Raw genomic sequence first — 126,086 nt, 5'->3', positions numbered from 1 at the left:
ACTGGCTGTTGAAAGTATGATTTATAACAGACTTTCACTGTATTTAAGGATAAGTGAAGACAAAGACGAACTCGGTGAAGGAGTTCCACGACTATAAAATCTCTTGTAGGATTTTCCATTTGACTAGGAGTATAAGCGCGTCACAACAGCGTCACGTATTCCCTTCAATTCATCAGCAATGAATTAACAAAATTGTCCACGGAATCGTTGAGGTTGATTCGGCTTCTTAACGTGATTATCTTTGTTTATTTGAGTCATTTCTGTCACGGTGGATGATGCTTGATACAACATAGAATCTGCATTGTTTCTTGACAACTTTCCTTTATTGTTCTTCGTTGGCTTTTATCTTCACTGTTGCCACTACTTAAAGCCGTATCCGATGTTGTGGGACATAAATATTTTTTTCCCCTTTCAAATATTGGATGAGGAGGCTAACATCGATAAAAGAAACTTCAACAAAGCACGAAGTTTACCATTACACTGTCATATTTCTTTGTGAAACTTATTTTATAAAAGATCTTTGTCAAAGAACTTTTACAGTGCAATACACCGGCGTAAAATAGTTAAGCATGCTTATAACGAAATCGGATACAATGAAATTTTTTTGTGTCTCACCGTGCACCTGCAATATCAAAAAAAAATAACGAATTGTCAATATCGGGTATCACGAAGTTTCTGGTGATTATTGACTCTTTTTTTTCTTCGATTCGGAAGCTTGTTAAACGCGTGATTAAAATAGGGGAGACCACCAAACCACAACATGGCTCCCACTCCATCCCAAGAGAGGGATATAAGCGGTTAACGAAGCCACGCTACAGAAAAAAAGGAGGGGAAAAAATAATAACGATAAAAAATGAATAAAAATAAAACGTAACAAACAAAGAAAATAAATAAGTAAACAAAACTGCAGCATTTCTTGCAGATAAACACGCAAAGACACCCACCACACCAGCGAGGAACTCAAGTAAAAAAAACCAAAAAACATTGCAACGGGAATACAGCATTATAAAGACCCACATGGATCAACACAGAATTAAACATATATAGCAGAAATCAGTGAAAATCACGATGAACATCACTGTCCAATAGAGAAAAGACACTGCAACGGATACTGGAGATACTGGAGAAACCGCGAGACACCCAGGCTCTGTCGCAGGAAGCAACGTAAGCACTTCGCCCCCCACTCGGGTGGGGGGGGGGCAGGGCATCTCCGGTAAAACCAAAATTTATTGATACGTCAAAGATAATAGTGCCAAGAGCCCAACAAGAAGTGCATAATGACAGTGACTCATGCACCGATTCTGACTATGAACCATAAGGATCCTTATAATGTATATCCGTTGCAATGTCTTTTCTATTGGACAGTGATGTTCATCTTGATTTCTGTAATATATGTGTTTAGTTTTGTTGCGATCCATGCGGGTACTTATAATGTTGTATATCCATTGCATTATCTTTTCTCTATTGGATAGTGATGTTCGTGATTTCCTCTGATTTCTATTATATATGTGTTTAATTCTGTGGTGATCCATGTGGTTCCTTATAATGTACACTGCAACGTACTCCTATACGTACACTGCAACGGATACACAACATTATAAGGAACCATATGGATCACCACAGAATTAAACACATATATAATAGAAATCAGAGGAAATCACGAACATCACTATCCAATAGAGAAAAGATAATGCAATGGATATACAACATTATAAGTACCCGCATGGATCGCAACAAAACTAAACACATATATTACAGAAATCAAGATGAACATCACTGTCCAATAGAAAAGACATTGCAACGGATATACATTATAAGGATCCTTATGGTTCATAGTCAGAATCGGTGCATGAGTCACTGTCATTATGCACTTCTTGTTGGGCTCTTGGCACTATTATTTTGTCCGGATTGTCATTGAGGAATTTCATCAGGGTACAGAGCTTGTCACGGATTGCTTTGTTACTGAGGATAGATTTTTTCCAAGCTATGATATCTTCTGTTGGGCTATGCAGGTGAACTCGTTGAGTAACTGGGCACTCTATGGCGAGGTGTAACACGCTACCGACTTGCCCACATTGGCATTTCTCAGACCTTCGGTGGAATCTATGTAGATATGTGGGGAAGGGGGCCATCTTCGGAGAAGAACTGCACCTCCTCTTTTGTCCATTTAAGATTTTTAAATTTCACTATGGGGATCACTTCGAAGATCTTTCTTCCAGTCTTTGTGAGGTAGATCCATCTGTACTGCCACTGATTCAGAAGATCCTTCTCCAATTCTTTCATTGCCCATGATTTAGGAAGAAATAACGAGAAGTCACTATCGTTAGTGGCGTCTTTGACTAGACAATCAGCCAACAAAAAATAGGGGGAGACCGGGACTAGTTGGCATATAGTTTTTAGTTCTTGATTTTTCTATTTTGTCCTGTACACAAATTTGCTGTAATACGTACAACAAATTTGACAGATGCTGCAGATAGCATTAATCCTTAGCTACAAATTAATGATGAAAATGTCGCTTATAATTGTATTTCCGATTCGTCAAAAATTGTTCTAACTGTGCTAATTTGCCTACATCTGGGGTAAGTTGGCGTAGCATGATGGGGCAATGGGAGGAATCTGTGGAATAAACGTAAGTCAAGTGACTACAAAACTTTTATTTCAATACGAAAATTCATAAAAAAAAATGATGTGCATATTAAAAACTCAATATTTTGAAGTAGAAAACGAATGTAAAACTAAAAGTTGCTAAAAACCAAGAACAACAAGGAAATCATTCTTAGATTCATGTCCACTAAGAAATAGGTCGATCGCTCTTTTGAACTGGTGGTTGTAATTTTCGCACAATTTTGCTGCGGTTATACCGAATCGGTAATTTAACATATGACACGTAATCTATGCCAACATGCTGCTCAGTTGGGACACAAACTTATCACAACATGACTCTTTACACAAGAAGACTGCGTCACTATTCCACAAAAGTTTCGTGAAGTTTTTCAGCACTTCAATACAAAACGGTATTGACCACTCCACCCATCACAATTGCTGAAAACGTCTAAACATTTTCATGGACCTTACAGAATAAATAAAAAATTGAGTGAAGAAAAAATACTTTCCTGGCAAGAAATCAGGAAACTTGATGTCCTAGCTTTGTTGGAGATAGGGTCGATGAAATCTTACACGATCTTCTCCCATGTCCCACCCTTTTTTTCGATCACACAAATAGGTAGGGCGTATATATACGCCCGTGACAGTTAACGCACCGACTCCCTATAAGGGGTATATATATCTATGCCCATGGCAGTTAAGGGGTTAAATAACTTCTGTGAAATTATGATTCATTTGTTTCTCAATCTATTCGTTCTTGAAGTTCGCACATACGAAGGGTATCCCAAAACTGATGGGCCCATTTGGAATATGAATAATTTGATTATTCCCATCAAACTGCAATGAACGACGCAACCCTCAGGTATTTTGATAGTGATGATACGCTGGAACCTTCCCTTAACGGAAACTCCGGATCTCCAATGTAGTGGAATATTTCACTCCCCGTTAGCAGACAGTAAAATCAGGCTAACTGTAATCCTTTTCCCCCAGACTCTAATTTATAATTCTCTGATAAATTAAAAAATGGATCGAAATTTCACTCACACATGGCGCTGTAGCATAAAAAGATTTCGAGTACCCTTTGCAGCTCGGGCTAATTCTAAACGGGTCAAAGGGTGTTTATATATCCAGTAGCAACTTATCAAAAAACATTCTAGGAGTGCCAAAATCGTGTTTTATTGTTTTATGATAAGGGTGGGGGCCGATTTTCACATGGGCAAATGGGGGCATTTGCCATGCACCTCATGATTTAGGGCCAAAAGATTTAGGTTAAGGTTAGAAGATAGAAAAAGGAGCTTTTTTATACAGGGTAGGGTACCAAATACGGGAATTCCCTATGTTCTATGTTTTTCATAAATATTAAAAAAAAAAAAGAAACCCCTAAAATTTGAAGGAGTATTTTCACTCCTTAAATCAATTTGGAGGAGTAAAAACGAATTTTGATGCTTTAAGTAGAACATCTACAGGGTGCCCCATAAATTCATAAGTAGTTTAAAAATTCATAAAAATTGAAGAAATTTCTATATTTGAATTGGGTTCTCACGAAGATGATTATTTTTCGTATACGAAACATTTCTAATTTTTATCAATAGAGGGTCTTTCATGGCAGCAAATTTAAAATTTTATTTCTTAACCTTTTTTCACGAAAACATTTGTAAAGCTTCAGCTGGCGATTCGTGGCTGAGATAAAACAACTTCACCAATCATCCCCCATCACAATAAAAACCTTACGTAAGTGCCAATAAGAGGGAATTCCAGAAATGAGCTGTTGATCACACACCCCGCATTTTACATTTTATTCTCTCTTAATAAATTAATTTTTATTAGGACTCTGATTTTCATAATTCTTCCAGCGATTTGCTTTCGTGCAGCGGCCTCTGTTGACAAAAATTTGAACTAAATATTTTTTTCTCTACTAAAATAAATCCGTGAGAATAACTTTTTGGCAAACCGGCATTCAAATACACCATTTCCTTCATTTTTTATGAATTTTTGAATTATTTACGAATTTATGTGACACCCTGTAGATGCGCATTGGCAAGCATTGGTGACGACGTTGTCCAAAGTATTTAGTATCGTTTTCTTTTCGTTTTTTTTAGGAAACAAGAAAAAACTGGGTAATAGTCTCTTGACGTTCTTTTGTTTTCTCCTTCAGCACATGCGCTATAAACAGTTTCGAAACCAGAATTGCTATAAAAAAACACACGAACAAATACAAATATATTTTATTAGGCAAAGACCGCTTGAACAACGCAGGTTGATTCCTTTATTACGCGTGTTTTATCATTCTCGTAAGAATTTCAAACCTTTCTCTAAAATATGGGTTCGTTGCCGTTAATTAACATGAAATTCATCGTGCTTATTTCTTGCACCATTTGCGTATTTTGTTCTGAGGAGGAGGATATTGCTCTTGGTGGTTCGATCGAGGAAAATCCCGATGATGAAAGCGTCGTCCAAGTTGCGAACAAAGCTGCCGAAAAATTAGGAAAATCCTGCGATAGTTCTCTGGAAGGAATGGTTGCGAATAAGATATTATCGGCTCGATCACAGGTGAATATAACCATTTGGTTTATTATTTTAAATTTCTGTCATGTGCTCATAAAATATTGATATAAAAGTGGCCACGGAACATGGTTCCTGCCTGGGTGCTGGAACGATTACAGTCTCGGCTGTCGGTATATTTCAGATTTCATATTCACGGTTGCATTCGCGATGTCTTTCGCTCGTTCAGAAAACATTGCCGACAATCACTGGAAACCCCGCCCCCAATTTTTCTACTTGTGTGACACAAAGCAGAAAAAGACGAAAATTATACAAGAAAACAAAATTTTATGGTTTGGGTTATTCATAGATTTTCCGTATTCGAACTGACTCTCAGAGTGAATACCGAGGGACAATGTATATTACCATTTTTTGTTTTTTCACTCTATAAAGTCACTATAGCTGGGGGCCCGTAAAGCTCCCAGCCTGCTCCAAGATGTATAGGGGGGGGGGGGTCATACCACGGAACATTGCTACTATTCATCTTTTTCAACGCGGTGGTTTTCAAACATTTGCCGTCCGCGTGTCCAATGTCATAACAAGATTTATCCACGGCTTCCCAGAATAGTCTAAAAAAAAGGACCACCGCAAAGCACAATGTCTTCAGCTCACCGTGGCACCCTTAACAAAGGTTGGCGACGCCCCCAGGAGCGAGAAGTGCACTTTGAGAACCAGTGTTTCAACATATTAATGAATAGCCTATTAACCGCTTAAAGGCCGACGAAATCTTACACGATCCCCTCCTATGTGTCACAATTTTTTTCGATCACACAACCACGGGCGTATAATATATATATATATGCCCGTGTCAGTTAAGAGGTTAAATAACTACTGTAAAATTATGGTTCCTCTGTTTTTCAATCTCCTCATTCTTGAAGTTTGCACATACAAAGGATATCCCAAAGCTGATGGGGCCCATTTGGAATATGAGTAATGAACGGGGATATAACGTTTGTTGCATTGGTATTGGCAATTTAATTTGTCTTTGACAATTTTTTTCATCTTTAAATGGCAACTTCACTTGTCTTTAACAATTCTTTTGACGTTACTGGCAACTTGACGACTTTTTTTGGCAATATCCCGTATTTTTTTTATAATAGAAACATGGTCATGCTAGATATTTTTCGTGTTGCATGTGTAGATATTTTTCAACCTGGACAACTTTCGCTGGCCAGATGGAAACCACTTTGAGTTCCGAATTTCCGGTTATAGCGACTCATTTCTTTTTTCCTGTTAATCAGTGTTCTTTATAATAATTAGGGTGATAAGATTACGGTAAATGTGATGAATCCGTTTATTTTGCGGAATCACCTACCATTTTTGTAAGTTTGATAAGCTTCCCTAAATTTATCACTTTTACCGTCGATTATGCATAATTCCCAAGCGTCGTCCATGACAGAATGAATCGTACTAAATTCATCACATTTGCCGGTTATTATGCATAATCGACATTTCGTATTGGTAAGTGGAATAAATCGGTCCCATTTCCGTGATAACATTTTATTATCCAGATGAATATCGGAATCAGATTTAATGGACTCTGATTTAGCGAATTTTTCCGCATATCTTCGAAATAACAACTATAATTAGCTCATATTTGACGAATTCTGAAACCTGACCTTGATATAATAAACGCCTGTTTGACGAATTTTACGATTGTTACGATTTACATACAATAAATCTTTTTCCCCAACGTTAGGTATGAAAAACAGACGAACATTCCCTAGATGTAATCAGCTCTAATCTCAACGATTTCTTGAGAAAACGTCATCAGCATGGAAACAAAAATGACGCTTGCCGCCTGGCAGTCGAGCCGTTAGGAAGCTAGCCTCTCACTGTGCAGGTCTGGGTTCGAATCCCGGTTCGGGCATGAATGTTTACCAATGAATTCCCTGGACGGATCATGCTGATCCCTTAGGAATACGTGAGGATCACAAATTTAATTTAATGCGTCGTTGTATCCGAGGTGGTTGCATTTTATCGACGCTATAAGCAATGTTCATTAACATTATTCTTTATGGGAATGAGTACGAACAGTCAATAATTACAGCCGAGGTGTCGTTACAACCGAAGTCGTTATAACCGAGTTTGACTGTACGTTGGGAGTCGCGCATATGCACACAACACGTTCTGCATGCACAAATTCCTTAGAAATTTCCCAAGGGAATGTTTACGAGATGCATGTGTGGTTAAGTAGTACGGTGAAATTCCTCTTAACGGAGACACTCCACTGATGGAGTCACTCCCTCTTTTACGGCCAAATAGTATTTTCCCTTGGTGTAATAAAAGTATGCCATTGAAACCCTTGATAAACGATCACCCATTTTTTACGGACGAATTTTATTTTCGTTCCACCAGTGGCCGCAAAAGAGAGGTTTTACTGTACTTAATCATCTCATTAATTACACTAGTAAACAAATTAATACTTTCTAAATCTCTTAAGCTAAGCAAATGGGTGGCTTTACTTAATGGACGGCTTTCCTTGGATCAGCGTGGAGTCACTTCGGTTATAACTGGAGAAACCGCGAGACACCTAGACTGACGCAAAAATCAACGTAAGCACTTCAGCTCCCCCCCCCCCCCTCTCGGAACCGGGTATCTTAGGTAAAACCAGAATTTATTGATATGCCAAAGATTAATAGTGGTTAATAGATTAGTGCATCGTAATGAACATTATGTAAATCTAAGAATCAAATAAATCAAGTGAAAGTGCAACGGGCACCAATAATAAATTATAGAAAGTTGTGTAAAATCATATCACAGGAGCAATCAAAAGTTTGATCGATCAAGGATTACATGACAGAGGGGTGGAGCACCCCATTCCGCTCAGACAGTTCAAACGGTACTAGTGTCCTCTTGTCGAAGCAGTCGATTGACGGTGTATTGATAACTCATGCGGTCAATCCTATCCACCCCTAAGAAAATTTTACGGGAGCCACAGAAAATTAACTTCAGATGGTTCTTCAGATGAACCAACTTCACTACCACTGTGGTGACGGTAGAGTTCGAACACGGGTTTTCGCATTCGACCACCACAGTGGTTTAGTGTACACACCTAAGTTTGACTGAAGTAGTCTTGAATGAAACGGTTTCTGCTCAGCTCTGCGAACCCTTAGCCCACCACCTCAAAACCCGGCACCATTTAAGCCTCTTACAGAGACCTTCCTTCAAGGTTAGACGCAAACACGTCTTACCGGAATGGAATCTCCAACACGAATGATTTTCAACAGACGTTTCAACACCTCCAAAATGTATTTTTAAGAGATTCCGTTGCTCAATAATGAGCGAGAAAGAAATTAATTTGTTAAAACACATTGTTATTCAACTATGGTAAGAGCGAATCACAGTGGTGAGCAAACCGTGGGTCGTGTCAATGAACTGAGGTGAGGTTGGGGGTCATGAGAGATTCTCCAAAATAAAAACTTACAAATAAGAAATTTTTATTAAAAACATGTCAAAACTAAAGAATGGCTTTATTCAGCTGAGCTAATTACCATGTATCATACAGAAATTTGTTTTGTAATGTAATTTTGTCGAATTCTGCTTGTACAATAACCAATATGTCGGCTACGTCATGCCAGAATTCCGAATGTGCAATGTCCTCGCAAAAAAAAGGACGTGGGAAATGACATTTGAATGGATTCTCTACCCGTGTTACTTTATGGAAGCTATTTTCCTAAGATGTTTTGTAACGTGTGCTTCAAAAGGGATACACACAATTTAGATCAGCGGTTCGCAACCTTTAGTGAATCGCGGAGCCCTTTCCAGTACATAATTTTTAAATGGGAGCCATGTTTGACTCGAGGAGCCCTTTTTGTATATAATTTTTATGGTGGAACCCTGCAGGCCTGTTTTTTTCATTTTATATATATATCTATCAAATTTACTGTTGCTAGTTTGTGTGAAGAACCGAGCATTGAGTTCCCGTTTTATTCGTCACGGATATTTTACGTAGGTTTGAACCGGTACCGAGAGCTACCGCACTGGTGTCACACTGAGCTGAATTATGATTTGATCGCCGGTTCCGCGGCACATATTTTTTGGCCGTTCTTATTTCAGGTGCCGCAGTGGTGGTTGGCTGAAGTTGGTTTCCTGTGGTTCCCAACTTCGAGGCGCGAATGCGAGTAGAGATCTCCCCGTTAAAAAGTCCCGCCACACAGGGCAACAGGCAAAACAGCAACAAATCATCCGTTCCAATTGACAATAGACTCCAAATCAAATGGCGCAATCACCATTTAATAAGATTAAAATAGCACAAAACTTCGTTCTTGTGTGGATAATGTGACAGGGTGACGTGTTCTTAACGATGTGTGAAATCCAGAGCAGGGATCTTCAACCTTTCAGTCACGGCGGGACAAATTAAAACATTCCACGAAGCCCGCGAGCCACTAAACTCGCGTAATTTAATCACATCTTAATAGAAGGTGCCAATTGGCTTAAGTTAATAAGGGACAAAAATAATTGAAGACTTTTACTTATTCTGAAATTATTTTTTTTATATTAACTATCAATTTTGGTTAGTTCTGAAAACATTTTTAGCTAATTCTGGAAAAGTCATTGATTAACTACTGAATTCAAAATTATGTTAATTTTCATCTGAAATCACTATAAATGATTTTATTTCGGTAATTCTGAAAAATTATTTCCTTCTCAATAATCTTGAAATGATTTCTTTCATTAATTATGCAATCATTCTTTTAATATATATGATTGTGTACTAATTTCTATCACAAATTGCGAAATTATTTCTCTCTTTGATTTATAATTTATTTCTTTCGGAAGTTTTGAATTTTCATCAATATTCTAGAATTATTTCTTAAATTAATTTTGGAATTAATTTTAGAATTAATTCTAGAATTATTTCTTTGCTTAATTTTGGAAATTTCCATCAACTTATTTTCTGGAATTATTCATTTCATCAATTATGGAATCGTTTCCTTCATGAATTACGAAAATATTTCTTTCATTAATTTTAGAATTAATCGTCTTTCAATGTTATAACAATTTTCTGAAACCTATCGGAGCTAATACGGGAAAATGTAGCCCGTGGGCCATGCGTTGATGACCCCCGATCTAGAGGAATACATTAAGTTTTCTCTAATGAAAAATCTCTATTACAGATTCATCATTATGCTTTTAAAAAATAGTGTCTCCAAAAAATGGTGTAACTTGACTATACACTGTATATAGGTAACAGGGCGTATGGTATTTTACTGGCGAACCGTTGATCCTATAGGCATACTTTCAACTAGAAAAAGTATCGAAATAACGTGTAATACTCAGATATGCCATTCGTGTTGCAAGGGGTTGTATAGTTATTAAAATAAATTTTTTAACATTTTACACAGAAATCCTGTGCTTTAAAAACCCAATTAGAAAATTGTTGCCTTGTCTCTCTCTTGATGCCAACAAAAATATTCCACGTTTCTGACTGCATTATTTTCCGAGATATTCCAATGCAAAAAAGGAGGAGGAAAGTTGGGGGAAAAAACAGAATTAAATGCGGGTAAAACAGTTTACCCGTTTTTAACGCTGTCCCCCCCAACTTTTTTCCGTTTTTCGAATTCGAATATCTCGGGGAATATTGCATTCAGAAACGTGGAATTTTTTTTTGGCATCAAGAGAGATTTTTCTAATTGGGTTTTTGAGCACAGGATTTCTGTTTAAAATGTTAACATTTTTATTTTAACAACTATACACCCCTTGCAACGCGAATGACATATCTGAGTATTACGCGTTATTTGGATACGTTCTCTAATTGAAAGTATGCCTCTAGGATCAACGGTTCGCCAGTAAAATAGCATACGCCCTGTTACCTATACACCCTGTGTACTTCCACCCTTTGTTTCTTTAGTAATTAGTTGTTACTTTTACAGGTTGTTGCCGGCTTGGAATACAATATCCACATGGAATTGACACCAAAAGATTGTGGTGCTAATTGTGGTGCGGAAAAGGTAACTCGATCTCATTTAGCTATTTTTAAAAATTTGCATCTATCACATAATAAAATTCCATTCATTACTTATTCAGTTACCGTCAGTTTCTTACCTTTGGTCCGAGACAGAATTGCACACATTACACTTACCGAGACTCTGTTCCTCATAAGTACGGGCTTTGGGCAAACACGATTTTTTTGGGTCCTTTATATATATATAGCACAGCATTCTTTGCGGCAGAGGCGTACGCAAGGGCAGAAGAAGACGGAAAACCGATGCTGATTTTGGCATCCGAATGGCCATTGGTCCTTGGGCAAGACTTTTAGGAATGACTTTTTGGACCCTGGGCAAGTGTTTGCCAATGCGAGGAACAGGCCTTGCAATAACCGAACAAATGATGCACGTAACTGCAGTCAAACTCCGTTGGAGCGAACTTGAAGGGGCCTAAAAATTGTTTCTCTATATCCAATCAAAGAACATCCTATGTGACGGGACTGAGAATTGCGTTCGTTATACGCGGGCGTTCTTTATAAGCGAAGTTCGACTACTGCTTTATATACAAACATAAGGTATTGCGTTCCTTCGATATGAAATCACCGACGACGCAATTTGCCCTTTCTAAACATAAGCAAATTTTCTGAATGGTGATTTTTGATTTTTTCGGTGATTTATTATTTAGTCATTTTAGCTATAATTAGCAACTTTGCGTACCCATTGTCATACTTTTTAGTAAAAATTGGTGATTCCCCGTACACATGGGATACATGAAAGATGATTACTAGAGTTGGACTCAAATCGCTCGAATGAAGTTTTAATGGAATATAAAATAGGGGAGTCGGAGAGAGAGATAGTGAATATGAGTTGTACACTTCACGTGGTACAGGCTGTCCCGAATCGTTTGCACAGCGGATATCTCTGCCACCGTAGATTTTAGGAAACATACTTTCAATTACAGAAAAAAAGTTTTCACATGACGTGCGGTTACTTAGAATCCCAACATTTGTTTGAGGAGGTCGTATGTAAATGTAAAAATTAAAACCAACTTTTTATACATTCCCCCTGTGCTGAAGCTTCCACTTATTAAAATGTAGATCCATCTCTGAAAAGTCATTTGCAAAAAAGTTCATATTTTTAAATGCAATATTTATTGAGATATTAAATATATAAAATTACTATGTTTTGGCAACTTATCACTGTGTTTCCAAGTTTTCATTAGCTCAAAAGTTGACATTTTTGGGACACAACACACACAAAAACCGAAATAAACTCTGAATCATATTTTTTTTATTCCCAATGAATAGCGATTACATTTTTTGACAATTATTTTGACAGTTACGGAATTTTTACAACTTAGAACTTAAAGATGAAATCACCGTATTTTGATACGTTTTGCGATTTCTGAACCACATTGGCGATAAATGCTGAAAACTTCAAAGTCAAATACTTAGAATTTAAACGACAGGTTTTTTTTGACGACAGATTTTCCACTACTGGTGATGGTTTCTTCATCTCAAAATTTCTCTTCGAAGAAATATCATCACCAGTTGAAAACGTGTCGTCAACATTTTTGCGTTCTGCCATTATCAATTAAACATAAACTCTATAGCAGTGAAAATCAAAATTCCCAATACGGTGCGACAGGATTATTGAAATGTTGAGTGATGTAGAACTTCTCGGTGTACGGTCAGAGATTTGAATTAGAACATCTTGATCGTTAGGCCACAATATTTAGTTTATCCCATCGAGCTTATTCGATGCTTTATCCACCAGGGTTCCCTGGCATAAACAGCATACTTTGAAAAATCATATAAAAAGTTCAATTAACCTCAAAAACTCAGTTCTTCCGGCGGAGCAATGCAATCGGAACAGATTATCCAGGAACATATTGCGCTATTTTTAAGAGCCATTGGTAACAAATTGTGTCGCTGTAAAGTTTTAGTCCATGTTAAACTCGCGTAGGAACCATTACGACAAAATTTTCAAACGTTTGTAAATATTCAGCAACTGAAGATATTTCGATGCGGTTTGCGGCAGAGAGAAATTGACAGGTAGGTGATGGGGCATTTTCAAAATTATTGTCAAAAGGCTTCAAAAGTTTTTTTTTGTAATAAATCCCGTCGACTTATTAAGCACAAATGAAAAATTCATATCTAAAGAAAAAAGCCACTAAATTTAACGCAAGTTATCTCTAATCCTTCCTCTGTTTATTACCCTTATTATTCGCAGATTTAATTGGAGACAGATCACTGGGATATTTCAGTAGACCATCTTTGAAAGTTACACTCGACCAGTGACGTCACCCATGTTGTAGCTCCATTAGATGCCACGCGGCTTCCAGTGACAAATTTGATCATCCGTAACTTTTGAACGCATCGTCGAAAAAACAACCCGTAAGAAATAACACGAACCGCGCAATTTATTATATCCAACAGCACATTACTATGATATATACGCTGGAGCATTTCGAAAGAGACACAAATATAGCATCTTTTCTACCCATGCATAAACACGTCGTCTCCCAAGAGACGGATCTCGCAATACTCATCTGACGATACGATTGCTTCTGACTTGCGTTGCGCACTTCCTGAGAAGTGAGCGTTTAAAGAATTTCGTGACGCAACTTTTTTGCGAATGTGCTCCCAGTATCGTCAGATAATTTAATTAAAAGACGTATTCACGTCAAACACACGCGTATACGCTTCGAGGAGTACCGCAATGTTCGCCATGAACAAACAGGACGGAGTTTTCTGATACGTACAATCATGTCAAGTCTATAATTACAATCATTCAATAAATCAGTCTCACAGCATTTTCTTTTAATGTACGATATCAACTTTGTCTGCAAATCCAGTTAAGCGTAATATGGTTGTCATACTTTATTTCAGAAACGTCGTTGTGAGGTGACGGTCTTCGAGCAGTCGTGGACTAATATCTTTGAAGTTTCGGACTACGATTGCGGTGATGGGAAAAAAGCCTGCGTGTTGGAAAACAAAGGTTGAGATACTCTCTTCGAACGAAAAGTTCGAAGAGAATGCATATTTTCCATTTTATGTATTTTTAGAACTGATTTAATCTTGGCAATAAACTCTGATTTAAATATGAGCCAGTTTCATTTCATACAATAAACTTCTTGATGAGACCAAGTGTCTATTTCAGGGGTGCACAGCCTCCGTATGTGGCCTGCATTTTGTCCTCAAAAGCAAGGCAGGGGCGGCTGGTTAGAAGGGACGGTAGATTAGTTTTTGTTTAAACACATAAATTTTCAAAATTTTTGAATAATTAAAATTCACGACGCCACGCGCTGTCTCTTTTTGGGGCCATGACTTGACAACGGAGATGTTCAGAAAACTTGAGGAACAAAACCTGAGACCATAATACAACAAACACTGTATCACACGCGGCATGCAGGACCGTTTTAACGCATGGGCCTTACACAGGCACGGCCCAGGGGGGCCTCAAATGTATAGGGATCTCGTGATAATGAGATTTGGCGCTGTGATTTTTGGAGAGAGAGCATTGAAATTTATAAGCAGGCACTTTCAGCTAAAATCAGGGGCCCCAGAATATCTCTTTTCCCGGGGGGGGGGGGGGAGCATGGCGGGGTTAAGACGGCCCTGGCGGCAAGTAAGCAATTTGGTACCCCTACCCAGTAGTTTTTTTAGGAGCAGGCAAAGAACGAATTCAAATTTTCACTTGTACAAAGCCTGAAGCACCAGAACCGTCTTGCACTTCCCTAGTTTCTGTCCTAGGAACCTTGGAGTAGATATTTTGGCGTTAATATTCAACTCTATGTTGGAGATTTTAGATTAATTAAAAAAAAATTGAACCCCCCAAATTAACAAAATAAGAGCTGTGATTTGTAAAAAGTTATCTGGCGCAATTGAGAATGATGAAATAGTATTAGCCAAAAAAAAAACAATAATTCCTTCGAAAAGCGGGACATATGGTCAAAATTTCTTTTCGAGGAAAATCACTGAAAATATGGCTTTGAACGGATGAAAAGAGGATCATCCAAGATTTTTATCCTGGAGTCTTCCGGCTAGAAAAACCTTTTCAGTCTCCCATAAGGGCAGGCTCGGATCTATCGGTAGGGATAGGGTAATCGGGGTGAAGAGCGAAAGAAAACCCCAAGAAAAATGTGAATATGATAATATTGCATACAATAAATCCGAATTGAAAATTGACTTCCGACAAAAAAAACAGAAAAAACCGGGAATTTTTTTCAATAAAAAGTCGGGACGGAGGAAAAAAAAAACAAAAATTCATGACTGTCCCGGAAAATACGGGACAAAATGTAGGATGTATGGTCAACCTATTCACAACAATTTTAAAAATTACTTCTCCCAACAATGAGCTCTAGATCCGCCCCTGCACCAGGATCGGCTTTAGGGGCGGCACATGAGGTTTTGCTTCTGGGCGTCCTGGTGAGCTCGAGCGCCCATGTGCCAAGCGATTCCAACCGGCCAGTGAAAATTTTTGCGGTAGAAAATCAATAGACTGGTTACAGAGGTGATATTTTCGGCAGAAATCGGTACATTTGAATGTTTTAGAAGAAAAAAAAGTTTCAGGACTTCCACATCTTACATCGTTGAGGTTTTTATCACCCCATCACACATCCGTACTTTCAATATCATCTTCTCCATTTGGTGCACACAAATTTCCCGAAAACCACATTTTTCAGTTTTTAAATACTGTGAAATTTCCTGCGTCTAACTGTGTTAAAGTTTTGTTCTACCTTCTACTAAAAATATTTTTATATAAATTGCTGGCAGGCATCACAATATTTTTCACTAAAATACGTTTTTCTCAAAATTGAGTTTTTTGTTAGATAAGGAACATTTTTTCGAACATCATTCATTCAAATGTCTGGAAACAGTGGCGTCGGAGCCGGGGGTGCTGTGGGTGCTCGAGCACCCACGAAAATTTGTAAAACAGGTCCGAGCACCCACAGAATTGATTCAGAAATCGAAATTTCCTATATGGAACTCAAGACGAGCACCCACAGGTTCGAAATACTTCCGACGCCCCTGTCTGGAAACGTTTTGTGTCTCTCAACACTATGGTGTTACATGCTTTTACATGAGGATTTTTTATTAAAATTATATAAAAAACTTTCATGGTTACAAAATATGGGTAAGTTTTGGTGTGATTTTTGAAAAATTTGCATGTGTTAAAGTTAAAATTCAAGAAAAAGAAAATAGCCAACAATTAAAATCCTAAAAATTCGGGTTTGAAGTATGTAACACATTAGTGTTGAGAGACACACAGATTTTAAAAAGATTTGAATGAGTGGTGTTCGAAAAAATGTTCCCTATCTAACAAAAAACTTAGTTTTGAGAAAAACGCGTTTTAGAGAAAAACATTAGCATGTGTATAATGCCCACTATCAATTCATTTTAAAATATTTTAAAAATATTTTTAGTTCAGGTAGAACTAAATCTTTAAAACAGACGCAAAAAATTTCACAGTATTTAAAAACTGAAAAATTGGAAAATGTGTTTTTTTGGAAAATTTGCGTGCACCAACCCCCTTAAATACCATGACATTTTTTGCGTCTAACTGTTTTAAAGATTTTGTTCTACCTGAACTAAAAATATTTTTGAAATATTTTAGTATAAACTGCTGGCGGGCATTACACATGCTAATGTTTTTCACTAAAATGCGTTTTTTCTCAAAATTGAATTTTTTGTTAGATAAGGAAAATTTTTTTCGAACACCATTCATTCAAAAGGCTTGAAACTTTGTGTGTCACTCAAGGCCATGATGTTACATACTTTAACACGAGGATTTTTTTATTAAAATTATTTAAAAAATTTTTTATGGCAGAAAATATGGGGAAATTTTTGTGATTTTTGAAAAAGTTGCATGTTGTTGGAGTTAAAATTCGATTTAAAAAAAATAACCAACGATTAAAATCCTAAAAGCTTCGCCGGAGTTCCATTTTCTCTTGGGGGAGGACTCTTAATTTCCTCGACTGGTACCAGGTTTGCCTGTACCCTTTCCGTTTGCTTTGCAAATTGCATGAGCTTCTCGACCATTTTTGTTTTGAATCCCGATTTTTTTCAGGAGCACTGGAGCGACTGTGATTCTTGGTTATAGAATTCTTCGACTGCTTTTTGATGTTTCTCGTTAATCAGGGATCTGTTCATTTCGGCAATGTCCGGATTGGATCTCACGAAGCAGCATTCCGTTGTTATTCCGAGAAGTAGTGTCAGATGACATATTCCTGGGTCAGTTCTTTCCCTTCCTCAAGGGTTCGGTATTTAATTGAGAAGGCCTTCTTGTGTAGAGCTCTTGAAATATGACATCTTGTACACAGGATATGTGATTAACTGCTGATTTGTCATTTCTTGGGTGAGCCGAAATGTAGAATCCATAGGTGTTCTTTTAGTAGTCGATGTATTCAGCTAGCTCATCAGTACCATACTCAGGGCCAGCGAAGTGTTCAGCAAGCCAGATCCAGTTAGCATGACCATTGCATCCTCTCGTGATACCAACATACAGGAAGCTTTTTAGCGGTATTGATACTGTCTCCGTGAGATTATAATTAAGATTAAGCTATTATATAAGTTAAGGTCCGACGGGGTACGGACTGTGCTGTTGCGTTCCAAATAAGGCTGAACATTGAGAGTACGAAAAATGTGCGACCGTCCCCTTCAAGAGCTGGGGATTGTTTTCTCTTTGGGTGTGGACAGGACTGCACCCGCAGGACCAAGTTTCTGCGAGCACCGCAAAGCCGGGTTTGGCCGCAAAGTCACAATACTCGGATGAATACTGGAGAAATTTATTTTGTGTAAGTTATTATTACTATAAAATTCATTATAATCGAGTTCAATCACAGAGAAATTTGATGCAGTCAAGTATCTGAAGGTGTTAACAGGGCTTAAATAGGCCTTTACCGCGATATTTCTATTTGGCCGTTGAATAGGGGTGACCGAATATGAGAGATGACCGTTAAGAGGGGTACCACTGTATACTGATATTATTCATATAGCATTCCTTTGAAAGAGAGATAGAAGAAAATACATTCCTTTTTTTTAAACTTTTTTTTAACACAGCCGGCAAGTGAAGCACCTCAACGAAAGAAAATTCCACTGAAATGATAGAAAGAACTCATACTGTGTGTGTTCCGTATATGTCTCTTATTGGCAGACTTGTACTCAGTGTCGTCATAACGCATTGTCCTACTCGGGCCACAAATGTATAAGGGGCCTCGGGATAATGAAATTGGGTGCTATGATTTTCGGAAGAAAGCGTAGAAATTTACAAGCAGGTTCTTTCAGATCATAAGTGACCACAGACTACCATTTCGCCCAAGGGTCCATGCTGCCGTTAAGGCGACCCTGCCTGTACCTGTATGCTTACTGAATGCTTACACAATGGACTTTCCGTAACTTCCTACCGAGAAGTCCAAAAAAAATATATACGTATATATATTTGTGACATCTGCTATTGACTTGGAACACTAAATTCTGAATTTTTTATGCATATTTTGGCAATATGTGTTTGTCTGGTATTTTGGATGAATTCATATTGTAATTTATTATCTGAACTAAATTTGTAATTGTTATAGAGAAAGTTGATGCATTCAAATGTCATTGACATAATTATTTTTTTTTGTTCTGTTTGAAGCAGTTTCGGTTTCGAAAGTATTAGCGTAAAATTCATTGGCCTCGGTGTTTAGCGCCATCTATCTCTCAATATGAATACTGCTTTCTAATTTCATACGTATGAAGTTTTGTGATATTATACATATTTTTCCATTTTCTTTAGTTTTTAAAAATCCAAAATACCAATTTCTCAATAATTTAACAGATTATTTGATTATTTTGATAAGATATGCCCACTTATAGAATAATCGAATATAGTGAAATATCAGTTAATACGATGTGCGCGGACAATCAAAATTATGTTAAGAACCTTACTTTGACCGGGAAAACATTTTTTATACGTCTATACGTTTCAGGATCGGGAAATATTTCGGAATGAGAGAGAGATGAGAAGCCCAAATTACCTCTTTCCCATTTTACAAAAAGACTTTTATATCTCCGTTATCAGTAGAGAACAGGTTATATGCACTAACAAAGTGGCAAAATATGCTCTAAAAATATGCACTTAAAAATGCAAAATATGCGCTTAAAATACCAAAATAGGCATTAAACACCCCAGAATATGCACCAGAAGTCTTGAAAAAGTCAAAAATTCCGAAATATGTGAAAAAAGGAGAAAATTCCTTTCTTCATTTACTTTATTGTACAGGGCCGTCATAAAATAACTTTGCTAATAAACGAGCCCGTATCCACCGCAAATGTCAACGAATGCGAAATGAAATTCGAGATATAGGCGTTTCAAAACATGAGCTCGAAGATATGAAAAAAAACAAACAAAACCCGCTTGCTTTCGCGGCACGGCAACGGAATCTCGAAAAATTCAAATAGCAACACTCATTTTCATACATTGCAAAATTATCAGCGCAGTAATAAACGGCGTTGGAACGTACCCCTGTAGCACCATAATCGCCAGCGCAGGACGCAGACAAAGAAAGATCTCACCGATGGGTTAGTGCCCTAATCCCTCTGCGAGGGACTTCCTGCGGCACTAATGTAATCTGCATCAAAGCGCTTGAAGAGGCAAGCGCTTTGATTTGCATTGGCAGTTTCTACACACGTTTCTTTGTCCACATCAGTGATTCCCAACGTGGGCGTTAACGCCCCCGGGGGGGGGGCGGTAGAAGTTACGGGTATAACATAGGATCCTATGAGTTAGATTGCGTTTGGGGGCGATGGGAGAAAAAAATTTCTGAAGAAGGGGGCGATGGGACAAAAAAGGTTGAAGAACTATGGTCTACATTCTACATCATAGTTTTGCTGTTATCAAAGTCATTGTACAATGATAACTAATTTCAGAATTTGTTTCAATCGTGTATAGATCATAGTTTCCCAACCTTTTTGTCCCATCACCCCCTTCTTCATAATTTTTTTTCTCCCATCGCCCCCCAACGCAATCTAACCCATAGGATCTCATGCTATACCCGTAACTTCTACCGCCCCCTCCGGAACTTTCCATCTCCCCCAAGGGGGCGTTAATGCCCACGTTGGGAATCACTGCTCCACATCTACCATCGGCGTATATCATGCTAAAGGTACAATTTCAAACCCATTTCTGGTTTTATTTTTACTGCATTTAATTATTTATTATTTTTATTTTGCTGATCAACTTTGCATTGCACAAAAGTGAGTGTGTTGCTATTTGAATTTTTCGAAATTTTGTTGCTGCGACTAACCGCGAAAACTAGGCTTTTTTTCGTTCTTCTCTTCATTCTCTCATACTTTGAAACACCTATACTTTGAATTTCATTCGGGTATTTACGGCAGCAAAGAGCTCTAACATCGGAAAAGTTTATTGAGTTCTTATATCGGAGAAAGATGTAATTTTTTTTTTTCCATTGAGAAAATATATGCTCTCGTAACGAGGTTCAACTGTGATAAATTGCAATCATTAATTGCATGCCCATACTCTTATGCAAACAAAGGATAGATTTGTTTTTCTTTTCCTTGCAAAGAGGAGGGTTTGATAAAGCTGAGTTTGGACGTTATATTGGATTTAATGATCTCTGTAGGTCGTTATGTTGAATGAAAAATTACATGGGATGATTAGGGAAACATTTGAGAGATTTTAATGTCCCGGTCGCTATAATGGAACTGTCGAGTAACGCGTTGCCGTTTGTTATAATGAGCGTCGACTGTAATCTACAATACCAATTAATACCAAGATATGAAAAATGTATTCACCAGAAAATATATTTCTTTTGTTCTTCAAAAAGCTTAATGTGTATAATATATATGTTACGGTAAATGTAATAAATATCGGTTACTATGCATACTAACCAAGCGTCTTGCTAAAATTCACTAATTACACCCTTGTGTAATTGACGAATTTGATAAATATGAAAAAAACTCCGAGTCTTGTATTTGTGATGGATATAGGCAGATCCCCTATATAAATGGTAAAACATTTTGCAATCATATCCCGATATAATGATACAATACAATGCATGAATTATCATGTATAGTATACCATATAGTACGATTTATCATGCTCACCAATGACGCGACGGCGACGCTTGGATATTATGTATAATCGCCGGTAAAAACGATAATTTTTTTAGTTATTAAATTTACCAAAGATGCTTGGATACTATGCAATCGCCGGTAAAAGTGGTAAATTCAAGGAAATTCATCAAACTTACCAAAATTTTTGGCGATTATGCATTATTGGTTGCTATGTGCGTATTAAGCGGATTTATAACGTTTACCGCTACATATATATTACTAATTCAATAAGAAGCTCAATGAAACAAATTAGATTAAATTTCCTTTTGTCACAGCTTTATTAAAAAAGCAAAAACAAACAAAACAATCATCACAAATAATGAATTTAATTCCGTAAGAAATATTGAAATTAAAAAAAAAATGCGCTTATACATATTTTTTTTTGACACAAAAATGCTCATTTCAACCAAAATTCAATTTTTTCAAAAGAAATCAATTTGGACTAGATTACACAAAGAAAAAAACAAATGGCGGCGAAACAAACAAACGACGCTTGCAAATAAGTGAATAAAAAACAAAACAAAATATCATTTCCATGTACAGTGAAACCTCGTTATAACGATACATTACCATCAGGCGCAACTAAATTTATGATGTTGTTGGCATCTCTTTTGAATTGGCATTATTAGTACCTCCATCACGTTTATAACGTGTGATAACTTGGAACGTGTTCCCGCTTAGTAAGACTTATTTTCATGGTCCTAACTCTAAGTAGTTTTTACTAAGATTTAATGTTTAAAGAGTTTTTCCACTTACAACGTTTTTCAGTGGTGGGATTTGAAAAAAAAAACGTTATAAGCAGGATCCGCTGTAATTAGCTACATTCGCAGCAAAAATGCTAGTTGATTGATAAATTAGTCGAATCAGTCGTTTCACCTTGTGATGTAACTGAACTGCAAAATACTGAGCAATACTGTTTTGCACAACACAGAAAGTAGCTTCACGGCAATTTCATTGACAATTTTAAGCAGGGTGTGCACAACCATTTCAGTCCACGGGCCAGATACAAGGTATTCTTATCGCTCGCGAACCAGAAAGTGATATTATTTCTTTGAGGGTCACCATATGAATTCTTTTTTACATGACATACCCGTAGTTTTGGCCATCGCGCCGTATAAAATGTAATCATTCTGAGGCTGATCGTACTTCCCCGGGAAATTGGGATGCGAAATACAGAAAATCGAATAATTGTCACCAAACATAATGCTATTGGTAGGAAAAGTTGTCAATTATTGATAAAATCCCTATAATTACAAATGGCGAGAAACGAAGCATTGCTGAAAATAGTAGTGAAGTGAAATGATTGCAATAAAAAAAAACCTTTCACCATGAAAACACAAATGTGGGATGAACTTTCATATTCACAGCCATAATTATCATAATGTAATTCATAAACGTTTGGAAAATAGTTTTATAATCCTTGATTTCATAAAAGAATAATAATTTACATAAACCTTGTTGCAAATTCGGAAGAAATAGGATTCTTTGCGAAATAACCATGGCTGATAAAATTACGGGGGAAAACGGGAATGTTCTAGGAAATATTGCTCACATATATGTGTGTGGACATGATATTCATCTCACATATTTATCCAAACATACTCGTTTTTTTGGTGACTTTTAATATTTTAATCACGAGAGGACACTGATGCGAGATCTGTCATTGGTGTTTTATCAGCGTAGTTTGCATTGCATAGTTTGCACCGTATAGTTTAAATTTTTACTTACTTCCGACACGTTTTTTTTGGCTATCCTCCCATACGGATTCTGATTTTCCGTAATTTTAAGACGGAAATGTGGCCAGTTTCTTACTACCACTAGTTTCCGGAGCTGCAAAACCTATCATGGGCAACATTTGGTTGTGCACCTCTGCTTGCAATAAACATGCAGCGCAAAATACCAATCTTAATAGACTACCTCGAAAAAACAAAAACCACTAAGAAATTTAAAAATATACCGAAGATATGATTTTAAGCGAAATATAAAAAAAAAAAAATGTTGTAGAGGGATTTATCGTTGTATCGAGTATCGTTGTAGCGACGTTTCACTGTAATATCAATTAACACAACATTACGTAACTGTGTTTTATGCGCAAAAAGATTAACGACATAATTTCCGTGCTGAACATTAACTATTGACCTAAAAAAAAAAATCAACATTACAATGTTTCATGTCTATCATGAACTTTTGAAAGAGACATATTCCGTACCTATTGCAGAGATATCGAAATTAAAAAAAAAGGTTTTTAGTAACATTTTCAACATATTAACAAAAAAAAAGCTCTTGAAACAAACATATAAACAAAAGAAAAACTTTAAGACAATTTACAAACGAAAAAAAAATACCATCGATAATATCTAGCATAAAAGTTAGTTTATTAGATATTTTTATCAGGGAAAAGGCAGCCATTATTCAATAAAGCTCATAACACGATTTAGTATTTTAATTTTTTTAAACTAACCCTCTTTGGTCCCGTGTACATTTGAATATACATGGCGAATACATGGTCGAAAAACTCATTTTACGCACTAATTTATTTTTTTCAATTTTTTTTTTAGTATTTTATAAAGTACATCTTTTAGTGTTGTTTCGATACAAAATACGGCTATACACAGGCGTCCCTAGCTTTACGCGATTAATTGGTTCCGTAAAATAGTCGCGTAAAGTGAGTTGTATTTAACATGCGAAAGATAGAGACAGGATTTTCTTCAGAAGTATTAAAAGATTTGCAAAAGAGCATTTTTCTAAATGAATTAATTTTTCAATGTTATGAATAAATCCCGTGAGTTTAGTCAATATGAATGAATTAAATTGATACTTTTTCTGTCTTCACTACTTCAGATTGATTCTATTTGTAGTGCGAGTGTAGATGTTTTCTTTTCTGAAGAGCTTGGCATGATTAGGCTGATAACTCTTTTTAATGGAACAATCGGCTGACAAGCAGCATTTTTCGTCTCCTTATAAAAACTTTAGTACAAAAAGCCAGAAAATTCCGCATCTTTTTTTCGCAAATATGAAATCTCTAGTTTCACCGGAACCGATTTTTTCGATTAAATTTCTTCTCATGACAGTAAATTTTCAATAACAACAACTATTTACGTCCGTTTCTTGTAATTTTTTATTCAGCATGTTTTCACGGGCATGAACCGTAGAGGGTTAAAATGATTTCTTCGACAGTTAAATTTCTTTAAGTTCACGCTCAATATTAATTTTCTATATAAAGGCAGCAATATTTTATATGTACATGATTCTGTTCCCTCAATCAGAATCTTTACGTAAATTTCATTACATAGCACCGAATTTACCATATGAAAAATTTTGTTATTCTAGAAAAAATTTAGCATTTATAAAATTCTTAAAAAATTTAGACAAAAAAAATTTACCGGGAATTTTTTTCGTATTCTAAATTGGAAAAATAGTTATCAAGTTAAAATGATCTAATTTTATTCTTATTTTCTCAATTTTGATGTTATTGAAATTACATTTTTTTTCTCCTCAACTCCTTGGAGAGTGCGGGCCACATCACTGGTTTGAAAATGTGCCACGAGCCTCTGAACTGATCTGAAAGTATTTCGCGGGCCACTGGTGTGACTTTGAAATGCACCTCGGGTCATTCAAGTGTCATTAAGTTGAATTTCATAGGTCACTTGAGTGGTTTGGTGATTGGTGAGGGTCACAATCGAATAAAATGCATATTTCATGATTTTTGATTTCTTATAAATTTTTATATAGCAATATGATCAATTTTAAAACGAGAACCAGGATCATCTTTCACATGGGAGCTACCTTCGTTGTAATTTAATACCATTTTAACCACAGGCCCGTTGGAATCCTCCACAGTGAAAAGGCACATGTCCTGTAATCAATGTTTAACCAAACGATACTTGTATGAATAATGAGTTAGTTAATTTTTTCAACGTTGGCTTGAGGTTTCATGTTTCAACCGATTACTCCAAGGAAAGGATCACATTTGTCCCGCGGGACATCGGTTGAGCATGTATGCTCTACGTCAATATAAAGAATTGTGATTAGTAAATATTTTTTTTTTTTGCCCCTTTAGTTGTGTGCAGCATTTCAAGGCAGTGGTTCTCAAACTTCCGTCACCCACGGCTCGCTTGCTCATTTCATGGTTCATCTGCGGCTTCTCAGAGTAGTGTGGTAATATTTCCATTTTTCAAAAAAACCAGTTCAAAGCATAAATAGGCACACAAATCAATATTTCCAGCTCGCCGCGATGCCTCTGACAAAGGTTGGCGATACCCCTATTTCCCTAGGAGCTGCGACGCACACTTTAAGAAACACTGTGTGTTGTGTGGTTTAGGAGAAAGATTCTGTAAGAATTCTTAGAAATTCAGCGAGAACCTTCTTCATAATTCTTCAGTTAGAATCGACGATAAAAAAAATAAGCTATTTGCAATTAGGAACAGTTTACGGACACGCAAAGCCATGTGTTCACCCGCAAAACTCCGAGGCGCAAAAACCGGTTTTGGGTAGCGGCAAAATCACAAAATTGACCATTAAAATCGTCCAAATTGTGCTAGCCGCACCTCAAAATCGGTTTCCGCACTGCAGGAGTTTTGCGTGTGTGGGCCCGGCTTAAGACAGACAAGTCACGTCTTCAGTGTACACTGTATACAATATGATATAATCGACAATCTTCAGCCTGTGGACACAAAATGCGAACTTTATGGGTCTGCGGGTAGTTTTCTGTCGATGAAATAGCGTCCGATATAATAAGGATAAAGATAATTTTTCCCTCGTATATTTTGGCAGAAACGACACGATCCACATTAATCATAGCAATGAAAGAACAGGAAAAGGGTAGTTTTTTCAGTCCAACATATGAATAACACAAATGACGAGATCTCCGACACCGTTGAGAAGTTTTTTTGACATAGACTTTTTCTTGCGTTCGACGCTGTTGTTGGACTTGTTCAAAGATCCGGTCGGGGTCGTCGAGGCATTGGTACCGGTGGAAAGTCTGTCTGACGTAGGCGAAGTTATAGAGAGGAAATTGCTCGGGCTGTGTCTCCTCTCGGCCATTTTACAGCCGAGGAAATGAACTGGCAAAGCAGCGTTCGACTTGGACGTTATCCGCGACAGCAAGACGTCCTTGTCTTCCTTGGAGAATATTCCCTGAGCGACTGGTCCGCGAAGGAACTCTTCCTGGGTCATCAGGAGGTATCGGACGAGGAACAGGGCTTTGCCGAGAAGCAGGCACTTGTTTTCCGGCGTCAGCTCCCGCCTCTGCCTCTTGCAGGCGCTACAAGCCCACCTCATGGCAGCTTCGAAAACCACGGACTCGGACGAGACGCCGAGAGTGTCCCTCTTGATGATCTCGACGACGATCTCGTGTTCAAGAGTCTCGAACTCCTCGCTTCCGAGGACTTCGTCGGCGTGGCGATCGACCAGTTGGAAACATTGAAAGAGCAGTTCGTTCTGCATGTTGTCGTTGTGGCTGTGGCATTCGACGAGGGGGCTGCCGCATTTCGACGCCGAGCCCCTCTGGTGATCGATGCAGGGCTGGAGAAGGTAGCTTATCACTTTGAGGACATCCGGAGGTGTCAGGTGGCTGGAGATATAGGACAGGCATTGAGACGTCAAATCGGGTAAATGGTATGTTTCTGCTGGATCCAGAAGGAGCAAGGAAGATTCTATCGATGACAGAGACACCTGGTGGGTATATATGTATCTGCAAAAGAGACAACAATTTATGTCAATGTTTTGAAGATATAGATTGGTATGGGACTTATATTCTCTCTCACATTACAAAATAAAAAATGTTTACTATTTTGATTCCTAGCTTTACATGTGTTTAGTGGTGCAGATATTTCATTTATATTTAGAACCTGTCGGCATGAAAGGTGCTGACACTGATGTCAAGATCAGAAAAATACATGTACTAAAAATGATTTTAGTGATAGTTACGATGGTGGTTGTCAGGGCCATATAATAAAGACTGTCTCATGATGCGCCGGATTCGGTACCGGCTGACGTCATAGCTCTGACAGAAATGGTTAATTGCTTCGGCTACCCTGGTATTTTAAGGTAGTGCTTTATTTAAAAAGCATTGGTGGACATCACCTACCTGATTCGAGACCATGCCCCGAGCCAAGGCAGCAAAAGCAACTTCAAAAATATGAAACAGCCCTTACTATACAGAATGACCCTGAACTCATAGGTCAAACTTTAATACCTGCACAAGCATTTTTTGTATAGCAATATGGGGTCGTAAATGAAAAGTGTTGGCGGAAAAACACGAAATGCTAAGGAAATGACAAAAAATAATTTACATCATTGTGTGAAAGTCTTGCTAAGAATGGTTTGGTACAAAATTAAATGCTGAGACGGCCTGTATTGATGTGGCAGGCACATTTGAGCACTTACTGTAATTATTAATATAAACAAAAAACTTTTTCAACATTTCGTGTTTTTCCGCCAACACTTTTCATTTCCGACACCACATTGCTATACAAAAAACGCTTCTTTATGTGTATTTTACCTTCCCTTAAAGTTTGGCTCAGAGTTCAGGGACAGCATAGCCCTACATGGTTGTGGTTAGTTTTATGAAGATATAGGAGAACTCAAAAATTAATATTCAGCACAAAGTTTCGTGCAATCGATGTGCCGACTGTAAACATACTTGTCCCAAGTACTACAAAAAGGGTCACAACACTAGGTCTACATAAATAATCTATTGTCTGTTGGCACATGGCAACCGTCATTCATTTTTCAAGGATTTTTTAGTTTATGTTATTTTTAAAATAATCTTTTATCTTTTTTTATTTTAATATATAAAGTAGCACAAATAATTATTCAATATCAATTTATGTGTATCTCCACTTTCCTTCTTGTTTGTGTAATCGGTATTGCGTAATGTTATCCATCATTTGTTAAGCATTTTGTTACTGTTATCAATCATCTGTATTTATTACATGATTTCTTCATAGTTATGAAGAAAAATATTTAACTCATTTAACTCATGAAAAGATATTTACTCATTTTGCAAATGAGTAAATATTGAATTATGAGCTCATATTGCTCATATTCCCACGGTTCATTGTATGAAAAAGATTTAATATTTTAGGGACAATGTGTAACAGAAACTCTTTTTAAATAATGTTTTATTGACTCATGGCACTTGATAAATATTCCTATATCGAGTATATGTTCTATTGCTTTTCATGGTTAGCCTTATATTATTTGCTGCTACGAATTTTATAATTCTATATATATAGATTTGCCTTTTATGTGTGACATTCTGTTATACTGTTGTTAGAGTTAGTACTTGTTATTAGTGATGTAATTTTATTGTAAATACAAATTTAATCCTTGTATATTGATATCATATGCCCTGCCCTAAGCACAAATTACATATATTATTATTGAATAAATCTATGCATAAAGATAAGGTGTTTTGTTTCGTATTTTTATTCTATACGTGTTCCTTGATACACTTCCATTGTAGTCTTTTGTTATTTTCACACGTATCAAACATTTCTCTAATATAGTTTTGCTTTGTTTTTTTAATAATTGTTAAAATATCCATGAGACGTCTGTATTTATTTCGATGCTCATCCAAAATAATTTTTACACATCTTTCACACCCTCTAAGTCACTGTTTTCATCTCCTCGCTCACCAGGTTATTATTTTGTCACTCACATACCTGAACGCTGTTCTTTGTCACTCATATGCTTGCGCACTCTCTATGTTATCCCAGGATTACACTAAAAAAGTATACGATACTTGTATTGGTTACATTTTTCCAAGTTTTATGAGTGAACTTTTACAAAACTTTTATAGTTTAATACCGGCCTTAGTCATGCAAGTGTTCTGGATTTTTTTTTTCAAATGACACTATCTCGTTAAAGTTCAAAACAAAGAACAGCTTTGCGTGTATCATTAACAAGAAAGTTTTCTTCTTAGAAAGCTCCCCTTATTCCAGGATTTGTAAGGGTTCCGTGGCGTTTGATTACAACACCTGCTCGAAACCTATGCTTTAGAGTAGTGGTTTTCAACCGGTAATCCGACATCACATAAATTACATGTTTACAGGTATTCAAAGTGAAACACCCTCTGGTGGCGACATGTGCAACTAATGTTTTCCCCCTGAAACAAATTCCCATTACTTTATGAAGTCCTCCACGAAATTTCACACTTTTCTGATGACTGGTTTCGCCTGTAGGTAACTTTAAAAACTATTTATGGACGCCCTGTATGTATGTAGATCGATTGGAAGGTTATTCCAGAACATGACTTGGCCCTTTACCTGAGGGCCCTGTGTCCCGCTTCCTACAATATTTACCTTGCATGAGCAGACCTGCTTTTTCTAAACGGGAATGATCTACCTATATCATTCTCCACATGGTATATTCAAATTAAAGGGTTCAGTGGAGGTTAACTGCACATTACAGCCCTAAATTCCACGGAACTCGGGGAAAGTGCCCGTTAATGGAATGTGTCCACCAATTGGGAAATGTCCGTTATGGGAAGCCATACAAGGGCCTGGTGACTAGTTTCGCACAGGGCCTCGCGTCTTGGGATACGCCAAGATACTGGGAAGGGGGGACAAGTGATAACACAAGCGTTTTTTTAACACGTTAACTGTTTGGCCCACCAGTAAAGAAAAAAAAAATTTCCCTCCTAGGCCATGACTTTTTTTTGCTTTTTTGTCAATGACCGCCTCCCGTCACGCTGCTCTATGAACTTTGTTCAAAAGGTTCACCAGTTAAAATTTCTTATAAACTGGCCATACTGTGATAACAGATAAGAAAAACGGTATCGCATGAAAACTAACCTTAGCATTTGCTCAAAGATCTTGGGTTGAACGTTCGTAAGTCTCAAAACTATCGGTGGTTTGAAATCGGTCTGGCTTTGTGAGGGGTCTTCTTCATCTCCTGGACAGCCGTCGCTGTTAGACATCTTCGTGGAAGATTTCATGAGGGCCTGAAGGGTAGCACTCATTTTACCGATGATGAAAGAATGCGCCGGGAATCGCCAAACCTCCCTCTCGCCTCCCACGATGAATGCCATGTCCGACTGGTCTTCGCTGTTGTAGAAGATTTCTCCTGGGCTCGGGGCGGACGGTGGTACACGCTGCTCGATCTGCTGAGCAGGCGGCAGGGCCGGAGTATGGAGGATCTGCTGGTCTTGGACAGTGGTGCTGACTACTTGCGCTGTGTCACCTGCAGGGACAGAGCCGTAGGGCACACCATTCCATTGCATAGGAGGCAATAGGATAGTGGGCCTCTGTCTCGTTGGCGTTGGCGATGGATTGAAGCGCTTCTGCCCTTTGCCCTTGCTGTCTTTTCGACGCCATGTTTGGGCCGAATCCGGTTTCTTCACTTTGTTCGGGAAGCACTGAAAGAAAAGAGGGCCCTTGGTTATTTTTTCTTGATTCATGTTTCGTATGTATCATTCAACACTTTAAAATCTTGAGTTGTGTGTATACAGTATTACATACAATATACGCATAAATATTCACGGATAGCTTCGAAATCTATTCCTCTAATTTTAAGGAAATTAAGGTGATATACAGGGTAGTGTACATAATTGAAGTGTCCCTGTTCTTAATCAGAAAGCTATGAAACTTTTTGAATGTCTTAATGCAACAATATTAAAGATATCGGGAGCGAAAAAAATCAGTGCCGACATCCACCACTATAGGGTTCCCAGTAAAATCTGTATGATCATTTAGGTGATCAAAGCTCGAAAATTTCCCTACTTTGCTGATCAAAGCTTCTGAAGAAAGAAATGCAATTGTGGTTAACTTTCAGAGCGTTTTTTCAAGTTTCCGTTTTTTCCACCACAGCATTTTTCTCTGACTTTTATCTAACATTTGAATGTTTCCCTGAATTTAGCCGAATATCTTTTTTTTTCTCCGACTTTCCAGGTCGCTAGCAACCCTGCACTAGAGTGCCTATTCTAAAGAGAGTTTTGGACTGCTTTTTTTTCAGCCAGGTACATTAAGGAATTTCTGGATATTATGCTGGGGTTGTACTTGGAAAAAGAAATCATCTGGTTTCTGCCAGGAATCGAACCCATGTCCTCTTACAAACCGGACACAAGAGCGCTTCCATATACACCACTGGAGACACGACCCTCTGCCTTCCTTATTTCACGCACTGTAGTATGAGGTGCTTGAGTAGAGACACTACTAGCACCCGTTTCCCATGCACTGCAGCGCCTCACACCTCAGTGCGTGACTTTTCTTTTCGAGTTCATCTCAGCATAATATCCGGAAAAAGTCTAATTCCTTGAAAGGGAATCTCTATGCAATCTATAGTGCACATGCCGATTTGTTTTGCAAAGATGTAGCCGAATTGCTCGACATTCATGGTAAGATATCTAAACATCTAAAGCAGAACCATTCACATTCTAATTTCTTCACTACTAAATATCATATTAAGTTTAAAAAAATGCACGTGCACTGCTGGTGAAACGTTTGCGAACATGGCGATTCCGCACCAAAAGCTATGCTGAGTTTTTCTTTAAAGGAGTTTCACAAATTTTCCCCATCCTTTCATTAGGACGTTTATAAAGTTTCATAATCTTGTAATGAATGTTAGGGCTGTGGGCAGCATTAGAACATGGGCTGCTTCAATTGTTTCAATTAATCTTTTAAATTTGTTATCAATATATCAGAGGCGTAAGCAGAATCGACATCTGCGGGGTAAGGGGGGGGGGGTTCAAGAAAAATGCATTTTGAATCAAAAGAATTCGATTAAGGGGGATATATTAAGGAATTTTCTTTCGGTGTTTTGAAATGAAAAAAAAATATTAGAAATTACTTTTTCTTCTCTGATTGTCTTGGCGGAAGGACCCGAGAAAAGCACTGTTATAAAATCATGGAATTTTACAGTGGTGTGGGCGGAAAAATCATGCACTTCTCCCCCTCCCCCAAAACTCGAGTTATGGTCCTGAGATCAGATTAGGATTTTCGTTATTTAGGATTCCCATAGAATTTTTCACGATTCTAAATTCACGCAGCAGCAGGGCCACTGATTTTTTTCGAATTCCCAGTTCTTGAAGAATCAAAGATGAAGATGAAAGACAAACATTGTGTACAGTGATGGTAATTTCATCGAAAAAATTTTCCTTTCGAGTAAGTTTTTCCCCACGAATTCAGAACTAACGTGCTGCTATCTTTCAGTAAAGATACCTAAGCAAGTATTTAGCACTAAAAAAAGCAAATAAAAAGAAATTGAAAAAAAAAACAAGGCCGGTTTTATTGATCGGAATAGTGACGCCGTCTATTGGAAACTGAGATTAGTGACGTCACTGAGGGTGGGTGTGCAGGCGTCTTTTGTCAGTTTAAGAATGATAACTAGAGCCCGGATTACATGCACTAAAAAAGTGGCAAAATATGCTCTAAAAATATGCAAATATGCGCTTAAAAATGCAAAAATATGCACTTAAAATGCAAAAATATGCACTTAAAAATGCAAAAATATGCACTTAAAATACAAAATGTGCTCTGAAAATTCCAAAATATGCTCTGAAAAATGCATCTTTTGTATTTCTTAATGCATATGTATTTTTCATTTGCAAAAAATATCCCCTCATATATATTTATATACCGCATATGCAAATAACTGCTACATATTTTTTATTCAGGCATTAATTTTCAGTTTGGTGTAGCTGTCCAATAACGAAAATATCAGTAACAAAAGAATTTCGACACTATTTCTAAAAAAAAATTAACACTTTGACATACCCCTAGAATAGCCTTACAATAAAACGGTTAATATTCGTAAAATACTTTATAAATATGCATTAATTCACTAAATTTCACCTGCGGAGAAAAAAACCGATGTTATGAAAATTTTATGAACAATATTTATTTGAAAAGTTATAAAAAAAAATTGAGTGAGCTTAAATAAACCTTCAAAAATATGCACTTATACTGAAAATTCTTTGATTTTATGCATTAATGCTAAAAAAGGCCAAAATATGCACATATGCATTTGCGTATAATCCGTACTCTAATGATAACCCATCTGATAACCCATATTGCTATCGATATCAAGATCGAGTAGTATGTCATTATTTTTTAAAAGATGCTGCCATCTAGTGTGATTTATAGCAAACGATAAACCATTCAATGAAAGCAGAAATAGAGGTCAGTATTTTCTAATATGAAAAAAAAAATAAATAAAATAAATGAAAAATGATAAAAATAAAAAAAATTAAATAAATTTATGAATCTCAAATAGATTATCGGTTATTAAAAATAATAAATAAAATTTTTGAATAAATAATAATCATCAAAATTTAATGTGTATAAGTTCCATAACTGTGTCTAAATTGCAGGAATAGAAGTAAAATTGAGTCCTGCTCTAACGAATAGCGAAAACCTCGATTTAATGAACGCTGTTCTAATCCCTTAGATATGTTTACATAGAAACAATGTCTGAAACCTGAAATTCCTTAACACCGAAATTTTGTCACAACGAAGTGTTATCTCCGGTCCCGGAGTTCGTTATAATGGGATTCGACTGTACTACTCTGTATTGCCCTGAGTTAGCGTTAATACCAGAAGCAAAATAAATAAAAAACCACCAATTTCCACATTGCTTCTTTCATGGATACTGAAAAATAAATGTAAATCGCACATTCAGAAGCGTTCTTTCCTATTTTACGGTGTGACAGAGTAATAATAATACATTTTCCACGCTTACTGCACAATCGCGAGCCTCGCAATAAAAGTGTACACAAACAAATTTAAAAGTTCTGGTAAAAGTCATTTCAGATTAAGATTATTTACGAACTGGTCAAGTACACAAAAAACACGCGCAAGTGTGATAGCCTCCATGAGTCGCAAAAAAGTTTCTGCCACGTATACGATTAGGTCGTAAAGAAAATTAACTGTTTACCATAAAAACTTTGACATTTTTAGTGGAGTTTCGGTTGTTCAGTATTTTTCTGAAGCGACGCATTCCGAGGGTAAATACACGTTGGCCCGTTTTACACAATAGAAGGGTATTTATTAACTTTGTATATCCAGAAATAAATTTCTTTTTTCACGACTCCAGCTTTGTACCTCCGTTGTACTGATAAGTCCGTCCCTAGAGGTCTTGCTTTCATGTCCACCACGTTTGCAAGGCCGATAAAAAATAGAATAGGAGGACTAACGAGACTTTTTTTGGACAGCCTCTCTGACCCCACACTGTACTACTCGAACAATCAATGTATTGTACAATGGGGGAGTTAAAGGAATCAAAATAGCCGTTTGTGTTGCAGCTGAACACACAGATAACGCCTTTTTCTTCGCTCTACGTGGATTATAATTCTTGTCGCAAATCAATATTCTTCTATATATTCTATATATATATATATATCATGCATGGAATATATATATTGGATAGCTATATTGAATATATGTATATACATTGGATAGCCCTAATTCATGTACAGTGTTTGTAAATATCTATGAACTCATATATTTTTGAGGATTTCATTTAAAATCAGGAAGAGGCGCCGACATAAAGGAAACATTGGGCGTGCTGAAAGTCGCTGGTCGTCCCGTATGAAACATTTATTTTATATGTTCAAGGGTCTTGAGCACCTGTCCCCAGAGGCGGATTCGAGGTTTTGCCTCGCTTCACTCATTGTATATAGTTTCGTTTTCTTGACATTCATTTTTCGAATTTGGCCATCATGGGATATAGCCCACTTACCCCCCCCCCCCAACCCATACAAATATGCACTGACGCAACTCCTCGCTCCCTAAGTGACTCCCATGCTTGCACACTCTTTTGGTCACTCACTGATCCGGCCCCTCACTCTATGTGTCGCTTTTTCAATGACTCACTAACCTGTCACCTCGCTCTTTATAACCTTGTATATTTGTATGAGCTCATAATGGACTTTGTTCTCAATATATGTATTGTACATACATATTGTCGTGGCGCCTCAATTTATCGCGGCACAAATTCGTCGCAGTGCCAATTCGTCACGGTACAAGTTTGTCGTAGTGTCAATTCGTCGCGATACAAATTTGTCGCAGTGTCAATTCGTCGCAATACAAATTTGTAGCAGTGTCAATTCGTCGCGGTACAAGTTTGTCGCAGTGTCAATTCGTCGCGGTACAACATTCGTCGCGGCCGCTGTGGTGGTCGAGTGGTTATAGTGACGGACTCGCGATGCGAGGATCCGGGTTCGAACCCCACAGTGGTGGTCGGCTGAAGTTGGTTTTCTGTGGTTCCCAACTTCAAGGCGCAAATGCGAGCCGATCTCCCTGTTAAGAAGTCTCGCCACAGAGAGCAACAGTCCTACAACGATAAATCATTCAATCTTAACACTTCACTCATAGTTAGAAAAAAAAAACTGTTGGCAGATGGCAGCACTACACATAACAAACATTACACAGAAACAAACTTTGCGTCAGGTTGCACTACACGTACACGCACATTCCCGCATGTACCGATTCGTTGGGGGGTTCCGTGGGGGGGTGGGTGCATTTGGGGTGTAGCAGTAGTAGGTAGGGCCTCCAAAAAATGGCTCGGGGATCCATGATGTTCTTAAGTCAGCCGCCTCGTTGGACAGTTTGCCTGTTGTGGCGTTGTATTTGTATTGTATTCGTAACAAATTTGTCGCAGCTCCAATTCGTCGCGATACAAATTCGTCGCAGCTCCACTTCGTAGCTGTACAAGTTTGCCGCCGTGTCAATTCGTCGTGACGTCAATTTATATATTACAGCGCAGAATCAATTCGTCGAACCGTCGATTCTTCACTGTACATGTTCCACGCGACCTTGTATGTAGGTTTTTGTCTGACACGTGAAATAAAAACATGAACAAAAGTGTACACACAGTTAACTAAAAATAATTCATTTCTGTCAATGTATAAAGGTCATCAAAATAAAAATTACAATATCAATTACATTTAAAAATTTAACTGCATATAAAAGTTTAATTATATTTGAAAATTTCAGTTATAAAAATTTGAAATGTTAAATAATTGATTTTTGCTGTGAAAAAATTTCAATATCACGTGGAAAAATTTCGGTTCGCATGATATTCCCCAAATTACAGTGAGCCTATCTTTAATGGTAAATTTCTATCTGCCCCATGGGCTAGAGAGCTTCTCCCCACCCCCCTTCGAAAGTCACCAACATTTACCATTACAGTATCTCCATGAGAACCTGAAATATTTAATTAATTAATAATTCAATTAAATTAATATTTAATTTTCACCGTATAACCCGCACTTCCCGCTTTTGTTGGGATTTTTATTTCTCACAGCGAAGGGAGTTGAGCGCAGATCAAGGGTGGAAATGTACAGTGCTTATGAATGACGATTCGATGAAGTTTTCATAATGCCCACAGGATGAGCACCGACAAAGGCAATGTAATCACCAATGAGAAAGATGACTAAGGGTAAGTCCCATAATATAACCTATAATCATATATATAACCATTAATATAACCATTAATCTTATGTTTATAATCAGTCGCATAGCTTTGGCTAGCTTGTTTGAATATTTTCACATAGTTTTCATTAGCGTCTAAGCTTTTGGTACTGGGGGGGGGGGCTGAAAATCGTTATTCATTCCGTTTATCAGGGACTCAAACCTGTACTCATGCGGCGAAATGGTGCATTGCATTGTATATTCATGAGTTATTGGAGTTGGGGGGGGGGGGGTTTCAAATGGCATCAGCCCCCAGTTCTGGTGGCTATGGTCGGAGTGTTTAAATATTATTTCGATGTGATAATACAAAGTGATTTGAAATGTACACTGCATTGCAAAAAAATAATTTGAAAATAATACTTTTCGCAGCTGTTACACATAAAACTTAGATACATTGTCATAAAAAATAAGATATATTCTCTGCATGGATACATTTAATAGTGAATTACGGAAATCGTGCTGGAGGGGGGGGGGCACATTGCATTCCCCAACTTCCTCGCTGAAAGAAAAGGAAATCCCTGCAGAAAGCGGGAAGCGCGGCCTATACGATGGAAACTAAATTTTCAAAATTTATTTGATCCCAATTTATTATTTGGGTCAGCTCCCAACGCCCCTCACTGGGAGAAATGGAAATCCCGACAGAAATGCAACTTATATGGTAAAAATTAAATTTTAAAAATTTATTGGATCCCAATTTATTATCTTGGTGTACGTTCCAATGTCCCTCGATGACTTCAATGAATACTTTCCTTCATTTGTTAAAAATTAAAACAGAGATGGGAAAGGGGAACATTTCCAATAAATGAGAAAAAAAAAATTAGATCCATTTTTTTACGCCTAAAGCAACTACCCTATTTATAAGATCACAACAAACATATGAATTTTAAAGCAATTCAAATTTGTCGCGACGAATTGACAATACAGCGACGAAATGAGTCTGCGACAAATTTGTACCGCGACGAGTTTGTAGCACGACGAATTGACGCTGCCACAAATTGAATGCGACGAATTTGTCCCGCGACAAATTGACCTAGACCCCCTCCCGGGATATAAGCCTTTTACCCAAGCGGGTTGGGTCGCCAAATGTGAATACCCAGCACTGTCAACGTAGGTTGCATATTCCGTAAAAGGAAAGGGAAACAAAACTGCCCAGAACTGTGGACGGAGGCAGTTTCTCGTTTCCAGTCACAGTGGAGGCGCTTCATATAATATATACTTTGTATCCATTGTGCATTTAGACCATTCTCAAATCTCTTTCACTTTAACATGCCAAATAAGAAACTCTTCTTCTTACTTGCCTCACAAGTCTTTTCGACACTTTTTTTGAAATCCCAGGCTGTGGTCTCCGGCCTCTGAGCGTACGTGCAATATTTCTCCCTAGTCATTGGGTTCAGCTATCCATTTTTGTCAAATGCCTCGTACGTTGCATCAAGTTGATGGCTGTCTTCATGGGAAGAACGACGCGAGTGATTCGAAACTTGCGAGTACGGGGCAAGGGGAGCCACCACTTTAAATCTTTGCTAACTTTTCTGGCACAACTCTGCCTCTTTTGAGGTAACGGAAGTAAGGTGCTTTGCATCAGTCCGAGGTTGAGAGCGGTTCTATCTACCTATCTACCTCGCTCTTTAGGTCTCTCGCATGCTTGCACATTCTCTTCGTCATTCTTGTGGTCCCTCACATGTTCGCGCACCCTGTATAGGTCACTCTTTCATCACTCACACGCTTGCACCTTCTCAATTCTCAAGACCAGTCTTTTACAAAGTTTCTGAAGTCGTGGAACCCCCCCCCCCCCCCCCCGTAGTGAAGTTCAATGCATCACGGCATCAGAAGGTCAATTTAGACGTCACCTTCCCATAAATTCCAAAATGTATTCTTTTTCATAGTTCGCATATATCATAAAAAATTGAATAAATTATAACTTCACTACAAGATATACAGAAGACTGGATGTTGTGAAGATATTTATTATTTGAGATGTTAATTTTCTTAAGGAAGGAAAAAACTCATCTCTGCCTCTACATATCTTTACAACATCCAGTCTTCTGTATATCTTGTATTAACAAGTGGAGAGCGACATTCATGTCATATATAACTTCACTATTCGCGGAAGTACTATTATCATGTTTCCTGACTTTTTTGATGTCGACGACACCCCTGTAGCGCCAGAAGGTCAATACTCTTTCACAAAATCGAAAGATGTATTGTTTTTTATAATTTCCGTATCATAAAAAATTGACTAAATTACAATTTCACAGCACAAAATTCATGCAATACTAGTGAATGAAAAAATTATCCTGCTAACCCCATACGACGTGTTTATGGACCCTCGGGGGGAGGGGGGGGGCAGCGGACACAGGTTGCGAAACCATGCTCTAGGTCACTCTTTTGTTACTTTCTATTTTGTATTATTCACAACTTTGTATTTGTCACTCTTGTGTTCACTAACATGCTAGCACACTCCTTTGGTCGCTCAATGACTTGTCCCTCGGTTTATGGGCAGGAGAGAGGATTTATGGTTTCTCCACGCCCTTCTCATTCTACTCGGATTTTCTTGACCATTCATTCCTCAAATTTACCGCATTCTTTGAGACAGAGGCGTACACAGGGGTAGAGGGGAGGGAGGGATTCTGTGCCCACCACCCCCAATACGATCAAAAATTAAAAATGTCTTTTAAATTTTGTGAAAAACTAAAATGTCGAATTTCGAATCCCGTTATGATGAACTCCAAGGGACTGAAGAAATCACTTCGTTATAATGAAATTTCACAATAAAAGAATTTCCAATTTTACCAATTTTAAAATTCATTAAAAAAAATTCGTTGTAGCGGAATTTGATTCTAAGGAAAAAATATTACTTATTTACGTCCTGGATAATAAAAAGAATGAAGTTAAATTTAAAAAATAACTCAGCAACTTAAACCAATTAAGCATCGAATTTTTTTTTGGGTAAGTTTCACTTACTTAACATATTTGAGGCAATTAATCTTTTTTTTTCTTCTTACTTTCTTTTTTAAGTATTGTGCAAGCCGAGGAAACAACAAATTCCTCTAAAGTATACGCGTGCTCAAAAGCGTGATGCTTGAAACAAGTGCTTGAAAGATTTCACATCCAAAAGAACATGCAAATTCCAAATTATTTTCTCATATGAGTGGGCTACTATTACTACTACTACTAAACCACACATGCACCTCGTCTACATTCCTCTGCGGAATTTCATACGAATTCCATATGAGTGGGCTGGTAGCTGGCATAGTTAGGGAACGAATGTCTTAAAAACATGCATGATTCTGGAAAATATCTTGAACGAATATTCTGTAAAGAAGACAGCTACATCCACATCTTGAAAATATGAGAAAATCTATGGGGGGGGGTCTAGTCTTTTTTTTCTATGGGATCCTAAAACTGCTGTTTGAATTAAAAATTAAAACTTGTTCCGATTTTTAAAAATATCGAAATAGTACATGGAGATATACGCCGTATTTCAATCGTATTTCAAAAACCACATTGTTTTTATTTACTCCAGCATCAACTTCAGTAACGATCTCAAGTTTTGATTTATTCGAAAACTGTTTTCTTTCCAGGCCACTCATTTTGAAACGGAAGAAATGTGAAAATTTCTTAACGCACTTACCGCAGATTTTATCTCTTTTTTTTTACACGCCATATTGGTTACAATTTCTCTCTCCACAAGACAATTATTCTTTTCCAACAGTTCAACATAAATTCTCTTAAACAGATTTCACGGGATCATTTTTTAAACGTTCTGTACTCTGTTGTTCATTTTCAGAAAATTGTTTTTGAATTTGTTATAACGGATTTTTTATTTCGTAATATCAGAATTCACAATACATTGTTCCCACGTAAATTTGAGGAGTAGGAAAGTTTTCGTTACAGCTAGATTTTCGCTATAGCTATCCGTTAAAATCGAAATCGACTCTGTAGTAATATTACATAAACGTATTGTTTAAATGCAGCATTTATTTTTGTGTGTCAATGTACATAATAACAAAATTTTATCATAAAGAACTTAAAGATTTTAAATTCGTCCAAATCTTACTGAGTTAAAAGAATGAAGTCAACTAAAAGAACCTTCAATATACCCGAATAGCGTGATCAGCTATTTGGTTAAGCGCTTCTGTTGTTATTATTCCCGTTATCATCACAGTCGTTGCTCCTACATGTGAAGAGGGAGGTAAAGAACTCTTTTCATTGAACGATTCCTTGACTTTAGAAGAAAAGTCCCCCAAGTTGCGAACAACTACCCTCGAGAGTCTTTTGTGTGAAATGTGCCGTTTATACCTCGCAGTACCGCAGGTATATATTTTGTACCGGGGACGTATGTATACGAATACCTACTGACCCCGAGAGCGTGGGAGAATACGGTATTCACACGCAGCTCCGCAATTCAATGCCTATCCAGAGCTATTTCTTTTCACCTCACCTGAGCGACTGGAATCTGTATGCACCACACACACACACACACACACGCTGTAGGGTTCCTAGAGGTTCCATTGCATCTCGGGAGAAAATATAAAATATATACACTCAATCATAGACACGAACCGCTCTTTGAACTGTTTGGGAGGGGGATTCAGCCTGTGCGTGGAAAGTAAAAGTGATGTCTAACTTTCCAGTCAATCACTAAATGAGCAGTTAAATAACTGGTTTTCCCCGATCATCATCATTCTAACTTTTCCTTCATGACATGTCTGAATACCCTAGCAAAAAAAAGTGATTTTTCCGGAAGAAAAATCCCCCCATCCCTCTTTAATTGCTTCCGAAAAGAACCCGTCAGGAAGTTTACATCACGTTCAATTTGTTTCTCCTTCATCGGTAATTAAAATACCAAATTCTTTTCCGATACTGAAGAGAACTATACAAGGTGTCCCATAAATTCGTAAACAGTTCAAAAAAAAAATTCATAAAAATTGAAAGAACTGATAGAGTTGACTCCGCTTAATTGGATATCAACGATTCCAGCACACAATACCTGATTATGAGGGGCAGTGGTGCCAACATGAAGAAAACATTGGGGGAGGACGGCTAAAAGTTGCTGGTTGGTCGTCCCGGGACTCGAACGTGTACGCAGGAGAAGAAAGGTACATTGCATTGTTTATTCAGAACTTATTGGGAGGGCTCAGTGCCCCCCAGCAGAAAATTTATTTGGGGGGGGGGGCTGAAATGGCTTCAGCTTCTAGCTTCCAGCGCCTATGATGCGGGGAACTATTCAATTGACATTTTACAACGTAAGTATAGTTTGTATATTGAAAAATAATGAAAAGGATCAATATTAGGAAAGCTTCTCGAATGAATCGGACATCAAAAATGAAAATTAATACGTAATAATGATCATTGATCACAATACCTGATTTTATTTTTCATTAGGAAAGTAAACGCCATCTATTGGCTCAGGAACAAAAATAAAATAATTAAATGTACGTATTGAAAACAGCTTGAATACAGTCAAACCTCGTTAATGAGTCACTCTTGGGAGAGCAAAAATATGACTTCGTAAGCGGAGTGACTCGTTAAACGGAGTAAGTCATAGTTGTGCCAATTCCTGTCTGAGGACAATTGGGACTTCCAAAAAGTGACCCGGTAAGCGGAGTGACGTGTTAACCGGGTGACGCACTAACGAGGTTTGACTGTACTTGGACTGTCATCATTTACTCTTTCAACTTTTTGAAACCTTCACTAAGGGCGGTATTCACCGACATGGTTTAAATTATAGTCACAATTTTTTGATGAGAGATCGACACGGTTAAATTCAGGTTTTTCAACCAGTCTATTTTCATCTCTTATCCAAAAATTGTGACTACAGTTTAAATCAGTGATTCCCAACGTGGGCGATGGAATGTTCCAGGGGGGCAGTAGAAGCTACGGGTACAACATAGGATCCTATGGGTTAGATTGCGTTGGGGGGCGATGGGAGAAAAAAATTTCTGAAGAAGGGGGCGATCGGACAAAATAGGTTGGGAACCTATGGTTTAAACCATGTCGGTGAATACGGCCCTAAGTAACATATTTTCCGTTGTTTCCATAAACATTAACATTTTAATGGGAGTACTTCTGTGCTAGAGGATTTTATCCGATTAAGCGGGACCGAGTGGCGGAAAAGGTATTTTCAAGAAAGGGGATTTTTTTGAACACAGGAAAGTTCAATTTTTTGTCGATGGGGGGGGGGGCGCTATACGAAAGCAAGGCACTCGAAATATGTGAATCAGGGTCCTATAAAATGTAGGATGTATGACTGACAGCTCATTTTTGACTTTCCTAGTTACTGGCGTTTACATAAAGTTTTCATTGTGATGTTGACATCGGTGGATGAAGCACTATTGATGAAGCTGCTTTATCCCAGCCAAGAATCGCTGGCTGAAGCTGTACGGACGTTTCGGGCATAGAATATGCTGAAGAAAGGTTCAGGTGCAATCACTTCTACCGGACTGGGTTTTCCTGGTCCTCTATCGATATAAAACTGAACTAAATTTTCTTTCTACAACAAAAAATCCCCCTTACGCGTGAATAACGTTTTCGTCAAACGCATTCAAATACATTTTTATGAATTTTTGAGTTATTTACTAATTTATGGGACACCCTGTACATATTCGTTTTTAAGTTATTTCTCAGAATTTTAATTTACTTTCTAGCATTAAAAAAACAGCATTTCGATTTTTTGCTTAAAATGATACAATATTTCATGTTTTCTATGAATTTCTTTGTATTTTCTTCTCCCGTGTGCAAAAGAATCTACATATATGTTGATCACCTCTTTGAATTTTGCAGCACCTGCGTAATTCGAACAGTTTTTCAGGAAAGGAATACAGAATTACACAGAAATAAACGTTTTCATGTTGACTAGAAAAATTTTGCACCTTAGGTGGTCAAGGTTACTGTATATAGAAGTACGATTGACATTTACTGACAAAATATGAGAAGATATGTTTCAACATAAAGTCAAATACAAATACAACGCCACAACAGGCAAATTGCCCAACGAGGTGGCTGACTTAAGAACATCATGGATCCCCGAGCCATTTTTTGGAGGCCCTACCTACTACTGCTACACCACACATGCACCCCGCCCATACCCCCCGCGGAACCCCCAACGAATCGGTACATGCGGGAATGTGCGTGTCGTGTAGTGAAACCTGACGTGAAGTTTTTTGTTTCTCTGTAATGCTTGTTATGTGTAGTGCTGTCATCTGGCCCCAGTTTTTCTAACTATGAGTGAAGTGTTATGGTTGAATGATTTACCGTTGTAGGACTGTTGCTCTCTGTGGCGAGACTTTTTAACGGGGAGATCGGCTCGCATTTGCGCCTTGAAGTTGGGAACCACAGAAAACCAACTTCAGCCGACCACCACTGTGGGGTTCGAACCCGGATCCTCGCATCACGAGTCCGGCACTATAACCACTCGACCACCACAGCGGAAGTGGAACTTTTATTATATACTTTTTGCGAATGACTTTTGAAAGTCGGTTCTACATTTCACTAATTGAAAGTTTTGGCACACTGGGACGGAATTTTTTTATTTTATGTACGTATATGACCCCCTCAAAAAAATTACGACATTTTAAGAAACGCATGTCAACGGTTGCAGAGATAGCCCTTATGGACAAACAATTTGAAACACCCTGTATCATCTATTTTGTAAACGTTTGTGTTGTGTGTTGTTTTTTGCTAATAAAAAAATGTGTGACCAGATAGTATAGAAAGGAAATGTATGAAAAATACTCAAAATGTCTCGATAGATATTCAATCTCACGGGTAACTCAAATTACGAGTGCTCCGATTTGCGAATAATATTTTGATATACTCTTGATGTACTTGAATAGGCATTTGATCATTTTTGTCGCACCACGGTCATTTTCTGCACACGAGGGCAAATTAGACCGGGACCTACAATTTATTGCCGATTCCGAATTGCGTTTTTTGCACTCACCGAGAGATTGGTGCGCTAACCCCTCGATGTGGGGCTCCCTGCCGTAGCAATCGTTTTCTGTGGTCATGTCGCCGTTTCTCTTGTACCCCTGTGTCAGGAAACTTTCTGACATGGACGAACACGGTATCGAACTCACGACACCTCTAAATATCCTTTGGTACATCATAGAGTATTACCTTATAAGAGAGATATCGAGTATGTTAACGATCTAGGCTACCCCGCCCAGCTTGAAAAGGAGCGAAAGAAATAATGTATTATTTAATACAAAAACACTCGAAACTTAAAACAAGTCGGAGCTCAAAGCGATTGATGAACTATATGGTGTGTACTTCATTCCTGTATTCATAAACGGATACGGACTCTTCGGTGGGAGGAGGGGGAGCGATGAATAGCGAATGGGGAGATTTTCCCTCCCCTACCCTCCCACCTATATGCAAATTTTTTTGATGGGGAACGGGAGGGTCGCTTTTCTGCATCCGACCATGATTATTTGTGTTGTAAGCAAAAAATATACTTTTGTTCTGAATGAAATACGTTTCAGTTCTTGAACGACCATTGACATTATGATGATGATGATGATTTGGAGTCTTCGTTATTTTGAACTTGATAGTTTGCTCTCCAGTTGGGTATTTTTCCGATACAAGTAAAGATCGGAATTAAATTGCCTTCATTCTCGAGAACTTATAACCCGGGATATTCACTGCAGTGAAACTCACCATTGTTGATACATTTTTATATTCAGACTTGGCACATTTTTTAATTGTTTGTTCGCATCTAGTCTGTCTCACACTGATATACCTGGCCTTGAGAAATGTCCAAAAAAGCTATGTTACCCGCATATTCGCTGCTGAACCCTCAAATGAAATCGAATGAATGAATGAGCGGAGAGAGAGAGAGGGAATCGCCTGTTTTTCATCAAGAAATATAGCCATGAAAGACACAGCATTCGGAAGATTGAACAAATGGTGTTTTCCCTAATACGATCACGATAACCAGATGGTGCGATCACGTGATAATTACAATGATCTCGGGTGAATGATGCGGGTGATGACTTCTTTTTTTCCTTCTTTTGTGGGGCAACACCTGTCAAAAGCCTTGTGCGGTTGGGTCTCTATTGCATACCATACTCATTTTTCATACTCTTCTCGAGGTATCACATGCGATGTCAGACAATCCAAACCGACATTTTGACATTCATTAGACAATTCGACCATGTTTACCGCTGATAGAAATGAAGGTCGTGCAACATCTTGGAAATCGGGGAAAAGCACATGCTTTGTGAATCATCCACATTTAAAAGGTGAAGAAAAAAATGAGCAATGAATTATCTAGTTTCGATGCCAGATGAAAATCTCGAAATACAGTGAAACCTTTCTACGACGATACTCGGTATAACGATAGATCCCTCTACAACAATATTTTTTTCAAATCTGGTATGTAATCGCTTATAGTCCAATGTAGAACTCCTCTCGATACAAAGGTATCTACTACTATCGTGTTTCCCAGAAAATAAGGCCAATCTTACATTTATTTCTGCTTCAAAAAAAATGTACTATTGCTTTTTTTCGGGGTAGGGCTTACATTAGAAGCATCCTGAAAAATCAGGCCATGGATTATTTTTCGGTTGAAGCTTTCTTTTCGAAGGCATTTTTGAATGATGTTCACACAGAAACCGACAAAAAATTGCAAAAGCTGAACTTCATAAAACGTTTCTTTTGGGTATCGTCATTTTAAGTAAACAAGAAGTTCATGTTTAGATTTTTTTAGTACCTAACGAGGCGATGAGTCAATACCGGCTGGAGAAATACTTGTCACTTCTTTTGGTCCTCAGCGTCGAACTGCACCGGCTGTTTGTTCATGAAAACGGTATTCATTGGGCAGCCGAAATACGTCATGTTGTATGTTGTAGATCAAAATATGTTGCTTTTTTATTTATCATCAGAAACGCGTGTGAGCAAAAATTTTCTTCGTTTCCTCTGATAACAGCCGAAGTCTCAAATTTATCTGTTTACGTAGGCGTTCACCTCTTGCCCAAGGATGTCTGCTTAGGCTCAGTACATCCGTCATCATAATATAAATGATTGGCGATTTAAACTGGGGCTTATATTAGGAGTATCCTGAAAAATCATGCTAGGGACTATTTTCAGGGAAACACGGTACTATAAATCCCTCCATAACTATATTTTTTTTGAGCGATTTCAAAACCACTTCACTCACAAAATCCCCTTTAATATATTTTTTTTCATTATTATTTATTCATTACTTTATTATATATTATTTTATTCATTATTCATCAGTTTTAGTTCTTTAAGGATATTTAATGACATCGCGGTATACGCTCCCCGAAAGTGATGTTAACGGAGTTGCCGTTGAGTTACTTTATGTTTGTGTAAAGACACAAAAGTATTGTGTAGGAAACTGCTTTATATATACAGGGTGAAGCAACAAAATGAATTTTATTTATGAATTAGAATTCTTTGTGCGAATAAATACCGTATTTCCCCCGCATTAGCTGGCATGCCGGAAAACATCGAGAGAGCACGCCGGGAAATTCGGTGCACAAATTCCAAAAAATTCTTAAATTTCTAGGCTCTAAGAATCAGTTGAATTGGCTCATGTGAATCTTGTCTGTTCCTTGCATTTCAGAAGCCTTTGTGTTTTACGTACTATACATTGGAGACAGATAGAATTTCACGTTTACTTTATCTACTATTGATCTTGGTTTATTGAAAATGCGGATGCTAATGCTATTCGTTCTCACAGATTAGATCAGCTAAATGGAAAAATTAGTAGAAAGGGGAAGTATTTTTGTATTATTTGATCACGTGTTTAAAATTAGAATAAGCGAAGCAAAAAAAAATTAAAAATTGCACTACTACTTAGCCGTACATGCACCTCGCACTCATTCCTCTGCGGAATTTCTAACGAATCGGTACATCCAGGGATGTGTGTTCTGATTGCACGCATAGCCCTTAAAGCACGGGTGAACAACCTTCGGCCCGCCAAGGGGTTCCATCCGGCTCGCGGAAGATGTTCTGGTAGAAAAGTACCAATGCACGCAACACAATAAATGCCTAGGCTAAACATATTTCCTTCACATAAACACGGGAAATCCCCAATTAGCGCTAAAAATGTTTTAAATGCAAATAAAGTTGGCAGTTATTGCAAAAAAAAATTATCTGAGACAAGTGAAGTTTCCAAGAAATTACAGCTGAAAAAATTGTTAAAATCAAGTGAAGATGCCAATAAAAGAAGAAAAAAAAAAGTCAGAGACCGTTAAAGTTGCTAAAGTGTAAATAAGTTTATGTGTTGCAAGTTTTACGACATGCCAGATAATGTGGGGGAACGCGGTACGTATAAATGCAATTTATGCTGACACTAACAACGCAAATTCGGAAGAACTTAAGAGCATAAATTTGACGCACCTGATGATAATGCTACCTCTCGATGACAACGCCCCATAGCTAACCTAACCCCTTTACAACGATATTTATTCTTGGTCCGCAGATTATCGTTATATCGAAATTCCACAGTAGCTTCTAGACGTAAATGAAAGTAAAAGTAACGCAATCTTTTCGCATATTCAGTGAATTTATTGCCAGGGGAATCTCATGATAAAGGCAAATTCCACTCGACGAGATTCATAAGTCCCCAGTGTGAGTACGGAAAACGAGATTTCGAAGCACTACCCCGTTCTGATTCACGGTGATGAAAGAATTCAGCGGGGGGAAAACCCCTTGTGTATGCTTTAGAGAGGGGCCCAGTAGGGGGCCACTGGCACTTGTTCCGGGTTTCCAGTGAATTTTAAATATTCAACCTTTTTTTTTTTTTTCACTCTCACTCCTCCTGTACGAATCCCTTCTATGAACCTGCAGCACAGCACATGCACATAAATACAGTGACTGCAGGGCTCATTTCCCTTAGCAACAAGGCAGAAGGGGAGTAATACAATACACACATGCACAAGCTTACTCTTTTTTTGAGGACCTAGAATTCTTCTAAAATTCTTTTACATCACGGAAGGTACATTTTTTCCCTTCAAAATTTGTGCTTTAAATTACACATAACTATTATAGTTTGGGGTCTATGACCTAAGGTGTCTCAGCTTTTTTTTCACTTTTTTTTTTTTTTGGATGAAGAAAACTATTGTTCACCTGTGCAATTTCCCCTTCGTTTATAGAGAAAGTGAAGGTACTGGTGCGTAACTAGCCGTAAAGTTCAAAGGGGCCTAAAGTTAAGGAGCGATATTGCAGTATTTACCAGTGGATAGGCTACCCCAAGAACTGAAACGTATGCGACGTCGTATAATTTTTGGTCTGAAGAAAACAAATATTTTTTGGAACCTTGACAGAAGGGTACTTTTTTTCCTCTTATTCCCGGTCGTTGTCCTAACGGTAATCGATATTTATCAAGGTTCGGACGAGGAAAATAAGGCGTTGAATTTGTGGTACAACACCCTATATAAAACAGAAGTTCTGAACCTTTTCCTACCTGCGACCCAAAATCAGCAACACGATCAACTTCGCGACCCATGTATCTGCTTGATTTTCAAATTTTGTAAAATGAGTGGCGCAAATGAGAGAGCATTTATAACAGAACAGGACTGTAAGAGGATTTGTACGAAACATCTCAGAAGCTTCTTCTGCGACTCAGACTTTTGTCGCGACCCACAAGTTGTTTTCAGGGAAAGTGTGCTACCTATGCAACAGAGAAAAAACCTTCAGAAGACTAATGAAAGGGTTATGTGTTGGAAATAGTTCATTGAAACAAAATTCGACTACACCAAAGTCACACAATAATCGTATTTTTCAAACTATCTAACAGGAAGTTTAAATATAAATTTCGTAGACATATCATGAAAATTAGTGAGTATTACATACTGGTGCTTTAATATCCCCCGTCCAAAGATGGATATGAAAGTTTCAAAGAAAAGGGGTGAATTAATTTAGTAACTATGCCCAAAGAAAATACATATAAGAGGGGAAGGGGATTTGATTGAAATGGTTAAAATTTCAACGGGGTGGATAGGATGGACTATGAGTGTCTCCGGGGGGTCTTGAATTCAAACACAACTGACACGTTTAAAAAAAGAAGCACGATAAACATATTAGAATAAATCGAGAAGCTATCCATACTTAGATGAGACAAACATAATTTCTTTATTGGCAGTATACTTATATTTTATCATAATCGTTCGTGTTTTTTCTGGACTTAGAATATTTCATATCTTCAAAAAAGGGGTGGTTGATGACGTAACCAACCTTCAAGCCCCCCTCCCCCTTCGCCATCAAAAGTCAGCAAATCCTAATCCCCCCCCCCCCACCCTCAATGCTGACGTAATACTTGAATGACCCCTAACGGACAAGCTCATTATCCTATTCTTCCCCACCTTTTCAGTGATTTTTTTAATTCAAATACCTCAGCGAACTTTGCACTTAAAAACTTGATTTTTAAGAACTTGATTTTTAACTTGATTTTTTTTGCCTTAGGAGAAACGGGTCAAAAACATTTTTTTTAAATTTGGTTTTTTGTGACCAAATAAAAAGTTAATTCTTTTCTTTTAATAACTATACAACCCCTTGCATACGCATTCCGTATATCTCAGGCCTACACGTTATTAGGTTACTTTTTAAGTATGCCTCTAGGATCAACGGTTCGCGAGTTATTCCAGGGCAAAGGGACTTTCTTATGCACCCTGTAGAGTTGCGTGACAAACCACATATCTTCAAAAAAAAAAAAAAATTAACTGATTGTATAATATTTGAGAATCGTGTGGAAGATGTGAATGAAATGAAAAATGCACGTTCCATGATTTCCGGCTTCCCTGAAGTTTCAAGAGCTTGGTATACACATAACATATTTACACAGAGAAGAAACTGATCGCGCTGCAGCACCTTATTATTTTATGTGGTTCGTATAGACACTGAGGTAAATGAACTGTTAGGAAAATGTATAGAGAGAGAGAGATAGACATCACACACACGATTTCGATAACAAGAGAACAAAGACGGGGGGAAAATAACACAGGAAGTGTTATCACCTGCTTGGCCCCCCTCTGAAATGTTATATTCTCAGCTTTTACTTTCTGAACTCAATTGGCCGATAACACTTCAGAATCGACGAGGAAAACGAAACTAGATGAATGCTTGTGAGATTAGGCTGTTTTAATTATGCCAATTTTCACGTTATTATATTCAAAAAGGAAGCCCAAAGATTCAAAAGAAAAAGTGTGATGCGATTCATATTTTGAAATGTTAACAATACATAATGGCTTTTCATTACAGATAAAGTTCATGATGTATTTGATGTTTAATGTAAAGCCATTATGTAACAACTTGAGCAGTATGTCTAGGTTTGAAGATTTGCGGAAAATTCACCGACGGAAATATCACTGCTGGGATAATTCATTGCCTAAAGTTCGTCACCAGTGAGTTAGTCACCGAGTGATTGAGCAAGTGAGTGAATGAGTAAGCGACCGAATGATTTGATGAATGAGCTAATGAATACGCTAGTGAATGAAGAAACAAGTGAGTGACCGTATTGAGTGAGTGGGTGAGGGATTGTGTGAATATTATAGAGTGAATAAGCGATTGAATGAGTGATCGTATGAGTGTTTCACTCACTCGCTCATCTGCTCGTTCACTCATTCACCGGCTCATTTACTCATTCATATACTCATCTGTTCGCTGACGCATTAATTTTCTTACTCAATCAATTTGCTCACTCACTTGCTCATCCACTCACTCATCATGTCACTTACTCCTTAGCGATAAATTGTCAGGTGAGTGTTCTTTCCGGGGAATCTTTGGAGATGAATTTATCTCACACGATATTTGAACATGAATTAAGAATTTCGAGAAATAAAACGGTAACTTTGCGCCTCAAATTTAAGGTTCATACATCACATATTGAATTGTGGCTGCAGAAGATACGTGAATTCTCAACGGCCGCTATGCGAATACGTATATACATGCACAATGCAAGGCTGTGGGAACGAGACCGAAAACAACAAAAACAACCGTTGGGTCTTATAACTGAAAAGAACCACCAGACTATAGTCAGGATCAGAAAAAGGAGGGGAGAAAAATGGAGCAAACATACCATGAACGGAGAAGCAATGCAACAGACGGTAGAAACCAGACCCGCGTAAACAGCACACCAAGTATTTTTTTTTTTTTTTTTTTGTATTATTATTTATCAATCCGCCGTTTACTCGCCAGCTGACGTGTATAACGAACTACATTGTCCGAAGAATGCGAACCATAGTGGTTAGATACCAGTTCAAAGGATCCATGACATTGGCATTGAACCAGGGTGAAGCGGCCCATTGTGGTCAGTTTTCCACCCGGTCAAAAGTCTCGCAACTATCGATCCGAATAGCGTACAAGTTAGGAAGAAATTATAGAAACGCAGCCTGGTTTGGAATGTCAGTGAGAGGCATGAAAACAAACATGCATTCGGAATTGCCTTTAGATATAATTTCCAGCTTAATCAGCTATAGTACGCATAAAATGAAGGTATCACACAGATGCACATCGCATCTATAACGAAAACAGTCGCCATCGTAATCGAATGTTGAAATGCTCCCGAATCTGAATCTCGACAGTCTTCAGCTAAGGACGAACGTTGCAGGTGCGGAAAACTCATTCACCAACACTTCACCGAAAAGAGAATTCACCGTGACGCGATTCACCGACATGACAACACACCGCTAAGAAAAAATTCACCTACAAAAAATTCATCGACAATGTGATACGGTGAGTAAGTGGGTGAGTGAGCCATTGAGCGAATTATTGATCAAGTTAGTCAAGGAGTTAGTGAGTGAATGAGTCACTCATATGTCACCCACCCACTCTGTCACTCATTCACTCAATCTGTCACTCACCCACTCATACGATCACTGATTCGCTCAATCGCTCACTCACCCCCCATTCATCTGTTCACACATTAATTCAGTTTGTCACACATATGGTTCACTCGCTCACCCACTCATACTCATATGGTCAATCATACGGTCACTCACTCAATCGCTTACTTACTTTGTAGCTCACCCACTCACTGACTACTCACTCGACAACTCATATTACTCACTCATTTTACTCACTGACTACCTTATTCGCCAACTCATTCGATCTCTCCCTAGCTCACATGTTCACTCACTTGCCTAATCACCTGGTCACTCACACGCTCGCACATTCACTCACTTGCTCAATAACTCACTCACTGATGATGAACTGTTGTCGGTGAACCGTTTGCCTGTGAATTTTCCTGGCGGTGAATTTCCCGCAAATCCCAAAGCTGAATTAGACAAGCTTATACAGAACGAGACGTTCCTAACTGTGTTTAGATCACGGTTCCCATGTTAATTTTCAGTGAGCCTAAAACAAAGATCAAGATACTTTGACACAACACATTAACACACTAACCTGGATTGCGGAAAGTATTCGTGGAGGCCAAAACCCAACGCGGAGAAATTCAACGCACATTATCCTACGAGGATAACTTACTTCACAACATGATCATTGAGCGACCGATACCAAAACTAACTCGAAAAAGATTCACCTTGTCCGCGAGACTCTAGTGTTCATTCAATATGCGCATTATACAAAATTCTAAACCATGAATATGTATGGAAGGAATAGGCATCATGAGTTAAATGCGTGGTGATATATGTTAAAGAAAATAGTCGTGATATCACCATGAATAAAACCTCGTAAGATTAAAAAAAAAAAGCTGTCCTCGAAGGCGGCACATCCATTCGTTTCTTTCTTTTTCTACATATCTTATGTGTAATAGATAGATCATTTTATGATACAAAATGGAATATTATATTCATATTTCAACTACTACAAGAATGATATTAAAGAAGTATATGCTGCGAATGCTTTAATCACGATCATATCTTTTCTTGTACATTTTTGTGAAGAATAAAATGGTCGGCAAATGGAAAAAAAGAGAAGTCTAAGACAGAAAAAAACACAGTCAAAGTAAAACCTGCGTTTTTTGTGGGAAAAGCGTTTGTATTCAAATTTATTTATTTTCGGTACATTAGAAAAGCAAAACAAAGGATGCGTAGAAGTTATAATAAGAAGATCACGGTAAACAAAGAAGATCAGGTATGTGTTTCCGTACCTACATACAGTATTTTTGTTTTTAGGTATCTTCAGGCATTGGCCTCAACTTTAATTAAATTCTTAATCCAATATTATTTGATATTATACATTACTGTACTTCTTATTTCAGTGTTTAGTATTTTTTGTTCACGTTAAATAAATAACAACTAAATATATTAGGTGTTTTGCGAAGAATGTCCGAAAAGGAAAAATAAATTCTCTGGTGGATTAAAAGAATTGTAGTAAAATATGAACAAAAAGAGGTAAATCGAGATTTGGTAGTTTCAGTTCCGTAATGGGGGTAAATAAATGGGGTAAATGTATAATATTAACATACGGTCCCCCAATCAAGAAAAAAATTTGTAGAACTTGCGCATCTTTCTACTATACGCGGATAGAAATTTTTCCCTTAACCCTCTATGGTCCTGTGTATATTTGAATATGCACGGTATATTCACGGTCGAAATTTTTGGCAGTTATACTAATTTCTTTAGAAAGTACTCCTTCGACTGTCATTTCAGTCCAAAATAAGCTTCTATAAATGTAATACTACTTATCTAGAACGAGTTGATTCCTTATCAGTGTCCGTTTCAAGAGCTGCTGAAATTTTACGTCTTCCAAGAAATTTACAAAATTGTGCACTAAGAATTAGAAGACTTGACGGAATTCAAGAAGAAACTATTCAAATTTGCTAAGCAAACTTTTACCTGTTTATAGATGATAGTAAAATGTAGGTAAGCTGCATATTTTCCCTTAATCAACCATTTTAGCTAATTAAAAAATTCCCTCTAATTAACTAAATTGCTGTTTTGATACAATGCTTCAATTAAAAATATGCTAACAGCACCAATTCACATCCGTTTTTGTAAAAAAAATTTCAATATATTTTTAAAGGAAAATTTGTGGAGATATCGATGATTTAAATTCGTTATTTTTGCTGTTTTTTTTATGCACAAAATCAGTCTCAAAATTGATATGATGATTGTAAAAATAGCATAAATCAAGAAGTTTAATTACACATTTCCTCGAGCAATTTCCATTCAAATAATTGGGGGAATATCCTGGCATACATTAGAAAGAGACGCAAATATTTATTAACTGTCATTTTTTGATTCGGGATCGTACAAATACAATGTTGGTTTTTTTCATATATACCTTAGTTTGATATATATTATCTCTCTCATTTTACTAGAATATTTCTTCAAAATCGATTTCAATTTTAGAATCAGCCGCAGAATTTCAATTATCTTCGAATACTTTTCGAGAAAGATACTGTGTAGAATTTTATCATCACTATAGGAATGACCAGAATTACCAGAATTAAACTTTTTCTCCCGGGCCTGGCTCAAGGGAGCCATCTGCTGGCTTACAAACTGTAGCCACGGAGACTACGTATGAAGAGAAAGACAAGAGAGTATGTGTAAATTAAAAGTGCATGTGTATTTAGAAAGAGTTTTTTGTCACAATCGGTAAAGAAGATATGGTCATGGTCCCGTTTAAATTTAATTTAAATTTAAACTATAGGAATGAAAAATACTTGTAGTAGATTTATATCGGTTTAAGAGTTCATGATTCGCGTATTAGTTAAGATATATTTTATTATTAAATGAAAATATTTGATATTATTATATTTAATTTTTATTAATATTTATATCTTATATAATAATAGCAAGCAATATATATTTTGAAGCTTTTTATTCTGGGTCACATTGGAAAAGAGTTTCTCTGTGTTAACCCGCATCTAGTTCAAGAAATTTCTCACCGTTTAGAATTTGTCATTTGTTAGAGGGTATTTCTCTTTCTTATATATAAAGGGTGAGTAAACGTTAAAGAAATAGTGTACTAACGATCCCAGGGTATAAGTATGTTTCTTTAACATTCTCAGACCAGCGTAAATTTAGTGCTGTATCAACAACTTGCAGTTATTTAGCGAGATGTTTTGATTTAGCTCTGGTGTGGTAATAGTCACAGCTCTTGAGGTGATACAATAAATAACAACATGAGAGAAATGACGTACACGCATTCGGTTATCCGTAAATATCTCTGACTTTCTCAAGAACACGCATTTATACTAATGCTTGAGGAATAGAGAAGATGGAAAGTTTGTGTGTCTTGAGTTTATCATTCCCCCGAGCTAAAGTTAACATTTCTATTTCTGTTCGTATCAGGGGAAGGAAGTCTTTTTTCATAAGTCACTTTGTTTTTGTCTCCACGAAAACAAAGTTCCAGAGCATGACTGTTTGTCGACGCGGGTTATTCCTCCTCCTCATCAGCTGTTGATGTTAACCACTGCAGGAACATTTTTTCGACTTGACAATGTGTTATGTACGAGTATAACTTCAAAACGCGCCGAACAAATTAAAATACCCAGAAGTATTTAGCATTAATAATAATACTACTACTACTAATAAAAAGAAGACCAGAGATGGATGTGGTGATGGGGCTGGTGCACATAATACAAAAGGGTGCATGATTCATTCACCCACGTTAGGGAAGAAATGGGGGAAGAAAAAAAAAAAGAGTTCAACGAACTCGGCACCAGCGGGAATTAAAAATAAAACAAAGGACTGAGGTTGCATTTATGAACAACAGATGGCGCAAAAACTCGTTTCATTTCGATCAATTTTTTTTTTTATATTCTTTGAATCAACGTTTCTCAACCTATGGTTCGCGACGATGGCGCAGGTAGTCCGCAGGCAGACTTGGTAATTTAAATCAAACTGAATGAAATTTATTCAGTTCAGTTTATTATAGAAAATTAGACTTTATTATGGGGTAATCATATCTCAACGAGAGAGATATACAATATCACTTAAAACAGGGCCGAAACTAGGAGGGAGCAAACTTGGTCTTGTGCCCCGGGCGCTGGATGGAAGAGGGCGCCGAATGCACCCTTTAACTGCTTCTTCTTCATTGCACGTGGATGCCAAAATGCGTTCTTGCCCTGGCTGAAAAAGTATCTAGTTGCGGCCCTGATTTAAAATATAGAACATTCCTAAGTGCGTATTTTATTTTATTCCTGCATTTAAAAGTCCCGTAATTTACGGGACGTGGGGTCACTTGCTTGGTACTGTAAGCCAGAGGGGTCCTCAACCTTTCAAAACATTGCGGACCAAATTAGACTTTCTATGAAGTCCGCCCACACCCCCCCCCCCAATCATACTGTGGTATTCTCGGTAGCTAAACCAGGCTATCAAAATATATTGTGAACAATTTTATTTACTCTGATTTTATTTCTTTCCTTAAATTGAATTTTTATTTATTTGTAAGTAATTGCCCTTAATTAATTATTTTCAATCAATTATTTCTTTTGCTAAATCTGAAAAATTTGTACGTCTGAAATTATTTTTCACTTATTTTAAATTTTCATCAATTATGAAATTATTTCTTTCAAAAATTGTAATTTTTTTTCATTAAATACTCTTGGCAATTCTAAAATTACTCTTGGCAATTCTGAAATTACTTTTGACAATATAGTGAAATTATTCTCAATACTTCTGAAATTATTTCTATCAGTATATATATATCTATATATAATTCTGCAATTATTTCTTTCAGTAAATTCTGTAACTATATTTTTCGTTAACCGTAAATTTTCATCAATTATGAAATCATTATTCTTCAATAAGTCTCAAATTATTTCATTCATTAAGGTGTTTTTCAGCATTTATTTAAATTTTGTAATTATGTAGGCTATACCTTTTGGATGCCACATTTGGACTCTCGAGATATACAGTATAGCCAATAAGAATAACATAAACCTTAAAAACTGTTTTAGCTCAGGGTCCTCCGAATTCGTTACGGTGACGGCCCTTTTCGTGTATTAAATGCACAGCATTACTGCAAAGTATCTTACAGTTTCTAAATGTAGCAGTACAAATTTCAGTAGCCAGATCTCTTTAACGATTTTGTTTTGTTTCTTTGGAATTTAATTGTTTTTCTATCTAAAGTAATAATTTTTTGGAAGTAAATCGGTGGCCACACCGGAGAAAGGCTCAGAGGGGCCCACATTTGGCCCGCGGGCGATGGGTTGGAGACTCTCGCTGTAATTTGTGGTTCGTCAAACTGTTTCAGACATTTTATTGACCCTTGGGTTCAAATAAGGCTGAGAAATGCTACCTAAAATCATTTCTACATTTTTCTTTAGAACCCGCATGTTTTTTAATAAAAAAACCGAAAGAAACGATAAACGATGTTTTTATTCTAACATCGATCCACATTTGCATTGAATAAACTCAAATTTATTTACATAATAATGTGTAATTGTATTTCCCTTTTTATTCTCGGCCTTGATCTCGAGCCAACAGAGATTTTCGAACGTGATAACGCGTCTGAGAGATTATGTAAAAAATTCAAAATTCCTAATACAAAATCTAGCTCGTGCATCATAAATTAATGTAAGTCAATTACGGTATCAATTAATCATCATATAAAACGTGGGTGGCTGAAAAAAAAAATTACATGCTTTTAAAATAGAAGGGCCTGTTCTCCTCGCCGTCCAGGACAGCTGGTTGTATTGAATTACAGCTCGGAAGGTCGCGAACCAAGCACGTTGAATATTACACGCACAAGAGAAAACACGTTCATTACGCTATAAGTGTACGCATATATACGCTTGAAAAACCGTTCAAGGACAACAGGCTAAATCTCACGAGTGCCTCAGCCCTGATTTATTCCTCGCTCAAAATTAAACAGCTTCTTCTCTTTCATGTTAGAAGAGTGAAATCGGTGTTGCTAACATCATCCACCTGTGGAGAATGACATTATAGGGCATTTGCGATTACTTCTTTCTTGTAAACGTTTAAAGGTGTATGGCTCGATAATTGTATGTTTCTGATCAGCACATATGGAATAAATCAGAGTAAACCAAAGACAAAATCAACGCTCACGTAAAAAAAATGCCGCTATCATCAGAACAAATACACTCTGAAAGCAGTCATGTGGAAAAAAAAATCAGTTCAGACCTAATAACGGGTTAAAAAGAACATATTGAATACAAGATACCCATCGTTTGATGACAGATTATAATATAATATGTAATAATTGTATACAATACTAAAACTCAGATGTGAAATACTTAAAGGAATATTCAATTTAACTAAAAACATCGGTTAATACAGTCGAATCCCGTTATAACGAACTCCAAGAGACCGGAAAAATAACTTCGTTAAAAAGAAATTTCGTTATAAAAGAATTCCAGGTTTTTGAATTGTTCCCTATGTGAACTTATATACAATAACAAGCTATTGAAAACCAGGGCCACAACCGGGGGGGGGGGGGCTGGAGGATCAGAAGAGGCGCCAATTTTATCCTTTAACATTTCCTTCAACATTACAGGGGGACGCCAAAATGCGTGCTTGTTCCGGCTGACCAAGCATCTAGTGCGGCCCTGTTGAAAGCAGAGCCTTCTTAACGCATGGGGCCTACCCAGGGATCAAATCAGTGACCGCTGTATTGCCAATGCGCTGGGAGCAGGCCCCATAGACAGAACATTTTAGGAGAGCTCTCTTGATGGACAATAGATATTACGGCAAATGGTTCTCGGCAAATGGAATACAAAATTCGTAGATATTTGCAGATAGCTAATGTAAATATTGTAAATCGAAAAATAGAACATAACCCAAAAATGAGACCTAATGTATCTTTTGAAGCTAAAATTAAGACCTATTAATTCTTATTTTCGGGGTAAATGCGGTATTTAATTATCATTACCTTGTGCTTGAACAATAACATTAGTTTTGATTCTGTTTCGATGTGTTTTTCATTAATATCAATTTATACGAAACTAAATTTCATAATAAATCTAGTCCTGGACACGTTTTACAAACTAATAACAAATCAACCAATCGACATAAAAGGTGCGGTTTGCACTAAAATACTTAACACATGGCCTAGATATTTTCTTGATAAATTAGAAAAAAAAATTCAAATTTCACTCACAGGTAGCGCTGTAAAATATTTAACATTCCACGCTTTATTGTTATAAAATATTGCTAATAAAATTTTTATGATGTCATCATATAATAGTATTATTGTATATTATTGAGTAGGACATTAATTGGGTTTTTAAGCAAAAGTTATGCAGAAATGCTTGGAAATCATATTTTATGAAAAAAAGTTCACGAGGTCATCCCTTCTTCTGCATATCATAAATCATGGACATTCTTATTATAATAAGTTTTCCCTGAAATACTGTTCACTATAAAAAACGTTTTTGATACGTTATCCAATGACTTTAATGGGATGAATGTACCGTTAAATAAGGAATCGAAAAGCGGTCAACGTTATTTATTACCGAGAAGAAATACTTTCGTTCCGTTTATCGGAATGGAAAAAAAGCTTCATTTGTAAAACGATGGTTTTCGTAGATATTCCTTGATGGGATGATAGTGAAAGTCATCTGCAAAGCAAATGCCTCGTTTTGTTTTTAGATCAATAGAGTCATAGGTCACAAACTAACGATGTTTGTCTACGATTGTATTCATAAACAACGACAGGAAGAAGAAGAAAAATAAAACTTTTCCCTTCAGATGAGTTTTATCATTGTAACCAGAAAAGCTCTAGCGTTCTAGAAACCTAGTTAGTTAAACACTCAGTGTCAATCACAACACCAGATGAAATGATTAAGGCCTTTGAGTTCTCAACGCAGCAATTTGTAACGGTTCCCTGTTAAGGGCAAGGCCGAAAGCGCACACGGTACAAAAGATCGAGAAGTAGAAAAATAAAAACGATATTCAGTGGCCTAATGAGAATCTATTACGATATTATCATCCTCATTTCGGGAGAATAAGAGCGAATATAAATAAATTATATTGTATTCAATTCGGTTAGCGGTACGAAAAATGTTAATTAGATAAACAAACAATTCTACAATCAACACTATCGTGCAAGAAGAGGCACTCTATATAACGTTAATTCATTGGGGTAAAAAAGTCTAACACAACCTCAAATTGCTCATTCTTTCACACGAAGTACAACGCCGAAAATAATGACAGTAATTATGCAAATTTATATATTGTACGATTGTCAGAGCATTGCGAATTCAAATGGAAACGGCTTAAGATCATAAATTGATGTCATTTTTCAGTTGCATTTTCCAGTAGAGGAATGGTTCTCTAACTTTTGTCACCCACGATGCTCATTCCCAATTCATGGTTCATCTGCTCTCCCCGGAATAATTTGATAGATGTTTTCCCATATAAAAGAACCACGTCAAAGCATAAATGGGCACGCAAATCAATATCTTTATCTCTGCGACGCCCCCTAGGTGCAGCGACACAAACTTTGAGAAACACTGCAGTAGCGTGAGTAGGATTTTCTCGGGGGGGGGGGTGAAGGGGGTTCATATTTTCTCCTCTAAGAGGCGGGGGTGTTATTTCATTTTCTAATAAATGCAGAAGAAAAAAAAAACATAATCTCAAAGGAAAAGAAAGTGGTGGGCTTACTTTCCTTCAAACTGTGAGCGCAGCTCTGGTCTGACGACATGAGCAATTTGCTTACTACTTTAAAGCACGCCAACTCCGGTCGTATACATCGCCATACGGCAATTTCCAACCAGTAGAGTTGGGTGGAAATGAAGGCACCACCTATCGGTGATCGCCCCAGGCTCGGTAGGTAAAGAACGTGTTTCTCGCCTGGATTCGAACACATGAACCTTGATGGTAACCTTCATAATTGAACACGACCATCTTAACACTGCACCACTCGGGCGCAGGGCAATTTGCTTACTGCCGAGTGAATTGTACCGGAAGTGTGCATGTACCTAACAGCAAGAAAAAGTACGTATATACAGTAGTATTGCATTTGGATTTTCAGTGCTCCCGGTCAATCATTACACTTCAAATCACAAATAAAGTGTAATGATTGAATATTGTACCGTTTTAGTAGGTTTGTTGCTCTCTTTGGCGCAACTTTTTAACAACGAGATCAGCTCACATTCGCGCCTCGAAGTTGGGAACCACAAAAAACTAACTTCAGCCGATCACCACTGTACCGCCTGATGAAATCGAACCCGGGTCCTCGGGATGCGAGACCATCACGATTCCCACGCGACTCAGAGAGGCAGGGGTGAACCCGAAAACAACCCTTGCGTACGCCAGCACGTTTCACATTGTACTTTTCCGATCTGGAAATCTTAAACATTTGGTTTTTCTTCTTGCCACTCTTATATTTTTATTTTGCCATATAATTCCCCGAATGACGAGCTTGCGTTGCGGGAATTCGTCAGATAATATAATCACCGGTTATACCAGAAGTTCCGAAACTTTCTGTTCTACCGTCCCCTTCTTCAGAAATGTTTTTGTTCTCATCGCCCCCCGCCAACTTAAGTCAACCCATAGGATCCTGTTACGCTCAGAGTTTCTACAGACCCCCCCCCCCACCCCGGACTACTCCATCAACCCCAGGGAGTAATATTGCCCCACCTTGGGAAACAATGGATTAGAAGATCTGGAAATTCATAAATTTAGATGGTCGTTTTTGATCATCGTAATTCATAATGAATAAAGAACATTCGCTGTATGCAACGCAAAAGCTTGTAAAATATTTTTTCCTTCGAAATTAAAAGCATTTAGAAACAAAAGAAATTTATTCTTGAGCAAATACCAAGGCTTATCTTGATTGAGACATGGAAAATAGACATCGACCTCTTCGCTCATAAAACGAAGACTCGTATTGATTCTGTAAAGATCATAATATAAAAAAAGAAGAGGATAAAAAACCAATTTCCAAGAGCATAATTTAAATCTGATCGCCGATAAAAATAGCTGCTATTTTAATGCCATCCATAATACATGAACCGAGATCCGTAATGGAGATGTTATCATCACTTATCAAGGATTTCAATCACAGTAACTTTAAGCGAATAATTAATGGATACATAACGCGAAAGGAATGAAACAGATATTGAGCCAAAAAAGAACGAACCCAGTCTGAATTCCTTCCGCGTTTAAAGCCTATCTTTATAGTGAATTGGATAAAGGAGATGCCAAAGCAAAGGGATGAGAGATTAGTGAGAGTGTTAAGACGTTTTTATTTCACCTTGTTTCATTTATTTTTTTCTCCAAAAAATAAGAGTCGTTCCCTCGTTCGTTGTTCCCGGTGATATGTTAAAAGTATTCGATAGGGATCGGAATACCTGTTCGGAAGAACCCGGAAGTTTTCACATTCCCTTGTTTATGGTCACTTAATGAATTCGATCCGTTGTCGTAAATACACGCGTGAAGGTGAGTCAAAGAGTTTCATGATCGGGTCACGTGGAGAGAAGGACGAAAAAGATCTTGTTTTAAAACACGAGATTGCGGTTTTGCATTTTGCTTTTATTCTCTGCAATGGGGCTGTAAAATAAAGAGCTGAACTCATTTCGAGCGTGAAATCTTCCACGCGATGTTTCGGAATAAATACCACGGGACATTGAATCACTCTACGCCAAATTACGATCACTGATGGTAAAAAAAATTCGGTTTTCTTTATTTTTCAAATCAGGGAAGAGCAATTTGCGACCCTTGCCAAAGGATGTGTCCATGCCTTCCTCACCAAGTGAAAGACTAATTAACTAACTTATCGCACGGCAACTTATATTCAGAGAGAATTATAGAAGTTCATATTCAGAGAGAACTTCTAACCAATAGATTGCCGTCGGGGTTACGCAATATTCGAGAGGATAAAATATGAATGTAAAACAAAAACCCAATATAGTAGACTCAATCATCCGGCCTAATTTGGCGGAAGGACAGGCCAGATAACAAAAAAGCCGGATAGCACAGAGTTCTATAGTTGCTCACTTTCTACCTAACCCATACAATTGAAAACACCATTTTTATACCGAAACCCGATATTATTCATATTTTCTGACCTCTTAGTACTGGCCAGTACTTTATAAGTGTATTTTATGTGCTGTACTGTACGTTTTAAAAATTTACAACAAAAAAAGAAAGTCCGAGAATGAAAATAATGCACAAATTTCAAGATAAATGTCATAATGTTCAACTAAATTGTAGAAAACATAAGCTCATGTACACTGTGCAATATAAATTCATAGTCTTTTAATCCTCTCGGTGGCACTGACGAGGTATCTCGCCTCCTTAAAAGACTCTTATTTTAGCATTGACAAGCTCGTGCATTTTGTAAAGTTTATTTACCAATGGATCACTTATCTTTGTACCTTTTAGTTTGCACCTAATGCAAATCGGAAGAAAGCCTGCTTCATTATAAAAAGTGAGGTTTAGTGACTTTTACTAAGCCGCGGAAAAGGCTAAAATAAACAAAATACAAACATAAAAATAAGCTAAATCGTTACAAAAATTATTTTAACGCATTTCGTTGATAAACGATTACTTGTAACGCATTGGGAAAGTAAATTACTCACCACTTTGTTATGGAGAATTATAATTATTTTTAACTAGGCCGGATAGTACTGAGGCCAGTTAGTCACGAGCCGGATGGTCGAGAGTCTACTGTATTTAAATGTAAAAAGTGAAAGACTGACATGCTTACATAGAGGCTTGATTATCAGCTTTTTATATGTCTTAATATATTTGCATTATGTGCACTATGCATTTACAACAAAACCCAATGCAGGGGCGGGCCCTAGCTCTTGAAAACTTGATTTGAACTGTAAAAGCAAGGTAAAAACCTTGTTATATATGGTGACCCTGTCCAGGGGTGGCTCGAGAAAAAAATCTTTATCCATACGGAAACTGTCTTTGGCGCGCCTCCGAATTACGTGTAGTGCGCCCATTACTTACAGGACAAACTGATTAATGGTTTAAATTTATGATATTTCCTCCTGATTTTTTCATGTTTATCAAACTTCTTGCCAACTTCATTTGGGATTTATTGGTAATCGGTAAAAGTGATAGATATTGCGAAATTTATCAACTTCATCGAGACGAATAGTCATTATGTATAATAACCGATAATTATGCATAATTATCAAATGATCACATTTACCGTAATATATGTATCAGTTCGGTGATAATTATAAATAAATAAAATGAAAACATATTTTCATTTCGAAATTGGGATTCGATCAAAACTGGGAAATTGAAAACCATTTTTTGACCAAAATAATCATAATATAAGCTTAGTGAGTCTACTATAAAAAAAAAATATATCGAAACAAAAATTTCGTGAAAGAATTTGTTTTGCAAAGTTATGGAATTTTTTATTATTTTTTTTGATGGGGCAGGAGAATTCGATTTTGCTCTAAAATGAATTCCGTGGGGAGGAATATAAAGGACGAAGAGAGAGAGAGGGGTTAGATAATAAAGAAGGGAGATATAGATGAACGAAAAATCAATGACGAGTGACTCACCGATGGGGATACGAGTCTCGCCCGGACGACCAGGACCCTCTTTTCCGATGGCAGGTTGGGCTCTGCGGCTTCTTTGCTGTTGTGTTCAGGCTTTTTGTAAGGACGGAAACTTCGACGGTAATGGCGAAAGTCCACCAAGAAATAAAACACCGGGTCACTATAGCAATATTCGCGACTAACTCGAGGTGCCATTGCTATTATTAATCTCTTTTCTTTCTTCAAATATTTCAGTTTCAGAATCCCGCAACAGCTGAAGGAGAAGAAATCGGCGAGAGCTGACCTTCTAACGAAACATGTTTTGCGTCTTTTTTTTCGACATCGAACGTCCCCCTCGATGAAAAAATCACCAGGAATAGATCTTTAAAACCAACAAAACAAATATTGCCTAGTGTTTACACTCGAGGAAACTTTAAAGTGTGATCATGCTTTTCTCTCTTCTCCTCGAGGCCGACTCATCTGGAAATTCTCCGTCGCTGACAAATGAAAAATTGTCTTTTTGATGAAATTGGTAATTCATGGATGAAAATTAACGTTTGGATTCTTTAACAATCAAAACAGAGTAACATATCTTTGATGGAACATAGCACTATGTCGCCGTGCTCGGAAAGCTTTCAGTGCGGTTGACAAAAGCTCCGACAATAATTATGAGATGCGGAGTAAGGAGTAAAAAAAAAAAAAACCATGCTCTGTGCGGGAGAGGTTGCTAAGAATCTCGTTTCTCGCCAAATGCTTTCACTATCTTTCGAAAATATCGCCAAAGTCATCGCATGTTATCGCACGCGCTACCGGGGGTGAATGATATGCAAGATTTCGGCATAACCTAAAAAAATATCATATCGGTTCTCGGGAAAGAAAAAAATAATAGCATCTGCCATTCAAATTTTTGACTGAACCCCAAACTTTGAAATGCTTTTGAACATTTACTTCTTTTAGTAATTTTATTTCATGACATAAAGACGTTTTTTTTCATGACATAAAGAAGGAGTTTTTTCTAAATTCAACCCCTAAAATGGTCAGGAGGGGGCGCAAAGGCTACAAGGGCAATCATTGCTGAGCCGAAATCACTGAAGCTATAAATATGAAATTTGGTGATTAATGAAAATTTTATTTATATTGTATATTATTTTCATTTTTTAATCAGCATATACATTCACTTACGATTGAAAAATTTTACTTCTTCCCCAATATTACATACATACAAGCCCCCCCCCCCCTCCCAGGGGAGTGAAATTTTTTGTCCTATAAGTCCAAGATATGGCTTAATTTGCTTAATTTTTTTTACAGAAATTAAGTTTGTTGAGATCTTCGAAAGTGTAGTTTTTAAAATTTTAACCGTCTAAGCGGCATTGACGAGATATCTCGCCTCTTTGAAGGCCTCTCATTTAAGCATTGACAAGCCCGGATATTTTGTAAAGTTGATTTCTCAATGGCACACTTTTCCCTACACCCCTAGTTTGCACCTGCCGAAAATTGGAAGGAAATTTAGTTTAAAAGATATGGGATTCTAAAGGGGGAGGGGGTTTAGTGATGTCTACTGTGCCGCTTATAAAGAGTTAATATATAAAATTAATGTATGGGGACTCTCACTAAAAGTCATGGGTGTGGAATCCAGTCGAAAAACAATTTCTAGAAGACTCTTATCTGTATCAGTGCGTTTATTGATGAAGCGTGAGACTGATATTTTACACGGTGTATCCATAAATCGATAGACATTTAAGCTATAAATTTGTGAAGTAGTTAAACTCAAAATTCACACGTCAAATTGAAAAATAAATACGTAACGAATATACATATTTTAATCACATTTTATAGTTAGGAAGAGCCATACATTTTGCGGCTAAGTGGTACTGCACTCGTCTCGCACCTGTTCAAGTCCTACCCCGACTTTAGTCGATGAATGACATGAATCTTTAGTGTTACAGCTGTTCTAGTATTTAATTATGTTCGGCTCTGTTGTTAAAATTTTTTAAATATTTTATTTATTCATTTTTGAGCATCTTACCTCAACAGTTAATCGAAAACGACGAATTCGATCATTTTAGGGCTAACTCTCTGTGATTCAACACACATAAAAACGTATCGAATTTCTTTTTCTTACAAATACGAATGTAAATGGGTGCTGTTAGCATATTTTTAATTGAAGCAATGCAATTTAATTAATTGGAGTGGACTTTTTCAAAATTAGTTAAAATGGTTAATTAAAGGGTGAAATACACAGCTTGCCTTGATTTTAATGTTATTTATGAACTGATAAAATTTGACTTAGCAGAGTTTAATAGTTCTTACCTTGAGAGAGAGAAAGAGTTTTATTTACATTCTCCCCCCCCCCCCTTTAATTTTTTGAGCGAGTTTATAAACATTTGAACACGCAAAACTTCAGCAGATTTCAAAACATTACGCACACAAGGAATAAACTCTTTCTAAATGAGAAATTATTGTAAGTATCGTACTTATATATCCGTATTTTGTATTAAAATATCAAAAAAAGTTGTGAAAACAAATTGGCATAATGGTTTTTTTTTACCTTCTATTCTCCAATATATGCCACAGAGCTGGCCACACCAGGCCACAAAAAATTTCTTAACTTTTTTTAGTCACGAACCGAAATCAACAACATGATCAACTTCGCGGTCAATCGGCTACTTTTAATTTGAAAATGCTTATTAAATATTTCTGATAAAAAAAATGTTTATTTTTTTCTAACCATTGATGGTCAGTCCATGGTGTGTGTCTTCACGGGTGGGCCGAGAGCCCAGAGCCCTGAATCAAATAGAGGGAATGAGGTTATTAAGAACACTTTTAATAATTATCAGATTATTTCTTTCATAAATTCTAAATTAACATTAATTCAAGAATTATTTCTCTTTAATTTTCAGTTATTTTTTTTTCATTAATTCTGGAATAATTTTTCGTCAATATTGAAATCATTTCCCATTAATTCGGAAATCTTTTTCATTTATCCTGGATTGCAAGTCGATTCTTACGACCATCTGCGGAGCCCCTGTGACTCACGTTTGGGTCGCGACCCTTAGATTGAGAACCCCTGCCATAGAATGTTAGAAGCTTTTTCATGCTTTTTTTACTTTAATTGCTAAGAAAATATTTCCGATTTGGGGGGAAAAAATCTTGACTAATTTTCATTAAAAAAAATTGATGTTGGAAAAGTCGACGATCTTTGAAATGCCAAGTTACTGGTCAGATCAGAGCCAAATCGAGAAGAACTTGCCAATACGTGGCGCAGATGAAGGTAATAGGGTCCGTCCAATGGGAAGAGACAGGATAGCGTTGCCCGCGAAATGCGTGGTTGCCTAGCAACAGATTCACTCGAGCATGCAGCTGCTCTCATGGTCTCATGCCCCCATTGAGAGAAACGTCGGAAGAGACGCCAAAATTATAGCCCTTTTCAAATATCGGCGGCCACAAATACGAACCTTTCCGTGCCGAATGGGCCGAAAGATAAATTTCTCCGACGGAGACATTTAATACAGCTCGCGTTGTGTTATGTTTACTTGTTTCAAATAACATGCGCACATGCCATCTTTTTTTGTGCTGAATAAATTCTAGGTCTGTTTTGGGTTGAGCTAAAAACGAGAAAAGATATCACGCGATTTTTTTTGACCACGACATGACCAAAACGACGAGGTTGGTTTCATTTCGAGTTTGAATAGAATTAGAACAACCTACGTTTGATAGAATTAGAATGAAATCCATCGAAAACTGCGTGGGTCAGTCTACCACTGTCATGTCATATATCAGTGAAATTACAACAGATCATATCCCTTGGAGACTCTTCGATACCTTCTTCATTTATGACAAGGGTACTCAACATTTAGGGGAGTGTGGGCCACTTTTGGTTTGAAGACGTATCGCGGGTGATACTTGAGTGATCGGTAATTATGCATACTTGTCAGACGCGGGGCCCAGGTAATAATTTCGAGGCTCCTCCTTTCGAGCCCTACTTGTGGGAGAGGGAAATCGCCATCCAAAGATTCATGCATTATCACAGAATATACATAGACACACACAGGAATGCTGAAAAATATCTACTCACCAATAAAAATTCAGAATATATATACATAAATGAGGGGGAAAAAATCCCAGAATATTAATGAAAGACATTGTTCCAGAATTGATAAAAATTTCTAAATCAAATCAGTTGGAGCTTAGACCCCTTGTTATACTTCAATAAAAAAAATTTTTATATGTATATGTATATTTTTTCACTGCTATCACCCTAAGAGCGGGGCCCCCTTAAACAGCAGGGCACGATGCGGCTATACCTGTCGTATTACCCTAAAATAAGTGGCTGATGGCTGACCCAGCCATAGTGCGAAGGGCCCTTTGGAAAGGCTCTGAACAATCTGCAGGCCTTTTAAGTGATCCGTAAATGTACTGCGCATCACTTAAGTGATTCGTGAATGTGCCACTTAATTTATTTTTTACAAAATTAGGTTTGAGGTCGTGGAAAGCATCAGATAACACTAAGCGCCACATTAGGCCCGCGGGACATGGGTTGAGCATGTATGATTTATGATTTAAAGAAATTAGTGAAATTTTGCCAAACTCGCTGAATACAAGAGAAAAAAGTCATTTGCTCGTATCAGCTGATATTTGCAATATTCGTGAAAGAATATAAAGTATGCAAAATATTAAGTAATATCGCGTGCAATCTGTCATAACAAACACGTGAATGTGTCCGCCAGGTCAGAAGTCCTTAACACGGTGCTCGTCGCGATCATGGTGCCCAACAGTTACTTTGAGCACCCGGAAACGATTTTAAGTCTTATTATTCACACAATTATGGAATACACAGGAATTCTCTGAAAAAACATTCCTGCAAAAAATATAAACACACAAAAATGCCAATTTGCGTAAAAACTAATAAAAACTTTGAATTGATGAAAATTTTGAACTTTAGAAAATTTTAAATTAATTAAAAAGATAATATTCAAAAACGGACGAGAACCAGAATCTAATGAAAGGAGTTGGTCCAAAAAAACCTGATGAAAGTTCAGAATTAGTGAAAGTGATATTAGTACAATTGGTGAAAGCTTTCCATAGTTTGGGATGATGTGGTGGGGGGTCCTTGCTTGATTTGAAGCATGAGTGTCCCTTCGGCCCACAACTAAAAACAAAAATGCATTTCAGCACCTGGAACACACATCCACGTTACTTTATTCCTCTATGATTTTGGATGTTTTGTATTGTGTGCGCGTGTATTTAGGCGCCGGAACCTAGGGGCTGAGTCCATTTCAGTCCCCCACCAGGAGATTTGAAAGAAGGTTTAAGGGTGCACATTGCATTGTTTTTCCACAATAATTTCTGGAAAACAATGCAATGCACCTGCATACGCGCTTAGTCCTGTATATACGGGACGACCAGCAACTTCCAGCCGCCCCTCCCAATGTTTTGTTCATGTCGGTGCCACTGTGTGTGCGTGTGTTGTATGTTTTTCTCCTCTATTACCGGGACTGCGTCCCTTGTCTCCCTAAAGCACGGGTCTGGTGCAACTGTACTTGTCGCTCACCCCTAAGTACGGATTTGATTACTTTTTTGGCGTGTTTCGAATATTACAGCGAGCCTTCCATCACATGGAAGTCCAAAAATTTTCTTACATGAGCTCTCTCTTGAAAATGAGAGAAGTCTTCATTGCAGTTGTAGTACTAGGGGCCGTTCAAATATTACGTCCACAAATTTTTAGCCATTTTTGACCCCCTCCTCCTGTCGGCAAAATTTCGTCATCAGCTCTGCCCCCCTGAATCCTCACGCATATTGGTGGGATCAGAAACGTACTCGGGGGGGGGGGGGACATAGGGGGCTTGTGCCCTTCCCCCGCCAGACGATCAAAAATTTATTTTTTTAATGCAAAAAATATTCGGAAGAAAATGCCTTTATATGTGATTGTTATCAATTTCTGTTAATTCCAATGCTATTTTAAGGCTAAGAACTCAAAATTTCTCTTTAAAAAAATTCATTGCTACCCACCCTTCAAGCCATATATGGTAAACCCTTGACCCAGGGACCAAATGTGGCCCGGAGGAGTTATCTGATGTGACCTGCCAACTCATACCTAATTTTGTGAAAGTGGACTAAGTACATTTATAGATCGCTAAAGTGACCCGCAGCACAGTTCCAGAACACTTAAGCGATCATCCATTGAGTGACATGTGGCACAATTCCAGAGCACTTACGTGGTCCAGACACATTGCCAGATCACCTGAATCCATGAAACATTTAGCGATCACTAAAGTGGAGCTGTAGGGGACTTATCAATAGGGAGAATTAGTTCAGGTGCCCACAAACTAGCGAGAGGTTGGACTCGTTTTTGGTGCACCGAGTAGTTAGACGCCATAAGAATATTCCATATTTTACAAAGGGTGGTTGATGACGTAAGCATCATCCATTCCCTCCACCCCCATTGTCATCAAAACTCAGCAAATCGGAATCCCCCATCGATGCTGAGGTCTGGTAATACTTGTCTAAGTCTTACTGTAATACTCGTATGGCCCCCCTTACGAGCAAGAAATGCTTATATATGCTCGTTATAGTCGTGATTTCTCATATAAACCATGCTCGTATCAAACGAGTTCGACTGTGAGAGAAAAAAAGAAAAAAGATCAAAGTGTTTATAAAAGTTGATGAATCAGCTATAACAAGAACGATGTATGTAGTAAATAACTAATGAGATAAATATTATTAGATAAAATACCGTGTTTGAAAAAAAAAAGATAGAAAAAACAACTATATCAAGTTATCTCTCTTGGATGTAACGATGAAAAATCGAATTGGCTATAAAGAGAATCTCTATGGACTCTCTTGTTATTCAAGGTTCTGATCTCTGATGGGCGTTATCTCGTTATTCGGGAGAAAGAACTCGAGACCACCTTCTCTGTCACGGACGTTCGTTCGTTCGCGTTTCGTTGACGTAACAGGCGAAAAATACTTCGAACTACATTGGGCCGGTTGTACTACAAAAATGTCAACTCCTAAAAACAAATATTAGAGACGAGTTCAAAGGCAAGCAACGTAGAAAGAAAAATGCATTGAAAAAACTTTTCCAGTAGGACCACACGCTGCGAAGATTAGTGTTTCATTATTTAACCGGTGACTGTGCACATGACCTTTCGGAAAATATCTCATTGTTTACTATGTCAATGGCTTGGAAGTTTTTTTTTTCGCTTTAATTTTTGCGGAATGGTCAATAGCTTTGAGACAAGTATATTCACAATGACGTACATTGATAATTTTCGTATTCAATGCTGCAATGTTCTTAGTAATTTATTAATTAGTTCTATGATTGATCAGGTATGTGTTCATGTACCACGAGTAGAAATGAGAAGTCTTATGACCCCCAGTTGGTCTGATTTCTGCATAGGCAAGAGAGGCATCTGCTCATTATACAATAAGGGGTCATTCAAGTATTACGTCAGCATCGAGGAGGGGGGGGGTTTCGGATTTGCTGACTTTTGATGACAGGGGGGGGGGGGGGTTGAAGGTTGCTTACGTCATCAACCACCCTTTATGAAGATATGAAATATTCTAAGCTGCTGACGAGGGGGGTCAGTGTTTTACTGACAAGGGAGGGGGAGAGGGGGGGGGGTCAAAAATGGCTAAAAATATGCTTACGTAATACTTGAATGGCCCCTAACTAGCTGTTACCCGCGGCTTCACCCGCGTAAATTTGGTAATCAGAAAATTGCTTGGCGATGATTCCTTCCAATAATATTTGAATCCCTCATGACCATGCATTTCCTGAAATCCCGTCTTGGCGAGTTTCTATGTTATAAAATATAGTAATGACCGAATTTCATATTTATAGCTTCCAGTGGTTTAGGATCAGCGATGATTGCCCCCATATAGAATAAAATAATCCTTCAACTTGTCTTGAAGAAACATTTCTTATCGCAAATCATACACAATTTCTTTTACTCAACTCTACAGTTTGAAATTTCGGATAAGAAACCTTTTATAGAGTAAAGGAAAAAAAAACCATGATTTTTATGGAACAAGGGCACTAACGACTCAAAACCGTAAAAATCCGAACACGGGAAATCTAATAACGTATGCTAAGAAAGGGGTCAAGACAGAAGTGAAAACTTAGATTGAATTATCGTAGTTATGAAACAACCAATCTGTAAAAATTGTAGGGGGAAATTAGTAATTATGCTTCTTAAAGAGGAGGGTGTAGTCGCCGAAAACGGCAATTTTCAATTACGAAAGTCCTAATTCGGTTCCGCACCATGGATCCGGGCCAACAACAGCGAGACTAAGCGCGACGACCGATTTTTTTTTTTCCAGAAAGAAGCTTGACCTTGGTTCGATATACGACAACCTTGAATTAACTATTGGTCAGTACGCTCTGTACGATTCGAACACATTGCACATTAAACAGAATTAAAAGACCATTTTTTCTTAGGGGTCATTCGAGTATTACGTCATCATCGATGGGGGGGGGGGGTGGATAATGCTTACGTCATCAACCACCCTTTATGAAAATATGAGTTAGGATTCAGAGGGGCAGAGCTGATGACGAAATTTTGCTGACAAGGGGGGGGGGGTCAAAAATGGCTAAAAATTCGCTTACGTAATACTTGAACGGCCCCTTAAGAAAATACAGTCATACTCGGTTATAACGAAATCGAAGATTCCGCGTAATTTTGTCGTTACAACCAAGGTTGACGTTTTCAAGACTTTTTTTATAGAAGATATAATCAGAGGGAATCAAATTATTTGTCTGAAAACTTTTTATTTCTATATAATTAGGATGGCCAATTTGAAAGAAGAAAAATACGGGAAATTGAAATAATTAATATAATAACCCTTTCAGACCTGAGCATTCATTTCTTAGAATTTGCAAAATGCTCTTGCATTTTTGATAATCAGAAAATGCATTAAAAACGTAATGTCTATAAAATGTAATTACCTTTTTTTTCAAAATTTCAATTTTTTTTGTAAAGAAATAATTCACTTCGTTCAAATTTTTTTTCAGTGAAGATGATGCAGGGTACATTCACGTTCACATACAATTTTTTCCAAAATTTTATGGTGTTAAATTTCATGAAATGAATCACACTTTTCACGGAGGCACTTTCTCCCCCCTTGAAGTCATCTTAAAAACCTCCTGAAAGTTCAACTTTAAGTACTAATCTCTGATGAACGCCCCCAAAGTTAATATTCACCCTATTTCTAACTTGAAACTTACACAATCCTCCAAGTTACAGGTTAACTCCGTGATGTCGAAAATAAAAATTCTACTGTGAAAAAAAAGCAACCCACACACATTTTTGGCACCAGGGTCTGAAAGGGATGAGAGAGACATTGTCGATTCTCTCCAAACATGTTGTCAAATATCGATAAAATTACTAAATTTTGTTTATGAATAACCCTTGCCGAGAAAAAAAAAATTCTGCAGCAAGTCTGCTAAAATGTATTTTACGGGGGAAAAATGAATTTGGCAAATTATGTGAAATGAAAATACTCTTTTTACATAATTTACAAATTGTGCAAATTACCTTCATTACTGATTCTAGTAAAGATTGAGAATCAAAGCAAGTTTCATTAAAAAAACGGGATATTTTTTACAAAAATAGTCGGTAAAAGGAAAATAAGGAAATATTTCGTATAGTGATCATGTAAATGATCAAGTCGGAACGTCAAACATGAAATAAATCTTTTGCAACTTTAAATATAAAATAAAAAAAGAGACGAACATTCCCTAGATGTGAACAACTCTAATATTAGGAATTTTGGGGTAAAACGTCTTTGAAACGGAAACAAAAGTGGCGAAAAATTCGTCGTTATATCCGAGGGGGGGTTGCTTCTTATAGACGTTATGAGCAGAGTCCGTTAACATTATTCTCTATCCTAAGTAGCGCGGAACGCCAATTACTGACGTTATAGCCGAGGTGTCGCTACAACCGAGTTTGACTGTAAATCTTTAACGAAGTGGTTTAATTTCTCAGCGGGGCAGCGTGTGAATGCGCAATTATTACTAAATCTCTCGGAAGAGAACTTTCATACCAGAGGCCCGAAACCGGGTACGAGTACCAGATGGGACATTCTGCTGCTATTACTTGCTCGGTAATAAGGTGGGTGAAGGCTGTTTCTTGTTGCCCCTTTTACTGCCACCGTTTCTCAGGGTGGTTATTTTCGGGACCTTTTTTTCGTCTTTTTTTTTTTTCGGTTCTTTCTCCGAAGGATGTGGGAAGATATAAAAAGGTTAGAGGTTGAAACTCTTCTATAACAAGGGTTCTGAGGGATGTATTGATGTTGCCATGAAATACTTAGCAGATGTCCCCGAACCAAAGACCTTTTTTTTTTGTATAGAACGTTTGAAGCGTTAATCTTTTATAGGAGTAGAATTCCGGAAAGTATATTGACCGGGAAGGGAAAAGTAACCAAAATGTACATGGGGGACGAAATGGCACCTACATTTCAGATTTCATATTTCCATCGTTTAATAGCACCAAGTTTATTTGAAATGAGTTAATTATAAGCCGTTGTATCAAGGCTGAAAGACCAACTTTGAAATTGGGATTCAAGAAATTGATACCATAACAGCACTATTACCAGGCAGCCTTTCATATTATGTTTCAGATGAATTCAATAACTGAATTTTGTTTTCATTGTAAATGCACTACTTTCTACTTATAAATTACGAGAGAGCCCTAAACATTTCCCTCATTATTACGTATTGAGAATTGAGAAAACCTACTAGAAGTAGGCAGGCAGTGTCCTTTCCTCGCAAGAGCAAATGGGGCATATGCCCAGGACCTACAAAATTGTTCAGATTATATATTTTTCTCATCTCGGTTAACTCTCGAATAGCGTTTGTAAAATTTAACACTGTAACGAATTGTAAAATAACGTCGTCTTTATAATGAAAACCTCTTACATAAAAATTCCCAACTTTACAAAAAGAACGAAAAACAGATGAGACGTTCCATTAAACATCACACTTACGTAGTACCACTTTTTTTAATCTATAGAGAGCAGATAGGTGCCGATTATTATTATTTTTTTAACAACTGCAATTGGTAAGATATGATGTTTTCAATCCAAAGGTGACGATAAAAAAAATCAAAGGTCATGGCATATTTCAGAACCTATTTCAAAAGTTCAGAATTTATCAAAAGTTTCCCAGGACAACTCTGTAATAATAGGCTACCTCAAAAAACGCCAAGTTGGGCGGAAAAATTTATGTTTGAGCGGATGCTTGGAGTAACGGGTTCTGGGAGTGGGCTCTCAAAGTTCAATCCGCACCTACTCGTATTACAGCTAAAAACAGCACCTCTGGCACCCCACGGCAGCACCTCTCAAACACATAACAAACATTCCTCAAATTCAACGTTAGGTACACGTACACGGTGCATTCTGACACGTTCCAATTTGATAGAAGTTTCTCAAAGCAGCAGTTCTCAAACTTTTGTCTCTCACTTGCGGCTCCCTTGCCCCCGTCATCGTTCACCGCAATTCCCCAGAACAGTCTAATGAAAACCCTCCAAATCAACGAACAGGTACACATCTCAGTATCAACGAACACAGCGATTCCTTCTAGGAGCCGCGATTCATTCTCTGAGAACCACCGCTTCAGAAGAATACAACATTTACGAGGTTCAGTTAAGTAATCATGCCTAGCACATAGGGGCCGTTCAAGTATTACGTAAGCAAATTTTTAGCCATTTTTGACCTCCCCCCCCCTGTCAGCAAAGGTCAGCAAAACGCTGACCCCCTCCCCCCTCTTGTCAGCAAAATTTCGTCATCAGCTCTGCCCCTCTGAATCCTAACTCATATTTTCATTAAAGGTGGTTGATGACGTAAGCATCATCCAAACCCCCCCTCCCCCTTGTCATCAAAAGTCAGCAAATCGGAACCCCCCCCCCCATCGATGATGGCGTAATACTTGAACGGCGCCATAGTAAATGGGAACGAATAGGCTCCCCCTCAAACCCCACACTGACCATAATGGAGGATTATGGTCAATAACGAGTTCGTCATACACAATCCAAAGTATTCGATGTGCTTACTAAAGCGGAACAAAGTGGTACATTCTACAATTTCGAAAATTATGTACCATTTTTGATTTCACAATCTTTCAAACACATATTCAAGACAGAAAAAAAAAACAATGCATTTCATAACAGTTTTATGGAAACATGGTATCGCAACATACGCGTAATCATAACCGCCACTACGATATTTTTAGCATGCCCATAATAAATATCGCGCTCTGTAGCTGGATCAAATATTTCAGCACGGTCCTCCTACTCTAATGATATGGTATGGGATGAAATTACCAGAGACGTTAAATATCCACCCTAGCGTGACACACAAAAAAAAATATTAATGAGGACACGCCAAACCGGAAATATGGCGATAACCACATCAAAACGGAAGCCTTTATAATACACTTTCTTTATTTTTACTTCTCTGTTAATCTCGTAACGGTCTGATCTGCTGTAAGGTCTTTGACAAATGTCTTCAATAGGACAATGGAAGCGCCGTGGAAAAAAAATAACAATAATTACAGAAAAAACACAACAACAACAACAACAACAACAACCCCTGAGGGTTCCGCTTTCAAATAAAATATATACAGATTCACGCACCGCCTCTTATAACGATTCATTAAAGGTCTGCATATGGCGGATGCGAGCAGATGCTCACCTATAACCGCCGCTATTGCCGACAAACATGTTTTTTTATATAGTTATGAAACGAAAGAATTGGCAACGAAGGCTTATTCTATTTTGATATACAGGGTGTGTATAAGTGATTGGAGTAATTAGGTTTTTTTTTATGGGTGCGATAAGAGGAGTATTCGCTGGAGTGGGGTGGTACTCGGCGAGCTGTAGCCCAGGGCGGCAAGTTCTGAGGTGCGGTAAATTTGAGGAATGAGTACTATGCAAAAATATTTTGTAGAATGAAAAAGGGTGTAGAAATTTGTGTAGCCGATAGGCGGTTAAACCATAAATCCGCCTCTTAATCAAACTAGGTTAGTGAGTGACTCAAGGTGTATTCGAGCATGTTGAGTGAACAAAAGAGCGACTTACAAGGAAAGTGTCCCAAAGTGTTGTCCCCAAAAAATTATGAAATAAATTAAGTACATTCATCTCACCCAGAAACATATAAAAACAAAGACAAAAAAAAATTGGATGCGGAGTTATGAAGTTACGAAAAATTACAACAGTTGGCTACTCATCGCCTCTTGCGCTTCTTAGTGATTATGTATAAAAAACTTATTTCCTTTCTCTCTCTCTCTCTCTCTCTCACACACACACACACACTATAGCTGTGTTTGTGTGTAAAATAAAAAGCACACCTTTTTCCTTTATTTTTCTTTTTCTTCGTCTGCACTGTACCTGACCTCATGTTGTTTGAATGACGTCACGCTAAGACTTTAGGGTGGCGGGATTTTCAGATTCATTCTTGGCCTCTATTAGCGTTCAAAAAATATTACTATTTAAAAAAAAAACATTTTTGAGTGATCCCCCCATAATAGTTCCGCCAGATTTTTATTTTATTTTTGTGCACATGCAAATGAGTAGAATCAGTGGCAATTTTCTCAAATATTATTGAAAACGTCAACTCAAGTCCCTTTACTTGTTCGAGAGCAAGGGACATGTAGTGAGCGACCACCCAGTCTAGAAGGTTTAGTGATTTGCACTTTGGCTGTTATAATGTAGATCAGGAAAGCTTTAAAAATCGCTTAAAAGCTTAAAACCCCGTTATTTCCGCAATACCAGGTCCAGATACCGTTGTAAATTTTCTTCTGATAAGCTGTTTCCCACTACCCCCCCCCCCCCTCCTTTCCCCCAACCTATTGGACGGAACCAGCTTTTGTCAAAGTGTGATAACAGGAGAGAGATCGTTTTTCCTTCCCATTTCGAGGAGGTACAGTAACATGCGTATGATACAAATAATAGAAAAATATAGAGTATTTCTCTTCTCTCCTGGTAGTTTTTTCATATTATTTTTTTGAGGAAGAAAAAGATTTCTTTGCAAGAAATCAAAATATATATATATATATATATTCGGCTTGAAAACAGGTGTGGCATTTTGTTTAGCGATTTTCACTGTGGCAGTAGAAATGAGGATCAGAAAAATTTCAATTACCGCTTAAACGATTAACGAACCCCGGAACTCCAACTCCCAAACCCATCTCGTCTGTTATATCAGCACAAAATCTGTTAATCGTGACAGCACCCGATTGTCTGGCGAAATATATTGTCATAATTTTGTATATTTACATTTTTTTTTCTTTTTGTGTCAATAATGGAGTGTCCCGGACTCCGCTGGAAGAGATCCCGGTGATGAATTAAGTCCGGCTGCAAAGTTCTGGCGTTCATTCATACACTACTGTCATTACATCCTCCACGATCACCCAATTCACCCCCTACAGTTTAAAATATGTATATATACTTGTGGATTTTTTATGATCGCAATGCCAAATAATTTACCTCCAATAAAATTTTGAAAGCATTACAGCACATGTAGGTTCTCTGCATGCTTTAATCAATTATTAAAACAAGGATATGACTAAACGATTCCGAAATGTGCAATAATTACAACTGGTGATATTTTTTTCCCCCTCGAATAAGGTGATAGCTAGCTGATGATACCTCACAAAATAAATCAATATAATGTTGACTTAAAACTCGTCTATTATCGTATATACTTCTTGAAATCCTATTATCAACCGTTCATTGTACGCAAATTTAATTTCAGGATCAAAAATATGTTAGTCATATAGTGAAGAAACAGTTCAAGAAACTGACACTTACCCCAGCAAATATAAGCCACGAGGTGCTCTTAGCCGAGTCTGGGAAGAGAATATACTCTTCTCCATCCACGTTATTTATTCTAACAGATTTTCTTTTCTGTATAAAAGACAGAAAAAGGGAAGAGGAAGCCATGATGTGCGTCACCCGCTTCAATTCAACCACCACATTTTACCGATCCCAGACGATCCTCACGAGCGAGAGTAAGAATTAAAAATGGCAATTTTGTGTATGGCCATTCGATTGAAATAGTTGGCGTGACACCCGAGTTAATCTGAACCCTTCGGTCCGGAACAACCTTCGATAAAGTTTCGAAAAATAAGAAAACTAACGTGCATCTGCATGAACTTGATTTCGCTTCTCATTTCGCCAGACTCCAAAAATGGTGAAGTCAACGAACCAAAATATGTTTTCTAATTAGCAGAAAAACTGAAAATACGAATCACACACGGTATATATTAGTTAACTAATCTCTCTCTAATCCTAATTAAGAGTGGTCAGCTGGATTCTTGAGATATTGTAAAATCTTCGTGTGGACATAACGTAATTTTTTTCGTACATATTAGTAAAAGTCAGCTTGTGATCAAATATGTAACATGTTATTATTATTATTTTACGAAACTTTTTTTTTTGGGTGGTTACGGTTTTTCGACAGAGCGTATTAGGACTTTCGGAAACTCTTTTTGGGCTGACAGCAATCGAAGCGTTTGTAATGTAACCATCTGGAATTCTGTAGTTAGTTAGCTAACTGAATCCATATATGTGACCAACACATAGAATTTCATAATTTTGTATTGGTCATTTTAGTCGGTTGAATTCCAGAAGCTTTGAATTTGCTAAATCAAAGGTTTTTTTCCTCTTTCAAAGATCTATAATTTACTAACATTGTTATTAAACTAAAAGGCACGTAATCATCAACATTTACAAATTCAAATACAAAGCCACAACAGGCAAAATGCCCAATGAGGTGGCTGAAAAATAAGATTCATTATAGGTAATTGATTTATTATCCATTTTTATTTGATCGGATAACATCAATCAAACCTTTATTCGACCGCGTTGATCTCAAAAAAAGAAACATGAGTTTCTTATATTTTTCAAATGAAGGCATTGTATATTTTGAACTCGTTTCGACATTGATGCTTCCAAGAAACTTCTAAATATTCGATTTTTACTTGTGAGCCGCTCATGAAGTTTCTATAATCACCAGCAGAATGGCTCAAAGGTATACATGTCCCGTGTATTTGTTGACAATCAAAGCAAGGGCGACTGTTAATTGCATTTTAGAGGAAAATATCATGTGTGGAGGGAAAACGTTGCTGTGAATTTTTCAACAATTATAAAAAAGTAAGTTGGCAAGTAATAACGGCCTTTTTTTTGCTATTATACAGTTTATGTAAATCATATAAATACAGAGTGCTCTCTGAAAAGTAATATCCCATATTGTGTTTTTTTTTAATTTCACAATAAATTTTTTTGGGGCATTCAAGGAATTATACAGAGTAATTATAAATAAACTGACACTACTTAGAGCCCTACTTGGCATTTTATATAGCGCCCATTCTGATGGAGGTATTTTGATGAAATTCTGTATATAGAAGAGGCCATGGAAAAAAGAAAGATTCAATAAAATGATAGTTCAGTTTTTGACCACCAGGTGCAAAAAAGCCCACAACGGGCGCTGCATTAGTCGGAGTAGTGTCAGCATATTCAGCTTTTATTACACTGCCACTACCTATGCAGCGCCCGTTGTTGTAGACGTATTTCATTGAGAGTTGGTTCACACGTTATTACGACCATGGGACTGACTGTGATAAAAAAGCGCCACTTTTCCACCTGGTGGTCAAACTTTTAACTTTTTTTTTTATTGAATCTTTCTTTTTCCCATGGTCGATATATCCTATACACCAAGTTTCAGCATAATACTCAAAATACCTTTCATCAAAATGGGTGCTACATACGTCTGAGTAATGCCAGTTTATTTATAACCACCCTGTATTAAACGATGGTATTCCATTTGCTTAATGTAACTCCTCAAAATTTTTTCCTCTGGATATTTCAATGCTTGCCAATTAAGGAGCTAAATAGAAACTAACAAATGAAATATTCAGAAACAGCATTCAGTTAGAAGAATCACGGTGAGATAAGAACGTATCAATTTTTCAATGAGGAAAAACAAATCAATACAAAGATTTAGATTTCTCACTACAGCGGAAAAGATGGTGAGCTGTCAAAGAGAAAGGACGTCTCTATTTTTTTTTTCTAATGGCGGAAGCGGAAGGAGAACGAACCGGAATACCGGAAAAAACAAACGCATCAAGGTTGAACGAGACGTGAAAAAAACAGTATGACTAAAAATTCTTGAATAGAAATAAAATGTGTTGAATATAGTAGAAGTCCGTATACTGTACACTAGAATATACAAAACCAACCAACATGCGAGTATCATAATGATGCTGTAATTTTCTGCTGAAACCGCGAAGCAGATCACGTCTCCGTGCCTAATGGCCTTTCACCAGCGAACTGTGCACGAATCCCTGCGTTTTTTTTTCTAAAAATATAGGCTACTATTAGTTTGCTGTACCTATCTCTTTTTTGTGAGAAGCATCGACATCGAAGTACACCAGAGGTTTCCATCGTAAAAGCTCTCGCAGAACCTTTGATGGTTATGAGGCTGTTCCGCGGAACCCTTGTGGCCGTTTCTCGGAACGCAAACAAGTTTTGAATGTTTCTCTAATACACAGAGTGTCTCGTAAATTCCGTGTACATTTTCTAGTTGAATACTCAGTCGAAGCGAGTAAAAATTTTCTCCAAAAAATCAATAGTTTCTACACCTTATACAGGAATGTCCCGTAAAATACGGGTCATATGGTCACTTTAATGATTTCCAGATTAAAGGGAAAAATAATATTTTTGGTATCTTACCGACGCATATAATGGAGTTGGAACCAGCTTCTTGTTCAAAAATTCAACACTTAAAAATTTTCTACTGATTTTAACATATGAGACACGAGAATGATTTTTGGAGAAAAAAATTACATTGAAACATCTTTCTTGAATTCTCTTTGTATGGTGAAAGTATCCGCAGTTTCTGACAAAACTTTGAAAAACTACCGGAATCAGAGGCTTACGGAGGGAAAGTGGGGAAGACATTGTGGGCGTGGGGGGGGGGGTGTCTTTTTCAACGAAGTAGGCTTTCTTTAGATTTTCAGCTGGTGTAAACTATAAGGAGTAAAGGGAAAAGTTTTCCATTGAGAAATCAACGTTACAAAATATGAAGGCTTGTCGGTGCTGAAATAAGAGGCTTTTATGAAACCGAGATATCCCATCAATGCCAATTAAAGGGTTAAATATGCCACTTTTTTTTCGTCAAAATTCAAAATAAAGAACGGCATCAGTAACAAGAATGTTTTTTTTTTTTATTCACTAGCTATCATTGAGATTTTTAAGGGTTCCGTGACATTTGATACTTGAGTCTGCGGAACTCCAAAGAAGCTTTCACGGAGCCCCAGGGTTCCGCGGAACACCATTTCAAAATCTGTGAAGTACAGCATTTTTGATACTAATCATAGTGCACATTGATTGAGTTAAGAATGAGCCTCTCTTTGAATTTCATTTTGAGAGATGGAGGTTCACCTGATTTGAAGCTCATTCGAATAGCTTGGAAGCCTTTCCGATGTAACAATAAACAGTCTAACTTTTCTCGAAGTAAAAGTTGGGAAGTAATTATTTCCGGAAAGTCATATGATATTAACTCATAGGAAATTCAAGTTATTCTTGGAAGGATCCAGAGGCTTTGGAACTACTCGTAATAAAATTCCATGCCTCGAATAATAATACCGGCGCTCAATAACCTTCAAAATAAACGTCGATACTCACTCTTGCTAGCGCTCGTACAGATTCTGGAAAAGCATTGCTGCATACCATATTTTATAACCGATAGTAGTATTTCTTCCCGCTGTGCAATCGTGTGGTCATCGTGCTGGACTCTCATCGTAAGGATCCTGGTACGAACCCCGTTGACGCACAGTGGTGGTCGGCTGAAGTTGGTTTTCTGCCGTTTTCCAACTTCGAGTCATGAATGCGAGTCGGTCTCGTTTAAAAGCGTCTTTTCTCATAGAACAATGTAGACCTAGAGCACGACACGTACATAACATGAAAATTCAAGCGTTTACTATCTTTACTTCAAAATACGGGAGGTGGGTGGCAACATCAGCAGGAAACATGAAATAAGCGCAATTCTGACAACATGAATACTTTAAGGCCACACATACACTCACAACACACATTCCGTCATGCACCAATTCGTTATGTCCCCTCCGATGATAGGTTTACACGACGGCATACCTTCTTCATGGTAATGCGAATGCCCTACGTCCGTAATCGTAGAAGGCATTCTCGTCAGATATTACACAGGGGTGGGTATAAATAAACTGCCACTATTCAGATGTATGTAACGCCCATTATAATGGAGAGATTTTGATGAAATTTGGCATATATATATATATATATATATATATAGGGTATGTCATCGATTTGTGTGTAGTTTCCGCGTGGGTTTGCCGAGCGTCTTAATCAGCATTTTGATGGCCGTTTTCTATTGCCGCATGGCTGGGAGGATCGCCAACAATCCAAATGGCATGTTCACGGGCGTGTACACAGGGAACATCGGACTGGAACCACTCATATAGAGTATATGTATACCCATCATAGAGGAAAGAAAGATTCAGGAAAAATAAGTTACATTTTTGACTATCAGGTGAAAAAGTGGTTTGGTTTTCTGCGGTTTTCCAGCTTCGAGGCACGAATGTGAACCGGTTTCCCATTTGAAAAAGTCTCTCCGCAGAGAGCAGACGGGCCTACAACAACTATACTGACAAAGCATGACAATTAAAGCATTTCCATCTTTACTTAGAAAATGGAAGCCAGATGGCAGCATGAACTCGAAACAAGCGCAGCTCGACAACATAAATACGTTAGGGCCAAACATAACAGAACACACATTCCGGCATGTGTCGTGATTCGTTACGCATTCCCTAGAGGAATGTGTACGAGGTGCATGCCCGGTTGAGTAGTAGTAGGTGTAAAAGTGTCGCTTTTTTTTATCACATTATCTTGTCGCCATAGTGCAAATAACGTATGTACCAAGTTTCCAAGAAATACGTTATTTGGACCATGGGGGAAAAGCTAACTGTAATTAAAGAGCGCCATTTTTTCACCAGGTGGTCAGAACTTGAACTTTTATTTCATTGAATCTTTCTTTTCTCCCATGGGCCATATATACTCGATAACCACCATGTACTAAAGAACGTCCACATCTTAGTTATTCCCCGACGTAGCCAAATGACATTTTCGGTCTTCGGGATGGTCATTTCGTGTTATTTAGATGAGGTAAAAGCTGCACCACTCGCACGGATGAATTTCGGGTAACAGCGTAAAGATAGCTTCCGACACGAAGTAAAAATTTTACGCCGAATCCCCAAAACTTTTGGAACCAAAAATTCTCATCTCTCATTATTAAATTGTTGGATTTTTTTTTCTTCTTTGAAATGGATTTTGTCCAATGATACTAAATGATGGCAAGGGTAGAAATCACCATCTGCCGTCATGAAAGATGGGGGAAAAAAAATTGCATTATGTAATATTCAGCCTACAAACTGATGAGATAAATTAGTGGATAGTTCCGCGTCATTTCAACTCCCAGGTGTGTCACGTCATTTTTCTTCCGTTATAAAAATCTAGCTTCTTTGTGTGAAAGGGCTATTTCAGATGCCACCTGTTCGCTTGTCCAACCCTATCTGCGATGCCCACAGTTTGAACAGCAAACAGGAATAAGTACTTGCTTCTTCATTGCTTTTGTATCAGAGCTGACAATTGGAAAAAAAACAGAAGAGTTCTGCAGATGAAACCATCGCATTACAAAATGCTGACACTATATTTCGTGATGATTAAGAGCTGTTGTTGTTGTTTCCGGATCATTCGATTCATCCTGAGTCAATTTACGGTGACCGAACAGTCCGTGGCCATCTTTTAACGGAAATAATCTTGAAGCATCAACGCATCACAATCTCATGCCAATTTTTTTTTTCTTACCGGGTATTTCCACAAACGACAAAATCATAATCTCACATGACAGACAATTGTATCTTTATGTTCTCTTCCCCTTTTATGTCCCTGGATTTGTTTTGATTTTCTTTGAAGGTCATGAGAAGCCTCTTTCCCCTGTATTTGCAAAATCGGCCGAGCATGCCCCGTAAAATGTGCTTCATAGTATCCCTAGTACAGAAAATTATTGTTTTCTTAGCTTCTTTTAGTTGTTAACCGCATACTAAACAGCTTTCGGCGCATTTGCTTTTATTTCAATTCGTATTAGACTGCGTATTCAGAAATATACACATGAAAAAGTCAAGAAAACTGCATAAATGAAAGTATAATACAAGAGTCAGACTATAGAACATCACGTGATGTTCGAAAAACCATTATTAGTAACGTTACAAGTGACTAAATCTTTCTTTTAGAATTGTTGTACATTACTAAAAATCCTATGTGATACAATGCCCGAAAACTGTTCAACACAATTTTTGTACGTCTTCCGAACAGAGTATGGGTAAAGAATGCTCTGAAAATGACAGAAATCATTCATAAACTCCAAGACATTCTAAGGCTTTTGGAAAATAACCCAGATGAAGTAATATGGACTCGTGTTGACATCATCTTAACCCTTTAAGTGGCATCGACGAGTTATCTCGCCTCCTTAAAATCCTGTTATTTTAGGATTCACAAGCCCAAATCAAAGTTATTTGTTCTCAATTAAGAAATCATTCTCTATTAAACACTTTCCCCGCAACTCTTTACTTTGTACCTGCAGAAAATCGAGAGGGAAAGCCTACTGCAAGGGAAAAAAAAAGACGCCATTTTAAAAGAGGGGTCTACTTAGATAAGACAACCATAATGATTTTTATGCGCAGTGCATCGTATAGTATTAAATATTTGTTTTTTCTTTCGTGATATATGCTTTTATGTTGCGTTGCTGTATTTTGGTTACGTTTGACATCCATATTTTTATGGGCATCTTTTTTTTCAGCCGACTCGTTGGACAATTTGTATGTTGCACAAAGATTTTGCTTTGTATACTGAGACGAATGCCTGCCCATGCAGCCCTCGTTTAACCACGTTACGATCAAGGACGTAATGCCAGTGCAATAAATTCAAACAAGTTCTCTGTTTTCTTTCCTCTCTCGCGAAGCTTTGTTGTAAATCTAAAATTTTTTTTTCCTTTTCGTGTTTTTTGTAGCCTGATAATGATTTTTTCCATATATGATATATATTTCTAGTACATACATATAAGAGTGGAAGAGAACAGGTAGGGTGAGAGTGAAAAGGAAAATCTACTCTGTACTTACACTCTTATCCACTTATGTATTGTACTGTTTTACTCTTTCATTTATTTATTTTTTATCCTTTTTTTTCTACTTTTTTTCCTTCTCTTTCTTTTCCTTTTTCTAACGTGCGGATAGGTTAGGACAACGTGACCATATTTATTGCCGATTCGTCAAATCCGAATATCTTGCCAATAGCTTGTAAGAGAAGTGGTTAAATCAACAATTAAGTCTCACGTTGGGCCCCAGATAGCTTCATGCTTTCATAGAGCTAACTTATATTCGAGACTCATACGCACTGAAATTAATTGTATGTATGCATTACAATAGCAAAAATATTCAAACTGTTTCTTGAATAGTGCCTGCATATAGACACCTCTCTTTATATACCGTTTAAAGGGTCAAGAACACAAAGGCAGCCCCAGTGCCAAGAAGGTCACCAAGAACAAGCGGAAAGAATACAAAAAGACACCAATGACAGTGAAAGAACCATCTACACTCATTCAAACAAGATCGATCTTCCATTTGTTTCCATCAAATTTATTTTCTCTACCTATTTTTTTCCCAATTTCATTTATCAATTTATTTGTATCTGGTTATATGCGTGTATAATCCGCCCCTCATCTGCGAAATGATTAAAATTGCTCTAAACCCGTGGTTCTCAACCTTTTTTGACTCGCGGAGCCCTTTTCAGTATATAATTTCTATGGCAGAGCCCTGTTTGACTCGAGGAGCCCTTTTTTGTACATAATTTTTATGACAGAACCTTGTAGGCTTCTCTTATTTACTTATCTATGAAATTTACTGATTCATTTTACTTTCCTTGAGTCGCCGCGGAGCGCCGGTTGAGAACCGCTGCTCTAAACGATAAAAAATGGAATGTGTTCCGCTTAAAAGTAAAAACAAAGTATTGCGGTGTAATTGCAGGAACACTTTAATGGGAGAACAATGAATGAACGAACTCCAGAACTCTACCGCTTAGTGCGAGAACAGCAAAAAGTTCTTCAAAATATTTTCATGTTTAGATTAATTTTTGCTTTGCAAACTGAGACGGAGCCTCGTTCAAATGTTCAAATGATCCTTTAAATTTCAAGTTCAAGCCTCACCCTCCAGGATGACCCAAATGGCTTCATGCTGATGCAGAGCTAATTTATATTCGCTTTGTCTCTTATACATACTGAAATCAATTGTATGTATGTATTACAATAGCAAAAATATTCAAACTGTCTCCTAAATACGCTGTCCGTATAAAGTCACTTCTTCATTTTGACATGATGAACAGAAAGGAAACGTATTTATGGGAGCACAATTAACAGTTTACAAAAACCGCAGGCCCATTTTTCGAAATATTTTTAGAGGACAAAAAAAAAGGAAACAAAGAGATCGGCGAAATAGAAACAGATTCACTATTGAACATTCGTGCCATGTCCAGTTCTAAATAATTGAAGGCAGATGCATCTTATCCCCCCCGTAACGAGACGATCAATCTAAAATTGTCACGACAACTTAGTCGCTAGATATATCTTAGTATCATTTACTGGTACATGTTCTCGAGCCAAAATTCCATCCACCCTGCCCTTGTTTCTCATCAAGTTCTTTCAAGTCTTCGGCAAAAAGAGCCCCCACCTGCTGCGAAGCACGAAAGCAAGTACCAATGTACAGATAAGAGTAGGCAACACGGAATATACTGTATTTCAGTCGTTTTTCAATTCAGTTGCTTCAATTGCTTTTTCTCCTCGGGCATTTGGAAGGTACAAAACGAGTGACATAATATCGAACAAAGAAACGAATCGATGAGTTCAACGAACTTGTTTTTTTATATAGAAAAAATCAAATAATGAAAATATCAGAAAAATTTCTAATAATGTCGGAAGAGGAAAAACGAATTGATCACACGCAAGTGTTTCTGATGTTCTCCCTCTGTGTTACATTAATTGATGCCTCATTTTACGTTTCACAGAAACAAATGATGGCTTTATAGGTGTAAACTTACATTGTCTATTACTTCAAAGTATGGACAATGCAAAATTCAAAATTACGCTAGCGATATTTAAAAATGAAAAATCTCTAAAAAATTTGTTTCAAAACACACGCGCATATATAGTTGCTCCAAGATGCACAGCCGAACGTGATTGACTCAAAGTCAACCTGGAATTATCCAAAATTCGAATTAACCAATTAATCTATCCTGGATATTTAAAATGACCACAAATTGTAACTTAATCATTCACGTAGGATAATAATTATCAATTGTTAAAATTTTATCATCAGTTACGAAACTTTCTTAAATTTTAATAATTTATTAATTATAATAATTGGTCTTGGCTTTGATTCCTCTGTTCTGGAATTAGCGTCACTGCAGAATTTCTTGGCCAAACTCAAAGACTGATTTACGGAAACAGTTCACTATCATCGGTAATGAAACCATTTCCCAAATTTTGCTCATTATTTTCATGCTATCGAGGAAATATACTTTCATTTACGTATTACATTTTGTACGTAGATTGTAAAAAGGTTCAAATTTTGAATTGTACACCTTGCTCCATAAGTTGAACAACATCATCGGTATCAAGTGGTACACATTCTTCTAACCAGAACATCACCAGCCGGTGGCACACCCCTAGACTCCCGTATATACTGTTGACCCACCTTTCGTTACACTCCGCCCAATGTCTCTCTGCAACCCCGCTATTTATTTCATTCAAAAAGTACTATGCTATTTAAAATAACATAAATAAGCACAAAAAACATACACACACAAAGGAGAAAAAATGTTCACGAAAAAAAAGCACAAATATGCACCGAAATATAAAAGCTCAAATTCTCAAATTTTTGTTAGTCCTTAAAGATTTGTTATTCAACAACTTGGTCAAGAAGATCAAAGTCTGGATTCTCGTAGAGCAGTGATTCTCAACGTGGGCGTTAACGCCCCCTGGGGGGGAGCGATGGAATGTTCCAGGGGGCGGTAGAAGCTACGGGTATAACATAGGATCCTATGGGTTAGATTGCGTTGGGGGGCGATGGGAAAAAAAAATTCCCGAAGAAGGGGGGCGATGGGACAAAAAAGGTTGGGAACCTATGCATCCGGAAAAATAAACTCGACTTAAATAACAAATTTTGACATTAAATTAAATGGAAAACAAAAAGGCAGTTGGTAAAGGTCGAGTTATTCAAAATTTGAATTAAATAAGTTCCGCTGTATTATAAATCTCTTACCTTTTCCTTGCGGTTATTGAAAAAAATCCCTCTCATTTTCGAAATAATACAGAAAGAGTGTATTTAACATCACATGTGTTTTTTAAAAGTTTTCAAAAGAAACTTTCGATTAAAAAAATCATGTCAAGGATTGAATGGATTCTCAGATAAACGGAAGACGCCGCAGCAGGTACGAGCAGAAAAGCAATTGATTCCGTCCTGACAGAGGATTTCCTTTCATGGTTTCTCTTTTCTTTCGTATAATTTATTTGTGTTTTTTTGTGTTTATATTTTATTTTTACTCGTATTTAGGTTTACCAAAGAACGATTAGTAACTACAGGGTATTTCAGAAAGGACTCCCTGACTTTGAAATGATATAACTTGCAAAAAGTGAGAGACGAGTAGATATATAAAAATATTAAATATAAGTGTGTGTGTGTGTGTGGGCAGACCCGGAATCTTAAATAGACCGGCTTGCGGAATTAATTACAATTTTAACTGACAGATGGAGCCACAGTCGTTCTGTTTCACACTTCCATTCTGTGAGGCCATATATAGGTTATTGTTTGCAGCTCAAGAGCGGAGATTCTGTAGGGGAAAAGGGGGGGCATAGCCAGACTTTCAAGTCTATCTCCGTCTATGTTCCAGTGAGAGTCCTCAAACCACTGCTTCATCTTAAACAGTTGTTGACGGTAGGCATACTGAAATTCATCCACTACAGCAGAAACATTGCATGAAAAAATGCATGGCTTTAAATTCCACTCTTCACTTTTGCCATGGCATTGCTGAGCATGTATGCTTTACTACAGTGGTTCTCATCCCTTTTTAGGCCATACCTCACCAAATTATCTCTGAAATCCTGGTTCCTTCATACTTTTGTAACAGAACAGGGTACCCCCCCCCCCCCACCACATGAAACTTCATAGTGCCATAACAAAGTTTGTTTTTTTCACATGTAAGAGCCATTATTTTTTCTTTGCCTCCTGAAACATTAAAATAAGGGGTTTTTGCTCCCCTCCATCTGTCTACTTTTACTAGTCAAAAGCAGTCGCTCTTAGTCGCTGCTGTGGTGGTCAAATGGTCATAGTGACGGACTCTCATCGCGAGGTCACGAGTTCGAACCTCACCGTCGCCACATTTGGTGGTCGGCTGAAGTTGGTTTTCTGAGGTTCTCAACTTCGAGGCGCAAATGCGAGCCGATCTCCCCGTTAAAAAAAAAAAACTCGCCACAGAGAGCAACAGGCCTCTACAGTACAAATAATCAATCATTATACTTCACTTCCAAAATATTTTAGATGACAGCACTGAAAAATCAAGCACAACACGAGACACTCAGACTGTTAGGTACACACACTTACACTTCCGGCACAACTCACTAGGTAGTAGATTGCCCATGGCGATAGACCTAAGTTGTGCTCGGTTTGAAAGAAAGAAAGTCGTTCTTAGTCAAGGGTCCTCGGAGAGACTTCAGGGGGGTCCGTGTGCTTGGATGAGAAAACAGTTACAATTCATTGTTTTTACATTGCTATACACACAATATTATTTTTTACGGAGTTTATGACCTTCATTTTTCTTCATTTTATTGGCACAGGGGGTCAGTGGACTTTATCTAACTGGCACAAATTTTCCGTGGAACACAAAGCGTTAGGAACCCTTATGCAAACTCCTTCCACTGAAAGAGAAAAACAAAAGAAAGAATTCATCAAGAAAATGTTTATTAATTAAAAATTTGAACTGATATAAAAAAATTCAGGAGAGTTCGGAGGGTTCCAAGCCTTCATAGAAAAACTCGAATTGCCCTCTTTTGGGGCGTGGAGCCCCCACGTTAGGAATCACTGCTCTATTATTTCGCACAAGCATGCACTCCTTTTCTCAGGATAAAGCATGTCTAATACTTTATAACCCTAGAACAGGCATCTTCACAACCCGTTGCTCGCGAAGCACCCAAAGTGCTCGATGCTCGTGTCCGATTTCGTGCTCGCGAGCACTTGATCAACGTCCCAATTAAACCATTTGGTACAAATTGCATTCGTGGATTTAAATCATCCTGATTTCATGCATTCGTATGTCAACTTTTCCTTAAGGGTGCTTTTCTTTTTGTGATGGGCAAAGGCAGTGCTCGCGACTAGAAAAAGGTTGAAGACCTCTGTCCTAGAACAACCCATTCTAAATATATGTGTAATATATGTGTAACTTTCCCCGGCCGGACGAATATGATTTCCCATACGGGGGGGGGGGGGGTCCCCCCCAGAAGGAGCATTTATTTTCTAAATGCATAAAAAAATAAAAATAATATACACATCCTACCCCAGGGAGCACCATCAACATCTCGTGACCATTCTAAGTGCATAGTTATCTCATGGGCGAAAAGCCTATGAACCATTTTACATAACGTTCTAAATGTTTATATTTCATGCTCATACGATTATTATGTCTTCAAAACTGTTTGGGGTAAATATTTTTAAATAAATAACGCCGCCTGGCAGTCGAGTGGTTAGGGAACTAGCTTCTCACTGTGTAGGTCTGGGTTCGAATCCCGGTTCGGGCATGGATGTCTACTAACAAATTCCCTGGACGGATTATGCTGATCCGTCCAGGACTACTATTGAGTCTCCTAAAATCATACTCAATAGTATTTCATTAAAAACTGCATTATATCGTAGAAGATTTCGTGTCCAAGACGTTTACAAAATCTCCTAAAATCCAAATCTTTTTTTATTAGGATTTACAAAACGAGAGACGTTATCTTGCCGTCACGTGCTTGCTCTCTGCTGGAACCGAATGTCGTTTGTATTTTGAACACATGGAATTGGGAAGCTGCCAGAGGAAGTTTAATTAAGAATATCTCTAGGAGGCAAAGACAGTGAAAAAAAAAAAAAGCAAGAAGAAAAAGGAATTGACGCTGAATCTGTACGTAAACTTTCCGTTGAACCGTTGAGGAGACACTCACTGTCGTTGCAAATAATCAACAAAAACCCGTGATCACGCGGATGAGATTTGCCAACTCATAGAAGGTCCGTTGACGATGGATGGCCTTCAACAGGTTAGAAAACCTAAAAGGGCGTTACCACTCCTTGTTGCTTTCTTCTTCCCACACGTTTCCTTTTTTTTATTTTCTCGTCTCCGCGGGAAACTTTTGCCTCTAACCAAAAACATTAGCATCGAATCAAATGAGAGAAGACTATGATCAGCCGTGTCATTTATTTGATGCGTTTACCCTCCACACACATCCCGATTTTATTTGAAATAAGAAATATTATTTTTAATCTAATTTTTCACGAGGTTGTTGGAATAAATGCAGATCAGAATGGGGAAAAAATGCCTGTTTCTACGAAAAGACCAGATGCGGTAGCGATCCATATAGTATTCGATACAGAGTATAACGCAGTTTTGAATCTCGTGAAGAGGCAGACACCTCAATTTAATTTGCAGCAGGAACCACTATTGGATGATTTGATGACGCCAAAGAACGTTGTTGCCACAAACTTTTCAGAGAACTGAAACATAATACGTAAATGCAATATTAAATCATGCAACCCCCCTTCCCCTCTCACAGTCCGGATCTTGCAACGTGCGATTTCTGGCTTTTTCCGATGTTGAAGGAGAAGCTTATTTGTTGTGTGAGAGAATAATATATTATTTATTTCAGCTGTGCAAAAGAGTTCAGAAAAAGCCTTCTCTACTTGCTTTGAAAAGTAAATTGAATGATGAGGACCATTGCATATCATTTTGCGGGAAAATGCTTGATTTTTACTCTCAAGTTCTTGTGCAACGCATCTTATATATTACTTGTTTGAATGCAGTAATGATAACAAGTATCTGCTTTGATGTAGAACTTTAGAAATATCTGCAAAAGTTTTGAAAACGTTTTCTAGAAATAAATTGAGATAAATTACGTTGATTGTAATTATTAAATGTTGATTTTTAAATGAATTAATAAGCTATCTTTATTCGTGTGCTTCGTAAAAGTGTTGTATTTAATGTCCCGGTGCGAGCAGTATTTGAAAAATTTTAGCAATTTTCTGCACAAGAATTGACCCTTTAAGTGGCAATTATAAATCACTAAACCCCACTTCAAAATGCCATATCTTTTTTAATTCACCACATTTTCTTCTCATTTTTAGCAGGTGCAAATTAAGGGGTATAAGTAAAGGTTTCCTATTGAAAAATCATTTTTACAAAATATCTGGACTTGTCAATGCTAAAATAATTACGGAGGCGAGATATCTCGTTATCGCCGTTTAAAGTGTTAAGAGACATTGTTATTTTAAGAATCAGAGGAATATTCAGCATCTCACTGTAGTACATATTAATTAATCAAACCAGAAATCTTTTTCGTTGAGTCGAATATTTTAAAAATCAAGTTCGAAATTTTCTGCGCAATAGATTCAACTAATTATAGTGACCTTACAGAAAACCACCAAAAGTTTTGCCCATTATCTGCCACATTATGAAAAAAGAAATAGTTATCACGCAAATTTTTTAACAGGTCATTTTAGTTCTAATTAAAACCAAATTTTAAAAAATGCAAAGAATTTATTTAGTACATAACGGATTAACTAACCTAGTACTTGAAAGTTTCGTCAGCACTTATACGTTTACAATAAAAATTGAAAATACCATTACAAACATATTGAACAATACATAATAATGAACACTTATTTATTTTACCGCGAAGAAAGCCATATTTTATTTTATAAATTTGATAGAAAACATTGTGTAAAAGCAGTGTTTTACTGCATTACGCTTTTGTGAAGTGTAGTAAAACACGTGCACAGGGGCGAAACATAAAAAAAATTGTTAATTAGCATATTTAAGAAACTAGTTGTTCCACACTTGTGCTTTCATCTTGTACTAGAGTTATAAAGCCTTTGTACTTGGAAATACGAAAACCCAATAACGTATGTAAAGGATGTTACGGGAGTTCAGTTATGGATGCTACTGTCAGTAGTCAATGGGTAAAATATTCAGATGCTTTTCTCGTTTTTCCTCTCATTCAGAGAATCATCGAGTTCAATCAATATCAAGTCTCCATCTATAATGTATTGTCTGAAATGACTAAACGTGAATTCAGTCAGAAAGTAAATATGAACCAAAGCATAATAACGGCTGAGATCACTCTAATCTTTCAGACACAACCTGATTCGTCAAGTGTTGTTCCGAGCAATGCCTGAGTCTGAATAACAGGATGAATTGAAACACTTTTCCCACCAGTCGGTATTAGAGTCAAAGATCCAGACACTTTCTCACGCTCCGAGCTTCAAAAAAAAGTGGGCGCGGCCCGACGGTCCATTCATTAAAATCTTCAGCCTAAACAGTGGGATCTTGTTTTGAAAACATTTGGAAGATTCTGACATCTAAGAACGGTTCTAATCGCGCGCACATGTTATGATATGGATCAGCAGCACCTTTTGCGGGAAATCAAAGGGACGTTGTGCTCAATAACATAACATGATGAGCATTCGTTTCATGCAGCTTTCATCAATAAATAAAATAGCCAGATGTAATAAAAGTAGATTATCTTATTCTTAAGCATTTATTATTCGAACGAAAGCTGAACAGTGTCGACAAAAATTTAAATTTAATTCAAGAAAACCATAGTATAGTTTCAAGGAAGCGTTTGCCAGAAAATTTAGATTTTCGGTGAAACCTAATCTCTGAAGGGTCATCGCTATTAAGGGCTACTTTTCCCTGGGTCTAGAAGTTTTCTCTACAGATTTGACTCTTTCGTTGGCAGTGATGTCTGTACTTCCCACCTACTTTTTTAGGTAGTGCATTTCTCACTATAATAGTTTTGCCCTGCAATTATATGACTAAAATCAGGGGCGTACGCCGAACCGGCCTTCTTCAGAGGGAGCGCAAAACTCTTAGAGGAGATTTTCTCTTTCCGCGAAATTTTGAGTTACCACCCTTCAAAAAGTATTTAAATTAACAGCAATCGGTTAGCAAATAAAGGGCATTTCCTTTTGATATCCCCGAGCAGTTGGGGTACTTTGGGGCCGTTAAAGTATTACGTCAGCAAATTTTTAACATTTTTGACCCCCCGCCCCTTCTAGGAAAAAGTCAGCAAAACTCTTCCCCCTTCCCCCCCCCCCCCCGTTGTCAGCAAAATTCGCCATCAGCTCTGCTCTCCTAAATCCTCACGCATATTGGTGGGAAAAGAAACGTCGTGGGTGGGGGGCCATTGGGAGTTCGTGCCCCCCAACTCCCCGCCAAACGATCAAAAAATATAAAAAAAAGTTCGGAAGAAAATGCCTGTATATATATATATATATATTGTTGTAATCAATTTCTGGTTCTTTTTAATTTTGTTAATTTTTGCAGAACACTTAAAAAAATCTGTGGCACACTTAGAGATCCCTTGAGTGGCATGTGGCACAGGTTAGAGCACTTGCAGTTCTACATCACTCAAGTTACCCACGACCCATTCAAAGATTACTTAAGTGATCCACGGCATAATTACGGACCATTTGAGTGATGCGTGACACAGTTCCATAGTACTTGAGCGGCCCGGACACTTTCCCAAATCACTTGGATTAACGAAACATTTAGAGATTACTAAAGTGGCTCTGTAGGGGACTTATAAATAGGGGGAATGTTAGTTCAGGTGCCCACAAACTATCGAAAGATGTTTCTTGCTTTTAGCGCGCCGAGAGTAAGATGCCATTAAAAATATTTCATATTTTCATAAAGGGTGTTGATGACGTAAGCATTATCCAAACCCCTCCCCCTCCCCTTGTCATCAAAAGTCAGCAAATCGGGACCCCCCCCCCCATCGATGCTGACGTAATACTTAAATGACCCCTTTCCAGAAAACTGGGGAAAAGATTGCAAATACCGAGGGCCAATTGCAATATTCGATGCTGTGTAGATAGCAATACAGTATCAGCACTGTATTAAATGACGGAAACCATTTATTCCAGCACATTTTGTAGACGAAACATTATTATACTTTCAAAGATATTTCTCAAATACACAAAGGCCGGCTCGATGCCGTCCTTAACAGACGCGGGGCCAGATGCGTCTCAACAGTCTCGAGGCACTAAAAATGTTTAGGACCCATTTGCCCAGGTTTTATTGTTTTATGGTGGACGGAAATTCGCATTTATTTCTGTATATACCAGAATGTTGAGAAAAATATCCATAAATAATCTTTTAACAGCACAATTAAAATGTAAATTACAAAATGAAAATTCAGCACTGAAAGTAATTTGAAATTAATGAGAAGAACGATTCCGACACTAATGAAAATTTTAGATTTGATGAATTAGAAATAATTCGAGCACCAATGAAAATTCAGAAGTAATGAGAAAATTCTAGAGTTTATGAAGATCAAAACTAACGAAAACGATAATTCCATCATTGGCAAAAATTCAGAATTCTGTGGTGTTTAGTCAGAACATGATATCTCCAAAAGATGGCTTTTTGATCTAAAAGTAAATCTTGCTAATTGTAACTAATAGAAGCGGGATAAATGCACAAATACGTGCGTACGGCTATAAAACATGCTGATGCATGATATTTTCATTTGCATTTGCGTGTATGTTTTATTTCTGATTTTTAAATAACAATGAAAATGCTTATATCTCAGAAATGTGATTTTGGAGTAATCATGTTCTGACCAAACACCACAGAATTAACGGAAGAAAAAATTCCAAAATCAACCGACATTCAGAATAAAAGAGAGAAGTAATTCCAGAATCGATGAAAATGCAGAATTGAATTGACGCGGGGAGGAGGGCAGAATTCCAGAATTGATGTAAGAAACAATTTAAAGAACTAGTGAAAGCCTCCAATAATTCACCGCGAGAGCAGGGCCTCAGAAAGCGGAGGGCCTGTTCGAAAACCCCTAAGAACGGCTCTGGGCTGGCTCTCTTAGAGAACTCTTACAGTATTTCTTTTTAATCACGTATGCATGAAGAAACGATTGTCTACAAACAACTACATTGATAGGATACCACAAGCACTCATCGAGTGAATAATGAAGAATGTTTCGCGCTTTTTTTATTTTACCGGATGAATCCAAGATATACACACATACAACTTTACTTTGACAGGAACCACCTGCGTAGTAACAATCTTGATGGTGACCGAGAATGGTTAGAAGAAAAGGAAGAGATAGAGAGAAAGAATTAAAAGCTAGCTCAGCACGTGAAATTCACCCTACCAATAGAAAAAAACAAACAAAAAAGATTAGCTTTATTATAGCATTAAAATATTCAAATCAGGAGCAACCATGCGAGTCATAATTACTCTCGCTAAACGAGTTTCTTGATGATTGTGGAAAGTGAACGAGGGGGGATAAGACAGAAGGTTTGTTTGGCGCGTTTGGATGCGTTTTCTTTCCATGGGACGTTCGCTATTGGACGTTCTTATTACTTTCAAAACGTTTATTACGTGATCGTTACTTTAGAAGGCGAGAAGACACGGCAATGGCTATTAGCGAGGAAAGGGGTTTCCGTTTTCTGTTTCTGAATAACTCGTCACGCAAGAATTAAGAACTATTCGAACAACAACAATTGCTGCACGACCGACCGTTCGTTCCTTTCGGGCTGCAACCGAATTTGCGCGAGAGAATCCTTGACCTATAACTGAAGCCGCCGCTGCCGTTTTGCTGAACATCTTCTAGCACGATTACATGCAACTCTTTTATAAAAGAGATTTATAATTTACTTCTTTAAAGTCGAAAAAAAGACTATATTCTTGCAGATGAAGAGAATTTGATATATTTAACCAATGAAGCCTTTAAGCCTTTCCGCAGAGAGCAGGACCTTCAACATGATACTTACATAATATGAAATCAAGCATTTGCCATCTTTACTTAAAAATGCGCAACGCGGACGGCAGTTCTAGTGTTGGCAAAAAAAAAAAAAAAAAACAGTGCCAAATGCGAGTAAAACGGTTTTACTGCATTTATAATGTTGTTTTCTCCCAAATTTTCTTCATTTTTCAAATTCGAATATCTCGGTGAATATTTCACTTAGAAACGTGGAATTTTTTCGTTGGCATCACTAGAGACAAGGCAACAACTTCTTATTGGGTTTTGGGACACGGGGATTATGTAAAAAGTTAATTTTTTATATTATTTTAATAACTATACAACCTCTTGAAAAATGAATGGCATATCTGAGTACTACACGTTATTTGGAAACTTTTTCAAGTTGGAAGTATACCTCTAGGACCAACGGTTCGACAGTAAAAATTTTACTGACAAGCAGGGGGTTAATGTCATACCCCTTGTTTGATATGCACCCTATATATACACCTGAAAAACCTATAGAATATCACATGTACTATATATATAAAGTTCGTACGGGGACCTCTGATCAGCTTTTCCTTTCTGGGGGCCATGCACACAGATATTGCAAAGAATCGCAAAATAGCCTGGTTCGGAATTTCGGCCAACTTGATGGCTATCCTCCTCCTCCTTCTAACCAGATCAGGGCCCGTCGCTCTATCACAATGAAGATATTTTACCAGGTGGACGTAGAAGACCTGGTCTATGCTTGAAGCTGTGCTTGTATGTGGTGTGAACCTAACGTGAAATCTGTTTCTGAGCAGTGCTTGTTAGATGTAATGCTGCCATCTGCCGTCAATTTTTTGAAGTACGAGTGAAGTGTAATGATTAGGTTTGTGCAATGATTGAATAATTGTATTGTTGTAGGACTGTTGCTCGAGGTCTATTCCTGGTTTCTCAGCCACCTCGTTCGGCATTTTGCCTGTTGTGTCATTAAAAAGAAACTGTTTAGCATGATTCAGTTTTTGCTCTCATTTAGTTACATGAATGATCCACGGTGAATCATGAACATCTTTTGAAACTGAAACTTCCATTCCAAAAGCGTTGTTCTCTCTGATCAATATATAATAGGCCTATTCTGCCCACATTTTCTTTTTTCATTTTAAGGGGGAGCAAAGAAACGTTTTCCAAAAATTTCCGAGATTCGTGAAAAAATAATTTTTGGAAATCAAATTAAAAAAAAAAAATACAATTTGTTTTTTCTATAATATTTATAGATGTGTTTTTTTCCCTATTTTTCGATTTCAAATACTGTATCTTATTAGAAAACTTTTTTTCCCTACACTGAATTGGTAGCGCCATCTGTCGGATTTGATCGAAAACGAAACTTTTACAAACCCATGCAATATTTTTTCAGGGGAACAAAACAAAATACCGTATACACATTTCGGATTACGCTCACTACTATTATAAGCGTACTCCTGCCTGTCAGTGCGTCAGTTATGTGGAGCGATTGTGATGAAAAATGAGTACTTTTATAAGTTTTTTTAGGGGATTCATGAAACATACGTTTTTAGACGTAGAGTTATTGAGTTATTAAAAATATTTAGAGAGCGACACAGGGCAGAAACTAGAAGATTGCGTGGGCAGGTCTGTTGACCCGGGCACTGGACTAGGAAAGCTTCTGGAATTATTATTTTTCCATTATAATTACTGAAATTGATACCAGCCTCAGGAAGTAAATTTTCGTTTCTTGTTGCGGACTAAAAAGGGGGGGGGGGGCTCGAGTATTTTGGATCGGGGGCCTCGAACCCAACATTCCCTCAGGTATTGTGAAGATTGTGGCAAATATCGGAAGTTGGGAGGAGGGTCTCGGGCATGTGGGCCAGTCACACGTTTACTCCCTGTAAAATCATGATTTTTACAAATTCAGAGTTTTCAAACTCTACTAAAAATATTATTCGGTTCAAAACATAGCAAAAATGTCCGAATGGATACCGAAATATAGAAAGGTATCTACGATTGGAACTAAATTCATTTTTTTTTCAAGAATATTTAAAAGCAGGCGACAAAATTTCTAAGTTGTTTTTACATAACCGAGCGAATATATATATTAATTTCTTTAAATATGAGATAATATAATTTTATTTAGTTAGTTGAAACACAGACACAAAACATTTAGAGGCTAAAAAAGCTTACGAGCCCACAAAAACCATAATTGATACATGTTTGTTGGTGCAAATAATCTGGTTCAGTAGTGGTACAAATAATTATATATATATATATATATATATATATATATATATATACATACAATACTAACAAATAAGTGGCAACAGGAATGGAGTTGATGGACAAAAAAAAATAAAAATAAGCATTTGGCAGCGTTTGCAAGATAAAATAAGGTTACATTGCAATGTCAAATAGATAATTTAAATTTTTTTGAGTGAACAACTAACAACAAAGATTTTGAACTTTTAAAAAACGATGCACATGAAGACGATGCACTTATCAACTGAAGAAGTAAATTAAATACATTGGAAGCTAAATAAAGGGGAAAAAAAATGAAAACGAGTTTTATTAGGTCTTGGTACCTGTATTGTATGCCGTTGTATAAACTGTATTCCAGATTCATGTAATTTCAGATTGATATGGTCACTTCTTTTATAAAACATTTTATAACTTTCATTAACATACAAATGTTGTAGAGGAGTATCTTTAATTGATTGAAAATGAGGAAATGTATGCGTGAGTCTATTTTTACGCAGAATGATAAGTATTAAAGACTTGTATATGACGGAAAGTATAGAACGATTGCTGAAGTTTAATTGGATTTATAAGACAAGCATTGATTATTTTATATTTGATCACAAACTGGACCGAAAATTAAAGTACTACAATAATTTAATGCTTTTAGCAAAAACAATATGTATATGGGATGAGTTTCAAATCTATCGTACTATCTGAGATTCTTTCAGAACAAAATTTTAAAAATATATTTATTTATTTTTTTGTATTTTTCATTTTCCATTGATTGGAATGGAATTCCAATTTTATTTATTTATTTATATATTTTATTTTATTTATTTTTATAATTTTATATAAATACTATTTTTCATTTTTTGATATAAAATTTATCTTAATTATTTTTTATTTTTTTATTTATATTTTATATAATAAATTTATTTAATATAAAATACTAGACGTTAACATTGAATACGCGTAATGGAAATTAGTACAATAAGATTTGTTTTCTATTTTTTTACCAAATACAAATACAACAGGAAAAATGCCAAACGAAGTGGCCGAAAAAAGATAAGTTTAAATGTTTTAAGATGACATTGCAATTGTGATAATATATCCACTATAAATAGTTGTATATAGATGAATACACCATCGCACAATAATAACATCGCATTATCGAATTTTTATATTCAATGAAGGTTCAAGCACATGCATCTTTAGAAATTGTAAAATACCAGAGCAAACCAAATTGGACCTTTCTCATATACACACAGGGCCGCCTTTAATAGACCCCGGACTCGGCCTGAAAATTATGGCAGGCCAAGAGCATCTCGCTAATTTCGGATTAAGTTCGAAAATTATATACTCCTTTTAGTCCGAAATTATATATTTTGTTGAGCGGGAAATCGTCTTTCAAAAGTCACATTATATTACACAACATTTACACAGAAATGTTGAAAGATATTCATGCAAAAAATTATGAGCACACAAAGAAATGCAAATTATTGTAAGAATTATAATGATAGTTCCGAATTTATGAAAATTCAGAACTGAGGAAAGTTTTAAATAAATGAAAGAGATTTAATCAATTTCAAAACTATATACTTGTACTTAGAACTAAATGAAAAAAGAAATAATCCCAGAATTGATGGAAATTCAGAATTTCGCTTTCAGTTAACTTCTTCAGTTCTTCTGAGCTATTCCCAAGTCATCAGAAACTTTTTTAAGGGAAGGAAACGCCATATAAAAGTCAAATTACGGTATGGCAAATTAATCTACGTACGTTTCGACAGCTGGTTGATGCGAAGATAAATCCAGGAGAGAAAAGATACAAATTCATTCTTTCCTGGATTTATCTTCGTACCAGGCTGTTGAAACTTTCGTAGTAATAGCGGAGAGTGACATCATTTTCGGATGAATTATTCTATTCACACTAAAATAATGAAAATTATGGGCATATGAGAAAATCAGATTTAAAGAAAAATGAGCAACGCACTTTTTAAGTTTGTTTTTGTTTTTTCACATATTTTTGTTTTTTAAATTTCTCTTCTTCCCTCCACATGCATAAATAAATATTATTCGATGGAATTAATATGCAAATGATGGGACTTACGGATGTAATGTTCATGTTAAATAACTGCGAGGACACTCCTTGAAATATTCCCAAGCAGTAAGTTATTGTTATATATTTATCGTTAGCAATTCCAGTTGAGAAATATGCTATATATTAGGGAGAAACACATCACTACATCTTTCCTCGGAATCACTATGAGACACTATGAGGATATTTATTGCTCATCGGAAAAGGGATGTTGAGAGAGCATGCGCAGTATCCCGCCGAAGACATTCCTCAGCATCACGTGATTCCGGCTAGATCATCGTGGATGTTGACAATCATCCCACTGCTCTCTCTAGAATCTTGGCTCACTATTTCTTTCATCCGGAGGTTTCTTGACGCGTCTCTGCAAATTCTCAAGGGTGCAATCAACGGCAGATGGCCCCCGTGTTAAGAAAATAGATGGTCGGTTTCGGCTATGGCAACTCGGTGTTGGGATCTGAAGTGGCGCTTAACGTATATTTCTTTTCTTTTCCGTTTCTCTTTTGGCCCCAACATAATATCTATTTTTGTACAACCATCATTTCGTACACTGTTCGCATGGATAGCTGATTCTCGACGAATTATTTTTCTTATGTTTTTAACCATTTCTAAGTTATGCAGTAGAAACTCTGTGACTCGAACAGTATTGGGCCGAAATAATTGTAATCAGGAAAGTTCTGTTTTTTCATGAGAATTTGAGAACAACTTGGAAGAACAATAAAAAGAAGAATAATGAATTCATCAGCATAGATTAATTACATGGATGATTCATTGCTCACGATCCCATTATTCTTTGCGTGATATTCTTTGTATCTGTGTTCTTTTTTGCCAAATAATGTAAGCTCTATTTCTTTCGCAGAAATATTGATTAGTTTTAGGTTTTCGTTGATAAATGTAATTTCTGAAAGTGTTCGGAGATAAAATAAATAATAATAATTTCAGTAATACAGAGGATAGGTAGGCTGTGTTTGGAGACATAGGCCTATCCATAAGTGTTTTACGAGAATACGTTTATTCACTGTGTGCTGCGAGAAATAGATTTGAAATGATTTTTTTTTAAATATGCTGATCACTTCGATCTGATTCCTTTGCCTCAACTACCGAACTGAATTCGAAGTACTGTGAATTTGTCTTGAACCTTCATTAACCGACTGTACTCTAAAAAAAGTACCAAATTAAATTATTTTTTCATGTACCGTATTAATTGTTTGAAAAACACAACATTTTTCATTTTTTGTTGACTTCAATTAGAACTAAAATGGCCTACCAAAAACCAAATATAATCGTGTATAAGCGGAGTATTTTCGTTGAAAAATTAGGAGCAAATATCGACCCCCCCCCCCGTTCAGTTTATCAAATCATAAAACTAAATGCCTTTCATACGGCTAGCTTGGAGATCCACGACGTCATTGGAATACTTTAGAAGGCGTCAGTAAATCAGAATAGTACAAAGCGAAAAAATCAAAAACGTCGTCGGTGTTGATACCCGATAGACTAACGTCAATTTTACAGCCTTTGAAGTTGAAAGGCTCGTTGCGTCCTGACACAACCCTTTAGTAAGGATTTGATGGTGATTTCGATTTGATGATTGATTGCTCACATCAACAAGCTTTTAGATCATTTAAGGAATTTATGGACTGAATGGATGAGTTCTGAAGATAAAGAAACAACAAAAAGCGGTGCCTTAACGAAACCCGACATTGCTCTAATGGAGTGGTTCTCAACCTGTGAAAGCCCATGGCGGTTGAGAAACACTGCGCCTAGTATGCCAGGGGTTCACGAAGTGTGGAATCCTGTTCACACCGAAATCATCATCAAATCCTCTAAAACGGGTTGGATCAGTGATCAGTGACGCAATGGACGGAACTAAAGACGACATGAAAATATACGAATTTTCTCCCTCCCAGAAACGTTGATTTTTTTTTTGGGGGGGGGGGCGGCTTATATTTTTGTAGTCGATTTTGGCACGGGTCTTCAGTTTATTGCGGTTACGGTAGTCCTGAAATGAGGGGGATCGGCCTATACCCGAGCATATACGGTAAATTGCATGATAATTATTTAAAATTACAATTATATTTATAATTTTCATTTATTATCTCTTTTACTTCTTATTCTATTTTTCATAATGTAGTAGATAAAGGGTTAATCCTTGAATGCGTAGCTTTGCATATGTGCAAAGGGCTCTTTAAACGTTTATTACTGCAGCCAATTTGAAGATAAAATTTCAGAATTGTCTTTTGCACATGAGGTGAGGTCATATTCTTTCCATTTGATGTCTTGAATTTTCTGTTGGATGTTCCAATTCACGACAATAATTCTCTGTTTGTTGCAGAGCATGTGATTGTGATTTCGCTAAATTAGTAAAATGTTTTGTTTGCATTTCTTTTCTTTTACGTTTAAGTTTGCAACCCGAATTTTTTGAATCATAAAGCAGGTGATTGGAAATTTATATTTCTTAAATACATTTATTTCTCATGTCCGATTTTTGAGGTTTTGCACGTCTTCAATAAGACCCTGTATAAGCAGTGCAATTCAAAATGCATATTTTTTGATGATTTTTCCAGCTTTCTATACATGTTATCAACTATAAAAAAAAAAATTATCAGCTCGAAAAAAGAATTTGGGCATTTAAGAGTTATGATTTATTCGTGAATACAGTCAAATTCGGTTACAACGTTATCGAAGTTACCGGGAAATTTTGTCGTCGTTATCTATTCAAGACATTTTGAACGTGAAAATTTTCTATTTCATGTGATTCAATACTATACATGAAGTTGTTATTTCACGATGATTAGAGTGACAATGTTTTAACTGAGGACAAAAATGAAAACTTGGATCATAAATACGGATACATTGCCGATTCTGGCTAGAAATGTTAGCAATTGTTGACGAAATAGAAATTATTGCGTATAATTGCGGGTCAACAAATAAACAAGTTGGAGCGTTAAACCTGTAATAATTTCTTCTCGTTAGGGGTAGAATATCAAACATTTTCTTGATGTGGTAAAATGTCTCAGAGAAGGTAGCAAAAACGTTGAAAAGTGCCGTTTTATCACATTTCTTAGCATATTCAAAGTTTTCTCAATTTTCGTCACGCTAAAGTTTCCAAACCAGCATCCCCGATTGATGCGCCGTATTCACATCGAAATTATTTATATAAAATATTTTTCCATGGAAAAGTTTTTGATTATATCTCTCCCTTTAAAAAAAAAATGGTGAATCATATGATTTCTTTGATAAAAGATAGATTTTATTTTCCTTACATCTATCTACATCCGGTTCCGTGTTCATGAATAAATTATTAATTTCAAATCGAAATAAGATAGCCACTTGAGGCTCTCAATGTTGACGTTTGGGTTTCTGCGTGTCACGAGCGTATCAAAAGAGTTCGTGAAAGAATTTTCTGTTGGCAAACTGATTCGATTCTCTCCATAACCAATCGAGAGGAAGATAAGGCAGAGAAGGGTCTTTATCGAAGCTGATTCATGCTGAATAATTCAATTTTCACACCAGCTTATAACACGGAAGTAAAATGACGAAAGAAACTAAAAATAATTGATGTTTTTATTGCCCATTAAATTGATTACTTGAGAGAGAACTTAAAAGTGCGATTATGCTATCATCGTAACATAATCAACGATTCGGTGTGACCACACGTTCTGGATTATTTCCAGATATTATCCACAGACGCCATCATAACATGTTATTTGGAATGAAAAATTTAAAGAAAATTCCCAATGGGTTCCCTTATAGTTTCCAGGCTGTGGACACATTACAGTTCTTTTTTTAGTAATGTCATCTCCCTTAAGGCTAATAATTATCTCTCGTTCTACTTTATTTATAAATCAATCTGGCTAATGCTTTTATATTATTATTATTTTTCATTTTTTTGGTTGTTGAATACGGAGAATCAATGACCATAAAAAAATAATAGAAACGTAGTGTATACTTTTGGCATTTTAGTTTTTGCTATTCTCGAAATTTTTGAAAGTCATTCACGCTAATTTATTTAGTCATCCAGAAAGATTCGAGCGTTTTTTTTAACTTGAGGTAATGTTCTTCATGGTATTAAAAATTTGTAGTAATATGAAGAAGTTGAGAGTCAAGTTTGGTTTTTACTGTAATCACGCTATTCCCAATATTGTTACACGGTGTTCAATATGGATAACAAAAAGTTGAATTTCAGGTATTTGATATAATTACTTAAAAAAAAAAATGAAGGCAATTGTGCTCACAAATGCTTATAAATGTTCATTGAATTCCGTATGTGAATCGATGGTTTCATAATTTGGAGAAATTTTGAGAATTTCAGTGCAATAAGATGTTGCAGCTTAAATGGATGCTAATCACGACGAAATATTATGTGTAATGATAATAACAACTAATGATGATATCATGGATTTGTAAAGCGAAGAAAACCCACAAAATTGACCACTCAAACTTAGGCGGTGATGCAAAACATTTCTAAAAATTAAATTTCACGAATATTTGCTCAAATTAGTTGAAAAAAACTGCAATATGACATATAGACCGAAGAAAGAATGAAAAGATAAATTTTTAAGGCCTCATTAATTTTGGTACAAGTGAATAAAGTAAATTGAATGAATAGAGTTAGATGTTATATCATAGGGGGTGAACCAGTGGTTTTGCAGGGTGTTCAAACTTTTTTGGTTTACTGGGCCGCATTGGAAGTGGGAAATACCGTTTCGGGCTGCCCTCTATATGCAAATGAAGCTCATCGGAAGCCAAACTTACAATTTATTGTAAATGGAGTAAAAAATGACTGACTTTTCCTTTCCTTTTTGTTCGAAAAATATACTCCAAATCTACCTGAAGCATATTATACACAGTAAAATCTCTCTTGTGGACACCGACGAGACAAACAAATTCGCCCGTAAAAGAGGGATTAATCAGGGGTTTGAAATGCATATTTTTATTATACGAGGGAATTTGTTATTCGACCGTAAAACAGGGGTGACAGTTAAGATGAGTTTTTCTGTATTATTTATATATTACGAGGAGAACGATATCAACTGATGCAAGTTTGAAAATGCTTGTTGGTCAGCATTGATATTCGTTCTAGGCCGCATATGGCCCTCGTGCCGGACACTCACAATAACCGCGCGTATGTATTTCATTCCTCTCTCACAGTAACTGTACTCACCAGGCTTTGCACCATTCATGTTTCACTTGTTCCATCTCTTTCTAAAAATTCTATGAGTAGAGAATCATATGCTGATGTCAATGATGTTAAAAGACATATCACATGACAAAAAAAAATAGCCTTTATTAGGCTATAAATTATAATAAAGGCATATTTATAACATTAATACCCCTCAAACCAGGGGTTTCAACTTTTCTCGAGTCGCAAGCACTGCCGTACGTAGCAACAAACAAAGAACACCTCTTAAGGTAAGGGTGCTCAACTTTTAGGAGGGTGCGAGCCACTTACTTCATTGATTTTGAAAACGTGCCGCGTGCCACTCGAGTACGCGACATTCACTCGAGTGATCTGTGAATGTGCCGCGGGTCACTTAAATTATCTAGAACTGTGTGTTGGCCACCCAAGTGATCTGGAACTGTGCGGTGGGCTACCAAAGTGATCTGGAACTGTACGGTGGGCCACCAAAGTGATCTGCAAATATTCTGTGGGTCACTTAGAAGATCTGTAAATTGACGCGATCCACTTAGGCGATCTATAAATATTACGAGGGTCCCTTGCTTGAGTGATATGGACATACCGTCGGCAATAAAAAAAATTTAATTCAAATTTTTGTCGATATAGAAGGCGTTTACATAAGGTTTCCATAGCGATGTTGGCATTAGAGTGGATAAGAAAATCGCTGGAAATATGCAAATGAGAGTCCTATAAAATGCAGGATGTATGATTAACAACTCATTTTTGAATTTTCCTGTTACTGACCTTCTTATTTATTTATTTATTCACATCTCAACGGGCAAGGCTTTGCCAATTACAGAGATGGAAGAGAGAAGAGAAATACAAAACACATACAAATGGTGAATATAACAAAGAACAAAAAAAAAAAACCGAGTGGAACAATGATTAAAAATACGATACTGAGAAATACATACGGAAAAACATTGAATATTCAATACTCACATATAACTTTTAAGAAATTCTCTTACAGTTGAATTGCACATATCGAGTTTCACATCGCACTGATTATGTAGTATATTGCACATCTCAACAATAGGGGGACCGGCGCAAAATATTGTTCGAGGTTTAGGCAGGCGAAGAGTCCACCGAAGGGGGCCTATTTCCAATCGGCACAGCAAAATCAACCAGTTGAAGAAGATCGCAGTCATGAATTATATTATTGACAATTATATACAAAAAGCGAAGGTGACTTCTTCGGCATTCCAGTGATTGAAAATGGAAAAAAAAAACCATTGCAGTTCAGTTGTACTTACGTCATTATAATGTAGACGTGGAATTTTCTGTAAAACATGTAACGTAGAAATCTGTTCTGGACTCTATCTAGAAGGCTATCCAGAGCACTCGTCCGGCAATCGAGGGACCCGGGTTCGACTCCCGGTAGAGGCAGAGATGAGTTTTTTCCTTCCTTAAAAAATTAACATCGCAAATAATAAATATCTTCACAACATCCAGTCTTCTGTATATCTTGGATAAAGTATTGTTGGTGAAGTTGTTTTACTTAAAGCCCCGAATCACCAGTTAAAGCTATGTAACCATTTCGGAAGCAGAAGAAAGGTTCAGGTCCCATCACCATTGATTTGATTTCGAGAATAGTCCCCCTATAGTCAAAAGTTTGGACTAATGTTCTTTCCTGTACCAAAGAAATCCCCTTTCGTGAGGCCAACTTCTTCTGCAAACCGCATTCGTGCCAATTCCTTTGATTTATATGAATTTTTGAACTGTTTGCGAATTTATGATGGACACCATGTATGTAACGATTTATACTATAAATATTGACGAGACAAACCTCAAAGAATTTTGAATGTACCGCATAGAATAAAATATCAGCATATAATGAAATCGTATCGAAATTTCCCGTTTGGTATCTCGTTACACGAGCAAAAGTAATGATGAAGTACCGAAGGAATATACTTTCAGTAATATCTTCAATGCCAGTAATAGCCGGAACTTATCTGATTAGTGCACGCGAAGTCATCGGGAAATGGTTCGTGATCCAATTGGTTCTGAAGAGATGAATCAATAAGAAATGGACTAGGCGGAAACCTCTGATATGGTTCGACGCATACCTATCTATCTCTCTTTCTCTAATACACATTTCTATTTTATTTTGAAGAGCTATTTATTTTGAACACCTACTTTATCATTAATTCGCATAAATATATCATTAGGAAGCTAAACGATGAAAATAGTAATTGAATGCGGTTATTAAGAAACAAAAATAAGAAAAAATAACCTCGATGAGGATTAGATTTTTTTTTTGTACTCTCATTAAAATAAATGCGATGGTAATGATCCGAGGCCATCGTAGTTCTATTATCGTCCCTCCTCTCTTTAGTACGATGAGTTGAATGATTTTTTGGGAAAAAAATTCGGGATATAGACGATGATTTTTCATTGAATGATACTTTTTGATGAGCGTAAACTCATCTCTCAAGCTCATTTTGAACTTGCATGCACTTATCTTTCAGGGAAGATGATCAATACAATACAAATACAAATATACAAATACAAATACAAATACAACACCACAACAGGCAAATTGCCCAACGAAGTGGCTGACTCGATGATTTTGAATAACTATGAAAAACTTGTAACAAACATTTTTTAAAATTTTTTTTTTGTTATTTCGTTTTGTTATAGTATGTTTATTATTTCTTAGAGATTTTTTTCTTTCTCTTTTATTTTATTTTATAATTTTCACTTTATAATTTTTTCGTCTGTTCTAGTACTCTTGTTTTGTATCATTTCTTGGGATCGTGTGGAGTAACAGGGCCTTCCACAGGCAGTGTTAAATAAATTTTGAACCTATATAAATGCAATTCATCTGCAAACTACGTAAAATGTCTACTTATCATCCATGGATCAGAAATAAATGTCTACTCATCATCCATAGATCAGAAATAAATGTCCACTAATTAGGGAAAAATGCCTATCAAAACACAGATAAATATCTGTCAAATTAGAGATAAATGGCTATTGTGTCGTTACTTTTATTTAACTTTAAATGAAATATATAGAATATACAGTTAAGAGTCACCTGATTGGACACCTACGGATCCATTGAATTTTGTTTTTGATGTTACTGATAATCCCATACTAATGAATAGAGCCTCGACGTTCAGGCACTGAAAACACAAAGTGGGCAGGCAAAAATACTCTAAAAATGTCTAAAATAGGTGTTAAAAAAGGCATTTATAATTAATGGAAAAAAGGAAAAATCACTAAAAGATGTGATATTAAGGGTCCGAAAACTTTCGAAAAACTGACTGACTGCAACCATTGAATTTGCTGTGTCAATGACAGATTGAAATAATTGATGTGAAAATAGAAAAAAAAATTACATTGAAAATATTTATAGAAAAATAATGTACACACGAATAGGAGGTCCGTGGCGATGAAAATGGTACAAGAAATTTACAATTCGACGAGCCGGAAGATGATCTCGAGACAAATAATACAGTTGATCCGGCTTGAAATGTTTTTTCAAAGAATAATCGTAAAAATGATAATCAAAGAATAATCAAAGAAAATCATTTTTAGCGAGAAACGTTTTAAACGATAAATTTCGATGAGTATTAGTGAAAGTTGGGACCACGAAAACAAGTCGTACAAAGCGGGAAAACTTACAGTGGGAACTTTATAAGCGGAATCCACTGAAAACAATGACACCAAAGGAAAAGCGGTGAGAATTCTTTATGGGAAATCATCCAAGTAGAAATCAGCGCCTCTCGTTATTCCGAAAATATCAGCGTTAAATAATGGGAATATACGGTGTTTTTGGAAACTTTTATTAATCGAACGAAGCGAATGTATAGGCATATTAAAAAATGCATGAATGGTCGAAATTTGTACATGCCCTTAGCATGTCGGGAAATTTGTTCTAGCCCTGTTTTTTACATTCAAAACATAATAACCAGACCAGAATTGAACTTTGAGCCGATTCCCAGCCCGCGAGGGCCAACTGTCAAAATATAATAAATAAACTCTAGAAATGCATTAAGTAACAATAAAGGAACATCGCGTATTAACCAACATTACACTGTATCAGATTATTTTATAAGTGGGCGCAACTCATCAAATAATTGGTTATTTTAAAAATTATTGAGCGATTAATTTCCTGGATAAAAACATAACAATAGAATCTGCAAAAATAGGACACAAATGAAAACGTCTAAAACTGGAAAGTAATATTCAAAGTCATATATAGATGACGCCGAAAAAAACTACACGCACAAAATCGAAACTTAAACTGACTTGAAACGAAATGAAATTTGTTTACGGACCAAATAAAAACTAACACTAGTATTTTAATTAAATATTCTACTTTTAAATATTTTAATATTTTAATAACATTAACTGATGCTTAACTAATTCAAATTACTTTATAATTGAATTGTAATAAATTTTTATTTAAAATAATTTAAAACATGAATTCACAAAAATAGGAGATAAACATACTCTTATAATATTTATTAATTCAAAAATTAATGTTTTAAGTCGACAGCAGAGGACGCTAGTAAAAACCATTTTGTTTCTAACAGGCGAATCAACACATTTTTGTTATAGCACTTTGAATTTCCCAACACAAAACTGCACATAATTTTTACATATGAATATTGTTACTTAGATAACATATTTGAGAAGTTTCAAAATCACTCCTCTTCTCATTTCAACACCTACAATGAAGAAAACCCAGACTGGGGGCCATCGACTTGTTGTGGGAACTCGTTTAAAATCAAAACCCTTCCATCCGGAGGGCAATCGACCAAGCCTCTTTATATTAAGGGTTGAGAATTGAAAAAAAAAAATTCTCTTCCGAAGTTTTCACTGCTAAAACCATCTAAGGCTAGAATATGGCCTCTAAAATTCACGAATAAACACATAACAATATTGAAACAGGAATTTACGGCAGGAAAAAATTCAAAAAAAGGCATTTTTGCAAAAAAAAAACGTTTGAAAATAGAAAAAAAAGCATTTATTGGCATTTTGCCCATACGGGAGGGGGGGGGGGCTTAATACTCACATTTTAAATGGTAATACACACATCACTACTTACGCTAATTCGAGTTGCGGGATTTTCCGTGAAAAATTCACATTTCTGAAATTCAAGCACAATCACGGAATTATGGATGAGATGGTAGATATTATTGAGTGAGATAATCAAATAAATATTTATTGTTGTTATTATTATTATCAGAGAATCATATCGATGGCCCAGTTCAAAAAAGCAAGAATTAAGAAAATTTCATTTTTTAGTTATACACGCCATAAGACAACCTCAACTCTGCTATACGCTATCGACCATAATTACATCTGCGTTGATTCCCTTCCACTTGTATGCAAAGTGAATCTTTGAGAGAGAAATGCAGACATCTCAAAGCATTTCTTGTACTGTCCACGATAAACCCATACTCACAGAAAATATATCCATTATAGACTCGTATAAAACCATTACAGGTTCCAATCGAAACTGTTTAATAACAGGATCACACCAATAACTTCATACTAACACAGTGTTAAGGCACGTATACGCTTGTCGTTCATCCTGTAAATTTGTTTCTTTTGCAGTAACATCAGTATGCATAAGAAACAAACATTTACACAAGAGATGCATAAATGTTTCAATCCACCAAAATTCTTCTTCTACGAAAACATATATCTATGATGATGTGCATATACTTATTTGAATTTTTTGAAGTTTCAAATTGTACGTATAAGTATAAACAACAATAGAAAAGATCCTTCTCAAAAAACTAGATTCGATTGAAATAACCTCATTTCCACATATTTTTCGGTTCTTAAATCAAAAATACCAACGATGAATATTTATAAATTTATAATATACTGGAATAAAACTGTGTTCGAATGATACAGAAATTTTTGCTTCACGAAATTCATTGCGGAGGGAAAAAAAATTGAAGATAGAAAAACAAAAAAATATATGAAATTCCTTTTGGAAGGTTTTGAGAGTAGGTCGTTCTCTCTGTCTCTCTCGTATGCAGTAGACTGTCACGCAGCTTAAGAGATTTATATCGACTCACTGACATCAGTGAGTATATACGATGGCCATATATTTCCTTTTATGTAGGGCATCCCGTGTTTGGCACGAAACCTGGCATCCGTTTGTAGCAAGTTGTGACGTAAGCACCATGAACCGCATTAATGGGATTCATATAAATCTTATAATAGTTCTGAAACTAACCTTTTTAGTCTACAACCTCTTTTTTGCAGTCAACCCTCGGCTTACGAACTTAATTCGTTCCCAAGTCCAAATTGTTTAACTAAATTAAACTAAAATTATTTTTCCCATAGGAATCGATTTAAAATGGATTATTTCGTCCCTGGACAACTGAGATTTCTAGTGTAAATTTTAACAACACTGGTTTACGTTCTTTCTTTCAAATCGAGCACAACTCCGGTCTATCACCATGGGCAATTTACTACACAGTCAGTCGTGCTGGAAGTGTGAGTGTGTGTGTACCTAACAGTCTGAGTCAGTATATACTGTTGTGTCTGATTTTTCATTGCATATTCATTGTATATTTCAGAAGTGAAGTGAGAGAAGTGTAATTATTGAATATTTGTACCATCGTGTAGACCTATGGAGAGACTTTTAACGGGGAAATTGGCTCACATTCGCGCCTCGAAGTTGGGAACCACAGAAACAAAAGTATTTTCTTTGGAGGCGCCGGGAATTGGTTTACGGTCTAGAGCAGTGATTCCCAACGTGGGCGTTAACGCCCGCTGGGGGGCGATGGAATGTTCAAGGGGGGCGGTAGAAGCTACTGGTATAACATAGGATCCTATGGGTTGGGGGAGATGGGAGAAAAAATTTCTGAAGAAAGAGGCGATGTGACAAAAAAGGTTGGGAAACTATGTTCTAGAGCCTAACGTAAAGCCAATTAATATCATCATTTACTGACACTGAAAACACTTTTCCCTAGAGAGGAACAATTCCAACCGTCTGAGATAACAGCTTTATATCAGGGCAGAGCGAAATTCATGTCGATCAATTTCATCTATTAATCTAAGTGTCAAAGCTCCCGAAATTCTGCCTTCAAAGCAATTGGCCACAATACCTTCCAAATCGAATTAATGGTTCTGTATGTAATTTTCTGCCACACTTTTTCAATAAGCACTATGAGCAATGCATGACGTTGAAATGTTTCCAGAAGTCAGTGAGTGTTTATTCTGTGTCAGAGATTACTTCTCAAAATATCTCTGATATAAACCAGGGTTGAACTAATTTGTTCAACAAAAGTCTAAGTCACTAACCGAATATTTTGGAAGCCAAGGTATTTTCAACTGCAGTAATCACAAAGAACACTTTAGGCTTGTCAACACCAATTTTTTACTCACCACGGCGACTTGGTGCCTGAAATTTGTCAAGGCTAACTTTCTCAAAGTTTGAAATGAAAGAGTAAATTAAGATAAGAGTGTAAATTAAAAATTATAGAGTGTATTGATATATGAGAGACTACTTTTTCTTCAAAACCAGTGCTTCAAGCATGTTTCACAGTGTTTTAAAATAGGAATATTTGATGCGGGACAAAGTTGCCCTAACTTACGAGCTACTTTTTCCCCAAAATAAAAATATATAATTTTTTAAATAAAAATATTATAGAAAGTGGATTTGTTATATCACAGTCTTTTAGAGAAAAGTTTGAAATATCTAAAAATTATTTACTAGTCTCACTATTTATTATTTGTTATTTTCTATATAGCATAATATTAAACAAGTTTCATAAAAATGGGATAAAAGTAACCCGTGTTTAAGGTATGTAATTTGCTTATGTACATATGAATTACTTACACGGATGGAAACAGTGAATATCACAGCGGGCTTCATAGTTGTCATTTCATTAGAAAAGTCTCAATACATCCGATTTGATAGTGAGATCCCGGTGAAAATAAGAGCCGTCTTTTAAACATGTGAGAGATTGTGTCAGTGTGTGTGTCTATGACGAAGCGAAATGAAAACAATGACTCGTCGTCACTGTCTCGTCTGATTCTGAAATCACATTCAAGAAAAAGACTCGATTGTGTCATTATAGTCCGAATAGTCTTTTTCAATTTTCCGCAGAAAGATAAAAAGAATGTTTCAAGGAAAAACTTATTTTTTACGTAATTACTTTTTCTCATAGTCTGCTGCTGTTTAACATGATTTTTTTCTAGTTCTATAACACAGTTAAGTTCGCGTACGGTATCGATCTCAGGTATGTATATCGGGCATTTATTTTACAATGGGTTATCTGAGTTACGGTGAACGTGATAAATCGGTGATTATCCATAAGGGTCCGTTCATGTGTTACGTCAGCAGATTTATAGCCGTTTTTGACCCCCTCGTCAGCAAAATTTCGTCAGCTCCGTCCCCTAATGCATATTGGTATCACAGATGTACGTGTGAGGGTGGAGGACCAGTCCCCCTATGACCACCCAGACCAGTGATTCCCAACGTGGGCATTAACGTCCCCTGGGGGGGCGATGGAATGTTCCGGGGGGGCGGGGTAGAAGTTACGGGTATAACATAGGATCATATGGGTTAGATTGCGTTGGGGGCGATGGGAGAAAAAAATTTCTGAAGAAGGGGGCGATGGGACAAAAAAGGTTGGGAAACAGGCCCAGATGAACAATTTTTTTTTTTTCAAAATATAATTTAAAAAAATATTTTGAAAAAAAAATTAAAAACTTCCGTTGATTTCAATGGCTATTTGAGTGCTGAGAACTCAAAATTTCTCTTTAAGAAATTCATTGCGACCCACCCTCTAAGACAGCCCTCTTCAACCTCTTGCTCGCGAGCAGCATACTTCGAATTAGAAAAAGTATCCAAATAACGTGTAGAATTAACTCAGATATATACACCATTCATGTTGCGTACAGTTATGAAAATAAAATGAAAATGCTTTTTACACGGACACCCTGTCCTCACAAACCAAGTAAAAAAGTTGTTTCCTGTCTCTTCTCAGGCCAACAAAAAAAATTTCCACGTTTCTGTAAGCAATACTCGCTGAGATATTTGAACCCAAACTCTGAAAAAAGTTGCAAAAGAACAGCATAAACTTGCCTCGTTTGTGCTTTCTTTTCCAACTATTTGAATTCAAATATCTCAGTGAATATTGCACTTAGAAAAGTAAATTTTTTTGTTGGTTCCAGGATAGACAGGACAACTACTTTCAATTTCAAATTGGGTTTCTGGGGCACATGGAGACTACAAAAATATTTTTATTTTATTTTAACAACTGTACAACCCCTTGCAACAAGAATGACGTATCTGAGTACTACACGTTATTTGAATACTTTTTCTAATCGGAAGTATGTCTCTAGGGATCAACGGTTCGCCAGCAAAATGCGGCAAGAACTATGGACTCACCCCTGTATATAAGCTGTGTATCCTAAAACAGCTTGTCTTATTTTTCGCTTGATCGTTGGAACAGACTTTGAAGTTGGAATGAAGAGAGAGAGAGAGAGAAAAATAAAATGTGACGGTGTGAAATGTATGGTAGATTAAAAACGATAAGTTGAAATGTTAGTTCCGCTGTCGGCATTTCGAGCGAGAAAAGCGAAAAGCGTGATGCTGCTGACCACATCGATCAGCAAGAAAATCGAACGATGCTGACTCACGGTCATCACAGTTGTTGCTCAGACATATTATATCGCGTAGGCAGGAAACCTGTCTCGTGCTCGTAATTCAGATTTTACGCGTTACTTTCGGTTTCCAATTATATTAGATAAATACAGTATGCATTTTTTTTTTCATTTTTAATCCACATCTTCCGATTCTAATTGCAACTTCCGTCTAATCAGGTCTGCCGTTACGTCATCCGGCTTGCATGTGATGGTTTCCCCGATGAAGTCCGGCCTGTGCCAGAGATAAATTGTTGAAATTGACTTGAGGCGACTGAGGCAACTTACGAAAAATTTTAATTCGTAACTGCTAAATTCATTTTTGGAAACCGGAATTTCGATTCGTTATATCCGATTTAGTAAGAAAACATTCTATGGGACACGGGACCAAAAATTTCTTTTCTTATATTTCTTATGAGTCGGTTTCGCTATGGCGAGGCTCGAATCGGATATAATGTATTTTTCTTTGTAATTTTCAAAGACCAATTTTTATAACCTGGACGAATCTGTTCCCTGGAGGAAGATTTTTTTTTCCCAAAGGCATATTCAATTTAAACAAAATGAGCCTATCGCCCCCCCCCCCAAAATGTTATTCATTATTAAACACCAAACCCAATCTGACTGACTGAGGTAGATACATTTTCTCAGGGCGTACCGAGTCGTTAAGACTCCCATAAGCTTCCAAGCGCCATCTCTGATCGATCTGACACACTGAAGGCAATCTGCAGAGTGTCTCATAAATTCGTAAATTGTCTAAAAATTCATAAAAATTGAAGAAATTGGTATACTTGAATGTGGTTTGGAGAAATTAATTATCGCGAAGGAGGACTTTTTTGGTACGGAAAAAAAAATTAGTTCAAACATTTGTTGATAGAGGACGCTGCTTGAAAGCAAATTAATGGTGATTGTACCTGAACCTTTTTTCAATCTCTTCTGTGTCTGAAACGCTCGTTAAGCTTCAGTCGATGATTCGCGGCTGAAGAAAAATAACTTCACCAATAGTACAATAGTATATTACATCTACCAATGTCACTATCACAATGGAAAACCTTATGTAAGCGCCAGTAGCAGGGAAATTTAGAAATGAGCCAGCTGTTGGTCGTATACCCTGCATTTTGTAGGATTCTGATTTGGATATTTCTAGTGATTTACTTTCTTTCAGCGCCCTTTATCGTCAAAAATTTTAACCAACTTTTTTTCCGTACCAAAAAAACCCCCCTTCGTGAGAGTAACATTTCCGCAAATCGCATTCTAATACAAATCCTTCACTTTTCATGAATTTTTAAACAATTTACGAATTTACGGGACGCCCTGTATGTTGCTGCGAGATCGTGGTTAGAAGCCATTTTCTGAAATATTATTTTGTTTCCGAATATTCCTCGGCACCACTGACTAAACTCGCAGCACCCGAGGATGCCTGGGAATATCGTTTAGGAATTACTACGCTAACACATATAGGTGAGAAGTATTTTTTTGTAGCTGGACTCGGCAAAAACCATCAACTGTCTTATGGTGTGCCAATAACGTGTCAGTAATGAGGTGGCGAGAAAGTAATCAGATAGATTATCCCATGAATTGTGTCAGAGACAAACGGCTGGTAATTTTAGACGAGGAAATGGGACACCAGCGTCATAAAATTGCCCTAAAAACTGATAAATGTCCGGCGGTAAGTCCACCAAATTATGACGATAAGCTCAAGGAATATTAAAGATATTTTACCGCAGTTTCAAATCGAAATTTCGGAAACATAGAAGTAAAAAAAAAATAACGAATAAACTGTCGCAAAAGGATTTTAAAAAATGTGTCAGTTTTTCATTTTAAATTGCCATTTTAATTTATTTAGTTTTTTTTCCGTTATACAGGGTGGGCAAAAAGTCCGTAGAAATTTATGTGTTAACCCCTGTGGTGGTGATGGTCATGTGGAACACGCACTGCTGTTATAAATGATTTTGAGGCATTCTGTTCGTTATTTGCGTATCTTTTCTGTGACTTGTGTACGTCAGCATCACCTATCGGCTATTTTTTTAGTTATTTTTTCCTGTCTTGGAAAAATTCTCGTGAATTAGCGATGCTAACCCTGCAAACCGTTTTTTATATCATAAATATGTAAAGTTATTATATCATATAAATATGTTTTCTCATCCAAGCTCACGAGTCCCCTGAAATCTCTCTAAGGAACGTAGGTTAAGAACACGTGCCTCAAACAGATCAATTTTTCAGCAAATAAATTTACAAGATTGTGTCAAGTCCACTTGAGTTTGAAGAAGAAAAATAACATGATTTGAGATGGATCATTCATTATATGACGCATAGGTGTCTAACTTAAGCGTCGTAAGAGATTAATAATCCGTTTTGGACCACATTGGGAAAAGAACAACTCTGGTCAAGGCCACATTCGAAATGACAAGAATATAGCCATTGTTACTTTAAAACAAATTCAACACTCCAAGTTGAAAATTCCCTCTCCACACTTTTGATAAAGAGAATTATCGAAATGCACCCGGAAAACCGAGTGAAAATAAAAAAAAAATCTACTTAATTTCTAGTTTGGAATCGTTTACTGGTCCGCCGGACTTTCTCATCAACTACGAACATAGACAATCAGCTATAATTACCACTACTTAAAATTACATGCACCACGTACACATTCGTTTGAGGAATTTCTAACGAGTCGGTACATGCCGGAATGTGCCTTCTAAGTTTTTGGATGGAAATAATGTATTTATATTGTCAGAGTTCGAACACGTGATTCGTATTATTGTTAGTGCCGCCATCTGCTTCCATATTTTGAAGTTAAGATAGTAAATGCTCGAATTTTCATGTTATGTATCGCGTTGAAGGTCTGCCTTCACATTATATTTACTGGGTAAAACAAAGATTACAGTGAATTTAGAAATTTTCAGTCCCTTGAGGCTGCAAAGTGTTTGTTTGTACTACGTATGTATTTGTGTATTATGTATGTATCTATTGTGTAATGTGTACAGATGTTTATGTATTATATATATTTCTATTTGAGTAGCATATGTTTGTATTTGTGAAATAAATATATAAAAAATAAGACTAGAAAATTTTAAAAAATACATTTCGCTTGCGAAGTGAAAATTTTTCCTGATAACATTAATTGTTATAGCAGGTGTAATTATAAAATAAATTGAAACGTATGCGACATTATTATCATAATTCAGATATGAAACAAATGGAATTTCAAGAAATTTCTGAATTTTCAAGCCAAAAATTGCTTTTTCTTTGTTGTATTTCTTCAGTTAGTGAAATTGGGATAACATTTGTCACAGATAACTTTCTTATAAGGAAATTTTCGTACATATTTGAACCATGTACTTACAAGACGTATACATCCGCAGCAAGTGAAATGATATCCTTCAGCCTGTTGCCATTTATCCGGGCTCTCGACCATTTTATATTTCCCCCAATCAACAGTATTTTGTGGAAGCCATGGCCTCTGTACGAAAATGATGATTGTTTTGATTTCGAATGAAAATGTCCGAAGGGAAGGAGAGTCTCTCTCGTGCTGGTGTTGATATGCTCGATGCCATTGACACACTAGTCTCGTTGCTCCATGTTTTATTGAACCGTTTTTTTGCTATCGCGGAAGGCAAGACCAGACCTGGCGCATGCGCCTGCAAAACAGTCTTTCCCTTCAAACTTGCCGAACTCATAGCCCACGATGGTGAGAGAAAGAGATGTTATTGATCAATTTCTCTGTCGCTAAGGCGTCGTCTCCAGCGGAATATCCATCTATTTATCTAATGCCTCCGAGAGATTATTATGAACCGGAAATTGACCCACCCACAAGTGGAGCAACATATCGCTCGCTCTTTTTTTTAAGCGAATTAAAAACAAAACCCATACTAATTATGCAGATAAAATTGATTGCTGAGAATTTAGAATAGCCCAGAATTCGATTATGATAAGTGATTCAAACTTGAAATCATGAACGTAAATTCTGTAATTTTGAAGCATTAGAAAAATCTGTGTCATGCGGAAAATTATTATATGAATGAAAGAACAAGTGAAATATATAAAAATTTGTATAATATTCGCTAAAATTAAAGTTGTACTTGTCAACACACGTTGATAGAAACCTCGATGCAACGATACTCTGCGGACGAAGAGAAAATATCGTTATAAAGGGATTATCGTTATATTGAGAGGTAATATTATCATTATGCAACACCAAAATTTCAAATCCTTTTTACGTTGGCGTTGTTAGTACCACCATAAAATATATTAAGTACTTATCCGTGGCAAAAAGTTATAATCAATTAGTTCAGAGGTATGGTTATAACCTAAGTAAGAAGATATGGATATTATTAATATCAATTGCAAAAATTTAATAATTTTTCATTGAATTAGAATTGAATTGTCAAGTCTGCTTGCGGACCACCTAGGTCAGCGTCCTAGATTGAGACCATAGATTGAGAAACGGTGAATTAGTTAATTGATTTCAGTCAGCTGTCTCAACCTGTAAAGTAGTTTTTTCCCAATACTTTCGTGCACTGCGTGGAAAGTAGCTTCACGGCAACTTCATTAACACTTTCAAGAGGTAGATAGTGCAAAATACCGATTAGACATTCTCGGAAGAACAGAAACTGGTGAGGAATTTGAAAACATATTGAAGTCGATTTTGAGCAAAATATAAAATATATCATTGTAGAGTAGTGTTTTGAAATATCCTAAAAATAGCGTTATAGATTTATCGTAATAATCCACTCTTACGATTTTTCTCTTCGGTTGGTACAGTTTTAAACTGATACGCTGTACATGTATACAACATGTTCAGTAATGTACCTAGATTTTCTCAAGGAAGGGAAGAATTCAACAGTTTTTTCGTCTCGGGTAGAGTTATTTTTTACTGTAAAAATACACCCCAGTCTCTTCCTTACCAGTGAAGGTGGGGGAGGGGGGTGCTCAATATTTTTGAGAGTGCGGGCCACTTCATTGGTTCGGGAACGTGTCGCATGCCATTTGAGTTATCTGGAAACGTGCCAAGAGCCATTTAAGATGTGATCAGTATAAATATGCAGGGGCCGTTTAGGTGAATTTTAAATGTATTGCGAGCAGTGTAAGTGATCTCGAATCATGCCACGGGCCACGCAAGTGATCTGGAGGTGTGCCGTATCCCTCTTAAGTGATTTGGAAATGTGTTTATGGTCACTTATGTGATCTGAATATGTGCCGTTGGCAGCTTAAATGATCTTGAAATGTGCCACGGACTACCTAAGTGATTAGATCATCTTTCAAGGACCACTTGATCGGTTTGGTTATTCGTAGCGGCCACATCAGATGAGTCCAAACGCCGCATTTGACCCACTAGCCATGGTTTGAGCATGTAAGTTGTACAGGTTTGCTGTAGATATCATGTATGCAGCGAGACGAGAAAGCTTTTTGCGAAGTTCTGAAGCTGTCCGATGGACCACTTACAGTTTATGTGGTTCGATAATTTTCATCGGAACTTATGTGAATATTTTATTCGAATTATATTCAAATTCATGTCTTACTTGCGTACAATCTATCCCACCTTCGCTAGCCATAGGATGCGCGAAGTTGTCAGAAGCTACTATAGTCGATATTCGAATCGAACAAAATGCTCAGAACGAGACTTCAACTTGAACGAGGGCCAGCTGCACAGCGAAACTTCCAATTTCAGAACAAGTAACAACAACAGTGGGATTCGAATGTGATGCCTTCTCTCTGGTTGAAAATTGATCTTTAACTATTATACGGTCAATTGACGATAAGTCGAACTCCGATAACTCGAATATCTGTTTAAGTCGAAGTTTTCACTCGGCTCCAGAACTTTTTCCTTGTTTTAGTGTTGAAAATTTTCCTTGACTCGAGTTTTCTTTCTTTTCGTCGAAGTTTTCGGAAATGAGAGAAATTTAAAAAAAATAGCATTTATTAATATATATAATTTACAATTTAGCAATATAATTTACAATTTAGCAATATAATTTACAATTTAGCAATATAATTTACAATTTAGTGACAGAATTTAACATTCAGTGATAGAATTTAACATTCAGTGATAGAATTTAACATTCAGTGATAGAATTTAACATTCAGTGATAGAATTTCGTATTTAGTAATACGATTTAGTATTTAGCAATAGAATTTAGCAGATTCATTTAGCGGACTCATTTGTCTGCCTTCAAAAAGTAAACGACTTTCACACGAAAGGATAAAAAAGAGAGAAATAGTCAAAGATCACTGCATTTTTGACGGAAAACAATCTTGTACACATTTCATACATGATTCGTTTCATTTATACGAGTATCGTTTATGCACTTGTGTCCATAATATAGTCTGTACGTGTAGTCTATTTTTAAATATATTATCATTCAACAATTAAATATGATTAAATTAGAATAATCTTTTTGATTTTCTTCATCTCCAGTAGTTTGGCATGTTTTACTAATACGATGCTCGAATATAAAAGAGTCCTATTATATTTTAATAACCTTTGCTTTTTTTTCTCACTTTGAAATCGGAATTTCCGATAAGTCGAACTAACGATAAGTTGTTTTCGGCCACTGCACATTTGACTTATCGAGATTTAACTGTATTCTTTCTATTTACAAGGTTATGATAAAAAGAATGTTTCTCGTGGATAAGGTGGAAAGTATTTTAATTCGGGTGACATTGTTGTGTGTATACCTGTTTGTTTTTTTATGTTGACACACGTGTTTTTTTCCATAGTTTTCAGCGAGATAATTACTAGATGCTGAACTGGTTACCGACGCGAATAACAAAAAAAGAACAATGTGGGAAGTCCTGAAGGTCATTAAATCAAGGACACGATTCATCTCTGCCACAAGTTATTGCCCTGTGATTATGAAAATTTTTAATATACCGAATAGAATATTCGGCAAACCAAATACATTGTTTGATATTTGGAGCTGGGAATAATTGCTGATCACAATACATGTTACTTATTACAACTTTTATGGAGAATTAGAACAGTTAAAAAAAAATTCAACGGATGAGACAATTATTTTCCTTTAAAATTGCCGATGAAAATACCAAGATCTATTATTGAGTTATATATTCTGCAAGGTATACGCGATTAAAGATTTCTGAGCTATCTACAGCTGTAACTATTTATGAAAAAAATAAACATTTCGGAAATATTTCGATGAAAGAACATGGTAGGAAGTTAAATATTACATATGCGAAAATAGCATATGTGTACTATTATTTGCATTAAAAAAACACCTTCAAGAAGTTGTGAAACTGTTGTTTTTTTCTCTTCAAATTTCTTTTTTTATATTTCCATTAATTTTAACACTCAAACTAAGGCAAGTCTATAAGTAGAAATTAATAGTTTTCATGGTAAAAAAATATCATAATGTATTTCTCATAAATAACAACGGAAGAACTTCAAATTAGGTATAATTTCTTTTATTCAACACTAAAAACAAATAAAAATGCCTCTCTCATTCAAAAAAAGTATAAATTACCCGGGACCGGTCATTTGTAACAAATTTGGAAAAAAAAATTGTCCAACGTAGAAATTGATCTCGAGGGAAAAAAATTTCACATTTGTAAATTCTATCTCAAATTTTGAAACATTCATTGAAAGTATAAAATAGGTGCCGCAAATTCTGAACTAAATTTCAAAAAAAATTCTGAAATATATTTACAGTGTTACACATAGTAAGAAAATGATACATACAATTTTTATTAAGCCCACTAGCCTTTCTATTTGGTCCACCAGTGAAGAGAAAAAATGGCCACTGGTGGACCACTGCCTTTTTTCTGTAGCTTTTGTGAATAGACTTCAATTTCGAACCCTAATAATGTGACGAAGAGTTGAAGATGAAGCTTAAAGCAAAAAAGTTTTATTTGTACCATTTT

The 126,086-nt window shown here is 36.8% G+C and overlaps 2 protein-coding genes across 4 annotated transcripts; one reads left to right on the top strand and one right to left on the bottom strand.

The window, feature by feature from the left end:
• The first annotated feature begins 4,847 nt into the window (after positions 1-4,847).
• Positions 4,848-14,155, top strand: LOC149075649 (cystatin-1-like). Its single transcript, XM_089245426.1, has 3 exons — positions 4,848-5,154; positions 11,022-11,099; positions 13,967-14,155. Exons 1-3 carry the CDS (start codon positions 4,924-4,926, stop codon positions 14,078-14,080), a joined length of 423 nt encoding a protein of 140 aa, XP_089101552.1. The 5' UTR covers positions 4,848-4,923; the 3' UTR covers positions 14,081-14,155.
• Positions 14,156-25,243: 11,088 nt separating this feature from the next.
• Positions 25,244-121,768, bottom strand: LOC149075648 (BTB/POZ domain-containing protein 3-like). Of its 3 annotated transcripts, none has more exons than XM_089243130.1 (3): positions 121,555-121,768; positions 29,992-30,554; positions 25,244-26,885 (listed from the first exon to the last, which is right to left on the bottom strand). In XM_089243130.1, the coding sequence occupies exons 1-3, from the start codon at positions 121,624-121,626 to the stop codon at positions 26,024-26,026; spliced, it is 1,497 nt and encodes a 498-aa protein (XP_089099256.1). In that variant the 5' UTR covers positions 121,627-121,768; the 3' UTR covers positions 25,244-26,023. The 3 variants fall into 3 exon arrangements, with proteins under 3 accessions (XP_089099256.1, XP_089099257.1, XP_089099255.1); XM_089243131.1 differs by lacking the exon at positions 121,555-121,768 and adding an exon at positions 103,424-103,590; XM_089243129.1 differs by lacking the exon at positions 121,555-121,768 and adding an exon at positions 64,975-65,639.
• Between the last annotated feature and the right edge of the window lie 4,318 nt (positions 121,769-126,086).

The sequence above is a fragment of the Pholcus phalangioides genome, unplaced genomic scaffold (genome assembly GCF_987345545.1).
Source record: "Pholcus phalangioides strain wild (caught in Gottingen) unplaced genomic scaffold, Ppha-v1.0 ptg000015l_1, whole genome shotgun sequence".
NCBI lineage: Eukaryota > Metazoa > Arthropoda > Arachnida > Araneae > Pholcidae > Pholcus > Pholcus phalangioides.
This window is presented reverse-complemented; position numbering and strand designations above follow the sequence as displayed.

What these genes read in the sequence shown, in the direction of transcription:
- LOC149075649 (XM_089245426.1), top strand. Translation starts at nt 4,924, where the DNA reads ATGGGTTCGTTGCCGTTAATTAACATGAAATTCATCGTGCTTATTTCT. An exon ending in TATTATCGGCTCGATCACAG is followed by an intron (nt 5,155 to 11,021) that starts GTGAATATAACC and finishes TTACTTTTACAG; the next exon opens with GTTGTTGCCGGCTTGGAATA. An exon ending in CTAATTGTGGTGCGGAAAAG is followed by an intron (nt 11,100 to 13,966) that starts GTAACTCGATCT and finishes ACTTTATTTCAG; the next exon opens with AAACGTCGTTGTGAGGTGAC.
- LOC149075648 (XM_089243129.1), bottom strand. Translation starts at nt 65,166, where the DNA reads ATGGCACCTCGAGTTAGTCGCGAATATTGCTATAGTGACCCGGTGTTT. An exon ending in CGAGACTCGTATCCCCATCG is followed by an intron (nt 30,555 to 64,974) that starts GTGAGTCACTCG and finishes CTTTTCTTTCAG; the next exon opens with TGCTTCCCGAACAAAGTGAA. An exon ending in ATCTTTGAGCAAATGCTAAG is followed by an intron (nt 26,886 to 29,991) that starts GTTAGTTTTCAT and finishes TCTCTTTTGCAG; the next exon opens with ATACATATATACCCACCAGG.